The 144179-nt window shown below is 49.0% G+C and overlaps 1 protein-coding gene across 1 annotated transcript; it reads left to right on the forward strand.

The window, feature by feature from the left end:
* Positions 1-71315: 71315 nt before the first annotated feature.
* Positions 71316-74099, forward strand: LOC119952095 (homeobox protein six1-like). The gene is made up of 2 exons (XM_038775649.1): positions 71316-72080; positions 73223-74099. The coding sequence occupies exons 1-2, from the start codon at positions 71521-71523 to the stop codon at positions 73524-73526; spliced, it is 864 nt and encodes a 287-aa protein (XP_038631577.1). The 5' UTR covers positions 71316-71520; the 3' UTR covers positions 73527-74099.
* The last annotated feature ends 70080 nt before the right edge of the window (positions 74100-144179 follow it).

A 144179-nucleotide genomic window follows, 5' to 3' on the forward strand; every position in this document is an offset into this window, starting at 1 on the left:
TGTTATCATTAAGGAGGTAGTGATGGGCAAGCTAATGCGGCTGAAGGTAGACAAGTCTCCTGGCCCTGATGGAATGCATCCCAGAGTGCTAAAAGAGATGGCTAGGGAAGTTGCAGATGCACTAGTGATAATTTCCCAAAATTCACTAGGCTCTGGGGTGGTCCCGGCGGATTGGAAATTAGCAAACATGATACCACTGTTTAAAAAAGGAGATAAGCAGAGAGCGGGTAATTATAGGCCAGTGAGCTTAACTTCGGTAGTAGGGAGAATGCTGAAATCTATCATCAAGGAAGAAATAGCGAGGCATCTGGATAGCACTGTCTGTGTGGAGTCTGCACATCCTCCCCCTGTGTGCGTGGGTTTCCTCCGGGTGCTCCGGTTTCCTCCCACAGTCCAAAGATGTGCGGGTTAGGTGGATTGGCCATGCTAAATTGCCCGTAGTGTCCTAATAAAAAAGTCTGGTTAAGGGGGGGGGGGGGGTTGTTGGGTTACGGGTATCGGGTGGATATGTGGGTTTGAGTAGGGTGATCATGGCTCGGCACAACATTGAGGGCCGAAGGGCCTGTTCTGTGCTGTACTGTTCTATGTTCTATGTTCTAAATTGTCCCATTGGGCAGACGCAGCATGGGTTCATAAAGGGCAGGTCGTGCCTAACTAATTTAGTGGAATTTTTTGAGGACATTACCAGTGCAGTAGGTAACAGGGAGCCAATGGATGTGGTACATCTGGATTTCCAGAAAGCCTTTGACAAGGTGCCACACAAAAGGTTGCTGCATAAGATAATGGGTGTTTCTCTGGTTGGCAATCAGTAGCTAGTGGTATCCCTCAGGTATCAGTGTTGGGCCCACAATTGTTCACAATTTACATAGATGATTTGGAGTTGGGAACCAAGGGCAATGTGTCCAAGTTTGCAGACGACACTAAGATGAGCGGTAAAGCGAAAAGTGCAGAGGATACTGGAAGTCTGCAGAGGGATTTGGATAGGTTAAGTGAATGGGCTAGGGTCTGGCAGATGGAATACAATGTTGACAAATGTGAGGTTATCCATTTTGGTAGGAATAACAGCAAACGGGATTATTATTTAAATGATAAAATATTAAAACATGGTGCTGTGCAGAGAGACCTGGGTGTGCTCATGCATGAGTCGCAAAAAGTTGGTTTACAGGTGTAACAGGTGATTAAGAAGGCAAATGGAATTTTGGCCTTCATTGCTAGAGGGATGAAGGTTAAGACTGGAGAGATTATGCTGCAATTGTATAAGGTGTTAGTGAGGCCACACCTGGAGTATTGTGTTCAGTTTTGGTCTCCTTACCTGAGAAAGGATGTACTGGCGCTGGAGGGTGTGCAGAGGAGATTCATTAGGTTAATTCCAGAGCTGAAGGGGTTGGATTATGAGGAGAGGTTGAGTAGGCTGGGACTGTACTTGTTGGAATTTAGAAGGATGAGGGGGATCTTATAGAAACATATAAAATTATGAAGGGAATAGATAGGATAGATGCGGGCAGGTTGTTTCCACTGGCGGGTGAAAGCAGAACTAAGGGGCATAGCCTCAAAATAAGGGAAGTAGATTTAGGACTGAGTTTAGAACATAGAACATAGAACGATACGGCGCAGTACAGGCCCTTCGGCCCTCGATGTTGCACCGACATGGAAAAAAAAACTAAAGGCCATCTAACCTGCACTATGCCCTTATCATCCATATGCTTATCCAATAAATTTTTAAATGCCCTCAATGTTGGCGAGTTCACTATGTTGTAGGTAGGGCATTCCACGGCCTCACCACTCTTTGCGTAAAAAAACCCACCTCTGACCTCTGTCCTATATCTATTACCCCTCAATTTAAGGCTATGTCCCCTCGTGCTAGCCACCTCCATCCGCGGGAGAAGGCTCTTGCTGTCCACCCTATCTAACCCTATAGAACATAGAACGATACAGCGCAGTACATATCCATGTTTAGGAGGAACTTCTTCACCCAAAGAGTTGTGAATCTATGGAATTCCTTGCCCAGCGAAGCAGTAGAGGCTCCTTCATTAACTGTTTTTAAGATAGATAGTTTTTTTGAAGAATAAAGGGATTAAGGGTTATGGTGTTCGGGCCGGAAAGTGGAGCTGAGTCCACAAAAGATCAGCCATGATCTCATTGAATGGCGGAGCAGGCTCAAGGGGCCAGATGGCCTACTCCTGCTCCTCGTTCTTATGTTCTTATGTTCAACAACTAAATGCAAACCAATCTTCATAATCCCCTCGTGCAAATTTCTACCCATATTGTGTTTACTTGTTGGTCATCTCAAATTCAAATGTCTGCTTTACCCCTAGCCCTTTTGAGAGGTGTGTTGCTGCAGCGGATTCGAAATGTGGATCTTTATTTGGCTGCATGGCTGAAGTGGCATTGGATCAGGAGAAATGCACAAGTGCCTGCCAAGCTTTCCTGGCACATGAATCTTTGTGCCCCCATTCCTGGCAGCATGCTGTGACTCCCAATCAGCTTTCTCATCTTCCTCCTCATCTGCAGATACCTTGCAGTCCACTATGTCTTCAGCACCCAGTCTTTCCCACCTCTTCATCGGCAAGTTGTGTAAAGTGCAGCAAAACCACTGCTATCCAGGAGACCTTTGCTCAGGCATAGCGCAGTCTGCTCAATGGTATCTCTAATCACACTGTGGCTCGTGTCATAGCGTTTTTCTTCCTCAGTCCTTGGGCTTATCACGAGTGTTAGCAGCCATCTCTTCAGTGGGTAATTCTTGTTGGCAAGTATCTATCCCTTGCAGGTGCACAAGGGGGTCGAAAGTCAAGGGCACATGGGAGTGCTGGAGAATGTATGTGTTGTGACTGCTCCCAGAGTAATGAACATAGACCTGTAGGATCCATTAACGGTGGTTGAGAACAAGTTGGATATTGAGGGAATGAAATCCCTTTTGGTTAATGAAGGCTGCTTCCTGTGGGAGCTCTGATAGCCACATGTGTGCTGTCTACGTGACTTTGCACCTCGGGGATCCAACTATGGCACCAAAATCTCTGACCCTCTCAGTCTGGCTCTCTGCTTTGGTTTGGAAATCGATGTACTGGTTGGCCCTCCTGAAGAGGGCATCTCACTAACTTGAGTCAATGAAGTGTGGCTGATTGGGAGATTCTGTCTCTAGTGGGTCACCACATGGTGACCTTCAGAGCCACTGGCATCAGATGTTCACCAATGCAACTGGAGCCCATCCCCTCTGCCATCATTGCACACAGATTGGGACTGGAACAGTCTTCACCGACACTCTGACATCAGGATAGGTTCATCTCCGTGCTGCGGTCTGCTGGTGGTCCCCTCTGTAGCCTCCTGTTGCTTCCCCATTACAAGGCTGCCCCTGAAGATGGCATGGAGGTTGCTGCTGTCCTGACCTGTGTACCTTTCTCCTCCTCTCAGGTTTTCCTCCTCACTGGTTGAATCTCCTCCAGGACGAAAGATGCCAATGCCACTTAGACACTGCCGGTCTGACTAGGGCACCCTTCCAGTAGATGCTGCAATGCTTCACAACCCCTCCCCCTCTAAGCCCCCCCCCCCCCACCCCCCTGTGTGTCCTCTGCATGAAGCACAATCTCTACCTCAGTACCAAATCAATGGCAATTCTTTTTGAAAAGGAAGGTTAAAGATCTAACTGCACGGTTGCTGAGGGCGGCAATAACAACAATCGTCATTTGTTTCTACTCATTAAAATCCCAGCCATGGAAACAGATAGCACTGATAAAAAAGTGCAAAAAAGAAAAGTAGGTGCACTCTGAGACATTAACAATCTAAAAGCTCTTGCCCAAATTGAAATCTCTTAAATTTGCTTGCTGCCCTCAAGTGGAAGCAGCTACCTATTCTAATTAATTCAAAAAGCCTCGAGGAGAAACACTGAACGAGGCTGGATCAACGCAGTCTCACATTAGATCAATGAAATTGAATGACAACCTAATCAACCAATCATAGCTGGTTCACTAGTGATAACTTTTTAAAAATAGATTTAGAGTACCCAATTCATTTTTTCCAATTAAGGGGCAATTTAGAGTAGCCAATCCACCTACCTTGGCACATCTTTGGGTTGTGGGGGCGAAACCCAAGCAAACACGCGAAGAATGTGCAAACTCCACACGGACAGTGACCCAGAGCCAGGATCGAACCTGGGACCTCGGCGCCGTGAGGCTGCAGGGCTAACCCACTGCGCCACCGCGCTGCCCATGATAACTTGATAATATCACAATGAGGTGAAACTTACCTGGCTGCACTTCCTTTCTGTTCAAGGTTATAAAGGTGGGGACTTCCGGTGGCGCTTGCGAGCAGAGTGGCTGCGTCGAATAGGGGCTCCCGCCGGTCCGCGATTCTTCGGGCTTTTTCAGGGGTTTTCCCCGTGGTTCTTTCTTCCCAAGAAAGGGGAAGGATTTCTTCGGCCTTTGGGGCCTGAGGGATGGGCGTCGGGTCGGTCCGGTTTGGAGCAGGAGGAGGAGCCCCGTGGGAGTGACCAGCAGCCGGAGCGGGATTCATCGACCCAGAGGTCGGATGCGTGGGTGGAGCTTGACACGAGGCGAGGCAATCGAGGTGGCAAGCCTGAGTCCAGAACACGATGTAGAGGGGGACGAGAGCACACTGGGTGGCTCCCACTGAAAATGGAGCTTTGAGGAGTTTGAAGTCCGGTTCCCGGAGGAAGAGATTTCTTGACTTTGGAATTTTTAGGAAAAAAATTGTTATTTTCAGATTGAAGAAAGAAAGAAGAAATAATAAGTCGTTGGAGGATGCGAAAAGCAGCTAGGAAGAAGAAAGAAAACCCGGGTTCGCCGTTGAATGAGAAGGCCAGCAAAAGCGCTGACAAGATGGTGGATGCCGGACCGCATGGTGGGGCCGCACTACTTACGGTGGAGAAGATGACCGAGGTGATGGCGGTGGAGCTGGAAAAGCAGTTTGCGAGGCATATGGGGGCTTTGAGGAAGGAGACGGTGGTCGCATTGAAATCGTTGGTGGAGGAGGCAATTGCCCCAGTGAAGGTAGCTGTGGCAAAGACATCGGCCGAGGTAAGAGAGCAGGGCGAGAAGATGAAGGAAGTGGAGGAAGCTGCGTCGCAGCACAGCGACCAGCTCACCTTGATGGGGGACGAGCTGCGGAGGGAGCTGGAGGTCAACAGAGGACTCCGAGCAAAGCTCGAGGACTTGGAGAATCGCTCGAGATGGCACAATCTGAGAATTGTGGGCTTGCCCAAAGGACAGAGGGCCCAAGGCCAACAGAATACTTTGCTAATAAGTTGGCCGAGCTGATGTGGGAGGGTGAGAACTCCTCCCAGTACGAGCTGGACCGAGTTAATCGGTCATTAAGGCCGAAGCTCAAGGTGAATGAGCCGCCAAGAGCAGTAATTATCTGCTTCCATAAGTACTGTATGAAGGAGAAGGTGTTAAGCTGGGCGAAGCAGAAGCACGAGGTGAAGTGGGATGGTGCTGGAGTTCAGATCTATCAGGACTTGGCGTTTGAGTTGGCAAAGAGACGAGTGGCGTTCGGGCGGGTGAAGGCGGCACTCTACAAGATGGGAGTGCGATTTGGTATGGTGTACCCGGTGGAGCTGAGGGTAACGTATAACGCCAAAGATTTCTATTTTGAGACAGCGGAGGCGGCTGAGGCGTTCGTGAGGGCAGAAGGCTTGGGACAGACGTGAGGAGCGGAACTGGAAGAGAGACTGTGGATTGTGTTTGGGCTGCTGGAAAATGTATAAATGCTACAACTTTCTTTTTACTGATGTGTATTGTAATTTACTTCTCTTTGCATTGTTACAGAATTCAGTTAATGGTTGGGTGGATTAGCGTTCTGTGTTGCGACGGTTAAATCTCACGTTAGTGAATTGTATGGGTTGGATTGTTGTTTTGTTTTTTCTTTCTCTGGGACTGGGTGGAAGGGGACGATATATCTTGGCGGGGGGGAGCCACCCGCGCTAGCTAACTAAAGTCAGCTAGTGACTGGAGGTGAGGTGAGAGGAGGGCTGCGGACGTTGGAGCCTGGATACCAGGCTTCAATGGGCCTATGAGGAGAGCGAGAGGGGGGGAAGGGATTGATGCTGGGAGATGTTTTTTCGAGGGGAAATGTAAGGGGGGTTCTTGGGAGGGGGGGGAAGTGGTTCGATGTTAACAATGGACGGGGCGGGTCAGACTTGTGGGGCGGGGCGTGGTGGTATGATGATGGTGGATAAGAAAGGTGGGGGGCGGTGAGAGACCCCCAGTTAGGATAGTCACGCGGAACATGAGAGGGCTAGGAGGTCCGGTCAAGGGTGCTTGCGCATCTTAAAAGTTTGAAAGCCGATGTGCAATGCTGCAGGAGACTCACTTGAGGGTGAAGGACCAGGTGAGACTTAAAAAGGGTTGGGTTAGCCAAGTGTTTCACTCTGGACTTGACGGAAGGGCTCGAGGGGTAGCGGTGTTGGTCAGCAAAAGAGTACGCTTCCAGATGGAGAAGGTGGTGGCAGATCAGGGGGTAGGTATGTGATTGTGGCCGGGGTGCTGGACGGGAGATTAGTGGCGCTGGTGAGTGTATACGGTCCCAATTGGGACGATGTGGGATTCGCGAAGAAGGTGTTTGGGGCCATTCCTGACTTGGACACACACAGACTGATTGCGGGGGGGGGGGACTGGAACTTGGTGCAGGAGCCAAGGTTGGACAGATCACAACCGCGCTCACTAGGCCCATGGGGGGGGGGGGGGGGGGGGGGTGAAGGCACTGGCTGGGCTAATGGTGGAAATGGGAGGGGTGGACCCCTGGAGGTTCCTGCACCCAAGGGAATGGGAGTACTTGTTTTTCTCAGCAGTCCATAAGGTATACTTGCGGATCGACTTCTTTGTGGTGGGGAAGGCTTTGCTGGCTGGGGTTAGGGGGTCGGAATACTCGGCAATTGCAGTGTCAGATCATGCTCCGCGTTGGATAGATAGAGTGCTGGAGAAGGGGGTAGCGCAGAGGCCGGGGTGGAAACTGGATGTGGGGCTTTTGGGGAACCAAGTGTTCTGTGAGAAAATTGAAAAGGTAATTAAGGAATATGTAGGTTTCAACTGTACGGGTGAGGTGTCGAAGGCAGTTGTCTGGGAGGCTCTAAAGGTGGTGGTGAGGGGTGAGGTAATTTTGTTTAAGGCCAGGGTGGACAAAGAGGAGAGGTTGGAGTGGCAGAGGGTAATAGATGAGATGTTGGAGGTAGATAGGCATTATGCAGAAGATGGGGACCCAGTGAAGTTGGAAAAGAGGAAGGAACTACAGGCGAGCTTCGACCGACTGCTACCAGGACGGTGGTGCGCCAACTGAGACGAGCAAGGGGTGCAGTTTATGAACATGGAGATAGCAGGTCAGCTCCGGAGGGAAGCAGCGGCAAGGGAAATTCTTCAGGTGAGGGATAGGGCAGGGAAGTTGGTGGTGGCTCCGGAGCGGATTAACAAGGTTTTTGAGGGGTTTTGTGAAAGGCTGCACAGGTCAGAGCCACCCGGGGGAGACCATGAGATGCAGGAATTTCTAGATGGGTTGGAGTACCCGAGGCTAGGGGAGGGGGACAAGGCTACATTAGAAGAATCAATAGTGGAGCAGGAGATAAAGGATGCGATTGGGAGGATGCAGTCGGGGAAGGTGGCAGGGCCGGATGGGTTTCCGGAGGAATATTGTTTAAAAATTCAAGGATAAGCTGGCACCCCTGATGGTGGGGATGTTTGAAGAGGTGATAGGGAAGGGGGTGTTGCCACAAACCTTGGGGCAGGCATTGATTTCACTGTTGCTAAAAAAAGATAAGGATCCGACGGAGTGTGGGTCGTACAGGCCCATATCACTTCTGAATGTAGACGCAAAGGTATTGGCAACGGTACTGGCGGGTAGGCTGGAGGAGTGCCTCCCGAAGGTGATAGGTGAGGATCAGACGGGGTTCGTGAGAGGGAGGCAGCTTTTTTCGAACATTAGGAGGGTTTTGAACATCGTTATGGCACCGGCGGAAGGGAAGGAAACAGAGGTGGTTGTGGCATTGGACACCGAGAAGGCGTTTGACTGGGTAGAATGGGGGCACCTGATGGCAGTCCTGCAGCGGTTTGGGATTGGGCCAAGATTTGTGAACTGGATAAAGCTATTATATAAGGAGCCGAGGGCGAATGTCCACAGGAACAATATAAGCTCGAGATACTTTTCTCTCCACCGTGGGACTTGGCAGGGATGTCTTATGTCCCCCCTGCTGTTTGTACTTGCGATTGAGCCATTGGCCATCGCATTAAGAAGTTCGGGAGCATGGAACGGAATAGTGCAGGGGGTGGAGGATAGAGCATAGGGTGCCTTTATATGCTGACGACTTGCTGCTGTATGTGTCGGAACCGAGTGCGTCGATAGGGGGAGTATTGGAGCTACTGCGAGTATTTAGGTTTTTTCGGGGTACAAGCTGAACCTAGACATGAGTGAGTATTTTTGTGCTGTCTCGGCCGGGGGCGGGGGTGGGGGGGCTGCCATTCCGTCGGGCAGGGACTCACTTTAGATACCAGGGGGTGCAGGTGGCTCGGGAGTGGGGGAGACTTCGCAGGTACAACATCACTAGTTTGGTGGGGAGAGTGAAAGCCGACCTGGCGAGGTGGGATGGCCTCCCTCTGTCACTGGCGGGTCGGGTACAGGCAGTTAAAATGAATGTGTTGCCGCGATTTCTGTTTATTTTTCAATGCCTACCGATTTTCCTGCCAAAGGCTTTTTTCAGGGAGATTGAGGGAAGGATTACGTCATTCATATGGGGAGGGAAGGTGGCCAGAGTGAGAAAGGTGCTGCTACAGAGGGGAAGGCAGGCAGGGGGTTTGGGTCTTCCGAACCTGATGTATTACTACTGGGCGGCGAATGTGGAGGAGGTGCGGAGCTGGGTCAGAGGGGTTGATTCCCAGTGGGTCAGAACGGAAGAGAGTGTGTGCAGAGGGACGGGACTGAAAGCACTAGCAACAGCGCCGCTCCCAATGGCTCCGGAGAAATACTCAGGGAGTCCGGTAATAATAGCTTCATTGAAAATCTGGAGGCAGTTTCGCCAACACTTCGGGTTTGGGGCAGGGTCAAGGGAAATGCCAATTCGGGGGAACCACAGATTTCAGCCAGGGAAGTGGGATGGAAGTTTTCGGAAATGGGAAGAGAAGGGGATTAAGACGCTAAAAGATTTGTTTCTTAGGGGTCGGTTTGCAGGATTGAGGGAGCTGGAAGCGAAGTATGGGCTGGAGCAGGGAAAAATGTTTAGATACATGCAGGTTCAAGATTTTGCCAGAAATGAGAAACAGAGCTTCCCGGAGGACCCGGCCTCCACATTGCTGGAGGAGGTGCTGACCAATGGGACTGGAGAGGGGGGTAGTGTCAGCGGTGTACGGAGCTATTTTGAAAAAGATTACGGCACCACTGGAAGGGATCAAAGCAAAGTGGGAGGAAGAGTTGGGAGAGGTTATGGAGGAGGGGGTCTGGTGTGAGGTTCTCCGGAGAATAAATGCCTCCACCTCGTGCGCGAGGTTGGGGCTGATACAGCTGAAGGTGGTGTATAGAGCACACCTCACAAGGGCGAGGATGGGCCGGTTCTTTGAAGGAGTAGAAGATGTGTGTGAGCGTTGGTGGGGGGGGGTGCTAATCACATTCATATGTTTTGGTCCTGACCAAAGCTAGAGGATTACTGGAAGGAGGTTTTTAGGGTAATTTCCAAGGTGGTGCATGTGAAACTGGACCCGGGTCCCCGGGAGGCCATATTCGGGGTGTCGGATCAGCCAGGGTTGGAAACGGGTGCGGAGGCAGATATCATAGCCTCCGCCTCGTTGATCACCTGAAGGCGGATCCTGTTGGGATGGAGAGCAGCCTCTCCACCCTGTGCCCTGGCATGGCGGAGGGACCTATTGAAATTCTTGACCCTTGAGAAGGTTATGTTTGAACTCAGGGGAAGGATGGAGGGGTTCTACAAGTCATGGGCATTATTTACTATGCACTTTCAGGAACGGGATAACATTGAACATTAGTTTGGGGGGGATGGGTGGAAGGGTAGGGGGAGGGGGGCTGTGTGTATTATGGGTGGCTGTGGGTAATCCCCGATTCCTTTTTGTCATTTGTTTATGTTAACATGCAGGCTAATGTTTGGGGGTTGATGGGAGGAATGGATCGTTGTTATTGATACGGGGATTGACATATTTGTTGCTGATTATTGTTTATTGTTGGTGGGTGTAAAGAAAATGTGAAAATGGAGAATTAAAATATATTAGAAAAAGGCTATAAAGGTGAGATCGTTCACTCAATCTGACAGAAGTAACACGATAACAATGATTAACCTAATTACCTACATTAGGGGAAAAAATGTAAGATTAATACAGATAAATCAAATTTTAAATAAAGAAAACGGTACGTACAAATATACAAACAAATTAAATAGAAGTAGTCCATTCGGCCTCTCGAGCCTGCTCTGCCATTTGATAAGATCATGACTGATCTGTTTGTGTTTCGAATTCCACATCCCCATCTATTCCCCCACCCCCTCACAATAACCTGTGACTTGCTTTTCTAACAAGAATCTAACTACCTCCCCTTAAACATATTCAATGACGCTGTCTTCACCATCTTCTGAGGCAGAGAGTTCCAAAGTCAAAAAACTCCTGAGAGGAAATTCTGCTCATCTCTTTATTTAAAAAGTATTTTTATTAAAGAGAATTGCTTTCATCACAGAGTGTAGAATGTCAACATGAAAAGGGGACGTCACAGAGTACAATGTTAGAAAGAAAAAACAGTAGAGAGCGAAGATATACCAAAGGGAGACCCACAAACTCCTGTGGGGCAGATATCTAGTTGTGTTGCCTTGACATCGAGCCTATGTACAGGGGTGGGGAGCCCTTGTTTGTCAGCCCCCAGTGTTCGATCACTACCGTCGTTTGCCCTCCGTCTCCGTGGTCCCCTTGTACTAAACCGAACCGGGGGAAGGGGGGAGCTTGTTCAGCATCAGCCAAGCGCAATTTGGTCCTGCCGTTGCGGTCACTTCCACCTGCCCTCTCTCTCCCTTTGTCCCTTCCAGTTCCCCTTTCCTGCTTGGCCTGTGTTTCCCTTGGCATCTTCCGGCCCCCTCCTCCCCCCACCCCCCCTCCTACCCTCCCCGCCGATCACCTCCTCCCCTTCCTCTCTTTCTTCCATTGTCTGTTTTATTTCTCCCCCTCTTTGCTTATTGGTTGCTGCTCACAAACAGGTCTTCGAACAGGCCGCAGAACAGGCTCCACGCGTTGTGGAAGCCTTCCTCTAATCCCCGGATCTTTTCTCCAATTTGAGAAATTCTGCCAGATCGGAGAGCCAGTCTGCGGCCGCAGGGCGTGATCCAGATAATGATAGTTAAATGAGCCATTAGGTTCATTTAAATATGTGCGGAATCCATCTTGAGGCTGAATTAACTCGGCACCCAGGAGTCACCAGCCGCACCGGTGAGGCCTCAACCGTGCGCCGGCAAGCAGAGACAGTTCTGATGGCCCCCCGGGGATCCCAGAGGGCATTGGAGCCCCCAGGAGTTCAGGGACAGGACAGTACTTCTCCTGGCATGCGGGCACCTTGGAAGTGGCAACTGGGCACCTTGGCATTGCCCAGTTAGCACTGCTGGGGTGCCAGGCTGTCAGTGCTAGAGTGCCATGTTGTCACTGTCACAGGTCAGGGCCTGAGGGGGGTCATGCCCACGAAAGGGGGGGGGGGGGGTACAAAGTGTGCGGGGCAGTGAAGGGGCCTCATAAAGGTTGGGGAGGTGAAGGGGGGATCCTGAAGGGGTGTAAGGGGCAGGGTGGAAGGCCAGAAAAGGGGAGGACCCTCAGCAACCCCAGAGCGGGATTCCTTCACTTGGGTGAGAGGGGTAATGCCCATGTCTGCGGGAGGTGACATTGTCCATGGGTGGGCCATGTGAGGGACCCTCAACCTCACTTGGAGATTCGGGCACCCTTTTAAAATTCACCCCGATCTCTGGTGAGCTGATTTCACCGGCGAGTTCAGCCCCCCACTGCTGAAAACATTTCTAAGTGTGGGCTTGACCGGGGAGAAACTCTCCAAGGCCCAATACCAGTTTGGATCTCACCCAAGAAGCCGACAGGAAACACCCTGCCAAACCCACCCAAAATGACGCTTAGAAATGTTTTGGTTAAACCGCGCAAAAGGGAAGCCCATAATTTTAAAACATCTTAGCGGCAGGCGGCAGAACAAGGGTGATGGTTGAAGGTTGTTTTGTTGACTGGAAGCCCGTGTCCAGTGGTGTACCGCGGGGATTGGTGATGGGTCCCTTGCTGTTTGTAGTGTATATTAATGATCTAAATGGAAATGTGGGAGGTATGATCAGTATGTTCACAAATGACACTGTAGCCATCTAAGATGGCCACCTGCAAAGGACCATGGGAATTATGGCCAACCCAGGACTCAGACAGATACACAGCCTATGTGTATCTGAAACGCAGGTAACCAGGCCTGATTGAAATCCCCACCCCCGCTCGTTTGCATTTTAATGGCCACAGACTGATCGGCACCACTCCCTTTACTCAGAAAGCCCAACTGCCAAGGTCCGTGACCGCTAAGGACCCGCCCAGCTACCAAGGCACCTCCCCCTTTATTGTCCAAAATCGAAGACAGTGCTCAGAGCCCTGTCGAATTATTGGGTCTAAGGTTAAGGACCGCCCCAATGAACACGAAATCCCAGACGGATAAAAGAGCACAGCCATGTGTTCTGTCTCTTTTGGATCCGGCCTGTGCCAACCCAACTGTAGCAGGAACAGTCAAGTTCAAGACCAACGATCACTACCTGATGGATGAGCCCAGCAGAGACAGAGCATCTTTCTTTGAACCAGCCAAGTAAAATCCAGATAAAGGCCTTATCCATTTGCACAGTGCCGGTCGCCCTGAATTTAAGTATAGGTTATTGTAGCTGATAGTTTAACTCGTAGTAGATATTGTGTTTGCATGTCTAGATAACTCTTGTGTATGTAAATAAAACATCTTTTGAACTAACTAACTGGTTGTGTGGTCACTTGATCGATGTACGGGAAGGCTTGTGGTTCACCAACATCATTAATATTAGCAACAGTATTGGCGACGTTGTTGGAATTGAAAAACGAGCAACAACACGGACATTGGTGATGTGGTAAATAGTGAGGAGGAAAGCCTTACATTACAGGATGATATAGATGGGCTGGTGAGATGGTCAGAACAGCGGCAAATGGAATAGAACCCTGAAAAGTGTGAGGTGATGCATTTTGGGAAGAATAACAAGGCAAAGGAATATAAAATGAACAATAGGATCCTGGGAAGTCAGAGGATTAGCGGGACCTTAGTGTGCATGTCGAAAGATCCCTGAAGACAGCTGGGCAGTGGGTAAAAAGGCATATGGCATGCTTGCCTATATTAGCCGTGACGTAGAATGTAAGAGCAGGTAGGTTATGATGGAGTTGCATAAAACACTTGTTAGGCCACAGCTAGAGTATTGTGTTCAGTTCTGGTCACTAAACTATAGGAAGGATGTGATTCGCACTAGAAAAGGTGCAGAGGAGATTCACCAAGATGTTGCCTGGTCTGGAGCATTTCAGCTATGAAGAAAGGTTGTTTTCCTTGGAGCAGAGAAGGTCGGGAGATGACCTGATTGAGAGAAATAGATAGCGTGGATAGGAAGAAGCCTTTCCCCTTAGTGAGGAGTCAATAACCAGGGGATATAGATTTAACATAGAATAACATAGAATTTACAATGTAGAAGGAGGCCATTCAGCCCATCGAGTCTGCACCAGCTCTTGAAAAGAGCACCCTACCCAAGGTTCACACCTCCACCCTATCTCCATAACCCAGTAACCCCACCCAACACTAAGGGCAATTTATCACGGCCAATCCACCTAACCTGCACATCTTTGGACTGTGGGAGGAAACCGGAGCATCCGGAGGAAACCCACGACACACAGGGAGAACGTGCAGACTCCGCACAGACAGTGATCCAAGCCGGAATCGAACCTGGGACCCTGGAGCTGTGAAGCAATTGTGCTATTCACAATGCTACCGTGCTACCTGGTAAAGGTAAAGAGCAGGAGATTTAGAGGGGATTTGAGGAAAAACATTTTCACCCAGAGGGGGTGCGAATTTGGAATTCACTGTCTGAAAGGATGGTAGCGGTGGGAACCCTCACAACTTTTAAGAAGCATTTCGATGAGCACTTCAAATGCCATAGCGCACAAGGCAATAGGCCAAATGCTGGAAAATGGAATTATGATAGATGTTTGATGGCACAGATACATTTGGCTGAAGGACCACTTTCTGTGTTGTAAGACTCCCTTACTACAGTATGACTATGAGTGACCCACAAGAGTAAACATCCTTTCACTACTGTTCAGGGACTTATATACTTCAATCAAGTCACTCCTCACTCTTATAAAGGGATTAGTTTGGACGGGTAAAACCCCACGGGTGCAGAAGGTGCTGCTGGAGCGTGTGGGGCTGGCCCTTCTGAATTTTATAAATTATTATTGGGCAGCTAATATAGTGATGGTCAGGAAGTGGGTAGTGGGTGAGGGGTCGGTTTGGGAGTAGGTAGAGGCGGCTTCATGTCAAGACATGAGTTTGGGGGCGCTGTCAACGGCACCTCTGCCGTTCTCGCCGGCCAGGTACTCCACAAGTCCAGTAGTAATGGCAGCCCTGACGACTTGGGGCCAGTGGCGGCAGCCCATGGGGCTGGAAGGGGTGTCGGTATGGGCACCGATATGCGGTGACCACTTGTGAATCCACTTCCGTGCATGGAATTGGGACCAGCACCGGTTCCTCGATTCTCCTGCCCCCGAAAAGCGGTGTACCCGGGAAGTACGCCGCGCCAGGTATCACCCACCTGCGGGCATTGCCAGAGACCTGCCCCGCAGGGGTGGCAATTTAAATCAATAAATGGGTTTGTTTTTCAGCGGACACGGTGGTGGCGGAAACATGCGGCAGGTACGTGATGGTTACAGGGTCTTTGTGGGGTAATTTGATGGGATTAGTTAACGTATGTGCCCCGAATTGGGACGATACAGCCTTTATTAGGAAGCTGTTGACATCCATTCCGGACTTCGATACACACCAATTGATTTTTGACGGGGGGGTTTAAATCACGTGCCAGACCTGAAGATGGACCATTCTAGGCCAAAATCGTTGGCACTCTCGGGGTTGGCGAAGACGCTGTTGGCGTTTATGGTACAGGTGCAGGGAGGGTTGAGATCTGTGGAGGTTTATGCACCTGGGAGATAAGGAATTCTCTTTCTTGTGCCCAATGCATAAGGGGCAGGATTCTCCGACCCCGGGTCAGGTTGGAGAATCACCGGGGGGGGGGGGGGGGGGTGATTCACGCAACACCGCTCCGACGCCGGTCAATGCCATTGGCGCCGGCGCGGTCAGCAAGGCACTGGTTGGGGGCCACACTAAGCGCTCCCCCCGCGCCCCCCCACCCCGGTGATTCTCCACGCGCGTTGGACCAAGTGGCCGCTGAGATAGGCTGAATGCCGGCGCCGTTCATGTGTGGTCCTCTCCGGCGGGACCTCGCCGTTCATCCTGCGGGGGGCGGCCTGGTGGGGGGAGGGGGGGATCCGAACCCGGGGAGCATCTCCACCGTGGGGCCTACCGATTGGCGGGCCGGCTTCTCCTGGTGGGGGCCTATGTTCCTCCGTGCCAGGCCCCTGTAGCTCTCCGCCATGTTGTGTCGGGGCCAGCACGGAGAAAGCAACTAGCGCGTATGCGCCGATTCATGCTGGTCATAGCGCGCATGCGCAAATTTGTGCCAGCCGTAGCGCGCATGCGCAGACCCACGCCACCGCTTCTGACGCCGGTATCGGCAGCTGGAGCTACGCGAGTTGCTCCAGTGCCATGCTGGCCCTCTGTGAGGCGCAGGATCGCTGATCCTAGGGGCCAGCTGACGCCGTCGTAAAACGCTATGGCGTTTACGATGGCGTCAACGCCTAGCTTCAGGATCAGAGAATCCTGCCCAAGGTGTATTCGAGGATTACTTTTTTCTGCTAGATAAATCTCTTCTCATCTGGTAGAGTTGATTCTGGAGTCAGGCCCGGTTCAGCGCCCATTGTGGAGTTTAGATGTAGGATTATTGGTGGATTTGGGGTTTTGTGGTCACATGTCCAAGGCCATTGGTGAGGATGTGGAATTCAATAAGAATGATTTGGTCTTGCCCTCCATGCTTTGGGGAGGTCTTGAAGGTGGTGATTCAAGGAGAGATTATATTGTACAAGTTGCATATGGTGAAGGGGGAAAGGGCGGAACGGCAGAGATTGGTTGATGAGATCTTGATGGTTGACCACAGGTACTTGTGCAACCTACCCCAGAGACCCTGGTGAGCAGAAAAAAGCTGCAGACACAGTTTGATCTGTTGTCTGTGGGAAAGACAGTTGTCCTTGCCTTCTCCTCACTGATTGTCCAGTGATGCGTTCTACTGGGGTGGAGGTCCTCTTCTCCGCCCAGCGCCTTGATATGATCGAGGGACCTAATGGAATTCTTGTACCTGGAGGAAGTCAAGTACACCGTCAGGGGGTCGGTTGAAGGGTTCTACCAGATTTGGAAGCCATTCATTGCCTACTTTAAGGAATTGATCATCGTCTGTTGCTGGGAGGTGGTTTGGGGTCTGGGGTTGTTTTGTTGGTTGTTGTTTTTACTTTGGGGGACGGGGTGGGTATGATTGGTTGGGTTTTTGTTATGTGAATTTTGTGTATCATCTACTGTGGGGAATATGGGGCTTGTTGCAAAATGTAATGGAAAAATGGAAAACCTTTAATATATTTTTTTTAATGAATGTTACATGCATTCAGACACATACCCTTTAGTTTGTCTTTTTGATATCTTTGTAGCATCCAGTCTTGACTATTGGTGTATCTTTATGTTTTATCTCTCTGTCCTTTCCTGCTATTCCATGACCCTAATTTCCCATAATACTATGATGGTCTCCTGCCTTGAATCTAGACCCCCACCCCCCGCCACTCCCCCCTTGATTTGTTACATCTACCCAAGCATCTATCTTAAGGTCCTTAGTAAATACAAGTCAACACCGTTAGATTTTTGGTTAGTTTGACTAAATTAAAGGGACACAATTTATGAAAGCAACTTAGAAATTCTATTACTGTGAAGTTGGAGTTCATCCACCTTCCATATGACATGGAAGGAGATGGCTAAAGGCTTGCTTAAAGAGGTAAGTTCTGAGGATATGATACTGAGGTGGAAGTCTTCAGAAGGCACTCCTGTTTGCAGGACAAGGTAACTGAAAGTTGAAGGCTCTATGGCTGAGGAGATGTAAAGGGGCTGGATTGGGCACAGGATCCTGGAGCTGAATGAAATAGCAGAGATAGTGACGGATACGGCTATGGAAGGTCTTAAAGACATTCTGAAATTGAGGCCTGAAGGCATAGGCCATCATTTAAATATTGGAGACATGAGTGCTAATTAAAGAGAATAGGATATAGACAGCAAAACCCTAGACAGGATGCAATTTGTGAGAGAATAATTGACAAGCCAATAGACAGATGATTGGAATAATCAGAGTTGACAAAGAATTGTTAAACATTTCAGGGACAGTGAAGATGAGTTCAGAGTGGAGGCATGTGAGGTTGCAGAGGTAGGGATAGAGCTTGGTGGTAACTAAAATATGAACTTTAGAGTTCAGCTAATTATCACATACCAAAGTTTGGCACTGTCAGTATGAGCAAGCTGTTGTGACATAAATTGAAGTCAAAGGCTAAATTTTGGGCGGGAGTGAATGGAATGGCTTTGGTCTCACTGATGTGAGTTAAAAGAAGTTATTGTTCATCCAAGACAAGAGGAATTTAGGTGAAGGTTGAAATTGGAGTGACTCTGCTGCGAGCTGAGGAGGAAATAGATTTCAGCTAAAAGGTTCTCAGAAGACAATAGACTTTTGAAGGGGAAAGGGAAGAAAGGGCAAAGTATGAGGTGACAAAAAGAATAGAAGGCGCTGAACTGAAAGGAGGTAGGGTAAGATGGAACTTGTCAGTATGAGCCATGCCATGGATCAGCATATTGTGGAATATAGGGGAGGGGGAGTATGAGTAATGATCACCATCTAAAAGCCAGCATTATTCAGCCTTGTGAATGGACCCATTTAAGATGGCATGTTTAATAAGTAAGAAGTCTTACAACACCAGGTTAAAGTCCAACAGGTTTGTTTCAAACACGAGCTTTCGGAGCACGGCTCCTTCTTCATTCACCTGAAGAAGGAGCCGTGCTCCGAAAGCTCGTGTTTGAAACAAACCTGTTGGACTTTAACCTGGTGTTGTAAGACTTCTTACTGTGCTCACCCCAGTCCAACGCCGGCATCTCCACATCATGTTTAATAAGGACATGGGAAGTCCATACCGAGTAAAATTAATAAACAAAGTTTTATTTACATAAACGATATGCATACTACCTGGTAGATCCCTGCCGGGTTTCTGATCTGTACTGGCTGACCGTTTATTCAATGGTTAATGAAATACCCCACACTTAGCGGGGAGCTCGCACTCTGCAAGGAGCACGAGGACGACAAGGATTCCTGTAGTTCCCGTGCAGGATATTACAGTATTTGGGTGATGTTTCTCAGCAAGGTATCTCCAGTGCTTTCCTCCTTCAGCCTCCGCGAATTAACATTCTGGTGAATTCACTGCCCTCCGATCCTCCCTTAATCTCACCCTCCATGTAAATTCCCCAACCCATATTCAGGGTTGACCTTGCCATCTGATGTAACCTCGCCAATCCCACCATATTAATCACAGGTAAGAGCATCTCTAATCACTCGTATCACTCTCCACCCACATTCCCTTTACACAACCCTGTTTCCTTCTGTTTCTGTCATTCTGGATGTTGGGGGAGGAGAATAATCCCCCATTTTCTTAAAACTGGATTTGAAAATACTAACTGTTTAACATTTGGCTCTCTGTTCATCATAACTTTTCTGCAGCTAGCAATCTGCTCAATCGCACATTAATCTCCACCTTTTGTACCTGGGCGTGATTTAACGGGAATTAAACAGAGTCCTGTTTTGGGCGTATTTGGCAGGATGTTTATGACCCCACGATCAAAAGGGACTCTGTTTTATTTTTGTCCTCGACGAGGAACTTCGCTTCCTGCATTGACGAGCTGAGCTGAGCTCATCAGTACAGGAAGAGATCGGGGCACCATTTTTCAATGTCACCCTAATCTCTCAAACCCCCTCGGACTACCCACTGGAGTCTCCGGACCCCTCCTCCCAACACCCCAACTTACCTGTTAGGGGCTCCTTGAACCACCTCTCACCCCACCTCACAAAGGCAAGGCACTACCTGGCCTGATCACTGGCACAGGAAAGCGGGCACCCGTACACCATGGCACTGCCTGCCTGGCACCCTGGCAGTGCCACTGTCAGCCTTGCAGTGTCATCTAGGCACCCTGACAGTGCCAGGACAAGGTAGTTGGGTGGCAGTGGGAGTGCCAGGGTGCCACCCTGCCCAGAGCCCTACCACCCAAAGGCCTCCAATGGCCTGGGAGACTCCCCCCCCCCCCCCCCCCCCCCACACAGGTCCCATTACTCCTGGTCCATGTTTGTGTGGCCCAGTGCTAACGGGCGCCTTGGCAAGGTCTCCCAGGCACGCGCGTTCATTCTCGAGCCTCGGGAACATTGGGCGCCAACATATTGAAGTGAGCCTAACTGCTCACTTAAATATATAAATCTGAATCTTGTCCTACGAGGGTGAGATCCAGATTGCCACGCCTCGCAAGTTCTCATTAGATTACGAGCGTTGCAAATCTTGTCTCTCCGTGGTCATACACAGAATCACAGAATCCCTGCAAAAGGAGGCCATTTGGCCCAAGGAGTCTGCACTGACTCTCGGAAAGAACACTCCACCCAAACCCACTTCCCCACCCTATCCCAATAACCCCTTCAACTAACCTGCACATCCCTGGACAATAAGGCGAAATTTACCATTCACCTAACCTGCATATATTTGACCTGTAGGAGGAAACCGGAGCACCCGGAGGAAATCCACACAGATAGAACATAGAACATACAGCGATATGACGATACAGCGCAGTACAGGCCCTTCGGCCCACGATGTTGCACCGACATGGGAAGTCAAAAACTAAAGGCCATCTAACCTACACTATGCCATTATCATCCATATGCTTATCCAATAAACTTTTAAATGCCCTCAATGTTGGCGAGTTCACTATTGTTGCAGGTAGGGCATTCCACGGCCTCACCACTCTTTGCGTAAAAAACCTACCTCTGACCTCTGTCCTATATCTATTACCCCTCAATTTTAGGCTATGTCCCCTCGTGCTAGCCACCTCCATCCACGGGAGAAGGCTCTCACTGTCCACCCTATCTAACCCTCTGATCATTTTGTATGCCTCTATTAAGTCACCTCTTAACCTTCCTCTCTCTAACGAAAACAACCTCAAGTCCATCAGCCTTTCCTCATAAGATTTTCCCTCCATACCAGGCAACATCCTGGTAAATCTCCTCTGCACCCGTTCCAAAGCTTCCACGTCCTTCCTATAATGAGGCGACCAGAACTGTACGCAATACTCCAAATGCGGCCGTACCAGAGTTTTGTACAGCTGCAACATGACCTCATGGCTCCGGAACTCAATCCCTCTACCAATAAAGGCCAACACACCATAGGCCTTCTTCACAACCCTATCAACCTGGGTGACAACTTTCAGGGATCTATGTACATGGACACCGAGATCCCTCTGCTCATCCACACTACCAAGAATTTTACCATTAGCCAAATATTCCGCATTCCTGTAATTCTTTCCAAAGTGAATCACCTCACACTTCTCCATATTAAACTCCATTTGCCACCTCTCAGCCCAGCTCTGCAGCTTATCTATGACCCTCTGTAACCTGTAACATCCTTCCGCACTGTCTACAACTCCACCGACTTTAGTGGCGTCTGCAAATTTACTCACCCAACCTTCTGCGCCCTCCTCTAGGTCATTTATAAAAATGACAAACAGCAACGGCCCCAGAACAGATCCTTGTGGTACGCCACTCGTAACTGAACTCCATTCTGAACATTTCCCATCAACCACCACCTTCTGTCTTCTTTCAACTAGCCAATTTCTTTTTTTTTTATAAATTTAGATTACCCAATTATTTTTTCCAATTAAGGGGCAATTTAGCGTGGCCAATCAACCTACTCTGCACATTTTTGGGTTGTGGGGGCGAAACCCACGCAGACACGGGGAGAATGTGCAAACTCCACACGAACAGTGACCCAGAGCCAGGATCGAACCTGGGACCTCAGCGCCATGAGGCGGTTGTGCTAACCACTAGGCCACCGTGCTGCCCTACTAGCCAATTTCTGATCCACATCTCTAAATCACCCTCAATCCCCAGCCTCCATATTTTCTGCAATAGGCGACCGTGGGGAACCTTATCAAACGCTTTACTGAAATCCATATACACCACATCAACTGCTCTACCCTCGTCTACCTGTTCAGTCACCTTCTCAAAGAACTCAATAAGGTTTGTGAGGCATGACCTACCCTTCACAAAACCATGCTGACTATCCCTAATCATATTATTCCTATCTAGATGATTATAAATCATATCTCTTATAATCCTCTCCAAGACTTTACCCACAACAGACGTGAGGCTCACCGGCCTATAGTTACCGGGGTTATCTCTACTCCCCTTCTTGAACAAAGGGACCACATTTGCTATCCTCCAGTCCTCTGGCACTATTCCTGTAGCCAATGATTTTTTTTTTTTTTTTATAAATTTAGATTACCCAATTATTTTTTCCAATTAAGGGGCAATTTAGCGTGGCCAATCCACCTACTCTGCACATTTTTGGGTTGTGGGGGCGAAACCCACCTGTAGCCAATGATGACATAAAAATCAAAGCCAAAGGCTCAGCAATCTCTTCCCTGGCTTCCCAGTGAACCCTAGGATAAATCCCATCAGACCCCGGGGACTTATCTATTTTCACCTTGTCCAGAATTGCCAATACTTCTTCCCTACGCACCTCAATGCCATCTATTCTAATAGCCTGGATCTCAGCATTCTCCTCCACAATATTATCTTTTTCCTGAGTGAATACTGACAAAAAGTATTCATTTAGTATCTCGCTTATCTCCTCAGCCTCCACACACAACTTCCCACCATTGTCCTTGACTGGCCCTACTCTTACCCTAGTCATTCTTTTATTCCTGACATACCTATAGAAAGCTTTTGGGTTTTCCTTGATCCTACCTGCCAAAGACTTCTCATGTCCCCTCCTTGCTCGTCTTAGCTCTCTCTTTAGATCCTTCCTCGCTTCCTTGTAACTATCAAGCGCCCAAACTGAAACTTCACGCCTCATCTTCACATAGGCCTCCTTCTTCCTCTTAACAAGAGATTCCACTTCTTTGGTAAACCACGGTTCCCTCGCTCGACCCCTTCCTCCCTGCCTGACTGGTACATACTTATCAAGAACACGCAATAGCTGTTCCTGGAACAAGCTCCACATATCCAGTGTGCCCAACCCTTGCAGCCTACTTCTCCAACCTACACATCCTAAGTCATGTCTAATGGCATCATAATTGCCCTTTCCCCAGCTATAACTCTTGCCCTGCGGGGTATACTTATCCCTTTCCATCACTAACGTAAAGGTCACCGAATTGTGGTCACTGTCTCCAAAGTGCTCACCTACCTCCAGATCTATCACCTGGCCTGGTTCATTACCCAAAACCAAATCCAATGTGGCCTTGCCTCTTGTTGGCCTGTCAACATATTGTGTCAGGAAACCCTCCTGCACACATTGTACAAAGAACGACCCATCTAATGTACTCGAACTATATCTTTTCCAGTCAATATTTGGAAAGTTAAAGTCTCCCATAACAACTACCCTGTTACTTTCGCTCTTTTCCAGAATCATCTTCGCCATCCTTTCCTCTACATCCCTAGAACTATTAGGTGGCCTATAGAAAGCTCCCAACAGTGTGACCTCTCCTTTCCTGTTTCTAACCTCAGCCCATACTACCTCGGAAGAAGAGTCCCCATCTAGCATCCTTTCCGCCACCATAATACTGTCCTTGACTAGCAGCGCCACACCTCCCCCTCTTTTGCCCCCTTCTCTGAGCTTACTAAAACACCTAAACCCCGGAACCTGCAACAACCATTCCTGTCCCTGCTCTATCCATGTCTCTGAAATGGCCACAACATTGAAGTCCCAGGTACCAACCCATGCTGCCAGTTCCCTTACCTTATTTCGTATACTCCTGGCATTGAAGTAGACACACTTCAAACCACCTACCTAAACACTGGCACCCTCCTGCGAAGTCAAATCTGTGCTCCTGGCCTCTATACTCTCAATCTCCCGTACCCCAAAACTACAATCCAGGTTCCCATGCCCCTGCTGAATTAGTTACGGGGAGAAAGTGCAAACTCCACACAGAAAGCCACCTAAGGCCGAAATTTACCCCAGATCCATGGAACTGTGAGTCAGTAGTGCTAGCCACTGTGCCACCGTGCCACCATTATCCCAGTATGCTCACATCTCAGCTCCCTCAAGGTTAAGAGATGAAGACTTCAAAGGTATATGACAGACAGGTTTTAGCCCTTTACTGCCAGACCCGGTTGGACCACATAAAGTCCAATTGAGTACTGCTTGCATTTGTTAAAACTGTTCACTATTCAATGGTCATCTTAGAATGCAAAAATAACCACCAATTTCTTTACTCTGCTGTAAACCATCTTCTTAAACCCCCTTTGCTGTCTCCTCCACCCTCACCTTCAACAATAAGTGCGAGGAGCTCATGGACCTCTTTTTTTCATAAGATTGAGACCATTCAATCAGTTATCACTGCTGTTTCCCTCTCTTCCACAAGTCCAGTTGGCTAAACTTCCTCTACTTCCCCCTACCCTGGTCTTGAATTTGCATCTTTCTCTAGTATCTCTCCTATTTCCCTTCATGCCCTCTTCAAGCTCACCTTGTCCTTGAGACCCACCTTGCTACTCCCTCAACGTTATTTCCACTAAACTGCTGAGCACTCAACTTTACCACCTGATCTCTATATTAAGCTAATATTGTGAAATATTCTCCCTCTTTAGATATTTCCCCATTTCCTTCAAAGCAGCATCACCAAGCCTCTCCTCAAAAAAAAACAACCCTTGACCCCCTAACATCCTTCCAAACTTCGCTCCCTTCTCCAACCTCCCTTTCCTTGTCAAAGTCTCAATCCCATGCTTCCCAGGACCCTGTGTTTGAATTACTCCAATCAGGTTACATCCTATGTGACTATGACCAAGGAAAACCTTTCTCGTCCCTCTCGATCTGTTTACAGCCTTTGACCCAGTTGACCATACCATCCTCCTCAATCCCACAGGGAGGGACTTCTACTTGTTCCATTCTTATCTATCTAATTGTAGTATTATTTGCAATTGCTTCTCTTCCCAATACTGCACCATTACCTCCGGGGTCCCCCCAAGGATCTATCCTTGATCCTTCCTACTTCTCACCTACATGCTGCTCTTGGTGACATCATTCAGCATAGTGTCAGTTATGACACGTGCGCTCACGATATCCAACTCCACCTTGTTAACTACTTCTCTTGACTCCTCCACTGTTGCAAAATTGTCACACTGCTGGTTCAACATTCAGTATTGGATAAGCAGAAAGTTCCTCCAATTAAATGCCAGGAAGCCAAAAACCATTGCCCTTGGTTGTTGCTCGAAACTCCATTTCCAATCAACCTACTATCTCAGACTAAACCAGAACTTTCACAATCTTGGTGTCATAGATTGTTAATGCAATAGAGATTATTATTATTTGATTATTATAGAGCTGAGCTTTTAACCACATATTCACGCCACTACGAACTCTTATTCCCACTTCCACAATGCCACCCAATTCCACCCCTGCCTCAACTCATTTTCTGCTGAAACCTTCATCCTTTTGTTATTTGTAAACTTAACTACTCCAACTTAAAAACTCTGTTACCCATGTCCTTACATGCACCAAGTCCTTTTTCCCCATCACTTCCTGGCTTGCTGACCTACACTGGCTTTGGGAGCAATACAATAATTTTAGTTCATGACCTTTTTCTTACATTGCAGGTATTGAATAAATACAAGATGCATTTGTACAAGAGAGCACCTTTTTTGCGGAGGCGATGAATGCTAAGAGATTCGTGCAGGCTGCTGGATGGAAAGGTTGTGCCGAAGGAGGGAAGGACAGGAAAGAAACTGGTTTGTTCCCAGAAGGGTGACAAAAAGCTTGATCGAAGAGGTGGGTATCAGAAGCAGAGGGAAAAGGGAAGGAATTCAATAGCATGGGGCTTAGGTGACTAAAGGCATGGCTGGCTTTCAATGATGGGCTTAAGGGATGCAGAAGGTGCCACATATAAAAGTGTTGTAATTGCCTCTTTGGGAGTGCCAGCAGTGGTGGGCTCACAGAAAATGTCGGGAATACAGTAGATGGAAGCTGTTTGAAAGAACTGCCTTCTTTGTCTTTGGATACTTGACTAAATTAATTCATTTGATTTTCACTATTTTACAGTCCTGTGCATGGTGGTGTTATCATAGCCACAATAGCATTGTGAGATTGCCTCCAACCACATTTCGGGAGCAATCTCCAAATAAAAGCATTGATAAAATTCGGAGGTTTCTGTTATATTCGTATCTCCTAGATTAACATTACCGAGTCTTCTTCAGAGCTCCAAAACAATTAATTTAAAAGTTGTAATTTCAGTCAACTCTCGAGTCAAATCCCAGCGGAACCTCTTTCAAACAGCGCTTCATTTGACTGCTAGAGAGGGCTGACACCGAACTGGACTCGACAAGGAGGAAATGGGAGGAAGACTAGAGGTTCCAAATAGGGTGGGGATTCTGGAGCAAGCACTGCACAGAGTAAATTCTACCTCCACATGCATGGGGCTCAACCTAACGCAGCTAAAGATGGTACATTGGGCCCACTTGACCAGAACCCAAATGAGCAGGTTCTTCCTGGAGATGGAGGACCGATATGAACGGTGCCAAGGAGGCCTGGCCAACCACGCCCACACAGAACATAGAACAGTACAGCACAGAACAGGCCCTTTGGCCCTCGATGTTGTGCCGAGCCATGATCACCCCACTCAAACCCACGTATCCACCCTATACCCGTAACCCAACAACCCCCCCCCCCCCCACCTTAACCTTACTTTTTAGGACACTACGGGCAATTTAGCATGGCCAATCCACCTAACCCGCACATCTTTGGACTGTGGGAGGAAACCGGAGCACCCGGAGGAAACCCACGCACACACGGGGAGGACGTGCAGACTCCGCACAGACAGTGACCAAGCCGGGAATCGAACCTGGGACCCTGGAGCTGTGAAGCATTTATGCTAACCACCATGCTACCGTGCTGCCCCAAATGTTCTGGTCTAGCCCCAGACTTGCTGGGTACTGGACAGCCTTCTTCAAGGCTATGTCCAAAGTGGTGGGGATGAGAGTGGAGCCATGCCCGAAAGTGGCGGTCTTCGGGGTATCAGACCAGCCAGATCTCTTCATGGGGAGGAGGGCGAACACCCTTGCCTTTACCGCCCTGATCGCCCACCGTAGAATCCTGCTTGATTGCCGATCAGCAGCACCACCAAAAGCTGCAGACTGGCTGTCCGATCTATCAGAATTTCTCCAAATGGAGAAAATCTAATTCACCATCCGTGGGTCGGAAGAGGGTTTCCACAAAATATGGGAGCCATTCACCCAACTATTCCGAGACCCGTTTGTGACCGACACATAAATAAATAAATAGCCAGTAGCCAGGGAGAAATCGCCAGGACAAGATAGAAAGAGGAAAGCGAGGGAGGACCAGGATGGGGGGGCAAGGTGAGGTAGCAGTGAAAAAGGGGGGGGGGGGGGGGAAGATGGGAAATAGGAAGGATGGTATGCTGAGCCAGAAGGCGACAGACTGTAAATAAAGAAACCTAAGAAGAAACTTTGTGACTGCACAATAAATGAAAACAAACGGCAATGTATATAATTTTGAAAATGCCAATAAAAAGATATTTTTTTTAAAAACAGTGCTTCGTTTTAGCTGAGGGAGCCTAATTTGCCACATGAATGCAACTTGATTTAACCCAATATGCTTACAAATATTTTTAATACTTACTGTATTACTTTCTGGTTTTCATATTCAAATGCCAAACAGAAAACACACAGTAAACGCAGTCAGAGTGAAAAAAAAATCTTTATTCCATTTGTGGTTGACCCAGAGAAAGGCAAGAACTTTGCACTAGAAAATGGTCTATTCTTTTTCTGCTAGGTGTACTATTTTTGGACTTATACAGTCCGCCATGTTGTCTATGCAGTCAAACATGTTTTGGTTGCTTTCGTCATGCAGTGCTAAATTCCAGAGCATCTCTTCACAGAGACATTTGAACATGTTCCGGTTCAATCAGTCTGCTCTGATTGATCAGTGTGGTCACCTGACCCCTGATTGGTTAGCATCATTTCTCTTGCCTACGCCAAACAAATGTTCAGCTAACCCAGATCATACCCTGCCGAATTTAGGCTAACCCTGGGCATTGGTCTATAGCTTGTGCTATTCTGCCAGTGGGAATGATTGATAACTCGGCACAAATGGAATTTTGTGTCACCCGAGTTCGACTTGTTGAAATTACACTATACAACTTTAAATTTCTAGCCTTGGTGCTTGCCCTGATGGAAAAGTCTGTTTCGGCCCGGAACGCACAAATCACAATGCTGGTCTGCTTGGGTAGACTCAGTGCTCAGCCTACCCATGCACTTTCTCTTGCAAGGACCATAAGGGGCTGATTGAACCAACTACTGTATGCATGGCCCACGCTGCATCATTTGCAGTCTGATTTCACAAAGGAGTGAGAAACAAGAATTAGGCCCCCAACCTGCACATGCAATCAATTTCAGGCACATGCCCTGGGCATCTATTTAAGGTACTCAACTAATATGGTGATGTTCTGTCTTCAAATCAGCAAGTCATCTGCCACATTACACCTTTGCTGCCCATTACATAATTGTGCTTCTCAGTTGCTCCTCCAGCTCTCTGCCTTCCCTGGATATGTGATCAGCACCCACAAAATTGGACCAAAATCGACAGCACTAGACAGCAAATAAATCATATCTACTATCATCTTCTTGGGGAGTCCCTCAGTGTTGAGGATGACTTGCTTCCATTCCAGGGAGGTGGGCTCTGCTGTGGCTGAAAAGTTCGATCCTGGATCCAGTGACTCTGCCACAAGTTTGGCAGGTGGTGTTTGATGAGGTTGCTGGGTAAGGCGCTCTGGATTCTGCGTCCTCATTCCGCTGTTTACGCTTGGCCTCCGCATGCTCCACCCTACGACACTCGAGGTGATTGGCATCTTCTCGGATGCTTTATCTCCAGCTTGTGCGTTCTAAGGCAAGCGATTCCCACGTGTCGGTGGGGATATTGCATTTATTTAGGGAGGCTTTCAGAGTGTCTTTGTAGTGTTTCCTCTGTCCTCCTAGTGATCACCTGTCATTATGGAGCTTGGAATAGAGCATATGTTTTGGGAGTCTTGTGTCAGGCATGCAGACAATGAAGCCCACCCACCGCAGCTGGTCGCACGTGACCAGTGCCTCGATACTGGCGATATTGGCCTGGGAGAGGACACTCACCTTGGTACGCCTATCCTGCCAGTTTTTCAGGATTTTGCAGAGGTGATATCTCTCCAAAGATTTGCAGTGTCTGCTGTACATTGTCCATGTTTCTGATGCATACAGGAGGGCGGAGACCATGGCTGGTCTGTAGACCATGAGCTTGGTGCTGCGTTTGAGGTCTCTGTCTTTGAATGCTCTGTTCCTCGGGCGTCCGAAGATTGCACTGACACATTGGAGTCAATGTTGGATTTTGTCATCAATGCCTGTTCGCACCGAGAGGAGGCTCCCAAGGTATGGGAAATTATCCACATTGTCCAAGGGCTCACCATGCACCTTGATGGTTGGGGGGCAGTTTTGTGTGGCAGGAGGGGACTGGTAGAGAACTTTTGTTTTCCGGATGTTCTCTCATCTGCCTCGCTGAATGCGTCAAAGATGGTTTGTAGCTCGGCCACTGAGTGTGCGCACACGCGGGTGCCCTCTGCGTACTGCAGCTCGATGACAGGTGTTGGGATGGTCTTGGTTCTGGTCTGGACACGTCGGAGGTGGAACAGTTTATAGCTTGTCCAATAGGTCACCTCTAATCCAGTGGGGTGCTTCAGGGTGATGGAATGGAGTGTTGCTACAAGGAAGATGGAGAAGGCCGTTGGTACAATGACACAGCCCTGTTTTATCCCAGTTTGCACATTATTGGGTCTGTGATGGTTCCGTTGGTGAGGATCATGGCTAGCATGTCATCGTGGAGCAAGAGGAGAATGGTGACAAATTTCTGCAGGCAGCCGAATTTGAGGAGGATGCTCCACGGTCCCTCATGGTTGACAGAGTCGAAGGCCTTTGTGAGATCGAAGAATTCCATGTACAGAGGTTGATGCTGCCCTCTGTATTTTTCCTGGATCTGTCGCGCACTGAAGATTATATCCATTGAGACGCTTGATGGGTCTTTTGATCATGTCCATTGAGCCTCTGAACGAAGCCCCTTGCGGGGTGAGTCAACAACTCATGACCCTGCGGCTCACCCTGGCCCAGAAACAGCACATCACAGCTGTCAGTGCCTATGCCCCAGCCTCAGATGCATAAGATAAGACAGAAGAGGCATTCTACTCCAGCCTCAAGCAATCGCTGTCCCACACCCCAAAGTCAAACAATCTGATTCTACTCGGCAACTTCAATGCTATATTCGGGAAGGGCGCTAACCTTTGGAAAGGCATGTTAGGCAGGAAAGGCATGGGGAAAACAAACACCAACAGAGTCCTCCTCCTGACAAAATGTTTAGAACATGACCTGGTCATCAGAAACACCTTATTCCTCCAGAGGGACAAACAGAAGACCTCATGGCAACACCCCTGCTCCAAGCACTGGCACCTAATAGACTATATGATTGTCCGGGCAAGGGACCACAAGATGTCCGCATCACCCGTGCCACGACCGGAATCGACGACTGCTGGACTGACTGATAAATTGCCCTTAGTGACCAAAAAGGTTCGGAGGGGCTATTGGGTTGCGGGGATAGGGTGGAGGTGAGGGCTTAAGTGGGTCAGTGCAGACTCGGTGGGCCGAATGGCCTCCTTCTGCACTCTATGTTCTGCATTCTATAGTCAGCACCTGCGAGGAGATGCTAGGGCTCTCGGCCAGGAAACACCAAGACTGGTTTAACAATAACGATCAGGAGATCCAGGATCTCCTTGACCGCCAGCACAGGGCATTCCTGACCTGGCAGCTCCACTGAAACTTGAGTGAGAGGGCCTGTAGGTTGAGGTGCAACAAAGAACCCACGGCCTAAAGAACAGATGGTGGGTGTCATAATATACATCCAGGTATATGATGGTGTGCAGACAGGCAGTGATTGACACACAGGATGACCAATGAACACACAGAACACAGCAGCCAATCACCAGACAGGACACGACCACTATAAAGCCAGAGGGCACCAGTTTTCCCGCTCTCTCGGGATCCAGCTTCTGAGACAGTCAGAGCTCGTGAGCAGCAACTAGAACAAACACCATGTGGTAGTGAGATAGTCTGGTCAGGTTAGCCTCAGGTCTCCTGTCAAGTCAGCACAGTGTCAACCCACAGTTAAACATCTATTATAGTTAGTTGTTCAATAAAATCGTGTTGCATTTCGTCAAGTGTTGGAAGCCTGTCTCTCTCTCTACTGCATCAAACTCAGTCCACATAGACCCAGCTTACCCAACACATCAGTGGGTGGAAAGAGTGCAGGAGACTCAGCAACTCACCGACAACCACGATGTGCACAGCTTCTACAGCACAATTAAAACCATCTATGGTCTGATTACCCAGGGGCCCACCCCACTGAGAACTAAAAGCGGAGATGGGCTCATCAAAGACAGAGTGGCAGTCAATGCCTGCTGGGGAGTGCACTCTTCAACTAAGACACAGTCTTCAATGCAAGTGTCCTCAATACTTTCCTGCAACATGCTACCGCCACCATCTCTGCACAGCCTCAGCTCGCTGTGAGGTCGAAAAAGCCACCCGACTTCTGAAGACTAATGAGGCCTCTGGTGTAGATGAAATCACCACAGAAATACTAAAATGTTGCGGAGATGCCCCCTTGACAAGAATCCACAACCTCACCACCCTTGTCAGGAAGGAAGAGAGCATGTTGGGTGATCTCAGAGATGCCTCAATAGTGACCATCTCGACTTCCGGGAGCGGCCATGGAGTGAGTGGTCACGCACTTGGTGGCTCCAGCTCCAGGTGGATTTTTTCCGTCCTTCCCCACCTGAATTGTGTGGTGTTGGATGGCAGAAGGCGCATGAGCACTGAGGGAATGTAAACTCCTCTGGTGGGACTGGATTATGGCTGATCGGATGAAAAGTGCAACGAGAAAGAGACAGCAACTTGAGCAAGAGAGTATTTGTGGTGCGGCACAGGAGAAGATGGCGGAGTGTAGGGGGGCAGTGATGCCCATCCAGTGGTCTACAGAGCAGCTGGTGGAATTCCTCAACAGCAAGTTCCAGCAGCAGAGAATGGAGGCCTTAGAGGACCTGGCTAAGATGGTGCAGCCACTTAGGATGGCGATCGAGTGTATGGAGCAGAGGCTAGAGACACAGGGCCTGGTGATCAAAAAGGTGGAGGAGTCAGTGGGGGAGAATTGGATTGGTTGACCTCGCTGGAGGCGGAGATGGGGATAGTGACGGACAGCCAGAAATGGCTGAGTGAGAAGGTGGAGGAACTCGGGAACCACTCCAGGAGGCTGTAGATCATGGGGATGCCTGAAGACACTGAAGGTGCCATAGTTGCCAAGTACGCAGCTAGCATCCTAGAGAAGCTGATAGGGGAGGGGGTCTTTGACGGTCCTCTCGAGGTGGATCTAGCGCACAGGTGCTGAGGAGGAGGCCACAGGTGGGGGAGCCACTGAGGGAGATGGTGGTGAGCCTGCATTGATTCCTTGGTAAGGCGAAGACCCTGAGGTGGGCGAGGCAGACCAAAAAATGCACTTGGGAGGAAACGAGCTGTGGTTATATCAGGACCTGGGAGCAGAGTTGGCCAAGCGGAGGGCTGGGTACAACCGGATCAAGGCTGCCCTCTACAAGAAGGGGGTGAAGTTTGGCATTTTGTGCCTCGCTCGCTTGTGGGTTACGCAAGAGTTTTATTTTGATTCACCAGAGGAGGCGAAGGACTTTATGATTTCCCATGGGTGGAGGATGAAAAGGTGCAGGGGTTGGGGGCTCCAATTGGGCTGAAAGAGGTGATGCACAGCGTAGGATCGATGCAGGTAGGGAAGGCCCCGGGGCTGGATGGGTTCCCAGCAGAGTTTTACAAGTGGTTTGGTGCAGAGCTGGGCCCCTGCTCGTGGGGATATATAATGAGGAGAGGGGAAGAGGGGAGCTCCCCCTCACATTGTCACAGGCATCTATTCGCTGATTTTAAAGAAAGATAAGGACCCGGAGCAGTGTGGGTTGTACTGCCCGATTTTGCTGCTAAATGTGGATGCAAAGTTGTTTGCGAAGGTGTTAGCATTGCGGATAGAGGACTGTGTGATGGGGTGATGGGGGAAGGCCAGATGGTGTTTGTGAAGGGGCGGCAGCTGTCGGCAAATTTGTGCAGGTTGCTCAAGGTAATTGAGATGACCCGGTTCTTTGGAGGGCTGGAGGATAGTGTGGGCGGTGGGGCAGCGCGAATCATGTCCACATGTTCTGGGCATGTCCAGAGCTGAGGGGGTTCTGGCAGGGGTTCTCGGATTTTATGTCCGAGATTCTGGGTGTAGGAGTGACCCCAAGTCCGGAGGTGGTGATATTTGAAGTGTCGGATGATCTGGGTGTCCGGGGGGGTTGGGGGGGAGAGAGACTGATGTCTTTGCCTTTGCCTCCCTAATATCCTGGAGATGGATTTTGTTGAACTGGTGGGACTCAGAGCCACCGAAGGCAGGGGTGTGGGTGAGCGACCTGGCAGAATTCCTGCACTGGAGAAGGTCAAGTTTGCCTGACATGGGGCGCAGGAGGGGTTCAGCCAGAGGTGGAAGTCATTGATTGACTTTTCAATGTGAATTAAGGTGTCAGCTGGGGGGTGGTGAGGGTTACTCTGGACTATTGGGTTATTTGATATTTCTACGTACACATACAAAATGCCCTCAATAAAAATATTTCCAAAAAACAATTGTGACCATCTTCAAGAAAGGAAACACCCAAAAGAGCTTCAAGAAAGGACACAGATTCTACTGGAGATATTACAGAGGGATTTCCCTCCTCTGCGCCATGGGAAAGGGCTTTGTGAGAATACCGCCTCCTCCCTGTGGCTGAAGAGCTCCTCCCTGAGTGCGGTTTCTGCCCATCAAGAGGCTCAATGGACATGAATATCTGCTATAAGTTTTGGCTGTATGCTGTTGGTTAGACCTCTCAAAATAATGTCATCACAAGTGTCTTTAAATGCTTACTAGCTCACAGAAATCATAATTATTTACAGGCAAATAACAACCTAATGTTGTGTTGGTATAACAGGGCAATCCTTTTATGTGGAATGTATCAGGAGATGGACATAAAAAGTAACTTGTAACCTAACCCACATGTAACAAGCATGGCTAGACCAGCATTTACCATGGTATATTCAGACTTGGTTCAGAATTACATGCCCCAAGACTTTCCCTGTAATCCACTTGTCACTTCAAATACTGGTGTATTTGGCCATGCCAATCCAGTTGGAAGTTTCATGTTCATCGCACATAGCTGAGAAGATCTCATAGATATGTAGTAAAAATTCTAACAGATATTTGGTTATGTTCCACAGTACACTGTTAGATTCTGAATAACCCTCTCTGTTGCAAACTAGAATGTACTGGACCATCAGCATAAAGCAAAGCATATGTAATTTCATCAGTCCTTTCACACTAAAGTCCATGGTGTGGAAAACCATGCTGGGTAGATTTATAAATCTTAGCTCTGAATAACTATTGTTTCAATATGTCAAAAAGACTGCTGAATATTTCTGCGAATAATTAACCCGTTGAAATAATGTGCAACAATCCAATTTTGGACATTAAGTATGCCATCATAATTCTTTAACACTAAATTCTGCGTGTCAAACGGTCCTAGGTTTACACGGTCACATGCCTTAATATTGAAAGGCCTTGTTCTGCTGTGGCCATGATGACAAAAACATATGACTGAATGCGCGCAATTTCCAGAAGTAACGAGTAATTGAAATATTAAAATCACATTTAATATTACCCGACCAATGCACACCATTGCTGGTTTTCAAACAGGCCTACCGCCTCGCAACTGAGCCAGAATTAGCAGCTGCAGCTGTGTGTTACGACTTTCATGCTACCCGGTTTCCATAGTAGCATGTCAGCAAGGACAGGTGCAATAGGGCCAGTGGTGCACAACTTACAACTTGTGCTCAAACACAGCCAACCAGGTCCTTTCTGTCTGTCCACAAAGGAGTCCCATGATGTGGGAAGCACTGGCCTAACCGGTTCCTTTGTAAACTCCAGTGGCCTGGTTGAACTGGTTTTCCCATGGCATTGTCTTTATTCTTTCATAAGTCCATTATTTCTGGAATGGTTAAACGAATTATGAAAATGCTTCCCTGTAACCTGTAGCACTGCTGAAAAGCGAGGGCAAAAAGGGTGATTTCAGCCATTAGAGCAACCTGGCTTGACCACCCTATTTTTCTGACAGCTCCTCATACCTTCCAGCCAAGGGAGATTCCACTCTGTAAAAAGAGCTGTTAGTTTAATGTCAATTAGAAAATCTAAAACTGTAATTTATTTTTACAGAACTGGTCTCTTACTAATCTACAACAAGAACAATTGAGTTTACAACAACAACAATAAATATTTATATCAATTACATTTATGTACTTATATCTATTGCAAAATTATGAATAAACATCTCACACTTGACCTTTATATTCTGTCCGTTCACATTGGCATTAAAGCATTTTACCCAAATTGTATTAAGGGGCTGTACAGAAACTTTATTGGGAAACTGGTGACATCCCCATTTTGGTTCCACTGGGGAAATAATCTAAATAATCTGAACAAATTGTATGAATTTGTACGACAGTGGTGACAAAAGTAGAAATTATCTGCACAAGAAGAAATTTGTACGATTTGGCAAGGCAACTGCATCAATCCATTGAAAGATGCAGTCACAAAGGCCACTGTACAGAGCTAGAGTACGATTTATGTAATTTTTCCTATATTAAAGGTGCTACATAAATGCAGATTGTTGTAGCAAAGGACTAAACTATCTGAAAACAGCTGACGAAATGAAACTCCCAAGTGAATGAAATGAAATGAAAATCGCTTATTGTCACGAGTAGGCTTCAATGAAGTTACTGTGAAAAGCCCCTAGTCGCCACATTCCGGCGCCTGTCCAGGGAGGCTGGTACGGGAATTGAACCGTGCTGCTGGCCTGCTTTAAAAGACAGCGATTTAGCCCTGTGAGCTAAACCAGCCCCTGGAGTAACAGAAAAAGAAACAATACCATGCAGGAAAATCAAAGGTCAGGGCAGCACGGTGGCGCAGTGGATAGCACTGGGACTACGGCGCTGAGGACCCTGGTTCGAATCCTGGCCCTGGGACACTTGGTTTGGAGTTTGCACATTCTCCCCGTGTCTGCGTGGGTCTCATCCTCACAACCCCAATTACGTGCAGGGTAGGTGGATTGGCCATGCTAAATTGCCCCTTAATTGGAAACAAAATAATTGGGTAATTTTTAAAAAACCTGCTCATGAATCTGATTTATGATATTGTACTGTTTGCTGTACTTTGTATGTATACATAAATAATATAATATTCACAAATATTTCTTCAAAAGGCACTCCAACTACAGATGACTTGGAAATTCTCGGTTAGTTGTCCCCCATTCCTTAACTCTCTATTATCCTCCAGGTAAATAAAATTAATGAGCGTCACACTGTTTCCTGAAACAGTTATTGTAAATGCATTTGAAAGCGATGCACCATTCAAAATTTAATCAAGCAAATTACCTTGTGAATCTCCAGAGGCGAGTCCACCATGTTGAGTTCTGAGTCACTGCATGAGACTAGACCATGTCTGAGGGAAAGGATTAAATTCATCCAGATCTAAAAGACCACAGTACATCTTACCGGGGAAGGACATAACCGAAAGCTCTAGACCCAATATGGCTGACCATGCTAATAATGGTGGGGAGATACTTCACTGGTGATAGTTTCCTTCACAGGCCTTTTCTCTGAAATAAAAGTCAGAGCATCTACCTTAGTTCATGGTTAATAGCCTAATTTCACTTGAAGAGTACATTACAATTTCTGGGTGGCGCTAGCACAGTGATTAGCTCTATTGCTTCACATCACCGGGACCTGTGTAAAATTCCTAGCTTGGGTCACTGTGTGGAGTCTGCACATTCTCCCCATGTCTGCGTTGGTGTTCTCCGGGTGCTCCGGTTTCTTCCCACAACGTCCTGAAAGACGTGTTTGTAGGTGAATTGGACATTCTGAATTCTCCCTCAGTGTACCTGAACAGGTGCAGGCGACTCAGGGCTTTTCACAGTAACTTTATTGCAGTGTTAATGTAAGCCTACTTGAGACATTAATAATGATTATTATTATTATTGAGTTGGATGATGAGCCATGATCATAGTGAATGGCAGAGCAGGCTCGGAGGGCTGAATGGCCTCCTCCTGCTCTTATTTTCTGTGTTTCTGTTCCACTGTGCAGTCTGAAATACCTAAGTACATGGTGTGATAGTAATGCTGCATTATGTTCTGTGGCTCGATTGTCAATCATGCCCCTACATTTCTTCCATGCTGCCTCTTGATTCCACAGTTGAGCGTATAAACTGGCTGCCTGGTCTAGCTTATTTTGTCACACTAAAAACAGAAAATTCTGAAAATATAGCCAACACCTGAAAAGGGAAGTATAGATTAAGGATTCAGGTAAATTTGTGAAATGGAACCATGAAATCAGCAACCCTCCAGATTGCAACACTCTTCCGATATCCCTTAAGAAAAGGTCTGTTGATGAGGGGGACAATTGTGGGGGCCACCCTTCTGTAAGTAACTAGATTTATCTTTTGTGCTTCCTAGATGTTTAATACCCCACACTCTCTTTATATATTTTTCCTCTTTATACCAAATGCCAGAGGATAGGATAATGCACAGAGCCCTTGTTGAATCCTGTGATATGGATGATCCTCCACTGTTGCCTGTAGTGATCCTGCCAAATAACAGTGTTATCAACTCATTTCAATTCTACTTTAAAAGAGAACATTCTGTTACCCTCAGAGTTTTGTTGTTAATTATTTACCATTCATATTTGGACAATTATTCTTGGACCTTAATTGATTAACTAAAGTAACTTTAACATTACTACTTGTTATAGTCTTTGTCTTGATTTGACCTTGTTTCAGAAATAACAACTTGAATTTACTAGTTTCTTCCATTAAGCAAACCTATCAAGATTTTGGTTGGGTAGCAAGCAGGAAGTAGGAAAGAAATTGTGGCATGCGAGTGAAAGTTTAATTGAAGGGATAAGTCTTATGGAATGAATATAGGCATGGAGATGGCAGGGAGGATGTGTATGAGCATGATGGCTGAAGCTGCCATTAATGGAGTTGGGGAAGAGCAGACATCATTCAGAGTCATATTGATCAATCAGAGTATATTGAAGTGAAAGGCTGGAGCTAATTGTAGAAGTCAGTTAGAGTAAGGACATAAAAATGGTGTTATGGGCCAGGGTTTAGAAAACACCAAAGTATATATGGAGTTCACCTGACCTATAACTGTTTATTGATTTTGGTTAAGATGAGCACAAGAGCCTGTCTTTCAGGTGTTATTCAACAGAGTTTTTAGGCGCATTTAATCAAAAAATCAAGCTTTATTCTTAGAATTTAGTTAACACTTGTATAAACACACACAGTAAGAATTATTATCAACTACAAACATAAATACATAAACACAACTACAATCACCTATGTACAACACGTAATGAAATCCCCTTAACTGTTCCAATTCAATAACAAGATCCCATAAACTAAAAACCCCTTTTCACCAAAACAGCAGGTAACTATAATCATTGGGTTTCTTCCTTGGAATAACTCTTTAGAATTAAAAATAGAGAGACAGACCAAAATACTTCGCTGTCTGAGTCGACAGCAGCCAAAAGTGAAAACGAAAGTAAAAACTCACAGAGCCACAAGCCAGCTCCAAAACGCAAAGTGAAAGTAGAAACTCACAGAGCCACAGCCCAGCTCCACCGACGGAATGACATCACGGAAGCCCTGTAATAAGGCAAGAACATTTCCTAAAGGGACAGTCCTATGACAATGGTAATTAGCTGTCGTCCACAAAGAACCTGAGAGGCACCATTCTCCGTTTCAGAGACGTTGCGACAGAATCAGTGGACTCCTAGGACAGCACAATTGGCGACGGTCCTGGAGCAACTCATCAAAGGGGCTAAAACCGGCGACACGTGGATCATGATTAATTCCAATGAGAAATGCTGTTGGATATGCCAGAGTTAGGATTGACACTTGAGAGGCTGACAGGCTGCAGCTGCATGGAATTACACCACTCCCCACACGCACCATCCCAGCCAAAAAGATGGCAGCACGGAGAGCAGCTCCCTGATACATGGCCACTGAACTTGAGACTCTGCTAGATGCCATGGAGGAGAGGTAGGCCACCCTATACCCTTGGGTGGGAAGGAGGTGACCACCCACTGCTGTACACCGGGCCTGGGTGCAGGTGGCAGACTGCGTGGGCCCCATCACCGGGACTGGACATCAGTGCTGGAAAAAAAACACACAACCTCCTCAGGGCAGCCAGAGTGAGTAGGCAGCACTGTCTTCTGGTACTAAACCCCATCCCAAACACTCATAATCCCATCCCCCGCAACTGGAGGGCAAGCGCACTTCACCCTGCACCACATGCCAGCATCCATACCAGCTGCCATAGCTGGGTGCCTTGGCCACGAAGGCCACCAGCTACCCACCCCCTGGCTGCATGCATCTGACTGTCTTACACTGTGCATTTTCTGTCTCCTTCCCCCCCCCCCCCCCCCCCCCCCCCCCCCCGCATCCCAGGAGAAGGCGGCCCACAAATGCCGGGAGAGGGAAAAGACTGGAAGGGGGACCAGTGGCCCCTCACGCAGCTGAGCAGTGGAGCGGCAGACACTGGACCTGGTTGGTGGGCCCAGATGGAGTGTAGTCACCGAGACGGAGGTCGAAATCGGGCGAGCAACTAAGATCCCGCCGTATTACGGTGCCCTATGGCACGTGTGTCACCACCTCCACCCGCCCCCTCCAATACCACCATCCTCACCATCTCCTCCATGATACCACCCCACACCTTGCCACACCCGCTGCCTATACCCCCTCCACCATCCCCACACCCGCCCTCCTCCACCATCCACCACGCTAACCTGTGATCCACTCTTGCGTCATGTCTTGTGTCTTGCAGGATTACCTGGCATGGGGTGAGCCCTTCTGGTGTCCCCCACCCTCAATCCCAACCACAACCCCAACCCCAAGCGGATATCAGTGAGAAAGAGGACACAGACTGCGACAGCAGCTTTCCAACCGCAGCCCGAGACACCCTGGAGCACCAGTCCGGGGACCTCACTGACTTTCCAACACAGCTGTCACCAACACCTTCCACCATCCCAGAGACACTCACTTCAGTTGGGCACTTTAGTGAAGAGGCTCCTGGGGCACTATCCCATGCTGTGGTACATCAGGTGGAGGTAGGAATCCCTGAGGAGGCAGGCAGTCGGAGGGCACCCGACCCCAGGGACGAACTGCCGTCCGGATGGTTCCGGGCTTTTAGAAAGGGCAGCCCCATTGATAATGGAGATGCAGTCACAAAGCCACGGTCTGGATGGCGGGGTGTCAGCAACCATCGTTCACCTGCAGGTGCAATTGGGGGAGTCCAACTGCCTGCAAGGGCAGGAGGTGGCACAGTCCCTGGCTGATGATGTACAGAAGCAGAGGGAGGTGGCACAGTCACTGGCTGATGATGTACAGAAGCAGAGGGAGGTGGCACAGTCACTGGCTGATCAGGTACAGAAGCAGCGAGAGGTGGCACAGTCCCTGGCTGATCAGGTACAAAAGCAGAGGGAGGTGGCACAGTCACTGGCTGATCAGGTACAGAAGCAGAGGGAGGTGGCACAGTCACTGGCTGATCAGGTACAGAAGCAGAGGGAGGTGGCACAGTCACTGGCTGATCAGGTACAGAAGCAGAGGGAGGTGGCACAGTGGCACAGTCACTGGCTGATCAGGTACAGAAGCAGCGAGAGGTGGCACAGTCACTGGCTGATCAGGTACAGAAGCAGAGGGAGGTGGCACAGTCACTGGCTGATCAGGTACAGAAGCAGAGGGAGGTGGCACAGTCACTGGCTGATCAGGTGCAGAAGGAGAGGGAGGTGGCACAGTCACTGGCTGATCAGGTACAGAAGCAGAGGGAGGTGGCACAGTCACTGGCTGATCAGGTACAGAAGCAGAGGGAGGTGGCACAGTCGCTGGCTGATCAGGTACAGAAGCAGAGGGAGGTGGCACAGTCCCGGGCTGATCAGGTACAGAAGCAGAGGGAGGTGGCACAGTCACTGGCTGATCAGGTACAGAAGCAGAGGGAGGTGGCACAGTCGCTGGCTGATCAGGTACAGAAGCAGAGGGAGGTGGCACAGTCCCTGGCTGATCAGGTACAGAAGCAGAGGGAGGTGGCACAGTCGCTGGCTGATCAGGTACAGAAGCAGAGGGAGGTGGCACAGTCACTGGCTGAAGAGGTACAGAAGCAGAGGGAGGTGGCACAGTCACTGGCTGATCAGGTACAGAAGCAGAGGGAGGTGGCACAGTCATTGGCTGATGTGGCACAGTCCTAACGGGTGGTGGCCCACTTCCTGTGCTCCATGGCCACGGGCACTGAGACCCTGGTCGAGGTGGAAGTGGGCCTCCCGGACTGGCAGTGCCAGGTGGCGGGGGAGACTCAGGGGTTAGCTCCACTTGCACCGCTATCCCAAGGAGTGGCCAGGAGGCCATTGGGCACCCTGAGCAAGGAGGAGGTGATGTGGCCCATGCCGGTGACTCCAGCAGGAGTGGTGCTGGAACAACACAGCACCTCAGACTCTCCACCTCCTGTCCCTGGTGCAACCGATAGACAGTGGACAGAACAGGGCAGCACAACCCCACCTGGGACACCCGAGCAGCAGCCAGGCCCATCCAAACCTAGTCACCCCAGAAGACGGCCGTAAAAGGGAACCTAGGACGGGAATCGTAGCAAGCCGTCTCCACTCTTGACGTATCGCCTGGGGATCCACCTAGATGTAACATTAGAGACCGTAAGGCCAGAAAGGCAGACACCAGTTAATTTGGCATGGGTGCCATACACAGTATAGTGTTCGGGTCAGGCATAAACCTGTACATATTTGTTCACCGTTTCACAATAAACACCTGTTCACAGCGTTTCAACCTGCCTTGGTGCTCTGTCAGAATGGTGTGAGGGATTGGCTGTGCTGGGTGGCTGCAGAGGGGGTGCTGGGGGCAGAGGGGACCCTCACAAATCCCCTATCAGATCCCCAACAGAAACCCCCCCAACAGAGATCCCCCCCTTCAGACCCCCAACAGAGACCTTCATCAAAAACCTCTGCCTGAAAGCTGAAGTGCAGTCCAGACATTAATGTGAAAAATCATTGCATTTTCACTTCTCCTTTCCTAACATCTGCTGACTCAGACACAGGTGTTTAAAGCAGCAGCTGTTATAAGTGTCAGAGGCTTCCACAAAAGTCAAGTGCATTTCAAAGGGCTTGAAATACCATGACAGCCTTTGAAATGCAAATCTTCCATTCAATTTCACACAGCAATAAATTGCATTAGCCAGTCATTGATAGTTTTATTACTCCAGAGACAGCTGCTTGGTGGATTGTAGTTTTCCTCCTTTTCACTGCAGGAAGCACGTTGCTGCTTTTGATGCGGTGAGCAGCTGTCAATCATACCAAGAATGTTTATGACCATTGATTGTGGTTAGCATCAAAGCAGGGTAATAGAGTTGCATTTTTTTTATATAAATATTTTTATTCTCCTCCTTTTTCACATTTTCTCCCGAATTTACACCCACCAACAATAAACAATAATCAGCAACAGATATGTCAATCCCCATAACAATAAAAACGATCCTACCCTCCCACCAACCCCCCAAACATCAGCCCGCATGTTTACATAAACAAATGACAAAAAGGAATCAGGGATTACCCATAGTCATCCTTAATAGACACAGCCCCCCTCCCCCCCAACCCTCCCCCCCACCCCCCCCCCCAACTAATGTTCAATGTTATCCAGTTCTTGAAAGTGCATAATAAATAATGCCCATGACTTGTAGAACCCCTCCGAGATTCCCCTCAGTTCAAACATAACCTTCTCAAGGGTCAAGTATTCCAACAGGTCCCCCCACCATGCCAGGGCACAGGGTGGAGAGGCTGCTCTCCATCCCAGCAGGATCCGCCTTCGGGCGATCAACGAGGCGAAGGCTATGATATCTGCCTCCGCACCCGTTTCCAACCCTGGCTGATCCGACACCCCGAATATGGCCTCCCAGTGACCCGGGTCCAGTTTCACATGCACCACCTTGGAAATTACCCTAAAAACCTCCTTCCAGTAATCCTCTAGCTTTGGACAGGACCAAAACATATGAACGTGATTAGTGCCCCCCCCCCCCTCCCCCCACCCTCCCGCAACGCTCACACACATCTTCTCATCCTCGCCCTCGGGAGGTGAGCTCTATGTACCACCTTCAGCTGTGTCAGCCCCAACCTCGCACATGAGGTGGAGGCATTCACTCTCCGGAGAACCTCACACCAGTACCCCTCCTCCATATCCTCTCCCAACTCTTCCTCCCACTTTGCTTTGATCCCTTCCAGTGGTGCCGTATCCTCTCCAAAATAGCTCCGTACACCGCTGACACTTCACCAGTCCCCTCGTCGTCAGCACCTCCTCCAGCAATGTGGAGGGCGGTCCCTCCGGGAAGCTCTGTATCTCCTTCCTGGCAAAGTCCCGAACCTGCATGTATCTAAACATTTCTCCCTGCTCCAGCCCATACTTCGCTTCCAGCTCCCTTAATCCTGCAAACCGACCCCTAAGAAACAAATCTTTTAGTGTCTTAATCCCCTTCTCTTCCCATTTCTGAAAACTTCCATCCCACTTCCCTGGCTCAAACCTGTGATTCCCCTGAATCGGCATTTCCCTTGACCTTGCCCCCAACCCGAAGTGTTGGCGAAACTTCCTCCAGATTTTCAATGAAGCTATTATTACCGGACTCCCCGAGTATTTCCCCGGAGATATCGGGAGCCGCGCTGTTGCTAGTGCTTTCAGTCCCGACCCCCTGCACAAACTCTCCTCCATTCTGACCCATTGGGAATCAACTCCTCTGACCCAGCTCCGCACCTTCTCCACATTCGCTGCCCAGTAGTACTAGATCAGGTTCGGGAGACCCAAACCCCCTGCCTGCCTTCCCCTCTGTAGCAGCACCTTCCTCACTCTGGCCACCTTCCCTCACCATATGAACGAGGTAATACTTCCCTCAATCTCCCTGAAAAAAGCCTTTGGCAGGAAAATCGGTAGGCATTGAAAAATAAACAGAGATCGCGGCAACACATTCATTTTAACCGCCTGTACCCGACCCGCCAGTGACAGAGGGAGACCATCCCACCTTGCCAGGTCGGCTTTCACTCTCCCCACCAAACTAGTGATGTTGTACCTGCGAAGTCTCCCCCACCCCGGGCCACCTGCGCCCCCAGATACCTAAAGTGAGTCCCGGCCCTACGGAATGGCAGCCCCCTCACCACTGCTCCCACCTCCGGCTAAGACACCACAAAATCCTCACTCTTGTCCAGGTTCAGCTTGTACCCCGAGAAAGACCCAAATACTCGCAGTAGCTCCAATATTCCTCCTATTGATGAACTCGGTACCAACACATACAGCAGCAAGTCGTCGGCATATAAGGACACCCTATGCTCTATCCCCCCCGCACTGTTCCTTTCCATGCTCCCGAACTTCTTATTGTGATGGCCAACGGCTCAATCGCAAGTGCAAACAGCAGGGGGGACATAGGACATCCCTGCCTCGTCCCACGGTGCAGGGAAAAGTATCTCGAGCTGATATTGTTTGTGCGAACACTCGCCTTCGGCTCCTTATATAATAGCTTTACCCAGTTCACAAATCTTGGTCCAATCCCAAACCGCTCCAGCACTGCCATCAAGTACCCCCATTCTACCCGGTTAAACGCCTTCTTGGTGTCCAATGCCACAACCACCTCTGTTTCCTTCCCTTCCGCCGGTGCCATAACGACGTTCAAAACCCTCCTAATGTTCGAAAACAGCTGCCTCCCTTTCACAAACCCTGTCTGATCCTCACCTATCACCTTCGGGAGGCACTCCTCCAGCCTACCCGCCAGTACCTTTGCCAATACCTTTTGCGTCCACATTCAGAAGTGATATGGGCCTATACGACCCACACTCCGTCGGATCCTTATCTTTTTTTAGCAGCAGTGAAATCGATGCCTGCCCCAAGGTTTGTGGCAACACCCCCTTCCCTATCACCTCTTCAAACATCCCCACCATCAGGGGTGCCAGCTTATCCTTGAATTTTTAATGATATTCCACCGGAAACCCATCCGGCCCTGCCACCTTCCCCGACTGCATCCTCCCAATCGCATCCTTTATCTCCTGCTCCACTGTTGCTCCTTCTAATGTAGCCTTGTCTCCCTCCCCTTGCCTCGGGTACTCCAACCCATCTAGAAGTTCCTGCATCTCATGGTCTCCCCCGGGTGGCTCTGATCTGTACAACCGCTCATAAAACCCCTCAAAAACCTTGTTAATCCGCTCTGGAGCCACCACCAACTTCCCTGCCCTATCTCTCACCTGAAGAATTTCCCTTGCCGCTGCCTCCCTCCGGAGCTGACCTGCTAACATATGCCCCGCCTTATCTCCATGTTCATAAACTGCACCCCTTTTCTCGCCTCAGTTGGCGCACGGCATTCCTGCTGGACAGTCGGTCGCAGCTCGCCTGTAGTTCCTTCCTCTTTTCCAGCTTCGCTGGGTCCCCATCTTCTGCATAATGCCTATCTACCTCCAACATCTCATCTATTACCCTCTGCCACTCCAACCTCTCCTCTTTGTCCACCCTGGCCTTAAACAAAATTACCTCACCCCTCACCACCGCCTTTAGAGCCTCCCAGACAACTGCCTTCGATACCTCACCCGTACAGTTGAAACCTACATATTCCTTAATTACCTTTTCAATTTTCTCACAGAACACTTGGTTCCCCAAAAGCCCCACATCCAGTTTCCACCCCGGCCTCTGTGCTACCCCCTTCTCCAGCACCATATCCATCCAATGTGGCGCATGATCTGACACTGCAATTGCCAAGTATTTTGACCCCTTAACTCCAGCCAGCAAAGCCTTTCCCACCACAAAAAAGACGATCCACGAGTATACCTTATGGACTGCTGAGAAAACGAGTACTCCCGTTCCCTTGGGTGCAGGAACCTCCAAGGTCCACCCATCCCATTTCCACCATTAGCCCAGCCAGTGCCTTTGCCCCCCCTCTCTGGTGGGACCAGCGAACGCGACCGTGATCTGTCCAACCTTGGCTCCTGCACCAAGTTCCAATCCCCGCCGACAATCAACTCGTGTGTATCCAAGTCGGGAATGGCCCCAAACACCTTCTTCGTGAATCCCACATCGTCCCAATTGGGACCGTATAGACCTAAGAGCGCCACTAATCTCCCCTCTCGCGCCCCTGTCACAATCACATATCTAACCCCTGATCTGCCACCACCTTCTCCATCTGGATGCGTACCCTTTTGTTGACCAATACCGCTACCCCTCGAGCCCTTCCATCAAATCAACACTTGGCTAACCCAACCCTGTTTAAGCCTCACCTGGTCCTTCACCCTCAAGTGAGTCTCCTGCAGCATTGCCACATTGGCTTTCAAACTTTTAAGATGCGCAAGCACCCTTGACCTCTTGACCTAGCCCTCTCACGTTCCACGTGACTATCCTAACTGGGGGTCTCTCACCCCCTCCACCTTTCTTATCCACCATCATCATACCACCGGGCCCTGCCCTATAAGCCTGACCCGCCCCTATCCATTATTAACATCGAATCCCTTCCCCCCCTCCCAAGAAACCCCCCCTACATTTCCCCCTGAAACAACATCTCCCAGCATCAATCCCTTCCCCCCCTCTCGCTCGCCTCATAGGCCCATTGAAACCTGCTATCCAGGCTCCAACGTCCGCAGCCCTCCTCTCACCTCACCTCCGTTCACTAGCTGACTTTAGTTAGCTAGCGCGGGTGGCTCCCCCCCGCCAAGATATATCGTCCCCTTCCACCCAGTCCCAGAGAAAGAAAAAAAAAACAAAACCAACAATCCAACCCACACAATTCACTAACATAACATTTAACCGTCGCAACACAGAACGCCAATCAACCCACCATTAACTTGAACTCTGTAACAATGCAAAGAGAAGTAGATTACAATACACATCAGTAAAAAGAAAGTTGTAGCATTTATACATTTTCCAGAAGCTCAAACACAGTCCACAGTCTCTTTTCCAGTTCCGCTCGTCACGTCTGTCCCAAGCCTTCTGCCCTCACAAATGCCTCAGCCGCCTCCGCTGTCTCCAAATAAAAGTCTTTGGCGTTAAACATTACCCTCAGCTTCGCCTGGTACACCATACCAAATCGCACCCCCTTCTTGTACAGTGCCGCCTTCACTCGCCCAAACGCCGCTCTTTTTGCCAACTCCACCGTCAAGTCCTGGTAGATCCGAACCACAGTACCATCCCCACAGCACATCATGCTTCTGCTTCACCCAGCTTAATACCTTCTCCTTCATACAGTACTTATGGAAGCAGATAATTACTGCTCTTGGCGGCTCGTTCACTTTGGGCTTCGGCCTTAATGACCGATGAGCTCGGTCTAGTTCGTACCGGGAGGGGTTCCCACGCTCCCCCATCAGCTCCGCCAACTTCTTAGCGAAGTATTGTGTTGGCCTTGGGCCCTCTGTCCCTTCGGACAAGCCCACAATTCTCAAACTGTGCCGCCTTGAGCGGTTCTTCAAGTCTTCAAGCTTTACTCGGAGTCCTCTGTTGACCTCCACCACTCTCCGCAGCTCGTCCCCCATCGAGGTGACCTGGTCGCTGTGTCGTGACATGGCCTCCTCCACTTCTCGCCCTGCTCTCTCACCTCGGCCAATGCCTTTGCCACTGCCACCCTCACCAGGGCGTTTGCCTCCTCCACCAATGACTTCAATGTGACCGCCATCTCCTTCCTCAAGGCCTCCATGTGCCTCGTGAACTGCTTTTCCAGCTCCACCGCCATCACCTCGGTTATCTTCTCCACCGTAAGTAGTGCGGCCCCGCCTTGCGGTTCAGCCATCCTCTCAGTACTTTTGCTCGTCCTCCCATTCAGCAGCAAACCCCCGTTTCCTCCTTTTTTCGATGCTGCTCTTCGCATCCTTTAGCGGCTTATTGTTTTTTCTTTCTTTTCTCTTCTCTCCCCTTCCACCTTCCTGTCCTTCATTAGTCTGAATTATTCTTTTTTTTTAAAAAAGAGGAGAAAAAAAACTTTCACCCAACTTCTTTGAACCTTCTTTCTTTCTCCTCTACATTCCCCCAGAGCTCCCCTGGGACCAGCTTCAGCCTTCTTTCTTCATCCTAGGTGGGAGCCATCCGATGTGGGACACCCCACCTACATCGTGCCCTGGCCTCGGGACTGCCGCCTCAGCCTCCATGCAGCTCCGCCCCCACTGCTCCGACCTCCGCGCCGCGCTAGACCCAGCACCTCAGCCCCTGCCGCCTGACACCCGCGCGAGGTTCTTCGCCGGTTTTTAAACTGGCCCTGCTAGCTGCCTGTGACGGCCCCAAAGGCCGACGATAGTCGGAGGGTGAATGATGACTCGGGGAAATCCCCGAAGACGCCGCAAATCGTGGCCACCGGTGGGGGCTTTTCTTGCTGCAGCCGCCCTGCCCGCCCACGCCACCGGAAATCTCTTAATAGAGTTGCATTTAAGCGCGAAGGGCAAGATAGATTTATGTTGTGGGGAAACCTTCAGATGGACTTTGGGGGGGGGGAGACGACACATCCAGAATTGGTTTGGGCACTGTGACAACATAATTTCTGCCATCAAAATCAACAATGGAGATGCAATGTTAAATATCACTAACTCCTTATTTATTGTTAATACCTCTGACGGAAAGCCTGTGAACAATCCAGTTATTTTGCTCATTCGTCCCATTGATTCTCTGATTTTCATAAGTGTCAGGCAGAATTTAATTATAATCTGAGGGGGTCAGTTAGCTCAGTTGGCTGGACGGCTGCTTTGTGATGCAGAACGATGCTGAGAGCCAAGAGTGTAGGTCCGATTCCCGTACCGGCTGAGGTTATCCTGAAGGCCTTCTCAACTTTGCCCCTGACCTGAAGTGTGGTGACCCTCAGGTAAAACTCACCACCAGTCAGCTCTCTCTCAAAATAAGGCGAGAGCAGCCTATAGTCCCCAGGGACAATGGTGACTTCCATTCATTTCAATTATAATCTGACATGATTCTTTTCATAGTTTGTGAGGTGAGTTAGATTGTCTCTCTTCCTCAAGCTGCTGTACATTATCTCTCCAAGGTATATGTGGGAAGCACCTTTGCACTGCAGAGAACATGAAAGTATTACTAATATATGGCCTCAAGATTAGAGGGTTTTTCACAGTAACTTCATCGCAGTGTTAATGATAGCATGCTGGTGACAATAAAAAGATTATTTATTTATTTAGATTAATTATTACCACAACAAAGGGATTAAACAATTTACCTACTCAATCAAATGATTCACAGAATTTCTAAGGCATTGAGAACAGATGGGCAATGGGAAACACCTTCTGGAGCCTGAGTTAGGATATAGCCTAGCCTGCTCGGATAAAATAAAACTCCTTTTCATTGTCAGCTATTTCAAATAATTTGGGTAATCCCAAACCAGTCATTTCTGGGTATAGACAACAACTATGCACTTTACTTCTTTAATAAAACCATTTCTTTACTTTAATAAAACATCCCAAGGGAGCAAGATAGACCGAGCAATAAAATGTTGATGAGAGTGCACTGACGGCACAGCCAAAAAGAAAGTTGTGATGAGGTTTTGAAGGACATGGTGCTGTGGTGGGGGAGAGAGGGGGGAGGGGGGGGGGGGGGGTGTTGCTGGGGGCATAACCTCCAGACATTGCCGCTAAATTAATGATCACAATCAGAGAAATCACATGGATGTGAAAAGTGGAACCTTTGAAACAGCTGATCAAAGACACAGCCCTGGGAGAAAAAGGGACACATTTCTCAATATTTGTTGATTTTGTAATTCGTTGAGTCACGCAGATTCTTTCTTTGTGGGAGCAAAGGCGAATCAGGCAGTCTGAGGCTACATGCCCTTGCCGGCATCGGTGGGATCTAAGGTTCTGATGAAATAAAAAGTGTGACTGGAGAAGTGAAGACAGGAAGAAGAGCCATTTCCAATTAAACTGGAAAAGGAATGTGAGCAAAATAATAACTACCTGAAGGATGAAATGTTAATGTTGACTTTAAAAAGAGAGACAAGACATGAAGTGGAACGAAGTAAGTAAATAAAACAAGGGAGAAAGTTTATTTTTCATAGGAACTTCATCTCTGGAAAAGAGAATTAAAGACTGATATCCCTTGATTTAATTTCTGATATTTCTAGTATATCTTTTACCCATATCTTTCATTCAGTTAAGATTCAATTGCTACTGACAACTTACAACAAAAATAATTGAAGAGCTTGTTGCATTGTTGAGTTCTCCGTAAACTTGAAAAATATGTTTCTTGTCATGATGTCAATTTCTAACCAAATGAAAAAGACACTTAAATGCTACTTTATAAAGGTTTTTTTTTCTGCTTTTGGCAATCACCTGGCTCTTGTTACTAAAAAGACATGGATAAAGCCCAAGAATCTAGTTGTATTCAAAGAGACAGACCATTAAACCATTGCCTGTTCCACTTCAGTAACATTTGTTTCATAGTGAAATCCTGACTAATTTTAAATTACCACCAGGCCATTCAGTTAGTCTTGAATATTATGGGAATGAATGAAAATTAAGAACAGTCCATTTAGTTATGCCCATTGTAGGTGGTTATCTGCTTGTCCAGTCATTTATACTTTACGGAATGTTAGGATTATACATTGCTACTTAGCCCCTGGATAAGACTTTGAGAATTTTTTCTTAAAGTTCAAGTTGTCAGATTTATTCTTCACAGAAATTGCCAAATCTCAAGTGACATGAGATACTGCATTGTTCTACAATAAGTCCATTCCAATCAGAACAGTTTACTTGACTTCGGTTGTATTTTTCACAGAATTGTTACGGTGCAGATAGAGGCCATTTGGCCCATTGTCTGCACAGTTTCTATTGCATTATATTTATTAATTTGATATGTTATGCAATAAATGAATGGAAGCAAAGTAGCAATTTACCTCGCATATTATATTTTCACCACTTTTCTCTCAGCCTGAGGTTAAGGTGCTTGGACTTGCTCAGATAAGGATCTTTAGATACTGACAGCCTTCATTCTTCTTTTGTGTTGCCAGGCTACACCACTGTGGATGGTAGCACAACTCAAGCCAAGTCTGTCCTCACTCAAAGTCTGCACATGTGCACTTTCCAGCAAGGGTCACTGGACAGTGCTCAGAATCAGGAAGCCTGATTTCTTTCCTTTATAGCCCAAGGACACTCAGGCCAATTGTAATGGCCTAATGTTTACGAATTAGGAGCATTGCACCAGATGAAACCAACTAACACAGCACAGAATTAGGAGCATTTCCTCATTGGGTACAATTACCTGCAAAATCAATATGTTACATTCTTCATGTTAATAGTATTCATATTATACATTCTGTTTTTGCCCGTTTGTTCATCTGCTTGTTTGTCTGTATACAACATTTCTCAGGAACTAATGGATACATTTTAATGAAACTTGGCACACAGATAGGGTATGGGCCATAGAAGAACTGTTTCGTTTTTGGCTAAGATGTGGATTCATATCTGGATTCTAAATGTTTTAAAGATGCAGATTCAGATCTGGTGCCCAGAAATTTGTGAAAGATCCATGGTTTTTTTTTTTTACAATGCTATGGGTTATTTTGCGTAGAATACTGTTGTTTTATAATATTGTGGATTGTCTCAGCTGTCAAAATGTGAGTAGAGTTTTCAGAGCAGGTTGTTGGATGTGTATTGACCTGGTGCTTCTTCAATGAGATGGAAGCTCTTTTAAAAAATCACCTTTGTGGTGATTTGATTTAGATTTATTGTCACGTGTACCGACATACAATGAAAAGTATTGTTCTGCCTACAGTCCAGGCACGTCGCTCCATACACATAAACTTAGAACATACAATAAATACATGAGGATACATAATGAAAATACATAAACATAGACAGCGGGTGAAGTATACGGCATATAGTGCTACAGCTGTAGAGAAGATGCGTAGAAAGATCAGTTCAGTTCATAAGATCAGTTCAGACCTGAAGAAAGTCATTCAGGAGTCTGGTAACAGTGGGGAAGAAGCTGTTTTTGAATCTGTTGGTGCATGTTTTCAAACTTCTGTATCTTCTGCCTGATGGAAGAGTTTGGAAGAGAGAACAGTCCGAGTGGGAGGGGTCTTTGATTATGCTGCCCGCTTTCCCGAGGCATCGGGAGGTGTAGACAGAGTCAATGGATGGGAGGCGGGCTTGAGTGTTGGACGGGGCTGTGTTCATGCTCCCTAGTGCAGGCCGGGAAAAGCCTCAAGAAAGAATTGCAAAATGGTAATAGCATTGAGTCAACACAGCAGAGCAGAGTGGAGGTACGTGCTTGACTGAATTCCCTCTTCACTTATTTCCTATTTCTTTAGACACGAACAAATGAAAAGGGCAAGAAAAGACAGGTTAATCTGTCAAAGTTGCCTCATCCCACCTTGGTGCAATGCATATGGACCATAAAATTCACACTACCCCATATCCATTCACACAATATGCTAGGGTAAGCATAGAAATGGAAGACAAAACCCCAAGGCCAACTGAGGAAACAAAAACTCCAGGAACTCCTTCTCGAAACCCTGAAAACATTTAAGCAAGCATCAGGAGATCAAGGTAACTGAAGTTAACACACCTACCAACTCTAATTCAAGATGCTTTGCACTTGCAGGAAATCATCCAGTTCACTTCTGAAGTCTTGTGCGAAAATGATTGGCTTTGATCCAAAAGCACAATGTTAGTTTTTGCACATATGCAGACGGTACCCAATTCTACCTCACCAACTATCACTCTCACCTCTTCCACTGTTGCTGAATAATCAGGCCACTCATTTAATATCCAGTACTGGCTGATGTAAGGGTTAGGTACAAGAGTCACAGATTTTCCAAAAATGGGAGTCAGCTCACAAGTGATTTTGGAGCCTGTTAATTACCTATTAATAGGTAAGAATTTACATATGTTGCATCAGTTAAATAGACAAGATAAAACATACAATCTGCGACAGGTGAAGACTGTTTACCTATCCCAGAGGGGAAATGAACAGATGAAGCCAATGCTTGTAGCTAGGGGACGCGGTATCTTCTCTATTTTGTTCTCATCCTTCACTTATTTTGTTCTCGTTCTTCTCGAGCTAATCGAGGTGCTGGCAAGTTTTTCTCCCAGTCTTGCTCCATCTGAACAAGGCTGGCCAACATGGATCATTTTGAAAAACTCTTGAGAACCTGATTTTATCCTTTTTCTTAGGCCGTTGATTTATGTGTGGGTCATGAGATCCAGATTTATCAGAAATGTCTGCTGGAAACATATCCTTGGCAGCGCCAACAGGCCTGCCCTATGTTTTTCTGATAGAAAGCTTCTATGGAGGTTTTCTTCTCAAAGATTCATAAAGGTGCGGCACGTTGGCACATTGGTTAGCACTGCTGTCTCACAGCACCAGGGACCTGGGTTCAATTCCGGCCTCGGGTGACTCTGTGTGGAGTTTGTACATTCTCCTCGTGTCTGTGTGAGTTTCCTGCAGGTGCTCGGTTTCCTCCCACACTCCAAAGATGTGCAGGTTAGGTGGATTCGCCATGATAAATTGGCCCATAGAGTCCAAAGGTTAGATGGGATTCAAGGGTAATGGGGATAGGGCGGGTTGAGTGGGACTAAGTGGGATGCTCTTTCACAGGGTCACTGCAGACTTGATGGGCCGAATGGCCTTCTTCTGCACTGTAGGGATTCCGGGATTTATTTAATATTCAATACATTTATTAAATTTTGATAAGGTGATTTATAACAATCAGCAGAGTTTCTTGCACGGTGGCACAATGGTTAGCACTGCTGCCTCACAGCTCCAGGGCCCCAGGTTCAATTCCGGCATCGGGTGACTGTCTGTGTGGAGTCTGCACATTCTCCCCGTGTCTGTCTGGGTTTCCTCCGGGTGCTCTGGTTTTCTCCCACAGTCCAAAGATGTGCAGGTTAGGTGGATTGGCCATGATAAATTGCCTCTTAATGTCCAAAATGTTAGGTTAGATTACTGGCTTACGGGGATAGGATGTAGGCATGGATTTAAGTAGGGTGCTCTTTGCAAGGGCCGGTGCAAACTCGATGGGCCGAATGGCCTCCTTCTGCACTGTAAATTCAATGAATTTATGAACATTGGGAAGACTGAAATGATTGTTATCAATCTCTGCTTGTTGCTACTGTCTCCATCTCACTCCCTGACAAAGACCTGATATTAGCCAGTCTGTTTGCAACCTTGGTGTCACATTTGACCTTGGGATGAGTTTCCAACATCATATTCTGCCGTCACTAACATCGTCCATTTCCACCTCCTAATATTGTTCGATTTCATCCTGTTTCAGCTCATCTGCTGTTGAAACCATTCTTCAGTCCTTTGTTACCTCTAGACTTGATTATTCTACTGCACGTTTGGCTGGTCTCCAACATTCTACCCTACATAAACTTCAAGTCATCCAAAACTCCGCTGTCCATATCTTAACTTGCACCAAGTCATGTTCCTCAATGTTTTTTACCAGCATATTCGATTACCTACATTGGTTGCCAGTCGAGCAATGTTCTGATGTCATCATTCTCTTCCTCATTTTGAAATCTCTCCATAGCCCCACCCCTCCTTATCTCCGTATCTCATACAGGCCCACAACCTTGTGAGAAGTCTGCACTCTCTAACTCTGGCCTCTTGAGCACCCCCATTTTTTATCACTTCACCTTTGGTGCCTGTGCCTTCAATTGTTGACACCTTAAACTCTGGAATGCTCTTCCTATACCTCTTAACTTCTACACCTCACTCAGCTATCCAATTTATCCCCAAAATCTATAATAGGTAGCACTTATGGAAATTTGGGAGCAGAGACGGATAGGATCTATTAGAGGCCACGGAGTTGGAAGATCAAAACCCGAATCGCTACAGCATGGCCACTAGTGGAAAAGTTTAGGTGCAGTGTCACATGCTTCCATCAGCAATTGTGAATGATAAATTCGGACATCAAAAAGTATTAAAAGTAACCTAACGCCCTGAATTAAGATTCTGCAATCATTAAATATTTTTAGCAAGAAAACATAAAGCCGGGAAATTGGTTCGTACCAGCTGCCAGCATCAGCTACATTCGATACAGCTGAACCTTGCCTCACGCAAACATTGTATCCTTTATTTAGAAAGGGAAAGGGCTTAATGACTGTTTTAGGCAAGACCGTGGGTGTCTCTTTTTCAGTCTTTACCAATATGCCAGATGGCATACTTCTCGCCAGATTGGTTGCTTCGGTGTCTATTTTGCTTTTGATAAACAGACCATCAAATTTCTAGGCCAGATTTATCAATAATATGTATATATACATTTGTATCAAAATACCTTAATTACCTAAGAATTCCTCAATAACCAATATTACACTTTACACTTTCTTATCAGGATACATTTCTGAGCAGAGTCTCTCTAACTGTTGCGGTATCCATATGACATGAAAATAAATCCTAAGGTTTATTCTTTTGCCATGTTTAAAAAATAGACTACCTGCTGGACCAAAAAAGATGTCTGCTGCATGTCACATGATTACATGACTGGCCCTTTGATCTGGGAGCTACCACCAGGAGTTACAAGAACAAAATATTTGCTCTCTCAGCCACTGGAATCTCACATCTCATTACACAGACCCTTTGCAATCAACAAAAGCAGAGAAAGTGCAGATGAACTATCTTCCCCAAACTGAATTACCACCAAAGAGAGAGATTGAAACTCATTTTCCGGAAGAGCTGCTAATAGCTACCTCATCTCAGCACGGCAGCATGGTAGCATGGTGGTTAGCATAAATGCTTCACAGCTCCAGGGTCCCAGGTTCGATTCCCGGCTGGGTCACTGTCTGTGTGGAGTCTGCACGTCCTCCCCGTGTGTGCGTGGGTTTCCTCCGGGTGCTCCGGTTTCCTCCCACAGTCCAAAGATGTGCGGGTTAGGTGGATTGGCCATGCTAAATTGCCTGTAGTGTAAGGTTAATGGGGGGATTGTTGGGTTACGGGTATAGGGTGGATACGTGGGTTTGAGTAGGGTGATCATTGCACGGCACAACATCGAGGGCCGAAGGGCCTGTTCTGTGCTGTACTGTTCCATGTTCTATGTTCTATGTTCTATGTTCTATCTCGCTCCTGAGGAGGAACAATGGAATCCTGGCCAGAAGCAGAGAAACTGATTTTTAACTTTATAAAACATTAATGGGCTATGTCACATGACTGAAGCCTCTGGCCTTTTGGATAGTTTTAACATTACAGACAGAATAGTTCCCTCAGTGCACAGAGTGCTGTCGGAGGTGAGGAAATCAGAGTGCAGCTCTCCAGTTGAACAGCTGCATTTTCTCTCCAGAGTTTAGTGCATTCTGTGCAAAAAGAATCTGAGGGCATGGTTTTTGCCGTCACTCTGGCAGGGCGGGTCCTGATAGAACCGGCAACACTGACTCCACAGAGATCAGGGCGTCATCTTTAAAGGGCACCTCGACCTGCGATAAAAATAAAGTCACCCCTCCATGGACATGGGGTACTCCCCCAAGCACCTTGGTGACCTCCCACCACACAAGCACCAGGATGACCCCCACCACGCTAGCAGCGGGCACCCACCCTACAGGCATAGGGGCACTCCCCCTCACAAGCTACTGGGAGCTCCCCTCCACAAGCATCAGAGCACCCCACCCACAAATATCGGGAGGTGAACCCCCAACACACATAAGGGGGACCTCCAGTGGGGGTCTGCCAGGTTTGCATTGCCATGGGGTGCAGTGTCAGGGTGCTGGGGGCAGTTCCAGGGCACTCCCCAGGCTTGGCCCTCCCCCCTCCACCCCCCCAGGGGCTATGCACACCTTGGCACCCCAGTGGGTTCCTTCGACTACTTCAAGGTTTTTAAACCTGTTGTTGATGTGACATCATAGCAGCACAATAGCACAGTGGTTAGCACTGCTACTTCACAGTGCCAGGGTCCCAGGTTCGATTCCCAGCTTGGGTCATTGTCTGTGCGGAGACTGCACGTTCTCCCCATGACTGTGTGGGTTTCCTCCGGGTGCTCCGGTTTCCTCCCCCATGTCCTGAAAGTCATGCTGTTAGGCAATTTGGACATTCAGAATTCTCCCTCTGTGTACTTAAACAGGAGCCGGAATGTGGCAACTAGGGAATTTTCACAGTAACTTCATTGCAGTGTTAATGTAAGCTTACTTGGGACAATAAAGATTATTATTAGTATATCATGTTAGCTAGGTGTGAACATTCAGTGAGGGGAAATATATTATGGGGAAGCCCTATAATAACATTTACATTTATTGAAATGACTTGTTACACCACAGACCAGAGGAGTGGACAATTGGGAAACAAGATCATGGTGCCAAGAATCTTATTTCCTCTCTCTGACGGGATATTGGGCTTGTGTTGCCATTTACGATGACGGCTAACGCAGGCTGAAAATCGCCCCCAGTATCTTTGGCCACATTGGCAATATGCTGTTTAACATCCAACTGGTGAACCATCTAACTGCGTATGTGTGTGTGTGGAGTGGGAATCTGCAAGCACTCCTCTCCCAGGTTTTGAATGTAAATTAAACTAACCTTCTGAGTTAATCATAAAGTGAGTTTGCTGCGGGTCATTAGTGAATTGGATCACACCAACCAAGAGTTTGGGTAAACATGCCACCACATACTTTAAAACTAGTTCAAAACCCCTTCTGCTTGCGGACAGTTGGTTTGGGGGAAATAAGTACAATTTGCCTCTCTCTCCTACCCGTAACACTGCTTACAATCTTCGATATTCAAGCAAAGTCACAATATCTACATGAAATGACAACCTAATTGCTGGAGGCTTTCCATGATCAACGGCTGCTGCAGGTCATGTCATTATTAAATACACTGACTTGATGGTTGCACCTAGCTTCGCTTTTATAATTTGTGTGGCCATTGTTTCCGTTAATCTTTATCTGTCAGTTTTGATACTTCCCCCACCCTGAGGCGGTATTTGAATTCTGTCCCATTTCCACAAACATTGGCTCCAAAATAGATCCCTCTCGTTATAGAACCCGGAAAACTATGTGATATTTGTTGAAACGATGCTCACGTACATTACAGGCTGATGACTTTTATGCCGAGAAAACAAAAAGAGAAAGAAGTATAAATTCTTCAAATCCTCTGCAGCTTGGCCGTGCAAGAACTATTTTCAAGTTTGAAAATCAAAAAGAACATAATGTGATGTCATCGCTTTTCAATCAAGATAAAGTGATCGTACCCACTGTCTAGTCAAGAATGTTGCATCATGCAGGTACTGAATATTCAGAATGTTATCATCCTGAGAGACTGCGTTGTGGGACAGCAGAGTTGTGGCTCCTCTCAGTCTGAGGAAAGGAAGGAGCAAGTTGCATAAATAAGACAAACTCGGAAGGTTTAATAAAGGAAAAAAGAAAATGGCAGGACGCAAGATGCAATTGGAGCGGCTGACTCATATCGTTGTCAAAACAGGCTTTACATTGTTGGCACTGTGGTTATGGCTGCCAGATTTAAGATGAGAAGTTGGACCAGGAAGCACAGGCATCAATCAGATCACCAGCTCCCGAGGTGAGATTCCCTCTGCTAACAGGTGAGATGAAATGTGTGATCTGCTGCTGGTGTGTTAACAGGAAGCACTTGATGGCTTTATAGCAAAATGGTTCCTGCTGATTTCTAAAAGCTCAGCTTTATCTTTTGCTTTCCAGTGGCACAGAAAATACCTTTTAATTAATTCAAATCAAAGAGGTCACTGCTGTTACCTCCTCTCAATCAAACTAAAATCACAACCAGAGCATATTGACCAATATCTCCCTCATCCAGCACCATGTACCTTTGTAATGACAAGTAGATTTGTTTATGTTCCAGCATGGAATCAAGCTGACTGAGTTACTGAGGAACGTTTCTGCTTCACCTCCTGTTTTTAAAACCAGTTTGGATTCAACATGTTCTCACAGGTTGTTGATCATTTTCAGTTTCCTCGCTGTAAATGTATCAACATTCCACTGTACGTTGAATTTGTGGTATATAAGACACATACCATTTAGTTCTTTCCTATAGTTCAAATCTCATTGTCATGCAACGGGGTTTCTGTCTGGCCATGTGTGAAATTCAGCTTCAAAACTGTGACGTAGAAAGCGTAGAAGGCTCTAGCCCATACAGATTTGTCACTGAGGAATACACAATGGCACAGTGGTTAGCACTGATGCCTCACTGCGCTAGGGACCCGGGTTCGATTACGACCTTGGGTGACTGTGTGGAGTTTGCACGTTCTCCCCATGTCCAATGGTTAGTTGGGGTTACAGAGGATGGGGATACGGAGGAGGATTGGGCCTAGATAGGTTGCTCGTTCGGAGGGTCGGTGCTGACTCGATGGGCTGAATGGCCTCCTTCTGCACTGTAGGGAATTCTATGACCTTATAGGGGAAGTCAGCCTCACATGAAGAACTGAATTAATGCTTTTGGAAGTTTAAAACATTATGGTAGCTAACATGACATCATGTTACTGGCTAATTGATTCCATCATACTGCAGCTGAGTGTCTTATTTCATCATAATGAAGAAACTTAGATACTTGGGGTGACAGTTGCTGGAAAACATTGTCTGTATTTTCAGCATTTACACCTAGCATGACTAAGTTGCAGAAAAGCAAGCAGCTGTTGATGAGGTTTTCCTCCTCTAACATGTGGAAACACTTGCTATCTTATATACTTCTGTAGTATCGCCTCTCAATCATCTCCTTTTGTTTGCATTTCAATAATCTTTCTTCAGAACTCAATCCTCTCTGACACTAGAAATCAGTCCTGCAGCTTGTCTCTATATCACCTCCAGGGCTTGCATGTCCTACTTGGGTTTCAGTGATCCGAACTCACTAAGTATCAAGGTGCAGTCCGAATACAGCACTCTCTTGTTGCACTATGATTTGCCCTGATTTATAATCAACTGTTTTGGTTATATGGTCTAACATTCTATTTACTTCAGTAAGTTCTGCTCCACACATGATCTGAATAATAAAAAAAGACAAAAAAAAAAACTTGCTTTCCTATGGCGTCTTTCACAACTGTAGGGCATTGCAAAATGCTTTACAGCCAATTAAATACTTTTTTAGTCACTATTGCAATGCAGAAATGCAATCTGAGCACATCAAGATCCCAGATGGTGGGGTAGTGGTAACGTCACTGGGCTAGCTAATTCAGAGGCCAAGGCTAATTCTTTGGTGTCATAGCTTCAAATCCCACCATGGTGGCTGATGGAATTTAAATCTGGAGTTGAATTGTTAGAACGATCTTACTCCAATTTGGCAAACTTCCCTGCTCCTAATTTCAGAATGATCTAACTCTCTGGGCAGTAGGGTGGCACAGTGGTTAGTACTGCTGCCTCACGGTGCCAGGGACCTGGATTTGATTCCAGCCTTGGGTAACAGTCTGTGAGGAATTTACAAGATCTCCCCAGAACTGTGTGGGTTTCCTGCGGGTGCTCCGGTGTCCTCCCACTGTCCAAAGATGTGCAGGTTAGGTGGGGGTTATGGGGATAGGGTGGGGGAGTGGAGCTAGGTGGTTTGCTCTTTCAGAGGGTTGATGCAGACTCGAGTGTCCTCCTTTTCAACTGTTGGGATTCTATGGATTCATAGGTAGCAGTAAGGTAATGACCAAGTAAACTGTTTTAATATTTTTGACGCTTTTCTGTGAATTGTGCCATGGGATCTTTTATATCTTGGTTTAATGTCTCATTCAAAAGACATCACCCCCTCAGTACTGAACTGAAGTATAAGCCTAAATTATGTGCCCAAGTCTCTGGAGTGAGACTGGAATCCAAAAGCTTCTGTCTCAGAATTAAGAGTCCTGCCACTGAGACGAGATTGACAGTCTACCAAACATGACTGGCAGTCTCGAACAAGGCCAATCGGCCTACTAGAAATTGCTAGATTTCTATCAACTTTATTATTAACTATTTTGACAAGGAAATGGAGTACTTCTTCTACCCAATTTGTTTTCCTCATTCCATATTACAATTGCCCCTATTAAATTTCACCTGCCATTGTTTCATCGCTTGTGTATGACTCATTCCAGAGTCATGGAGCTGAATCCTCAGGCTGAACCACTACCACCATCACGTTAAGTTTAAATAATAGCCTTTTGTTCAGATCCTTGTCAAATGATTTTTAGAAGTTAAAATATAGTATGCCATACATCTTTCCATCGTCCACTTCTGATTTTACCACCAATTCAAAGAAGTAGATTTCTTAATCTGCATGTCAATTTCATGCTGTGTCTGGGGCCCAAACATATTTTTTAATTTGTAAGAGATTAAAGAAGGGGGTAGTGGTGGTGGAAGGGGGAAACCAGCTGATATGTCATTAGGTAGGAGAAGCAAATTGCTGAGTGCATGATTGTTGCCTGCGCTGAACTTGTCAGAAATTTGAACCAAGGATTACAATAGTTCCTGAGTGAACACTCTGGAAAGTACCTCCAGTAGTACAAGCCTTTGGAATAATTGAATTGTTCAGTGACATTATTGCCATTAAGATGGTCTATGAACAGAACTAGCGAAGTAGCAACTTGAAGAGAATTAAAATAACTATTTATGCCCAATTCATTTCCTAAAAGCGGGAATTTGAACTGATTGTGGTTTCTAGATTTGTTTTAACTGTTCTTCAGCCTCTCAAGAAATAACTTTTCTTAGAGACGCTGCTGTGAGCTTACTTAATTACCAACCCTAAATCAAAAAGAATTTAGCTCTGAGGATTTTGCTATCCTCAATCAGAACCTATTTAAAAATAGCCTGTTGGCATCAATGAATGTTTCATTTGGAGCCAAGATTGATTCCATGGCTCCTGTTTTCCCACCTGCGATAACATCCTGTTTGGTGGCTACAATGTAACTGCCAGAACTCATGAAAAGCAACATGTGTTCGAAGGTGTTCAGGATCTTTTAATACCCTATGGGCACGATTTAAAGGAAGAATAGGCCCATTGCGGGTGCGTTTAGCAGGGTGTTTTGCAGTGCTTACAGCGCGAGAACGACCCCGCTATTAAATGGGACTCTGTTCTTTTTCCGGGCCTACCGAGGCCATATTTCCTTCATTTCCTGTACGGAGGAGCTCTGTGCACCAATGCAGGAAGAGATCGGGGCACCATTTGTAAAAGGTGCCCCGATCTCTCGGCCCCCACAACACGATCCTCAGACCCTCCAACATAATGATTAGGGGGATCCTCGAGCCCCCCTCACCCCACCTCAAAATGGCAGGGCACCTCCAGACCTGATCCCTGGCACGGGGAAGATGGTACCTGGGCACATTGGCACTGCCAGTCTCACAATGCCCTGACAGGCTGGCAGTGCCATGTTGGCACCACCAGAGTGGTGCCAGGGTACCATCCTGCCTAGGGGATGACCACCAGGGGGCCTCCGATCTCGCGGAAGACTCCCCAAGTGCCATTCTGCGTGGTCCACATTTGTGGAGAACAATGCTAAATGGCGCACTGCTAAGATCTCTGGGCATTCAATCCTGGACGCTAGGTAGATCCGGCATAAACACATTCAAATGTGCCTAACTGCTTACTTGAATATGCAAATTTAGGTGCTGCCCATTGTGGGCGGGATCCAGATTGCGACATCTTGCAAGATCTCGTTAGATCCTGCAAGGCGTGAGGATCCGGGTAAATCTAGTGAGAGGCCACTCGTGAGATTTACCGGCCATGTCGCATCCCAGGTTGGGCACAGCCATTAGATCGCACCCCATATTTTGTGAATGACGTTCTATCATTTTCTATTATAAGTATTAATCACAGTCAATAGTTAACAACATTGTTAAACCCAGAGTGCAAAAATCTTCATAAAATTACATATTTTTCTTCCAGTTGGCACCAGTAAATAAAAAATTGTAAAAGCAAACCAAGCACATGGATTCATTTATGGAGGGATAGAATTGAAAAGCAGAGGTGTTAAGCCAGTTTTGAACTTTGGTTAAACCACACATGGAGTACTGTGTGCAGCCCTGGGCTTGGATTTTAGCGGGCACAGTGTTCCTCGCTCCTGTCTGAAATATCAGGGGGAGCTCACTCATGATCCTGATGGTTACCCTGCAGCAATTGAACATTGGGAGAAACGTTAATTTGTTGCAGTGAGAGTTTGGCCCGTCTCACTAGGAAGTCCTACTTTAGATAGCTGCTGGCCAATTGCATGGTCCTACTGTCCTAGCAGCTCCACCATGAGGGAAGGCTGTAGGTAGTTCCACCACACAGAGGAGCCCAGGTACGTTCAGTGGGATATCTGCCAACCTGACCTGAACAAGAATGGCAATGGGCAAGGGTGGGGATGGGACAGGTGAGAGTTAAAGCGGCCTGGGTGGACGATTACAGGGGGGGGAATAACCTTGGGTCGGGATGTGTGTGGGGGGGGGGGGGGGGGGGGGGTGCCTCCGATGGGCTCAGGCATCCCACAGAGGCCCCCAGCCCCTTTTCCCAACACAACTTGTGCTGTTAAAGCTGATGTATGCCCCCCCCCCCCACACTCCCTATCCCTGCCACAGGTAAAATACCAGTGCCACCACGAATTGGCTGCTGAAGAGCCTCAATAGGATCAAAGGCAGGCAGGGCACCCGACAACTCGCTGCTGGAGGTGGCAGGTAGGCAGCAGGAAGGCCTCCTGCTGAATTTTATGTGCGTGTCACCTCCCACATCGCCTACCTTAAATATCACATGGGAGAGATAAAATCCAGCCTCTGATCACCGTTCTAGAAGTACTGCAGAAGATGCCGAAATGATTCATACAGACGATACCAGAACTGAGAAGATATACTTTTCAGAAAAGGGGGGACATAGTGGCGTGGTGGTAATGCAACTTCATGAGTAATTCAGAGGCCTTGGCTAATGTTCTGGAGACAAGAGGTTCAAACCCCCACTCTGGCAGCTGGTTGAATTCAAATTAAATTCACTGAAGAAATCTGGAATTGAAAGTTAGGCTGAGTAATGTTGACCATCCTCAATTGTTGTAAAGCCTCATCTGGATCCCTAATATCCTTCAGGGAAGGAAATCTGCCATCCTTACCTGGCCCATGTGACTCTAGACCCACAATAATGTGGTTGACTCTTAATTGCCCTCTGAATATGGCCTAACAAGCTGTTCAGTTCAAGGGCAATGAGGGATGGGTAACAAGTGCTGTCCTAGCCAGAGACACTCACATCCCGCAAAAGAATATATTTTTTTTAAATGGTGCATGGGTTGAAATTCTTCTCTCTACAGAAGAGAATGTTGGGCAGTGCCCCAATAGAGGTCTTTAAGATTATGATAACTTTGACAACCTTTTAAGGATAGACATGGAGAAGCTGTTTCTAATTGTGGGGTTGACCAAAACTAGGCACAATAAATATACCATAATCACGAATAAATCCAATGAATAGAGAATTCAAGAATTTATTTTTACCCAAAGTGTGGTGCCACTACCACAAAGAGTAGTTGAGGCAAATAGCAACATACGCATTTAAGAAAAGCTATCCAAACTTATGCTGATGGAAATGGAAGGAGGCTTGTATGGAGCATAAACTTTACTAGTTGGGTTAAAAGGCCTGCTTCTGGGCTGCAAATTCTATGTAACTCTCTATGTAATGACACCATTCTCATTAAAATGTCCTTTGTACTCACTGAGAAATTGCTCATCACTGCCCAGTTAAAAATTATGACGACTAATCATAAGATCTCTCTCACAAATATGGTTTTCAGTTAGCCTGGACTGTAACCCCCCCCCCCCCCCCCCCCTCCTCCATTGTCACCACTCCCATTAGAAGTCACAGTGTTTTCAGAAAAGAAGCACAATTATTTTAGGAATGCACTGGATTTAGGAATCCAACAGAAACGTTTTATATATTTTTATTTAAAAAGCTGACCTGTAACCTCACAGTCAAATGAGCTATTTAACATATTACAGTTGCAAACATTAAAACAAATGTAGAACATAATCTAATAGAAGTATATTATATGATTTCCATATAATCATATTTTAGATGATCTTGACCATGTGGGGAAACTGCTGATTCATTGGTAGATATATAATTCAGTAGATAAATGGACGGTTGATTGCTTAATAAATGGATAACAGAGATATAGATTATTATAGAATCATTCTTAAAGAGATTAAACTCTAACTCTAAAATGTGTCAGCCGTGGCTCAGTTGGTACCATTCTTGCCTCTGAAGGGTTTTAAAAAAAAATTCCATTGTGGGATTTGAGCATCGCTGGCAAGGTCAGCGTTTTTTGCCCATCCTTAATTGCCCTGGAGAAGGTAGTGGTGGCCACCTTCTGGAACTGCTGCTGTCTATGTGATGTAGATACACCCACAGTGCAGTTAGGCTGTGGGTTAAAGTTACATTCCTGAAAACATAAGGCTGACACTCTAGTGAGAGTGCTGCACTGTTGGAGAAGCTGTCCTCTTGATAAACCACAACCCTATCTGCCATCTCAGATGGATGTAAAATAACTCTGATCACTATTTTGAAGAATTGGAAGGGTATCTCCAATGCTCTGACCATCCCTCCCCTCATTTAACTTGAGACAAGCAGATTATCTGGTCATTATCACTTTGCAGTTTGCTGTGTGCAAATTGGTTGCTGTATTTTCTATATTACAACACTGCAAAAGAACATCATTGTCTGTAAAATGTTTTGGGGAGCCTAATGTTTGTGGAAGGTGCTACATAAATGCAAGTCTTTCTTGGTTACATGAATTCCCAACTCTTACTTCAACCTTCTCACCCAACTGGGCGATAGCAGTGCTCCACAAATTGTAATCCGAGTTTTAATTGAAATCTTCATTTTATAGAAATGAAGATGTTTAATCTTCCTTATGCGGAGGAAACTTTAAACCACACACATAAAGACAAAGACATTCCAGCAACCCTCACAGAGCTTTCATCAAAGCAATGTTAATATGGTGAATAAACAGTCCGTTTTCGAAACTAGAAGGCATAGTATTACTATGAGGCATATTAGATTAGCAGAGAAAGGTATCAATCACATTAAAAAATTATAGTGACTCCAAGCGAGCAAGTTGATTTACAGCTTCTCAAATTGCACACAAACTCCCCGACAAAGGATTGTTCTTCCAGGCGAGTGAAGAAATAGCGTCAGGGCAAATGTTTTAGTGTAAAGGAAAATTGTGTCCAGAAATTCCATTTAATAGAGAAAAACGATGCCAGCGAGAGATATGTGAGTTGATGATGGAGTGTTTTACTGCTTATTGCCAGCTGATCATTCCATTTAGCAGCGGTAGCAAATGCACGGGCAATATTAGCCCACAGACTTTTCTAACATCTTGAAACAAGCAGCAGTTTTAAATGAGGTCGTCCCTCCAGCTTCTCGGGTTAAAAGAGGCGGGACTGTAAAATGTGGTAGAGCCATTACAAGAAACCTGAGATCCATTCATCATGCACTCAAATCGCCCCATTGCATTTGGATTGATTAGAGACAAACGATACCGTACAGTCCAGAGCACAGGGGCCATGTCTCCTGACTCCAAAACCTTTATCTCGGTTCCAGGGCTTCACATTTATGACTGTAACGAACGACTTTAAACGCACTCATTTCTGTTGCAACTATTTTCTTTTGGCATTTAGGAATTCAAATATATTATTGAAAAAACAATTTGCTTGGTAACGCTCTCGTGAAACACCTCGACACATTAAAGGCGCTACATTAAATGCAAGTTTTATATGTGACAAAAATTATATTTTATTTTTAATCAACTTCATTTCAGGAAATAAAAATAAATTTAAGTGACCTTATGGATGAGCGAAAATAAAGTTCGGTACATAAATTGCCGATAGCAATACGGTTGTCAATGACCAACCAAACCTATATATATTTCACTGAAATTAGGAGGCGAGATTTTCCTGGATTAAATTCACATCCTCATAAATATATTAGTTGATAAACGCACGTAACAATTGGAAGTCACTTCCTTATCCTTGTAGCTCCACAGAAGTAAAATGAATTCGCAATTCTAATTGAGCTATATGTGGTCGCAAATGGCAACCGAGTTCTCATCGTCCATCTAATATTTCTCTTATATTCCCAATCAGTTACAGATCGAAAGGAATGTGAAACTTTGCGCTGAAGTCCTGTACTCACGTTACTAAAAGGAAACCAATGGCGTGTGCTCAGCGAGACCTCCCTCTACATCCCATTAAACTGCGCCACACCAAATCAGCCTTCCTGAGCCCTCATTTAAACAGAAAAGCAGCAGCTAATTAACTCCATCTTTCCAGACGAGCCCCACTGTTTATTTAATGTCACACAACATTAGTATCATTCACACTTCCCTCTTGCTAAGCAGAATTCTCTCGTCCGTTACAAAGAATGTTTTCTAAAACTCACCACTGCGGCTTAAGGCTCAAACATGTGACCAGCGAGTTCACGTTGAAAGCTACAAATACCTGAATTGTTTGTTTAATTTCATTGGGAAATCGTTTTCATTCAGGAGGACTACAGCTGAAGTAATTGGACAGTAGTTTCCCCTCCCCTCTAAAAGACTTTGGAATGTTGGTGGGCTCAAATGCTACAGGAGTCAAAGTTTATTTTAATTGCATTTCCAGGAGGAATTTTTAAGTTAAATATATATGTTAATTAATTGGGATGACAACGCCGATTAAATGTGGCATTTCTAGAGTAGATTGTGTTAAGGTCTGGTTGGTTAAGGTCAAGTTAGTTACTTAGACGTATGATTACATCGCCCGTTATCTGTTGGCCGAAGTGTCTTCTTGCGGTGACAGTTTCAGTTACTCTAGCTCGTGTCTTTCAAATACTGACTTTTTAATGTTTCGGAGAGGATTATTTTTTTGCATTTTTGCTGAAAAGACCAATAGAAAACCCAGTCTATTGGATTTCATGTACTGCATTTGGGGGGGGATCGGAACCCTCAATTCTTACATAAATATATAAGTTGAGAGAGTGTTAAACGGTCATTGTAGACAGTTTGCTCGCTCCAGACTAAATCGTGGACGCTTTAAGTAGTTTGCGCCCAGTAACTACCTGCGATTTGTTTTCGTTGCTGATTGCACCATAAGTAAGTCAAAGACACAAAAATAAGTAGGTTCTATTTTCCTTCAAGACAGACAAACTAGCACTGGCTCAGAGGGATGATCCTTCTGTCCCAGATCTCCCAGGGCGCTCGCAAACATTGTTTTTACAGGTGTTCGGAGGAATCACTAAAAGTGATTAAAGGTTTATTCTATTCCATGCTAATGGATTTGGTGAGGATTTAGATAACTTCAACAAACGGAATGAGCTGAATTTGTTCAATGTTTAGACTAGGATCTCGGATTTTTAAAGAAATGTTTTTTTTAAAGCTGAGACCTCTAAAAAATCCGACCCATTGGAGAGAAAGAATGTAACATTACAGTTAACTGAAATTAAGGAAACCTGACACAATTGTTCAAGCTACATAGGGGCTGGAACGATTGGAAAGCAAAGAGGTTTCATCAGCGATTTTTCTTTGTGCACAAATCTACGCAGGTAGGTTCTACAGAAAAAAACTACAAGGGAAAGGAATTAAGGACCATTCCAAGAACTCGGGGTAAATGCCAAATATTTAAACCGCCCATTTCCTTTTTTTTAAAAAATATATCTGTAATTAACTTTATCTTGGTAATTTGCGAAAAACATTTTTTTGCAACTTGGCATTTTTATTGGGACATATACAGCATTATATTCTAAAAAATATATAACTGGGTGTCACGTTTTCATTTCTGATCAGAAAACCTGGCGTCTGGAGTTGGAGAGAGATTGGAAGACACAAGAGTGTGGTCACTAAATAAAAACTAGGTTATATAAAAGCTATCAACTTGGAGGCACCAATTTAGACAGGCGGTTGAGCTGTGCCTTTATCAAGGACATGTTGGACTAGGCTTTAATATTCCGTTTGCTATCGGCCACAACAAAGTGGAAACTTAACGCAAACTAAAATTGCTTAGCAATTATTTAGCATTCTTCACACGACTGAGGAAGTCTTGGATTCAGAACAAATTTAATCGAAACAAAGCATCTGCAAGACATATTTTCGAGTTTTAACACACCCGTAAGGTAAAGCACAAGAGTTCTTCTGAACACGAAAAGGAAGACACCGAATTGTCAGTCCAGTGTTTGCTGTATTATTTAATACCCAGTCTGTAGAAAGAGGTAAAATTGCACTCTGTAACTGGGATACCTTCCAATGTCAAAATTCAACAATAAAAATCAACATCCGGATCAGGTCCTCTGGATCTGAAAGAATAACCATTACCCCAGACTGATACCCATTGTACTCCATTGATAAATATATCTCTATCTGTTAATTAACTTTTATTTTAGCTTCTAGGAAAATAATGCATGGCTTCATAATTTGGGGAGTGGGAGAGGGTCTTCGTGCGGGTTGCTTTCGAAAACCGCAACGGTAGTAAGCAATTTAGGAACATAAATAATTTGCATTGATATAGTGCCTTTCACCACCTCAGCTCGTCTCACGGTACTTCATAGTCACGTGTAGCCACTGTTACATTGTAGGGAAACAGGGTGGGCAGACACGCCTATCATCTTCCACACCGGTCACCTTGTACAATAAAAGTTGTGCCTTGGAACCAACCGCACTGCAGTTGGACGCGCGGGCGGTTTCGGTGATTTACGGTAAACGCTGAGCTGAAGAGAGGGGTTAAGGATCGGTTCCGGTCCCCAAACAGCTGCCTTGTCAATAAGGATCTGCCACAAGTGGAGATATCCCTGCTGTCAGGGCCCAGCCCTGCTCCCTAACCCTTATCTCCCACCTCTCAGACTCTAAAATAAGGAAAGAAAAGCAGCCACTCAGTCACATAGCAGCGCAATGCAATTTCCCTTCTAATTTTGTATCTGATGGAATCAACAATTCTAAATAAAGATGGATATCTGGCAGATCACCGCTTAATCCCTTTATCAGTCAAACTCGCCGTCACCATCCCCAAACCACCGAGAGATCCTGATTATCACTGCAGATAACGACGTGGAATTGCTTCAGCTTCTTCCAAATAAATTAGGGAAGTTTAAAAACAGCTTCAGATAATTAACACTGCCCACTGTTTTGATTGTCATTTCGGGAATATCAACCAGTTACTCTGAAAACAAAGGCACTATAATAAAATCTGGAGAAATAGTGAGTGATTTTACCTCTGGACTGCCAGACCCCCCCCCCCCCCCCCCCCCCCTCAGCTCCCTTTTAGTTAGGCCTGAAATACATTTCTATCATTTCCCATCTTTGTTTATGAGAACCCCTCCCCCGCTGTAAATGATAAATGCCCGGATAGGGTATTATAAAAATAAAGCTGGTATAATATTGAATTGACATTTTCCCGCGACAGTGGGAGTGAAGCATTAATAATCGAAGGAATATTTATTTTTTAAATGGTGGCATTTTGACGTTCATGGCCATGGGTAGGCCAACATTTCATTACATCATTAGCTTTGGGACTGAAACATGACATAATCGCCGGAGTAACAGCTCATTCTCACCCCCTGAGGCATTCAGCAAAGTGCCTACCTTTAGGGTCAGGGTCTGGGTGTGTGCCTTTCCTATCTGCCACAGTGTCGGGTATTGCAGAACCCAATCGGCAGCATTCGGACGGGCCATTCATTATCTTAGATGCAGCGCGAGTACATCTCCACAAAAACTAAAGGAGTCATCCTTCCGCATAGGTCAAACTGGATTTGCATTGGGCCCTGCGATATTTACCAGTCACCCAACTTCAAACTGCGACAATGCTTTTCCCGCTTGAAAGTATCCGAACAACCATTGGTCTGTGATGCCTCTGCGCTGTGCAGAAACCGGAGCGTGGATGGACTGTTGTGATGATTTAATCAATAACCCTCTGCCACCGGGGTTCTGGAGAGACGCAATGTCAAGGTTCGGGAAAATGTTCCTGTTCTTTTCCCAACGCTTGAAGTCGATTGGAGGTCGCGTCAATATCCTCCCGTTTGGAGAATCCACCTGCGCTGAGAAATGACAATGTGGGTTATTTACAGAAAAAAAAACACACGTTCCTGTGCAGCACATGTCCAGTGGATTAAAAATAGCCTGTTAATTCTGTCAGGTAGAGCAATTTAAAATGAGCAGCTCTAATGCCCCTTGTCCAGAAAATCGGCGGCGAACATTGGGGAACGGGGTAAATACACAGAAACTTCACTGCTTTCATTTCAGAGGTTGTATTCCTTGTGTTGGTGAATGTTAGAGCTTCAGGCAAGGGTTATGTTTATACAGTATTCAAGCCTGACTTACCACTATTCACTATCTAAAGCAAAACACTTCAAACAGAAAGTAAACCATCAGCTGCCGTTATTCAGATTTTTTTTTTCCTTTGCAGGCGATTTGATTTTTTTAAAAAAAGGAAATCACTTTTTTTGGAGGATGGTAACGCGCGAGTTTCGATATTTGTCACCCTGTCACCAGCGACCATTTAGAAATCACCCCGGGAAGGTTTGTGAAATGTGGGCTAGGTGAGGGCGATAATATCGAAGCGTTTACATCTTAAGCAACACCCCCCCCCCCCCGCCCCGAAAAAAATCATGCAAATGAAAGGTGGAGTTGAGAGGGGGTGTATGGAGTTGTTGAGAATGCCGAGAGGTAATTGATTTGTCTGAAAAGGGGGCCAATCCCACAGGTGACATTTGAGAAGCTCTCGAATTTCAGATGCTGACGTGTTGTCCAGAGTCCCCTGCACCGAGGAAAACTTTGCTCTTGTCTCTGGCAATGGTAGGAGGGATGTGCAGCCAATCAGCGGCCACTCATCACTATTAATGCGTACTTGGGATGGGAACACTGTGCTGCCGCCAGCTCCTATCACTTAGCGCCTGAGAATATCAGCCGCTGCATATCCCCGACTCCTTTGGATGTGTTAACCCTTCCTGGGCTCAGCGCGCTGTGTGTGTGTGTGTTTTTGGTGATCAGATTGTGGAGACTGCGCCCTCACTGTCAGTGAGCCATGTCAGTGCTGCCTTCTTTCGGTTTTACTCAGGAGCAAGTGGCGTGTGTCTGCGAAGTCCTCCAGCAGGGAGGCAACTTGGAGAGGCTGGGCAGGTTCCTGTGGTCGCTGCCAGCCTGTGACCACCTGCATAAGAACGAGAGCGTCCTCAAAGCCAAGGCGGTGGTGGCTTTCCACCGGGGCAACTTCCGAGAGCTCTACAAGATCCTGGAGAGCCACCAGTTCTCGCCCCACAATCACTCCAAACTGCAGCAGCTCTGGCTGAAGGCCCACTACATCGAAGCCGAGAAGCTGCGGGGGAGGCCGCTGGGCGCCGTGGGCAAGTACCGGGTCCGCCGGAAATTCCCTCTGCCCCGGACCATCTGGGACGGGGAAGAGACAAGTTACTGCTTCAAGGAGAAGTCGCGGGGTGTGCTGAGGGAGTGGTACGCCCATAACCCTTACCCTTCCCCGAGAGAGAAGCGGGAGCTGGCGGAAGCCACCGGCCTCACCACCACCCAGGTCAGCAACTGGTTTAAAAACAGGAGACAGAGAGACCGAGCAGCGGAGGCCAAGGAGAGGTAAGAGCCGCCAACCCGGTACTGTGTGCGGGCGGGGGTGGGGACTGCACCGGGAGCCGGTACACACCCGCAGCTATCCCTCCCTCTGAAACTCGCGAATGTGTGCTTCGAGCAACTCCCGCTCACAGCGGCCGGGTACACTTCTGCCCCTTTAACTCCTCTAACCATAGGAACTGAGCAAAACACCAACATGAGAGCATTAAATCTGCCTCCACCACAAAGCCATAGCGGGTGGGGATATAGATACTAATGAGAATGGAGATGGCATTCAGACAATTAACAGGAACCGCTGTCTTTATTCAGGTCCACAACTTAAATTAAATACGTGGCGGTGCAAACTTTGAGCAGGAATGATCAACGTTATTATTTAATCCGTAGACAGTAGCCCCGGGCAGAAAATGCTAGGCTGGAAATAAAAAATGTTGGAATTAACCCAAAGGTTTTAATTTTTTTGAATAATGTGAAATAAATAAGACACTTTTCGCTGCTGCGAATATTGCCTGAGTGTGGGTGTCAGCCTTCCCTGGCGAGGGAATTAATTCTTGGAAGCCGAGCAAATGTCCACCTCCTGACAGATTGATTAAACCCCCCCCCCCCCCTCCCCCCAATAAAACCACGTCAAGTGTATCATCCTCATGTTGTTGGGTTTGAGAATGAAGCAGAGTGATGCATTTCAGTCGATTCATTCCATGGTCACACGTGTTTTTAAAAAAATCAGTTTTCGGTCCGTTTTTATTATTTTAAATAATTGCCTGTATCAATAGGATTTATAATCACTTTTCTCGATTTAATTTTCCATGGGGTAATGAAGCAACCGCACCAATCTCTGCCAACAGTAAGTTAGAGAGGTGACTGCAGAGACTTGGTCAATAACACACAATGTCCTGGAAGCTGGTCACAGCACTGAGCTTTCATACAGGCACGGGCTGGGTAGATTTAACATTGTATAGATTTAACCCGCAGTTAACGAAGTAATGATTTGGAATAAGTTAAATAAGCATTAATGTCACATTCTAACCGGACGATGATGGTTTGTGTGAGTGGAGGGGAGGGAGGCGCTTATTGTTTTGAGTATTAAATATAGGCGAGGTCTTCAAATGGTCATTTATTTTGAGCTCTTGCTATGTTTGCTGTTCCAATAGGGAAAACAACGAAAACACAAACACTCCTGGCAATAAACAGAACCAGTTGTCCCCTATCAACCGCGGTAAAAACCTGATGTCGAGTTCGGACGAGGAGTTATCACCGCCTCAGAGCCCGGATCACTGCTCCGGGAGTCCTGTGCTGCTGCTGCCGGGGAGCCTCAACCAATCGGTCGATTCCACCTTCTCTCTCCACGGCCTCAGCCCTTCGCCAGTGGGCCACGTTGGGCCAGTGCACCCACATGGACTGCAGGACTCCCTGCTCGGCACTCTCACGTCCAGCCTGGTCGATCTGGGATCATAAAAACAAAGAGGCAACCGCCGCTGGACAGCCCAATTGTGAACTAATCAGACACTGCGGTGCTGTGTAAATAATTGAAAGGTCTTGTCCAAGTTCTGGAATTTCAACTGATGGTACTTAATCTGTGAAGAAAAAAAAAACAACAGGCGAGGTGCTCTCCTTTATTAGAAAGAAAACCCCGTCTTCATGAACTGCTGAGAGGCTCGATAACTCACTTAATGCTCTTCTAAATCTTTATACTCTCCCCACTGCATCAAGGACGTTGCGAATGAGGCAAACAAAACCCAGTGGCCGGCCTATACTGCTGCATCTGTCAGAATCAACCTGGATTAGCTGTCGTTTTCCAATCCGTTTGCCTTCCCTGAGATTTAATGGCGGTGAATCTGAAATGAGAGATGGGCTAGGATGAACGGTGTGGAACCTTGAGGTAAACGCCTCCACTCAAATGTCAGGCAAAGGTTCAGGTTCCTATTGAGAGGCGATTCGAAGTTTACATTGTCACTAGTGGTGGATGGAGAGTAACATGAAAGTAGTTTGTAATAAAATCCAAACATGTGAAAAGCACGTGCTTGCTTATGTCGCCTCCTTTTGCACATTTTTGTTCTGAAAAGCAAAATTCACGTCGCAGCTGCTTCTGAGAAAATGCTGTCCGGATTGGTTGTGACTGGATGAGGAGCTCCCTCCCGCTACTCACAGCTCAGGTGAACCATCGGCCGATATGAATCTGTCTGGGTTTAATGAAGCAGCGTCCAGGCGCTCACTCACCATTGTCACCTCTCACTCACAAATCCGCCCACACCCTCAATGCCCCAATATCCCTTGAACGTGGCAACAGGCGATTGTCTAATTTTGAATTTCGCTCTTCAACTCCACGCCACAAGCCCTTAGCCCCGACCAGGCCGAGACTCCATGTCGATGGAGTTAGAACCAGTCATCCAGCGGTTTCGCGCTGGCGCGCTTCCTGAGCAAGACCATTTCTTTTTTTTGTTGCTTCGAGCTTATTCCCTAGAACACTGGTATCGCCCCAGAAAAATAGATTGCTTCCCGTGGTCCTGGAGATTTGCAATCCTTCGGTATGGGTTTACAAAATATGGAAATTAAAGAAAGTGAATACATAACCCAGCTGTTGAAAACTTGTCATTTTGTTCTAGTCCTTCCGGCACCTTTCCCGAAACAAAAACATAAATCTCCCCCCCCCCCCCCCCCCACCGCCCTCCGGGCTAACAGCTCGGTCCTGGTGAATTTACTTTACACAATGGAGCTGGCATTACAACATTAATATCCCGGCATCAGTGTTGAAGATGTTAGTAATGCTGCATCAGTCATGTCCTAAATGGGGGGTGGGCTGGGGTTCATTCACAACCATGCAATCATTTTTTAAGTTAAAATAACCTCCAGTTCGCGCTTTCAATTCTACACCACAGATCAACAGCTGGAGATGAGATACTTTTTAACTATTACGGCCCCCCAGCTTCCCTGCCTTCTCTTTATTGTGCAGTAAAATGGCACAGCAACAAATCAGGTTACCAACTTCCGGTAAAGTACAAAAAAAACTATAATCCAAATTGAAATGCAATTTATATTTAGAACAATGACAAGCGTTTGTTAGTAGGCTCCCCCAGTGATTTATTCGTGTGTCGTGTTGCTAATGCCTTTTGATAGTATATGGTTATGGTTTACTGGAGATTGCAGAATGTTTATTCTATATGTTTCGGGCCATGGAGATCTCGCCCCCTCTGGAGGACAGACTCTCTCACTCGGGACTGACTCCGTTTAGACAAGGCTCTTGTGTAAAATATACATTTACCTTGGAAGGGGGCTCATGTGAAGCGTGAATCACTCTAATTGCTACTAGGGATCTAAGGAGAATTTTAACTTTTATTGGGTTACGCTTAAAATCCAAACACGTTTAAAACGCGCCACTTCTTTTTTTTTCACCTTCTAACATTGTTAGTGTAATGAGAGGAAACGGCGGGATAAAGGGCTACTGTAGTCAATAGCCATCACTTCAGTAAAGACATTGTAGGAATGGTTTACGGTAACCCTTGATGACAACTCCAGTAAGCGGTGCTGGGATAATCGGAACAAGGGCAGAACAGACACTTTCAAAAGTCTCAAACAGTTTACCAATATTTATTACATATTACTCGGCAAAAAAAAACACACGCAACCCCCCCCCCCCCCCCCCACCCGCTACTAAAACATAACGAGAACCCGCAGTGACTTAAATATTTGTATTGATTCTCAGCTTGGAAACTGCGGTTTCCTCCTTCAATTAATTTATGAATTTTTTAAAGAGAGATTCAGTTTAATTATTTTTTTCTCTCTGAGCTGATTTAAAGGATTTGCGAAGTGTTTTAATAGGGACATTATAGTCTGGTCAAACTAGTTAAAGTAACCCTGGAGGGTTGAGGTTTAGTTGGGAATACAATTCAGGACAAAACTTTTATATGAAATTAATCTTTCCCCATTGACTGGTGGATCTTTTCACCATCACTTTTCACACTTTTTTAAGTGTGAAGAAAGTGTAGCAACACGATGGTCTGCTCCGAGGTGACTTTGATCTTGTTAGACTCGGGGCGTTTTATTTGCAGTAATCTTGAAATAGCAGCTCAAACGGTAAGCGCCCCATGCCCCAATGGTTACGAAAGGCATTCGGTTTTGGTCGAGTTTTGCTGTAAATGTAAAATAAACACAAGGACTGGCCTCCAGACACTTCTTGTTGGAAACTAAAAAGGCCTTCTATGAGATGAGGGTAATTGTTTTGAACAGCTCGAGTTTGGAGAGGACTGAGGATTTCCTGGAGTTAATGTGAACCAGCCGCTGGCTGGACTGTGCCGGCTGAATGTGGAGCAGATTGTGGCAAATATTACAGAGATTCGATTCAGTCTTTTGTGTTTTTAGAAGCACCTCGGCACTGATTTCAAATTTGTTTTCTTTACATTTTAAGCGTGCTCACAAAGTGAGGTCCTCTATTGAAATCCGCAAACAGAGGTTGTGTTTAATACCAAAGCCCCCAAATCGTCTCCGTTCTCAGCAATAATAAGCTTACAGCAGCTAAATGAATTTTTTTTAAAGGTCTAATTTTCACTGTATGGTCCATCCCAGGACTGAAGGGGGAGACGGTTAATCCCTTGGTTGAATCGATCACAATTGACAAAGTTGCTCATTATTGTATTCCGCCAGGCCATTGGCTTGCATCATACCATGTACCATGCTTTAAATGATCAGAAATCCCAAAAAATGAGGTCTGTTTGAAACAATGACTGATAAAATGCTTCTGTGGAAAGTATGTTTGAGGGAAACGTGTTTGATTAATGCAAATTCGTTTTGCACGGCCTATGTCAAATATGGCTGTCATCGAACAGCAATCTTCAAAATCCGGCTAAAAATGGGCGGGCGGGGTGAGGCGGGGGTAGGCTGGGAAATAGACAACACTTTCTGATGGAGAGCAAACCAACCTTCAGCCCCCAATGTTGAATGGAGCTTTAGAATTCCAATTGTACAAAAGTACACTGCTAACAAGCACATCGAGGGAAAATGTCCAACAGTAAAGTCGAAGTGACATTATTGGAGGAAAATTGTATTATCTTAGGGTACTCTACTCCTTGGGAAAGTCAACGATTTTCAGCGATTGGTGCTTCTTGAAAGTGATCTGTTTTGAAATATTTGTATAAATGCTTTTTAAAAAATAAATTTAGAGTACCCAATTATTATTTTTTCAATTAAGGGGCAATTTACCATGGCCAATCCACCTAACCTGCACATCTTTGGGTTGCGGGGTGAAACCCACGCAGACATGGGGAGAATGTGCAAACTCCACACGGAGAGTGGCCCAGGGCCAGGATTCGAACCCGGGTCCTCAGCGTCGCAGTCCCAGTGCTAGCCACTACGCCACATGCCACCTTCTATTTGTATAAATGCTTGACAAAACTTCAGGGCCCATGAACGAATAGGAGTTATTCCGTCAGATAATCTCATTTATATCGATAGGTGTAAGTCTTACTGTTGAAAATAGATTGTAGTCTTTCCTACACGAATCTGCGACTCACTATGGTGAGACACACAGGGCACATCTTTGGTTAGCCTGTCACTGAAATACAGTTGGACCTTCCATCAGTTTAAAATCAATTTCAATTGTCACCTTGTTTTTCTTCCCTATTACTTTTCGTGACTTTATTCGTTACTTTATCTCCTGTGGCAATGCTCATTGATGGTTTGGGGCATGGATATCCCCTGTACCCTGCACTGAATTTATACTTGATTCGAGGGCTTCTCTCACTCTCTCCCCCCCCTTCCCCTCCCCCCTCCCCCCCCTTCCCCCCCCCCCCCCCCTCCCCCCCCCCCCCCTTCCCCTCCCCTCCCCCCCCCCCCCTTCCCCCCAGAGTTGCCCAGAGTGTTTTGGTCCGTTGTTCCTCGTGTGTCACTTGTCTGCGATTTTGTTTTCTGACCCCCCCCCCCTTCCCCCCCTCCCCTTCTCTATTACTCTTGACCTTCCTCTTTTGCTTCAAGCTCCGTTTTGAATCTTGCGCGCTTTTTAAACGTGCTAATTGTGCGTGGAGAGTTTCCTGTCGAGGCAGATAATGGTGGGCCAGCGAGCTGCCATGGCTCTCTCTGAGACATCACTCTGTCACGTTGTTAGGCAGCATTCGACTGCAATGTGACTTGACCAACACGATATTGCGCACAACGTGATTTGGGAATTAGAATGCAGAAGATGACCCATTTAGGTAGTCCAGACAATTAATCAGAGGGGAATAGAAACTGGCAAACACTCAAAGAGAATTGGTAAATGATTGGGGCAGACATTAATGCAAAGGCGTTTTATTAAACAATAAATAATGTTCCTTTCACTTTGCTTTCACAAATACGAAATATACATAAATATATTATAACCGGACATTTTCTAAGTTTTAATGAATGTTCTAATGTAATTAATGAACCTTCAGGCCGATAAGAGGGGTACCAAACGTTCTAAAATCTACAGGAAAGGATCATCGATAATCTCACAGAACACTGAAATAGGGTATTTCTAAAAGAAAAAAGAGTCCGACTTTCTACGGTTGCTTTACATTATTAAATAATGAATGGTCCTCTAATGATGCATTGCCAATCCGGGGCGGTCATGTTCCACCACATTTCACAGGCACACAAAATGTTAGTCACATTGACTTGAAGTGGGAGCCCCATCCTGCGGGTGGGGATCCCCCAGAACCAGACATCGGCGGCGGCGGTTTGGGGATAGCTTCAATCACCTTCTAGAAAAAGGTATAACCTTCCGGTTATACACGGACAGTCTCGGCTGCTTTTAGTACTGTGCGCTTGAAAGAAATGCTCGATTAAAAGGATAGCTCAGGGCTGCTGATGGGAAATTAATGCTCTAAATTCCTTTGCCGCGGTTTACTAAAACCAATAATAATACAAGGGCACCCAGCTGCTCTCAAAGTAGTGATGTTCCTTCCTGTATCAGTAACGGATGAGTGCACTGTCCAGAAGTTATTTCTATCTCCCCCTTGGCAGAGATCCTCCACAAGATACTCCATCACCACATGTTTCCCAATCCGATTGACCGATTAAAGTAGGAGTGAATACAGGCCTCTGACAAGCCCCAACGATCGTTTGAAGGTTAGGGCAACATTGCTTCCCCCGCCCTGAAGTCATGCTGCATGGCAGGATGTTTGTTCCTGTGTGTGTGTGAGGGGGGGGGGGGGGGGGGGGGAGAGAGAGACAGGGTCAGTGTTGGGGGGTGTCGAACCTGGAACATGAAATTCGAGCACAAATGCGCGCTTTTTCTGCAGGAGCATCGGCAAAATGGGCGTTGTAATGAGATTGTGCCCCTGAACAAGGGAGTGGGGTTGCTCGGGTCTTCTTGCGATGCTTTCTCAAAGGGAAAACATTATGCGGCACTATGAAAGTCACAGGAGTCAACGCGGTGCTGCACACAATCACATTTCCAAGGGTAAGATCAGAAATGTTGCAAATTCGCCCAATGCGAAGGTTTAAAAAAAAAGAGAAATGCAACATGAGTAGGGTGAATGGGTGCCGCGACTGTGCCATTGAACACCCACCTGCAGTCAAACCTACTTTCACCTCCCACCAAGGTGGTCCACTCTGCTGAAATTACCGGCTGAAGTTAATGCATGGATTAGCTCCACACACATCAGTGCCCCGAACAGACCTGTCTTCGATCATAAGTTAAAAGATCAGATATCAATTATTTGCTACTGCAATCCAGTGTTAATATTTTAGTCGGGCTGTGCAAAAACGCTGCAGATATATATATATATATATTTTAAATGTATTTAATTAAAGATGGAGGGTTGGGGGTGGGGTGTAGGACTGCCTTCGACCTTCTTTCTTACTTGCTTTTCCGAGAAATCTAAAGACCGTGCTGTTTCCCGATACTTCCCTTACTCGAAATATTGATTTTTTTTGGGAGGTGGGGGGGGGGGGGGGGGGGGGGGATGCATGAGCCGCGAGAAGGATGAAACTTGAGGCGAGCTGGTGCGGCAGACAGACACAGGAGAGCGGTGCAGCTTCCAATGTCATGTAGCAACAAAGACAATGAACAACTGAGGAACAGAGTGGTTGGAATGTGCGCATAGATTCCCGTTAATCCTCACTTGTAGCTGGATTAAAAGGGCGTTCCCTCAAATTTGTCCGCCCCACACCCAAATGTCAAGTAGAAATCCCCTAACCGGCGGAGAGCTCAATTCACCAAAAAAAAACAGGCAGTAAATAACTAACACTCAGCTAATGGGACACTCAGCTCTTCCCTCGCTAAATTCTCCACTGAGAGATCTGCATATTCCCGTCGCTCTGTCTAAACGGCGCACTGCTCCAGGGAACTGTGTAAGGATGATATGTACTGTCTGCACACCCTCAACCTGTTCAAAAAACAGATACATCGGGAAAAAGGAATGCGGGTGGTTTTATTTACGAAGAGATTTTTAAAAACAATTAAATTCTAATTCACCGTAGCAAATAGAAAGATGTTTATGCTGCGACAACCTTGGATGAAACATATTGATTACTGATTTAAAGGGCGTTGAGGGGATATATCAGAGGGAAATGAGCATGGTTTTGAAGGTGCTATTCGTTACATTCATTGGGGACCTGAACATTTCTGCAATTAATAAGAATCTATTTCTAGTGTCACAACTGAGGAATACACTCAAAAGCCAGAAATATGTTGCAAGGTGCATATTGTTGTAAACACCCATCTGCTTTCTTTAAGGAAGGAAATCTGCCGTCCTTACCTAGTCTGGCCTACATGTGACGCCAGACCAATGTGGTTCACTCTCTGTGAAATGAGAGGGCAGATGGGAGATGGGCAGTAAATGCTGGACCCAGCCAACAAAACCCACATCCTGTAAATGGATATGAAAAATAAATGCTGCAATGCCCCTGTCTTCTTCACTTGTGAAAGTATTTGCGGTGTTGGTTCTGTATGTATCCTGGTTCAGTTTTAAGGTAATGGTGTTTCAGAGTTTTCAATTCCACACCGGTTAATGCAGAGCTGCTCCTCAAAGTCGGTCTGCAAACCTGAAATTATTCATGTCTACTTCGGCTCAGCTTGAAATGCTGACAAATAAATTTAGTTTCCAGCGATAGACCTGAGTTTGCTGACAATTTTTTCTTTTGGAGGCGACCGATTAATTTTCCTGCAGGCAGGCGGGACTAACCAACGCGTCAAATGCGGGCACCGACCCGCTTTATGTAGAGGATGCTGAGAAAATTGCGGACAATTTTGTCTTTCCTACCCCATTCCCCGGTTGGATTTAGTTGAGGAGTTTAATTTGTGACGTCCATTTGGCAGGAATTAAACACCAAACATATGTTCTAGCTAAACAGTAATTTTGTGCCGGATAAAATCCAGAATTAGAGAGAATGGACTCTGATAGCTATCTATGATTCCATAGGAAGTGCCTCAATAAGGATAACATTGCAGAAAAAATTGATGAAGGAAGTTGAGAACTGAAAAGGCAAGCTGATTCTGTGCGGAGATGATATGCTAAATCTCCACAGGACTAATGCCCTTGTTTCACCAACATATCTGATCAACTAAATGGGACGAAAAGTTTATTGTTTCAAGTCAAATGTTTCTTATGGGACTTTTTTTAAACAAAGGATTTATTGAAAAATCGGTGCCATTTGAAATCACCGGGTGTTTTATGAATGGTCGGAGTTTTCTAAACAAAAGAGATATTGACTTACATTTGATGTATGCATCTGTCTGAAAGAGCTCAAAAACAGGGGGAGGGAAGGGATAGTGTTCACTTACCAGCATTTTTTAAAAGAGGAAACAAGGGACAAGCTAAATCATTATTACTACCTGTTCTTACGGTGAGCGATCACCTGTTAAAAGGTCATGAATAACAGGTAGATCTCCATCTCCCACTCTTAAAAAAAGGGCCATTTGTTCGCTGACAGCTGATTGACAGGCTGTGAAACACGAGCTCGTGGGTCTGCCTGATTTGAGGATAAAACACTGGATGTCCCCTCAAACATTTCAGGAAATGAAAGTTGTAACTCGATCCGTTCAGCCAACATCTCCCGGAGCAAACACAAAGGTTCACAGGAACCTACCCGGATTATTTTGCAGCGAGATGGTGGAGACAAAACAGCCGTCACATTGAGCAGAGAGCTGGCAGCCTGCTCCCACATTTATTAGAAATGTATGTCTAAGCTGCCCTTTAAATGGGTCAACATTTTCGTAAGTGTACAATAAGCACTTTTCTTCCCAAAAATAACATCCCTTTTCAAATATGCGCGTTGCTCTCAAAACTCTGCCATTGCTGTTGTTTCATGTCAAACCAGGACCTGCCACGTGATCCTCGAGGCGTTCAAATGAACTCCATCTCACCAGACACGTTTTTTCTGCAGCACAGGCTGCTGTTTGGCTGCTCCTTTACAGAATGACCCTTACTTTAACTTGGACATTTATTTTATTCAGGATAGTTTTCTATCGATACACAAGCAGACCTGTACAATTGCGACGAATTAGCATTCACTTCACAAGCTTGAGCTCTGCCATGGCTTCCTGATAGAGAGCAATGGCGGAATAACTTTACCGCCCATGCATTGCTCCATCTATTTGCCGACACGGTCTACAGGACCGACGTCATCTGTTACACCAGGGACGTTTAGACCATGTGTGTGGATTTCTGTGTGTGTGTGGGGGGGGGGGGGGGGGGGGGGGGGGGTCCACGGCAAGTAACCATCCTGCAATTAAGTGAACATGAATAATGTAATAGTGAATGGCACATGTCAGCTTTCTGCCTCTGCTTTAAGTTGAACTAGGTAAGCAGTCCACAGCATGTTGACGGTAGGGCAGGAGGCAGGAGCTCTTGCTCATTTACACTCCCAGCACCCTGGGCATCCTTAAACAATATTGCTCGGGCTGAATATTAATCGGCAATGTGAGTTCGAAGTTGGGTCTGTCTCACTGAGGGCCGCCCGCGTTGCAATTAACCTGTTCCAGCCCATAAATATTAGGAGGCAAAATGGTTCAATGCAACACTAAATAACTTGTGGAATATTTTTAAAGATTAACGTTAGGAAGGATATGAATTCAATTGTAGCTCATGGGGAGAGTGAATTCGTCGGGAAACAACATGTGAACAGCTAAATGGGCCAGATACATCTCTTTTTCAGAATCGCAACTACAGTGAAATGTGATCTGACAAGTACCTAATTGTAACATTTTGGTATTCAGTGAAGGGAACACTAATAAGCCCATCGGATGTTCTGTTTCAGGGAAGTAGCAGAGAATGACTGAGGTGCAATTTTTAAAAAAGCATGACTTTGTGTTGGAAATATTAATTAGACCTGGTTCCAGGCAGAGTTCAGAGGTTTCTGCTGTAAAGCGAGGCAGCGGGGACAAATCTGTTGCAAATTACACGCGTCAATGATTTCTAAAGCAAATTGAGTTCTAACCAAGGTGAGTTTTATGGCGACACTCGCAGTAGTTTCAAATTTGTTTGCAAAGCCGACATTGCCGTTAGTAGACGTTTACAACCGATACGGGAATCATTAAACAAGGACCCAATCATTGGGATGCTGCAGTCAATACTTTTGCAGAGATGTCAGCAGCAATACTGAGTGTATCTGTGAATAGAATCCATCATTCGTGTGCAAAGGAAATATCATTGTGTGTGCATGCGGGTTGCAATATCGTTGTTAAATCTGATTTGTATATACCTGAAGGTCCACGTCTGTCTGTTATTTGCTGTCTCAGCTCATACCTAAATTCAGATTGGTTTTGACACACTAGCTGGTGCATTTGTGCAGAAACCTCAAGGACAGTTTTTGAAAAACTGCAAAATGGGGAGTATTGTTCCTTTGAACAGCGCAAATGTATTAATTCCAGCCTGGTTAGGTGCCCCCCCCCCCCCCCCCATTATTTGTTTCGAAATGCCCTGCAGGCGAAGGGAAACGAATGTTTCACTCCCGGTTCCACATTATTATATTTAAATATTAGTGATATTCCACCAAGACTGTCCCGATTGGTCGGTGATTAGTTGGACTCCGGCTGATTTCTGATGCACACTACAGTTGGGCAGGATGATGGTAACCAGCTCTCCCCAAGTCCACCACAACATTCACCAAGATGTCATCCGAATGTTGATCAGGGAGGGGTGAGACAAAGGGATCTGAGACCCACCGGGAAGACACTTCATGGGAAATATAACCCCGCCCTCCCCAAATGCACACACTCAAACAGGGAGAACAGTGCAGCGATCATCAAAACATTATCCTGAGGTTGAAAGCAATACATTGTGACCATCTTCACGCGTGACGAGATCCAATCCACAGTTTCCCACTCGGCTTGCCCTGAAGCCCAAAGGGGAGTTTCCAGGGATATTTTTGTCTCTGAGCAATTGAATTATTTCAATTTCACACATTTAAAAAAAATACATCAACAGAAACTGCAACATAGAATCAGTGTTGGCAACTTCTCCTGGTGCGTTCCAGCCTTCACTTTGCACAGGGATGAGTAATTATTTCACCAATGGGCGTCTCTCGCCGCATTTGCAGCTGGGCAGCGACTTGTGGCAATGCCTGGGTGGGGGGGGGGGGGGGCACACTAGAAGCCTACCGGGACCCTCAGCAGAACCGAATCTTTGAACATGTTTAGGATTTAGCCCCCTCCCCCCTCTCGAATGTTTGATACCCATTCTGAAGGTCACTGCTCGGAGGCCCTGTCACTCATTCTGATTGGGGTGGGTGGGGGGATTGTGTTCCATATGGGCCATGAGGAAGTCTGTTGTACAGAGAATACAGCCACAAGGAGGGAAGGGAGGCCGGACAGTGCCTATCCTGTCTCTACAATACTTCCTTGCTCGTCTACAATGGACGGAGAAATCCACCCGCCTAACCGTGTGTGTGTGCGAGAGAGAGAGAGGCATTTGCACAATTATGCATGCCTCACTATTAAACGATCTCTCCCCCCCCCCTCCCCAATTAAATGTGTTTTCCCTCAGTCACAACTGGGATACCTGAAGCAGGAGTACAGCCCGGCTCTTTGTGCTCCATGTGTCTATTATACAATGGGTTTCTGTGCTCGAATTTTGTGCCGGGTACAGGGGTGGGGGGCGGGTTTCTGTCAGGCACACGGCAGACAGAGCACAAACAGGGTAAATAAACAGCCCCCCCCCAGCATAGGGCATCCCTCAACCAGCCTCAGAATTGCCCGGGCAGTGGCCAAGCAGCCAAGAGCTGCAGCTTTGCAACCCCACAGCTCGCAAGCAAGAGGTCACCGATTGACTTACTGGGGATCCCTCAGTGAAATTCACCCTGAAATGTACAGATCCTACACGCGCAAGGAAAGGAGGAAAGACATCGAGCCAGTACAAGCATGACGGGCCGGATGCCCCCCCCCCCCCCCCCCGTGGCAAGATCCTTAAGCTTATTTTTATTGCAGCTCTACTGATCGAATCGCTCAGATTTAAAAAAAAAATCTAATTTTGGGTAAGGTCTCACTGAAGTTCTGTCAGGATTTCATTATTCTCTGCTCAGGGTTTTATTTTATCTCTTTCCCATTTACAACGGATTCGAACACTCTAGAAACATTCACCGTCCTCAGAAGAAACATATACCCTGCACAAGCCTCCGACGTCACCTTTAAAACATCCCTTGCAGCTACAGGCAGCCAGCAGCGAGTCACAGGGATTTCTGTTGTCGGTCAGCTTGGCGCTGACCGCCTTTCATCGGACAGCTGCCGCCACCTGGCGGTCACCTCGGCGCCATACAGCAGTTGCATGGAGCCTGTGAATGTCACTGGAATCGCGTTTGACCCATGCCCTCTGTTAAATCGCAACAAATGCTTGTTTCTTTCGTACCTTCAAGAGTCTCCATTGTACTCCAAGAAGCATGAATTGAAACATTTAGAACTGCGTCAGCGTTCAACACTGGGAATATGCGAACAGAAAATATTTCCAGTCAATTTATAGACGAACCCCTGACGTTGGACATTAATATATACTTGCTCTGATTTTAGTGCTGGGTTTTTAACAGCAATCACCCTGAAGGCGGTGATTGAATAATTAGGATTATTTATGTTACAACCTTATCTCAGTCAACGGACCTAACTCACTTTATAGTTCTGACCCATGTGTAAGTATAACATATTTTACGCTTAGGCTAAATACATAAGGTGGATTGAGTGATTTGAGTTGATAATATCAAAGGCTGAGGTTAACTAGACAAAGACCATTCAGCCCCTCAAACCTGCTATGCCACTCAAGGATAGCATGGCAGGCCTGTATCCCTACCCTGCCACACCTTCACCGAACAAAAATCCGATCTTTTCATAGAATCCTAACAGTGCAGAAGGAGGTCATTCAGCCCATCGAATCTGCCCAGACCCTTTGAAAGAACACCCTACCTAGGGCCATTCCCCCACCCTGTCCTCACAACCCCATCTAACCATGCATCTTTGGATACTAAGGGGCAATTTAGCAACCCTAATAGTTTATTTCATAAGATTGTAAAAAGAATGATTCGCTCCAGGAGAGATTGCATGAAGAAATAGATATTTGGTATTTTAAAAACAAAACATTATTATGAATACAATATTAAACTCTGTACCTTCACACCCAAAAAGAACAGCTTACAATTACCCCTTATACACCACCACTCAATACCCCATTAAACAACAAGAAATGAAGCACACAGCTCTCAATCCATCTTAAAATCAGCATGGCATATTTTTTGTACTTGTGCTTGAGTTTTCATTACTCCCAAATAACCCCCACCGGAACCTCATGCGCTACCAACAAAACCTCCTTTCTTTAACCCACCGGTAATGCTAATTGATGAACCTCTGCCCATTTCACATTGTTGAATATGTAAAAGTCTTCATCTTCTCATCAATACATTATTTCTAATGTAATAACATTCTGGTGCACACTCAGATTCCATTTCCGTATATGCTTTTGATACAACTGCTTTACCTCTGAATCTTTCTGCTGTAAATCAACCAACTTGTTGAACTAAAGGTATCCACTTCATCCACCACCTGCTCTTGTTCTTTATCAACCATCTGATCAAACATGGTTTCTATCAACTGAACCTCAGCCTCTCTATTGGTACTCCTCAAGTCCTCTTCCTCCTGTCTCAACCTGTGGCTGTGTGATCTTGTTATCACACAATCTGGTAACATACCAGGATATACTTCTTGCAACATCTCAGTTGTTTGACTTTCCAATGGCTTTTCAACCATAGTAAACTGCACTCCCACCTGTGATCCAGCTATATCATTACTTAGGATAAATTGTGAAAAGGGTAATTTTTGTATTACTCCTACTATCACTTCACAACTTTTCACCTGACTCTCTAACCTTACCTTACATAGTGGCACACCACTGCTCTCACAGCTAATTCCACATGTTACCACCATTTCTAGCAATACTCCTTCCAAGCTACATATCTCCTTATCTCTTCCCTTGAAGATTGACTTTCTCCTGTATCCCTAAAGAGGTCAATATCTTTTTCTACTCCGCCATATACACGAGTAAACCTTACCCTCAGAAATAAAATCCTTAAAAAGTTCTGTTACCTGCTTATCCACCAACCTCTGAACAGTTTGTACACTCTGTTGCATCTCTTCCACTGGGCTTTTGGCTTTTCTTTACTCTTTAATAAACCCCACTGGCTTATCCTGTTTTACTGAGTTTGTTTTCCCAGTATTTTTCTTAAGCCACCAACACTGAAACACATGTCCAACTTTATTACACTGAAAACACTTATGTTTTCTTACCTCTCTACTACTATAATAAGTTTCCTTTTTACTCTGATTTACACTCTCCTTAACATCACCAACTGAACTTCCTTTGCATTCACCTTCTGTGAATTTCTAATTTCTCTAGTTTCTATTCTTCACAGATTGAAATTGATGTTGAAAATAAAACTTTGCTTTATGAACCAATTCAAAATTATCTGCCATTTCTGTTGCCTGCCTAGCAGTTTTAACTCTTTGATCTTCCACATGAGTTTCACTACTGTGGGAAGTGAATCTTTAAATTTATCCAAGATAATTATTTCCCTAACAGAGTCATATGTTTGGCCTATTTTTAATGCTCTTATCCACCTAGCAAATGTATTTTGTTTCATTCTTTTGAATTCTATATATGTTTGACCTGGTTCTTTCCTTAGTTTTCTAAACTTTTGTCTGTATGCTTCTGACACTAGTTCATATGCACTTAATATGTTTTGTCGCATCTCATCATAATCCCTAGATACCTCCTCTGATAGTAATGCAAACACTTCACTAGCTCTATCTACCAACTGTATTTGAACCAATAATATCCACATGATCTTTGGCCAATTCAATTGTTTAGCCACTTTCTCCAATAAGATGAAAAAGGCTTCCACATTTTATCTTTAATTCCAACATTTTAGATTGATGTTCTCCATGCAGTACCAGTTTCCAAAGTTCAAATTCTCTCTCTCTCTGTCCTTTCTTCCTTTGCAAATCTTTCCATTTCTACCTCAGTCTTCATCTTTTCCATTTCCTTTTGAAAAGCCCTTTCTTTTTAATTTTCTTCTACCATTGTCAATCTCTCCTTTTCTTCTGCCATTGTAAATCTCTCATTTTCTTTTGCTTCTATTTCCAATTTCTTCACTTCTATTTGTAATTGAATTCTAACTAATTCTAATGTTTCAAGTTGTGTTTCTGGCTAATTTAAATATCGAATTACTGTTTAGATTATTGCTCCCTTCCTCACCCCTTTAGATAAAATTAACTGCAGCTTCTCCACCAAACCCAAAAGTTTTGCTTTAGTTTCCCTTTGTAAACCATCCAGAGTAATCTATTCCACACCCAGCAAATTGTTTGCAACTGAAAGAGCCAATTCCATTCACTCCCTATTTAAATTTCAAAACCTGAAAGAATGCAATCATTCGACACACACACACACTTTATCTAAGTTCAATACCCCAAGCCAAACAAGAAACTATACTTAAGATCCTGGACGAGCCCCCAAATTTATTGTGATCCCAGACCAGACCCCAACAGTAGCTATGATATGAGACAAAAACTTCAATAGTGTAGTTAATAATACTATGTGGAAAGAATGATTCACTCCAGGAATGAATGCATGAAGAAATAGAGATTAGTTGTTTTTCAAACAAAGCTTTATTATGAATACAATATTAAACTCTTTAATCTCACACCTGAAAAAAACAGCTGACAATAAATACACCTTAAACACGACTACCCAATTCCCCATTAAACAACAGGAAAATAAATATACAGCTTTCAATCCAGCATAAAATCAGTATGACACAGAGTAATATTTACTTTAGAGAATAGATTTGCACTCTTGTTGGAACCCCTTCAGACTCTGGCTGAATATCTTCAAAAAGCGGGATCACCTCCCATATTTCAGCTTCCTCCTTGTCCTTAGGCTCTGCTTTAAATAGTATTACTCCTTTTTTAACTATCTTGCAGTGAGAGAAAACTGCCTTTACTTATGGTCAAAACAAGAGTTGCCAAGTCAGACTTTTAACTCCTTGCTAAAGATTTCTCAAAGTGTCTCCAAATCTTTTAGCTCCACCCAGCAATAACATCATCTCCCCAAGCTGCAAAACAAATTAACTTTCCAGGCAAAAAGCACATTTACTCCCCAGGGTCTTTCTCCAGTCAAACCACAGTGCAATAGCCCAGACTGAAAAACATATCCCGCTGGTCAATTTCTAAATTGTCCTAAAAGGTCCCAGGTCCTGCAACCAAAAGTCTTTTAAAAAACATGACCACTGCAGTCAAGCAAACTATAACCCCAGGCCTTTAACCCTTAAATCACCCCCCTCACAATGGTCAATCCACCTAAAGTGCACATCGTTGTGACTGTGGGAGTAAATCGGAGCACCCAGAGGAAACCCATGCAGACACGGGATGAATGTGCAAAGGCTGGAATTGAACCAAGGACCCTGGTGCTGTGAGGCAGCAGTGCTAACCACTGTGCCACATGACACAGCATGCACAGCCTTTCTGGAAGGAGAATTTATATTTTCACTGTACGTTGTGTGAAAAAAAGTTTCCTGATTTTGCTTCTTAGTTGTCCAGCTCTAATTTTAAGATTGTGTCCCCTTGCACCGCAGGAAGACTGGGACAAGGCAAGTAAAGTCCCACTCATGTGGACAATGGAGGAGAGCCATTGGAGGAGGATGTTCTGGCCAACCACGTCAAAGGCTGTGGAGAGGTGGAATAGTGCTCCTTGTTTACAGTCAGAGATAGGGTTGTCACGCCTCCCCCCCACACCTCCACCAACACACGCACACACACGACACACACACACAACACACACACACAACACACCAGGATTGGCTTGGTGTCTCCAGGAATTGACGATCAATCTCTACGACACTGCTGTGTCCAACCATGGAAAAAAAAATCATCAGGATATTTAAAAAATGTTGCCATTTTCTTTGAACATTTCCCTTTATCAGATAGAAAAATATTGGGGGGATAAAAGGCCATGTGGAAGACAGCCCAGCATCATCTAATTGGGTAATGAGTTTTTCTGCTTCCTAATTGGTGTAGGAGGGCAGTGAATTAAAAGGATGGATGTGTTGACTGACCAATGACTGGAGAGTGGGGGCAAGCTATGTAATGTACCCTCCAGGTCACAGTTGGTAACCCTAGTCCCGGAGGATGTCAATTGCGCGTTTAATTAAGGCAGTTTCTTTGCAGTGCCAGAGTCAAACTTGATTGGAGAGATACAAATGGAATTGCAGGAAAAATGTGTTTGGATTTGGGAAGCTAATATGTTCAAAGACTTGGAGAGGACAGGGGAAGTTGGAGATTAGGCAATAGTTTGGGAGGAAAGAGAGGTCAAGGGTTTGTTTTTGAAGAGGGGAGTGCTGGTGGCAGATTTGAATGTGAGGGGTTCGTATGTAAGGTAAAGGAGCTATTTACAATGCCAGCTAGCATGAAAGGCAGGAAGAGTTGTTGCATGGCGCAGAATGTGGTGGGAATTGGGCAAAAGGAGTAAGAGAGCAACCTGACAGAGAAAGCATGATGAGAGATAGGAGAGAAACAAGAGGAAGAAGTAGGTTTAGGGTTAAAGAGGAGGGAAATGGGAAGTGGGGTACGCTCCAGAAACAGATAAATGGACAGCATCAATCTCAAAGAGAAATAGTCCCAGAGGATTGGGAACCCGCCAATGTAACACCTTTATTCAAAAAGAGGGGGGGGGGGGGGGGGGGGGGGGGGGGGGGAGACAAAAAAACAGGTAATTATAGGTCAGTTAGCTTAACATCTATCATTGGGAAAATGTTAGAGTTCATTATGAAGGATTATCGAATTGAGAAAGGCTGCGGAAGGTTGCAGCACAGAGGGATTTATTGGTCCCCATGTAAAAATCGAAAAGCTAGTATGCAAGTTCAGAAGGTAAAAGGGAAGGCAAGTGGAATGTTGGCATTTTGTAAAAAGGAAATGCAGTATAAAATTAGGGAATTCTTGCTAAAATGATACAAGGCACTAGTTAGACTACACCTGGAATACTCTAAACAGTTTGGTCCCCTTATCTAAGGGACGATACACTGACATTGGAGGCAGTCCAGAAAAGCTTCAATAGGTGGATCCTATTGGGGATGGAGAGATTTTCTTACGGGAGGTTGAGTAGGTTGGGCCTGTACTAATGGGATTTAGAAGAATGAGAGGTGACCTTATTGAGAGATATAGGATTCTCAGGGGGCTTGACAGAATAGATACTGAGAGGTTGTTTCCCCTTGTGGGGGTGGGGGTGGGTGTGGAGGGTGGTGAGGGATGGAGGGGGAAGTCTAGGACCAGAGGGCATCGTCTCAGAGTAAGGGCTTGCCCTTTAAGATAGGGATGAGGAGGAATTTCTTCTCTCAGAGGGTGATGACATTTTGGAATTCTTTACCACAGAGAGTTGTAGAGGTTGGGTTCTTAAGTGTGTTCCATGCTGAGATAGACAGATATTTAATCAGTAAAACAATCAAGGGTTATGGGGCTAAGGCGGGAAAGTGGAGTTGAGGATTAAATCAATCATGATCTCCTTGAATGGCAAAGCAAACCTGATGGGTTGAATGACTTAGTTCTGCTCCTACATCTTAGGGGGTTGGTTGCTTAGTTGGCTGGGATGGCTGGTTCATGATATGGAGCAGTGCCAACAGTGTGGGTTCAATTCCCATACCGGCCGACATCATTGATGAAGGCACCGCCTTCTCAACCTTTCCCCTTGCCTGAGGTGCGGTGACCCTCAGGTTAAATCACCACCAGTCAACTCTCGCCTTCAAAGGGGAGATTGGACTGTGGTGACATTTACGACTCACCATCATTGGAGCTAAGAATGGAGGTAACAGTGGTGAGAGGTATAAAAGGATGGTTGGTGATCGAGAAATAAATTGGGGGTTACTTTCCTTTCCTTTACGTTTCTGGAGTAGTGGATAGTTTTAGCAGAGGGAAACAAGGCCTAATAGCACTTGATGTGGTCTACTGATGTCTGGTGATGGATGATTAAACCAGTTGTGCACAAAGTTGTGTGCCAGACATACTCAAGTTTGAGCCTCTTGGAGCTGAGGGAGTGCAGGTGGAGGCAAACTAAAAGGAACAACTTTGATGGGAAAAAGCAAAGGTTTTACTGGAGACAAGGGTATAACAACTCAAGGTAAGGGTAATTTTTGGGAAAATCAACAACTGCAGAAGATTTGTGGTGAAAGAAATCCCAATGGTAGACAATTGGCAATGTGAAGGGCCAATTTTAAGTGATTGATGGAGAGTTTATTCCAGGGCCAGATGCAAGGGGAAGGTAGGATTTGGAAGTAGGAAGAGCAGGGAGGCTGAGCATTAAGACAAGTGGCTGGCGATGGCCTTCTCTCTGATCCATATTATCAGAGTAGAGAATCCACATGAAATGGTAAGGTAAAGAACGCAAATACGAATAAGGACAGGAGAATTTAAATGCAGGGGGAGATTTATTGATGGCAGGAGGTCACTGAATCAGAGAAGAGAAAGAAAGGTGAAGATTGAAACTAGTGGGGATTATGAGGTGCTCGGAGCAGCTGTTGGGAGAGGGAAGGATGGAGGGAGCTGGGCTGAAATTTGAAGGGACAACAGTCAATGAGGATTTTAAATGCAAGGTGAGAATGGTGGAAGAAAGTGAGGTGTTCAAAGGAGGAGAAGGTGTCAGAGGAGTAGACGGGGAGACCAAAGTGCAATTAGAGTCACACTGCTATTATGTGGCTTATGTGGGGTAAGCAGTGGAAAGTAGAAGCATGCAGGGAAGCTTCAGTAAGAGGTGAGGTGTTGACACATTGAGACAAGTTTCTGACAAAGCCATGATATCAAAACAATCAGCCATAGCAAGGCTCTTGCTCATGAATATCAACACTTTCTAGTTCTCTTACAAGAATTCAACAACCTGAACATCCACCTCTGGGGTTTGTCTCAAATTGCTGCTATTTCTCTGCTAAATGCAGAGCAAGTCCTGACTTCCCAAACAGTTGCCAACACTGCTGCCAGCTCAGCAACTGTAAGATGCATGTGCCCAGTAGATCATCCTTCAGCAAATATGGAACAGGATATGTGGAATCGTCTCCACACTGCAGTGTCCCTGTACAAAGAAAATGGGAGGGGTTCTCTGTCGGCCGAATCCGGAATTGGAAAAGACGATTGGGTGGAGAATGGTGCGTCAGTCAAATATCGAGGCTGACGCCCGATGGAATGCCATGCTCCGGTGTCTTGACTTTGGCGTGAAAGCACTCTACGCTGCACGAACAGTAAATGTTATTGGCATATCATTAATGGGCCTGTCCCGGTATTCCCTAGGGCTCCCACGATGCTCTGCCTTCACCATGATGAATTACCGATGGTATGCAGGTGGAGACCACCATTCCGGCTTTCCACACCTTGCTATACACCCCACTGACCCCACACCATGGCCTAGGATTGCACAGAGGGTCACCAGCCATATGGATGACTCCACCCCACCACACCCGCACTCTTCCCTCCCCTCCACCACCATCAACCCCCCCCCCCCCCCGCACAACTGGGCACTACCCACTGGCGGGGCATCGCACGGCCCACCCAAGGACAACGGCCACAATAGCCCCTACAGGAGGGCACTGGAGGGGCGGCCACAGAGTGAACACCTGGCATGGGTAGGGCCAGCCACTGGTAAACCTGCTGGCAGCTATGGGTGCTGGGGCCAGAAGCTCCCGCGGTGCCGGGCACCGATGGGGCCATGGGTGCAGGGCGGAGGGCAGAGTGCCGGGGGAACGGCCGCAGGTGGAAATGTGGGTGGAGGGAGGAGCAGGTGGACATGCAGGGGCAGGGATCGCTGTCCAGCCCGGGGCCACCATGTAGCCCATTGGGCCTGGTCGGGCATGGGGCTATGCACCATGCTTACACGTCTGCCTTTCACCCCCTGCAGATGATGGATTTCAGAACATCCGAGTCGCCACAGTCGTGAGGGACGCACTGAGCAGGAGCAGCTCCGGGAGAACTGGCAGCAGCGGAGCCTGCCTCAGAGGAACAGGAGACAGCCGGTGAGGATGGAGAGCCGGTCGCCCAACAGCTGAGGAGGAGGTGGGAAGGAGGCGCTGCATCAGACCTCGTGAGTACCGGCAGCGCCTGTCATTTGAAGACCTGCCGTACCGGGCGTGCTGTCGAAGATTCCGGCTGAGTAGGGGGGGCGCTACTGTCTATCTGCCGGATCGTGGCGTACCTGGTACTGCGGGAGTATGGGGGAGGAAACCTGCTCCCGGTGGCCGTCAAGATGATGGTTGCCCTGAACATTTATGCTGCAGGGTCCTTCCAGGCACCGAGTGAGGACCTGTCTGGGATCTCACAGACCTCGGTGCACCGCTGCATCCACACCATCATGGAGGCCCTGTATGTCGGCACAATATGTCAAATTCAATGTGGACTGAGCCCACCAGGATGCCCAGGCAGCGGGGTTCGCTGCCTTTGCCGAGATGCCTCAGGTCCAGGGGGCAATCAATGGGACGGATGTCCCCCAAGAGCACCAGTCCACGACGGGCCGATCTTCACAAACCGAAAGGGGCTCCACTCGATGAACGTGTAGCTGGTGTGTGACCATGAGCTGAACATCATGCACGTCTGTGCCTGATACCAGGGAAGTGTGCACAAAGCATTAATCCTGGCACACTAGACGGTTCCTGACATCTTTGAGGCACACACTCGGGTGAGGGGTTGGCTCATGAGTGATTGGAGTTATCCGTTGTGGGCGTGGCTGATGACGCCTATTCAGAGGCCCCAGACCAATGTGGAAACCCGCTACAACAACACACATGCCACCACCCGGGGCTTGATCGAGCGTTGCGCCAGCATCCTGATGATGCGGTTCCGGTGCCTGGGACCGCTCTGGGGGGGCCCTTAGCACTAGGGGATTCTCCCACATTGTGGTGGCCTGCTGTAGCCCCCACAATGTCATGCAGCAATGGGACAAAGTGCTGGCGGAGAGAGATGAACACCATCCCCCCCTCCCCCCCTCCCCCCAGCTGACCATCCCCTTCCATGATCACCCTCCCTACACCCCTCCATGACCCCCACCGAGATTCCTACCTGCATTACTATGGGACAAGGGTGCTGGGTTGGCAGCAACAGCGGGTCTGGTCAATGGGATGAAGGATGATGATGACCCACTCTGCAATAAGCTTTGATGCTCCACGTCTTGCGCATGGTAGCATTTTCCACCACCCACCTGGGTAATCCCTGCATGCGAGCTGGCCATTCTATCCCACCGAAACCATAAGGTGGCAGAGTGGGGATACGATGTAGGGGTGGGGTTGGGGTTGAGAGTGAGGGTGAGGGGTGGGGTACCGAGGTGATTAGCGGTGTATGACCTCAGGGCCCCGGCACGTGCCCACCTCTAATGTCTGTCCATCTCCACCTCCCCCCCCCACCCGCCGCCAGCACCCCCTGCTGCAGCCAGCCCAGCGGAGCCCATCCCCCAAACCCTTCTGGAAGAGCGCCAAGGCAGTTTGGAACTTTTGTGCACAGGTGTTTCTTTTGAACGTAACAGGTGAACATCTCTGTAATGGTTTGTGCCCTCGCCCCTAATGCTACCCTGTGTCCTGCACCCGTGTCAACCTAACTGGTGTCTATTTTTCTAGTCTTGTGGGCCCTAATGCTACATTTAGGTGGATCCCCAAGCCGTACATCAGGAGTGGAGCTGGACTGCTGCGATTCCCGCCCTGTGATCTGGGTCCTCTTTGGCGGCCATCCTCTGGAGTGGCCTGGCCTGGATGGGCCCGGCAGTCACTTGGGTATCTCAGGTAGCGTGGTGCCACCCTGCTCTGCCCACTGCCACTGGATATGCCAGGGACAGGAGGGGGAGAGAACAAAATGCTGTGGTGTTCCAGCACCTCCACTGTGGGAGTCACTGGCACAGGCTGCATCACCTCCTCCCCCCTCAGTGTAACCGGCGGCCCCTGGGCTACTCCTTGGGATGGGGGTGCGACTGGAGCGAATGCCTGGGGCTCCCCACCACCTGGCGCTACCACTCTCGTCTCAACCAGGGTCTCCATGCTCACGGCCATGGAGCACAGGGATTGTCCCAATTTCCTCTGGGACTGGCCCAGGTCAGCCAGCATGGCACGTATGTGGTGCACACCAGAGAGTGCCCCAGGAGCATCCTGGCTAACATTCCCAACCCAAGTGAGTGTCTCCGGGATGGTGGAGGGTATTATTGACAGCTGTGATCAAAAGTCAGTGTTGTCCCTGGACTGGTGTCTTGGGCTGGAATGTGGGGTCTATGTCGCTGTCCATCGCTGACTCCTTGCTGGAATTCACTTGGGGTTGGGGGTGGGGGACACCAGAAGGGCCCGGCTCGTCGCCAGGTGATCCTACACAACACCAGACATGACACAGGATTGGATTGGTGGTTGGAGTGGCATGTGGTGTCGGGGAGGTGGGGTGGTCTGGGGCGGTGGGGTTGTGTAGGGATGGTGCAGGGGTGGTGAGAGAGTGGTAAGGGGGGAGCTGAGGTGGTGAGAAAGTGGTGAGGAGTTGGTGTGGGGATTGTGCCAAATGCGCCATAGGGACTCCACAACTCAGCAGAGGCTCACTTGTTTGCCAGATGCCAACCTTCGCCTCGGCGACTGCCCTCCCTCTGGGCCCACTGACCGGGTCCAGTGCCCATTGCTCCACGATGGGGAGGAGCCGCAGGTTCAGCAGTCCCCCTCCGGTCTTCTCTCTCTCTCTCTGTGGTTATGTGGCACCTTCTGCGGGGCGCGAGGGGGAACAGAAAGTGCAGAGTGTTAGGCAGTCAGGCGCGTGCAGCACAGAGGATTGGTGCCTTTGTGGCCAGGGCACCCGGCCATGGTGGGCAGTGTGGGTGCTGGCATGTAGCGCAGGGTGGGGAACTCACATAATGCAGGTGGGTGGGGGTTCAGTCACCCTCTGGGTGGGTGAGGGGGTTATGAATGTGTAGGACAGGGATTGGTGCCAGGGGCACGGTGTTGATTACCCTGGCCGCCCTGATGAGGTTGTGCAGCTTCTTCCTTCCCTGCTGTCCAGTCCTGGCAGTGGGGCCCATGACACGCATGGCCTCTGCCACCTGCGCCTGGACCAAGTGCCTGGCGGCGGGTGGCAACCTCTTTCCCACCCTCGGGAACAGGGTGGCCCGCCTCCCTTCCACAGCGTGCAGCAGGGTCTCAAGCTCTGCATCCGCTAAGCGGGGTGCCGCTCTTTGTTCTGCCATCTTGTTGGCCGGGAGAAGTGTGTGGAGGGGAGGCTGTAGATTGTCAGCCTCTCGAGTGGCAATCCAGTCTCTAACGAATTGGACACCGTTTTTCATTGGAATCTATCGGGTTTCACCTGGCGTGGTGCTTACCCAATAACAGATCATGAATTGCCCCGGGACCCGCGTCAATTTAGTTGTCGTGGAAGTCCATCGATTCAGTCCCGGCTTCAACACTTTCTGAAAGGGAGAAACCAGTCCAATATTTTTGATTAAATGATGCTTCCTAGTCTGAGGCTATCACCAGCATCATTTTGTAGAAACCAGGAGATTCACTGACAATTCATTGACGTTTTGGAGATGCTAACATTACAGAGGAATTTTCACTTGCCTGCAAGTTAAACTATTCAAATTGGAAGAACGCTACCTTTCATTAAAACCTTTAAAAAACTGTGCAATAAAACTAGGCTAATGAAGGTATCAGAATTCCAAATGCTGGAATTGTTCAATGATTTCAATAGAACTTTCTTTAATTCCACTGAATGCAAGGCCTGAACAATAGCACTTATTTTAGACTGCCCACCAGGCTATCTTATTGATGTAATCTTTTGAAGTAATGCCAATACTGGCACTCCAGTCCCTGGTGTCAGCCTCAGTTGATGAATAAGTGAGAAGAATTTTGCTAGGAATGATAAAGCTCCTGACAGCTATGTTTCGTTGTGTAAACATGTTTTTCTGCAAGGGCATAAGGAACACAACTTTCTAAACCTTCGCAAGCCAGAGAACAAAGGCAGGCATTACATTGGAAAACATCAAATCCAATAACACCTGGTGAACACTTATAAAACCCTCGTGCTACCAAGTGAACGTGTTGACTGGTATATTCTTTGGACTAAACACAGCGCCTGGATCCGCAACATATGCAGAGTTAATGCGTGAGATGATTGTGAAATTCAAAGGTATTTTTTAAGTTGACCTCATGGGTCAGCTGCTGAGGATGTAACTAAAAATAAAGCTTAAAAACAAACATGATAATGAAGCAGCACCTCTGTGAGTGAACAAAAAATGATGCTGTATCCAGGACAGTTTACTGACCTCTTTCATTTTGATATTCAGCAGTTGGTTGAAGGAGCCCGAACTCTCATTAATTAAAATGATTGCCGACATTTTGTTGAAAATATAAATAACTTTCCTTCATTTAAATGCAATAAGGAAAAAATACCCCACAGGTGCAAACGATTTAATCCGTCAGTACAAAGGGTGAAATTAAAGAACCACGTGCTTAATGATGTTTTGGAGGATTGAAAGGAAGGTTTTTTATTCACGAACACAGGCACAGAAAAATGTTCATGTGCAAACAAGTGCCAACTTGTGTTTCCAGTTATTGTCAAGCCCATAATACATAGGACGCTGTAATATGATATTTGGGTGTTCCAAAACATACAAGGGCTGAAACGAAAGACGAGACAGTTCAGAATCCACAAGAAACTATTTATTAATTTCAACAGTAGTGAATCTGTTTAAAAATAACAAAGAGAGAAAACAGAGAAGTGAAGGAGGAATGAAGCAACCAAGAAGCAATAAGCAATGGCTGGTATCTGCGTTTAATGATTTTTACAATGAATATAATTATTTATAACCCCAGCCCTGGCATCCTTTTTAGTTGACAGTTTGTTACTTATAAAACACACAACAAAGTCCTTAAACCCACTGCTTCCGATTGGCTGTTCTGCTGAAAGAAAAATGATGCAGAGCATCTTGCCACTATGGATTGATTATATTAAGACTTATCAGAGCTAACCTTTGACTTTAAAATGATGTTGGGGAGGCCCAAACTATTTTCACTAGGTTTCTTAGTAAAACATTTAATGGCGTGTGCTTGTTTTTCAGGTGCCAAATGGATGCTTAAACATCCAATATGGCTGACAAAGCATGAGGGCTCATTAGAAGCACCACGTTGGCACCTCATAGCGTCAGGGACCGGGGTTCAATTCCGGCCTTGAGTGACTGTGTGGAGTTTGCATGTTTTCCTCGTGTCCGAGTGTGGGTTTCCTCCGGGTGCTCCGGTTTCCTCCCACAGTCCAAAGATGTGCCGGTTAGGTGGATTGGCCATGCTAAATTGTCCCTTGGTGTCCAATAGATGTGCAAGTTATGTAGGGGTATGGAGATAGTTTGGGGTAGTGGGCCTAGGTAGGCTGTTTCAGAGGATCAGGGCAGACTCGATGGGCTGAATGACCCCCTCCTGCACTGTGGGGATTCTATGGTTGGACCATATTACCATATTTGTAAAGACAGAGAAAGAGGCACCCAGGGCCCATTTTAAACAGTTTGGCTACATTCAGGAAAACAGTCTTTATGCAGTCTAAACAACCATCGCCATAGTGTGCTGACAGTTGTGCTGCTGGCTGGGGGCTTCTGGCAGAGCTCAGGAAGTAGCGGGGCGCAGCCATGAGGTGGGCTGTGAGATCAGGGTGGGTGGGCATGGAACGCCATTGCCACAGCCTGCAAGGCAGCCATGTAGCTGTGCATGCAGCTGACTGCCCACTGTGAACCTAGTGCCACAGGTCATATGGGTCCCCCCCCCAGGCCACCCCCGAAGGTACCCGCTGGCCCAGCCGACCCATCAATGGGATGGGTGCGCTCCAGCCTGTTGGCTGGGATGAGTGTGTGTGGGGAGTGGAGTGCTAATATGCTTGTCAGCCTTTCGAGAGCTAATCCTGACCCTGGCGAATCCAACACCATTTTGCGTTGAATCGCTCTTGTTCCACGTGACGCTGGTGCTAGCCCATTGACGGTTCCGGAATTACTCTGGGACTGCCGCCAATTTTGTTGTCGTAGAAATCCAACCATTCTGTCCCGGTGCCAACAGTCTCTGAAATGGAGAATCCTGCACATTAATTTTCCACGCGGGTCAAGAAGGATAGCTAACTCTCTAACACTCAGACTAACATTTCTGTTAGCCATGGCATGTATATCTCAAACAGAGACGGACATGAGGGCATCAATTTAGGGTCACTCTATAAACCTGAAGAAATTGGTCGACAAAAATAAGATTCTGTAGGACTGGAAACGAGCTAAATTGGTACTTTTATTCAACAAGGCTGACAAACCTGATTTAAGTCCCCACAGAATAAATGCAGTTAAGATAATGGGACTTATTCCAGAGAATACGCAAACAACAGTAAGTCTTTAAGAAATGATCAGAGTGATTACCTGGGAGTCGATCTTGGATTTATACGAAAGAGTAAAATGGACGACAGTGAGACATCAGCCCATTTTATATTTTCCCTGAATTTTATTTCCATAGGCTCCAATATAAATTAAAATAGGAAAAGATATAAAATGTTCTACCCACTAGCTATTTTGCATAATTACACAATCCTCATTGATTGCTTCATCGATAGATGACCTATATGGTGGTACCTGTAATGATACACAGTATTTCTATATGAATACGTATCAATAGATAATATATAAACTTTCAGAAATCTTTGGCAATCCTAATTGAAGTAAAAGCTGCAGAATTTCTAGATTAAAATAATGGGAAACAGAAAGTATGTGTGAAAGTGTATGTCAAATTGAGGAGAAACGGATTAATAGTTTTAATGAGCTCTCTACTGAAACCAGAAACAGATTTTTTTAATGTTTCAGGGTAACTATGGATTTGGACTGACAAATGATAAATTAAACGTAATATTGAGCGATGCTTAACATTCACGAATGAAACATATGTGACATAATTAATGGAAACAAATTCTCAAAAGCATACTTAGAGAGAGGCCTAAAGGAGTGACAATAATAGTATTTTGCAGCTAAGAATGAGGCCATTTGGCCCATCATGCCAGTGGAAGATGTCTGAAAGAACATTCCAATGCTTTCCCCGGCTCCTGTTCTTTCCCCATAGCCCTGAAAATGTGTTTGCAGATCTGGACTTGTTAAACCCTTGCATTGTCATGTCAAGAGAAATCCCCGATTCATCACATTTCTTCTTTTAAAGAAAAAAATGTTTCTCTGTCAGCATTGATTAATGATTGTATCAGCTGTAAAGAGAATAATACTTTTGAAACTCAGGCAAATTGGGCCAAAAGGTGGTTACTGGTCTTCACCTCGGCTTCATTTTTAGATGATAATATTCTGCATCTTCAGGCAGGACCGGAACCTCGCTTGGAGCTCGCTAGATCTTTATTTTCATCACAAATACAAACTGTGAATGTGGGGCCTCACAATCCTTCTGACCTTTTGGGTTACAGAAAAGTTACTACTGGGATGACTGGCTTGTGGCAGCCAAGCAGTCGTAGCAACATTGCTTTTTGATCTTACAAAGTCGATTCCTCTTATCATTGCAAAATGCATGAAATACCGAGGCGATCTACCGGCTACATCGTGGCCGAATGGGGCGGAGCCTCTTCCCTGATTTACCTGACTCGCACCGCCTCGCGAGGTGCCAGTGTGCCAGGCTAGCTTTGTGCCCATGCTGGAGATCGGGCCCGGGTGTGCCCTGTCCGTGTGAGGTGGGGGGCCTGAGGACCCCCTTATTGGTGAGTTTGGGCTTTGGGGGATCGGGGGGTCGCATCGGCGGGGCTGGGAAGCCCGTAGATGGATTTTATTAATGTGGAGGGACTCGAAGCCCCCGAGTGTAGAGACTTGGGTTAACGACATGGCTGGGTTTCTCAGCTCCGAGAAAATAAAGTTTGCCTTAAGAGGGCCTACACTAGGGTTCTTTTGGAGGTGGCAGCCGTTTGTCAACTTTCTCGGGGAAAATTAAAATGTCAGCAGCAGCAGCAGCAATCCGTGGGGAGCGGGGGGGGTGAGTGCTTCATTGGGATGGTGTGGGAAGACTGGGTCGCGTTGGGTAATGTCTATTTAATTGTTATTGTATATTCTCTTTTTGCACTATGTTAATGTTCACTCTAGTTTGTTTTGTTTTATGGTTACTACTGTTTTATTATGAAAAATTCTGCAAAACCTTAATAAAAATACTTTAAAAAAACAGATGTTGCGATCTCCTCTTGCTCTGAGGCGCTCTGGCGAGCGGAGCTTCACATTGGGAAATGGGAATAAGTATGGCCTCGGCAGGGCATTCCCCACCAGGAAACACCCGGCTAAACACGCTTGACACAGGATTCAGATGCAATTCGTTTAGGTTGTGTATACCATGTCTTAAGGGCCTGCTAAACTAATAGCATTTTCCTCAGTTCACTCAACATTAAAAAAGATCTGGATTTAATTGATGCCCCAAGCTACTTCAGTCCCAGGTTTTATTTTTCCTCAAATCCTGAACTGCGAAGTTGAAGAAGCTCTGGAAAATTCCTGCTGTTATCAATCCTTGCTTTTCCATCCAGGTGAAATACCTTGCATCAAATTGATTTGTTGAAACGCAGGGAAAGAAAATAGCTGAGGCGCTTCTGACTTTCTGCCTTCTTCGCTGCAGTGGTTTTCTTTTGGAATGCAGGAAAATAAGGAGTAATTTATTAACAGCATGCTTATGGTGCTGGATGAAACTCGTGGTGTGAGTGATCTTGCTATTGCAGAAAAATCTGGATGAGTGCCAACTGCACCACCATACACGGCCTTTGCATTCCATTTGATCAAATGCTCCCTGCTAGACGATTGCATAAAACAGGGGCCTTGTGCAATTGCTTTTTGATAAAGTGCTCAACTCCTCATCATCTACTGAATAATCCCCCTTTCATCAGATTTTCCACTACAGTGTAACACATCAAAATCAACCAGGATAGTCAACCTCAGCTAAAGCAGAACTGGCCTGACTGAAACATACTTCCTGTTCTTACTTGTGGAATTTGAAGTTTGGAATCAACACCAGCTGCTGCCTCCAATCACTGCAATAGATCTGAATATAGTACACTGACTAAGAAATAATGTGTATATATTTTATTGCGGATGCCATTTAGATCATATGATTTTATTTCAACTGACAATATAACAGATTAAAGCACACTCTGATTGCAGAATCTTTAAAGGTTGGTATTAAATGTGCTTCAGAATCTGACAATACTTCCGTTTCAAAATAGATTGCTTTAATACCTAATCACAAATATATGAATAGACAATATGACTCACAGTTAAGATGTAAAATGTAACCGTTAAAATGTGCTTTCAATTTACGTGGGAGCCAACACATGCCCATGAAATTTAAAATTGCCCAGAAATACTTTCAGGAAAGAAAGAAAGATTTGTTGTGTTGAGAAAGTGTCACTCATGACTTCAGGATACCCCAAAGAGTTTAACAACCAATCAAACTTTGAAGTTCAGTCATTGTATGAAAGACAGATGTCAATTTACATATGGCAAGGTCTCACAAACAGCAATGAGATCGCCACTGGATAATTTTATTGATTTTTGTTGAATTATAAATACTGTCCAGGACACTGGAAGAATTCCCTTCCTCTCCTTTTTAAAAAATAAATTTTGAGTACGCCATTATTTTCTTTCCAATTAAGGGGCAATTTAGCGTGGCCAATCCACCTAGCCTGCACATCTTTGGGTTGTGGGCCCTTCCTCTTCTTATGGAATATTTTGCATCCACCTGTGAAAGGATAGACAGGGGACTTGGTTCAACATCTCATCCCAAAGGTAGAATCTCATCATTGGAGCATTCCCTCAGTACTGCACTGTAATGCCATCATGGATTTATGTGCTCAGTCTCTGGAGGTATTGTACTTACGCCTCGAGTTATTTTAGCTGAGTTTTTGTATGACTAAGCTACCATCAATCAGATTCTGAACAGGAAAAACGCACAGGTCCAATTCCACTTCATTGAACAAACGAGCTTTCTACGAGGTGTTTTTATGCAGGTGTCACTTTTGCTCCCAAATACTGGTGCCTGTGACAAAGATCACAGCGGCAACATAACCATAAAGAGAACCAATACATGTGTCTTCCTTTACTTCAGTCTGAATGCAGCAGGGTGAATCACGCACCTTTCAGTGCTTTAGGAAATTGAAATTTCCACAGTCAGAAAATAAATTGCTTTTCAGCCAATAACATGTGTGGAAATATTGTTTTTCTTGAACGTACACTAGCCAGCAAGCAGTATGTTTGGATATAATAATATGGTCCTAATCAGTTATCAGACACAAGGTCCAGCATCATCTCAGTATGCTGGCTAATCCATGCTTCCTTGATGCCACTCCATCAAGATCTTTATTCAAGTCCTTGGCACCAGAACACATCCTCTGAGGAGCTGGCCCATGAATCATCCTTTTCCTCTGTTTTGGTTGCAGCCCACTCTTGCTCAGTGACTTCCCATCTGAACATTTCATCTCTATACAGCCACCTGTGGTTTGTTGGCTTCAAGTGCCAGTTCAAGCGACAGGGCTTTTTGCTTTCCCCAAATCGCAGCCCCCCCCCCCCCCCCCCCCCCCCCCCTCTTTCTCCCCCCTACCCCCTGCAACCCCGGATTGCTGTGACTGGACAGGTGGCAGATTTTGGTTGCCTGAAAGTAAACAAACCAGAAAGAGACGATTTGAGTGAGGGAGGTTGGGTGGAGTGGGAATCAAGAGATCCATGGCTACACTGGCTTCAGCTTCGTCAACATCATGCCAGATGGCAGAAAGAGGGTGAGCTGGATTATGGGAAGGGGCCCGAAGCAGGAATATACGGTCATTCTCATTATCAGTGATGCTTGACGCTATGGGTTTTATTGCAGCCAGTCCCAAGATGTAGAGAGCCATTTCTTTCATATGGCTCAGAAGATGCAGGTAAACTTGTGCCCTGTTGGTTCTGCTCTGCTCCATTATGGGCCACTTTAACCTGTGCTAGAGGGAAGAAAGACAGTGGGTGTGTAGTACTGTGTTTCAGTGACTTACCTGCAACAGCTTTAATAACTGGAAATATGTGGAAGCAAAAAGAGATGGGTTTGAGGCTCATAGCACTGGTAGATGTGTGAGACTGTGATGGAATAGCTGGATGTTATGCTTGTGTCCTGTATTTCAGGGGCTGCTGCTGAGTGAATAATGGGTATATAGCACATTGAGCAGCATGAAAGGTTGGTCGAGAGGTGGATGGGAGATGCCAAGTGAAGCTGAATTCACTGACCTTCACCACCTGAGTGGGTTATTAGATGTCTTGTGGCACGGTTTCTGGATCCTTGGGGAGAAATGCTGTGAACAAACCAGCCTCACTACCTCTTCTACATTATCTCCTGGTCTTCTAACCACCTCCAACCACTAAGGCTGCCAGCACCACATCCTTGATCCTGGAGCCCTTTGACTGCTTTGCGGGTTCCATTTTCTCAGTTTAGAGTTGCAGCAATAATTTTAAGCAGCGGGCTCCTGTAATACACCACAGCTACCCTTTAAGAGGGATAGACTGCCTTTAAGAACTCCCTGCTCTAACAACCTCCTAAAATATGTTTCTCCTAAACTTTCTTCTCAATCTTTTACTGACAATTTTAATTTGATGAACGCTTGATACTGAGCACAGTGTTAGCATCCCTGAGTCAGAATGTGATTGGTTCAAGCCACGGGAAGTGGATACTGTAAGATGGTGCTATTGTCCTAGCACCTACCAGCCAGTCCAGACACTACTGGGGATCTGGTGCAGGTCTATTGCAGTCGGCTGAACCTGATTACGTGGCAGTGAACTCATGAATGTGTGTGTTGCAAGCTTGCCGCTGGATTATGTGGCAGGCGGTGGGGGGGTGGAGGCTCTGGCCTTGGGAAGTCTTCAGCACCTGATGTCTGCGCAGGAGCTATCGCCACACTTAAAGGGCAGCCAATCCTGTGATAGAGTTGGAAAACGTCTAGCAGGCTTTTTAAAAAAAAGCTCTCAGAAATTTGAATTTCTGTTGCTCCAGCACAAAAAGACTTTCCAAAAGTCAATAAGTTTCCTCCTCCGTCACACAAGACCAGTCGATGGCACCAGCGGGTTCACCTGACGTCTGAGGTGTCACAGTCCAGCCAGCCCATCCACCCCAGAGCTCCACAATGAAGAAAGATTAGGTGGATGATTCCCATGCTGCCACGACCTCCACCTTTCCTTGCAGGCAGGCAGCTTCCTAAATGTCCTCCCCTTAGGGACACAGAGTGTGATGCCACTTTAAGAGATGGCTGCACCTTAGTTGTGCGCTGCCCCTTTACATTACGCTTCGACGACAGTGGAAATCAACGGCCACGCGACCTCCTGCCTACTGGACTCCGGGAGCACCGAAAGCTTCATCCACCCGGACACGGTAAGGCGCTGCTCCCTCGCGGTCCACCCCGCCAACCAATGGATCTCCCTGGCCTCCGGATCCCACTCTGTCTCGATCAGAGGTTTCTGTGTGGTCAATCTCACTGTCCAGGGCGTAGAATTCAGCAGTTTCCACCTCTACGTCCTCCCCAATCTCTGTGCTGCACTATTGCTGGGTCTGGATTTTCAGTGTAATCTCCAGAGCCTCACCCTCAAATTCGGCGGGCCCCTACCCTCACTCACCATTTGCGGCCTCGCGGCCCTCAAGGTTGACCCCCCCTCCCTCTTTGCCAATCTAACTGCGGATTGCAAGCCCGTCACCACCAGGAGCATACGGTACAGCACCCAGGACAATGCCTTCATCAGGTCCGAAGTCCAGCGGCTGCTTCGGGAGGGTATCATCGAGGCCAGCAACCGTCCCTGGAGAACCCAAGTGCTAGTGGTTAAAACTGGGGAGAAACACAGAATGGTCGTGGACTACAGCCAGACCATCAATCGGTACTCGCAGCTCGATGCGTACCCCCTCCCTCGCATATCTGATATGGCCAATCAGATTGCACAGTACCGGGTCTTCTCAGCGATTGACCTTAAATCCGCCTACCACCAGCTCCCCATCCGTAAATCGGACCGTCCATACACTGCCTTCGAGGCGGACGGTCGCCTCTATCAATTTCTTAGGGTTCCCTTCGGCGTCACTAACGGGGTCTCGGTGTTCCAAAGAGAAATGGACCGAATGGTTGACCGGTACGGACTGCGGGCCACGTTTCTGTACCTGGATAACGTCACCATCTGCGGCCACGATCAGCAGGACCACGACGCCAACCTAACCAAATTTCTCCACACCGCCACTCTCCTCAACCTCACCTACAACAAGGAGAAATGCGTGTTCAGCACCAACCGCTTAGCCATCCTCGGCTACGTAGTCCAAAACGGACTCCTGGGGCCCGATTCCGACCGCATGTGCCCCCTCATGGAGCTCCCCCTTCCCCACTGCCCCAAGGCCCTCAAACACTGCCTTGGGTTCTTCTCCTACTATGCCCAATGGGTCCCAAACTACGTGGACAAGACCCGCCCACTTATACGAATTCGACACTCGTCTGTTGAAAAGGAGGCCCAGGCAATCGTTGAAGCGGTGCGGCACTGGAGGCATTACCTGGCCGGCAGGAGATTCACTCTCCTCACTGACCAATGGTCGGTAGCCTTCATGTTCAACAACACGCAGCGGGGCAAGATCAAAAATGATAAAATCTTGCGGTGGACAATCGAGCTCTCCACCTACAATTACGAGATTTTGTATCGCCCCGGCAAGCTCAACGAGCCCCCAGACGCCCTCACTCGAGGTGCATGTGCCAGCGCACAAGTAAACCAACTCCGTGTCCTGCACGACAGCCTTTGTCACCCGGGGGTCACTTGATTGCACAACCTCGTCAAAGCCCGCAATCTGCCCTACTCCGTCGAGGAAGTATGGACAGTCACCAGAGACTGCCAGGTCTGTACTGAGTGCAAGCCGCACTTCTACCGGCCGGACCGTGCGCGCCTGGTGAAAGCGTCCCGCCCCTTTGAACGCCTCAGCATGGATTTCAAAGGGCCCCTCCCCTCCTCCGACCGCAACACATATATCCTCAGTGTGGTCGATGAATTATTCAGGTTCCCCTTCGCCATCCCATGCCCTGATATGACATCTGCCACCGTCATAAAGGCCCTCAACTCCATCTTCGCTCTATTTGGTTTCCTCGACTACATCCACAGCGACAGGGGATCCTCATTCATGAGCGATGAGCTGCGTCAGTTCCTGATCAGCAGGGGTATCACCTCCAGCAGGACGACCAGCTGCAACCCCCCGGGGAAACGGGCAGGTAGAGAGGGAGAACGGGACGGTTTGGAGGGCCGTCCAGCGGTCCAGAAACCTCCCAGCTGCTCGCTGGCAGCAGGTCCTCCCGGATGCACTACACTCCATCCGGTCTCTACTGTGCACTGCCACAAATAACACACCCCATGAACGTGTTTTTACCTTCCCTAGGAAGTCCACATCCGGGGTGTCGCTCCCGACTTGGCTGGCAGCTCCAGGACCGTTTCTTCTACATCGGCATGTCCGACTCCACAAGGCGGACCCCTTGGTGGACAGGGTACACCTGCTCCACGCCAACCCCCAGTATGCCTACGTGGAGTTCCCCGACGGCCGCCCGGATACGGTCTCACTCAGGGACCTGGCTCCCTCATGTTCCTCTCCCACACACTTCCCCCCCCCCCCCCCCCCCCCCCGGCGCTCCCAGCATCAGCCCCATTAGGTCCATCCCTCCTTCCCCTGCCCACGCTAGACGACGAGGAAGATTTCGGCACGCTCCCGGAGTCATCCAACTACTGGCCAGCACCAACACCGCCAGCACCGACATCATCGACGGCGACACCGCCAGCACCGACATCGCCACCACCGCTACGTCGCTCCCAGCGAACCGTCAAACCACCGGACAGACGTAACCTTTGACGGGCACCAGACTACAAGATGGACATATATTTTTTCCCCCTCCCCTCTGTAAATTATTTGTAAATCTGTATATAGTTCCACGCCACCCCCCGCCGGACTCATTTTTAACAGGGGGTGAATGCGGTGATCCACTGTGTGCCCCTGTATTAGGAGATGTAAGGTAGGACCTGCACTACAGGTTCGCCGGTAGCCCCTGCTGGCTAGCTCCGCCCAGAAGGAGCCGTATAAATATGCATGACCTCCTCCTGATCAGCCATTTCGCCAGCTGCAGCAGGAGGCCACGCCTCTGACTGTAATAAAGCCACAGTTGTACCAATCTGAGTCTTTTGTGCAATTGATCGTGCATCAGGGATAAGGGGTACCCGCTGAGGACCTGGCACTGACGCCAGTACAGAAGTGAAGACCCGATACAATGAGGCCCATGTGGCCAGGGCTGTCATTGAGCTGTGCATCGGAGCTCAAAATGTGGTTCCGATGCCTCGGCTGCTCCGGTGGTGCCCTGCCGCACACCGCCTGGAGGGTCGCCTGCTTTGTGGTGGTCTTCTCCTTCCTCCACAATCTGGTACAACAGCAGGGTGACATGCTGGAGGCTGGGGTAAGGAACATGTGCCCACCTCCAAGGAGGAAAATGAGGAAGATGAGTAGGCGCTGCATTTTCAGGGGGCTGGAGGACAATCCTTGGGAGGAACTAGAGGGCCCCGGTGCACGTGGCCTCATCAGATGGCGGAACTCTGGAGTGCTGGTGGCCACCATCCCCACTCCACAAGACGGGTGCGGGTTAGCACCCACCCGCTTGGTACCCAGAGGACCCCGGGCTGCCCCTGCACCCTCTGGCTCCACCAGTCCTGGCGATTCCCCATGGTCTGCACCACGGTGTCGATGCTCCTCAGTGATTGGGCCATGCTCTACAGCATCTTGGCAATGCCCACCTGCGACTGGGACAAGCTCCGCAGCGCCTCGGCCATTCCATCTGAGAGCGGGACATGTCCCACAGAACCTCATCAAGGTCAGCCTGGTACTGGGTAACACCCCCAGCGACTCTTCCGAAGCCCTCAGCCATGACCATCATCAACAGTGCCATGCCTTGGACATGCCCACTCATGCTGCCAATGTTGTGTACCAGACTCTCCATTGCAGTCACCACTCTAGCAGTGTTTGCCTCTCTGTCACACATTGTCGGTGCTTCGTCCTGCGCCTGTAGCCTTTGGGACGCCTCCAAACGGCTATGGACCTGCTGGAGTGTCACTGACACCTCCTTCTGAATGTCCCGGCCACTCCCTAACATCTCCGGGTAGACCTGTACCAGAGGCTCAGCATCTGGCTGGGACCCAGCTGGGACCTGGGATCCAGCAGACCTCCGACTGCTGTCTCGCCTGCGCGTTTCTGCCTCCACCTGATGTACATCAGCAGCTGTGTGGTGCTCACCAGATTGTGCCCCAGAAACCTGTTCACTAACATTTGCCACAGAGGTGTTTGAATCTGTGCTGGTGGAGGGTGGGGATGACAGCTGTGACACGTCGATCGTGGCATCCTTGGCGCTCTCCTCTGAGATGTTCTCGTGGGTGGCAGGTCAGTCAGCCGTCAGCTGGAGGTCCTGCGGGAGAATGGACATGTGGTCAGTGGGAGGGATGGGTCAGTCAGTAAGGCAATCAGAACTCCTGTTTGACACGTTCTCTGGGTGGGGCCCAGTGGATCCTCACCTCTGCGGCGTGCGGCGACCTCCACATTGGTGACCGCTCTTTCCTCGGCGACCCCAGTCGCCTCCAGGGCCCGTCCCTCGATTGTGTTGATGATTTGTGTGTCCGGCATGCCTCCGCCAGCCTGGGCCCTGTCCCAGCGATTGTGAAAGAGCTTCTCCTGCAGAGACACAGAGAGGACATTGTTAGCTACACCCGCGATTCACAGTGGTGGGAGAGGGGCGTGAAGGAAATGTTTTGGGGGGTGTTCTAGGGAGAGGGCTGTGGTGAATGTGATTCACACTATATATAGTTGCCAATATCACTCCATGTATATATGTTCGTTATCTACCCGTTTTAAGATCAATGCTGTATATAGTTGCCAATATAACTCCGTGTATATATGTTCACTATCCACCATTGTAAGTGCAGTTGCACTATCCGACCACCAGGGGGAGTCGCTCTGGGAGTACGCGAGAGTTTGTACTGGGCTCCTCCCTTGGCTCCGCCCAGGACTCCTCCCTGTGGGACCGATGTATAAAGATCAGTGCCTCAGAGCCAGCCTGCTAGTCATCTGGAGTTCAACGACGAATAGGCTGGCTCTGTTGTAAGTGTATTAAAGCCTCTGTTCAGATCCAACTACACGTGTTCGCTGAATTGATGGTTCCATCAAGGGCATTGAAGGGAGGGTTGGAGGCTGCATGGAGAGTTGGGGGATGGATGCTCGCATGGGGTCGGAAAGGTCTCATTGGGGGGTGGCACTGGTGTCCACTCACACATGCTTCCCGATGTAGATCGTTGACCTTGCGACACTGAAGGTCAGTCCTACTAGTCACACTCTCCGAACTCATGACCATCGCTACCTCCTCCCAGGCAGCACTGGCTGCCCTGTGGCTCACCCTCCAGGACTCTCGGGGGCACAGGACATCCCTACTGACCTACACCATCCGAGGAGCCTCCCCAGGTCTGCATCTGAATCTTGGGGCTGGTCTTCTTGACGCCATGGCTGCGAGCTGACTGCGAGCTGTGCCAGTATCAGGTGGGGGGATTCCCCGGCAGGAGGCACTGGTGTGGGCCCCATCACTTCCTCCTCACATGATTGCTTCCCAGCTACTCCATGGGATGGAGGTAAGGTCGGAGTGAGCTGCAGAGGCTCCACCATCACCTGACTCTGACGATCTTGGAGGCCCGCTCTCATCTGAGCCATGGTCACTCTACCCTCATCTACGGAGCACTGAGACTGGGACCTGTCCCTCAGCGAGTAAGATTGTCCCTCTGTCTCACTGCCTCTGTCATGTCCCTCACTCCCTCAGTCATGTCCCTCTGTGCCTGGCTAAGGTCAGTCAGCACCCAGCCAATGCTGTTGATGCCGTCAGCCATGACCCTTTGTGACTGTGCCAAGCTCTGGAATGCCACAGCAATGTCCATGTGGGCCTGGTACATGTCTGCCTATGATTGGGCTGTCTTAACCTGAGCCTCAGCCATCGAGTGCTGTGTGCCCCAAGCCTTGGACGCCTTGACCCATGGCCCTGACTTCTTGCCCCAGGCCTCCCACTGCGGACACCACCCGTTCAGTGTTGACCTGGGTACCACACATTGTCGGCACCATCTCCTGTGCCTGAAGGTGGTTGGACTCCTCCAGCTTCACCTGTAGGTGCTGGAAAGTCGCTGACACCCCCTCCTGGTTCTGTGCTTGCATCTCTACCAGTGATGGCACCATACTTTTCAGAAGCGCAACACCTGTCCGGACTACAGCTGTTTCCTAGGATCGGAACGCCCTGTGATTGCACACTTCTTCGGTAATCTCCGCTTTCACCTGATGTGCTGCAGCATTTGTGACGAGCGCACCAGAAGGTGACCCAGGAACCTCCCCATTAAAATATCCTACCGAGGGGATAGTCTCTGTGATGGTGGAGGGTGCAGATGGCAGCAGTGACAACAAATCAGTATCTTTCCCGTACTGGTGCTCCAGGGTGTGCTGGGGATGTGGCTGTGGGTGGGGGGGGGGGGGGGGGGGGGGGGGGGACGACAACGATCCTGGATGGCCTGGCCTCGTCAGTTAGTGATCCTGCAAGATGAAAGACGTGGTGAAATCCTGGGATGGACTGGACTGTTGGAGAGGGGTGACTCACTCGCTATGGGGTCATCAGCTTTTCTTTGGGCTCTCACTTGGTTGGCGAATGTCAGGCACTGTCCTTCCCTCAGCCTTGCCCGCTAGCTCCATTGCCCTCTGCTCTGTGGGGGTTTGGACTCGCAAGTCTGGGATGCCCCCTCCAATTGCCTGGTGCTCTGACCTATTACGGGTCGCCTTGTCTAGGGGACACAGAAAGGACATGATGAGACGTGTGAAGGCAAGTTATACAGAGGGGGGTGCTACTCTCGTCTCGTCATAATTGATAGTGCATCAATTTATTGCACAGACGACTTTCAGAGATGGACCTCCGCATCAAGCCGGATCGCCTGCAGTCCGAGGAGGGGAAGATGGTGGCGCCCACTGGCCGCACGTGGGGGGTGCCGGGACAATAGCGGCGATTGAGCAGGCCTGGCACACTGCAGTGAAATGTCCCTTCTTGCTACAGGCCTTGCAGAAGGCGCTCCGCGCCGGACAGCGCTGTCGGGGGTGTTTTGACAGTCCACAGAAGTAGCATTTGGGTCCCCCGGGGTTGGTTGGCTGCCGCGCAGTGCAGGCATGGGGTTGGCTGGGGGCTGTCGCTGATGGGGTCCATGATGGGGTGGCCGTCGGCGGGGTCCACGATGCACGGGGGGAGAGGCCTCTCAGCGGCGGGTCTTCGACCCATTGCGGGCCGTAGAATCGCTGCAGGGGCCTTGCCGATCAGAGTGGCGAGATTCCCGCCACCGCCACTTCCCGGGTGGCGGAGAATCTCTGCCACGGTGGGGGCGGGATTTTCGGCGGCCCCAGGCGATTCTCTGACCCTGCTGGGGGTCGGAGAATTTCGCCCCTTGTCTCCCAAACAGTTATAGGCCGTAAACTTATTGAAACGTCCCGAGGAGACTTAATCAGGTGGATATAGGGAGAATGTTTCCTCTTGTGAGAGAGACTAGAACTAAGGGAGGCAGTTTAAAACTGCATCAGCCTATCAAGATGGTACCTCACCAACACCTTCTCAAGGACAATAAATGCTGGCCGAGCCGCAGATACCCACATTCCATGAATAAATTAAAAAATGAGGCCTCCCTTTTATTGATCTTATTGAATGGCAGAACTGGCCTGAAGGAGCAAAGGGCCCATACCCATTCCTAAGTCCTATGATTCTATGCTGTATTTGTGTGGTAGATATGAGCTAAAAGCGCCAGGACGGACTTCCGGTGGCGGCCATGGAGTGACTGGTCGCACACTGGGCAGCTTCGGCTCAAAGGTGTTGGTTTGAGCACTTTATACCTGTTAGTGGGGTAGCTCCGGCAGGAAAGAGGTATGGAAGGTGAAGAGGGAGAGGCACGCCCCAAGATTGACATGATTACTGGCTACCAGACCTGGCAAAAAATAGTCAAAGACCTGGCTAAGAAACTGAAGGGGACCTGTGGCGCAGCACCAATTGCGAACATGGCGGAGAGGCAAGGGTCGATGCCATGTGGGAAAGCCTCAGATGGAGCAGTTGATGGCTTTCATCAAAGATAAATTTCAGCAGCGAAGGAAGGAGATGCATGGGGACTGGTCGAAGGCCATCCAGGGAGTCAATGGACCGAACACAGAAGTCCCCGGAGGCACAAGGGGCAAAGGTACAAGAGGTGGAGCAGGTGTCTGATCAGAGCGACCGGATCATGTCCTTGGAGGTGGAGGTCCTGGGGGACCGATGCAAGACATTGAGGGTGAAGGTGGAGGACCAAGAAAACAGGTCCAGGCGGCAGAATCTTCTGATTGTGGGGCTGCCAGCAGGTGTGGAAGGAACAAGTGCCACAAAATATGTATCAAGGATGTTGGCTGGGCTGGTGGAGCAGGGAGTGCTGGACAAGGCCTCAGAGATGGACAGGGCCCTTTAAGGCAGAGGCTGAGAGCGGGGAGCCACTGTGGGTGGTGGAGAAGGAGGGAACCCTTGTACGAATGTATCAGGATATTGATGGGGAGCTGGCGAAGAGGCGTGCGGGATTCAACAGGGCCAAGGAGGTGTTGTACCGAAGGCAGATCCGGCTTGGGGTGCTGTATCCGGCGAAACTTTGGGTCACTTTTGAAGGCCGGGAGTACTATTTTGAAATACCCGAAGCGGCCAATGACTTTATAAGGGACCCAAAACTGGGAGAGACCTGCGAATGAGGAGCTGCATTTGTAAAGGTTGGTAGTTCTGGTTGTTGTATGTTGCTGGAGTGTGCAGGATTGTTTCTTTTGATGATGTTATTGTATTTTGGGGAGTTATAGGTTTGAAAGTTTGTACAGGGGGTGGCCGCTCCCCACCTCCTCCCACTGTTTGTGGTGTTTTTCTTTTGGAAGGGGTGGATTGTGACTTTGGTTGTTTTTTTACCTGCTGGTCGGTGGGGGGTGGGGGGGGGGAGGGTGGAGAGGTGTTCAGGGGGAGCTTTTAAGTGGGAGCTGCCATGCTGGCAGTTAATGCTGGTGAACGGAGGTGAAGTGGGGGAGGAGGCAAAGAGAGATGGCCAGGTGGGGCAAGGGGGAATGGGGGAGGGGCAGGGAAGGGGGAGGGGGGATTGCGACGTGGCAGAGTTGGAGACTGAGCGAGGTCATTTTATTGGAGAGGGAGGCCTTCTTGGATGGGCTCGATTTAGAATCATAGAATCCCTAAAGTGCATAAGGAGGCCATTCGACATATCCAGTCTGCACTGACCCTTCAAATGAGGTACCCATTTGCACTCCCCTGACCACCTCACCTATCCCTGTAACCCCATAACCTAACCTGCACATCCCTGCGCGGTAGTATGACGAGGGGTATTACGGTACCTGGGAGTGTGAGCTGCCATTGATGCAGGAGACTTGCTGCCCATTGGCCCAGGTATTGTGTGCCTCTTATCCCTATTGGCTAAGAGGAAGGTAGCTCCGCCTATGAGGCGGGGTATAAGAACCCGTGTTGCCCTGCAGCCAGGCCATTTCCTGTACATCTGCTGCCGGGCTCACTTCTTGCTAATTAAAGCCTTTTGTTTCGGACTTCACCTATGTTTCGTGTCCATTGATTGTGCATCAATTTAATTTTTTTAATTTGAGATTTTAAAAGATGGAGCTCCGCATCCAGCCGGAGTGTCTTCGACTCAGCCCTCACGCAGCAAATGCAACATTTAAGCACTGGCTGGCTTGCTTCAATAGTTACCTGAGCACAGCGGGAAAAGTCCCAACAAGGGAGCAGAAACTGCACATCCTCCACTCGTGCGTCGCCGCCGCTGTATACACGCTCATAGAGGACACGACAGACTACGACGCGGCTATGGACTTGCTCAAAGGACATTTCATACGGCCGGTGAACCAGGTCTACGCTCGGCACTTACTAGCCACAAGGCAGCAGATACCTGGTGAGTCACTGGACGATTTTTACCGGGCCCTCCTCGTGCTGGGGAGGAACTGCGGCTGCCCACAGGTGTCTGCTGCTGAGCATGCCGAACTCCTGATTCGAGGCGCCTTTGTCGCAGGTATGCAGTTCTCGCAGATCCACCAAAGACTGTTGGAGAGAGAAACTTTAAGCCTCACGGAGGCACGGGCCCTCGCCTCCTCCCGAGACGCGCGAACTGTAACGCTCGTTCGTACGCCCCCGACCGCGCGGCAGCCCCCTGGGCAGCATGGAACTCGGCCTCTCTCTCCCCCATGGACTCGGACCCCCCCCCAGGCCGGCGCCGCAGGGGCACCCTGAAAAACCCGTGAGGCCCCGCTGCCATTTCTGCGGCCAGGCGAAGCACCCCAGTCAGCGCTGCCTGGCCCGTTCTGGAACCTGCAAGGGCTGCGGGAGGAAGGGCCACTTCGTGGCCGTTTGCCAAGCTAAGGCGGTCGCTGCGGTCCCAGGCAGCGACCGCGGGACCCCCCCTCGCTCTCTTCAGGACGACACACGGACCTCGCTGCCCCACCCCCCAACGCCACGTGCGATCCCAGGGCGCCGCCATTTTACGCCCCCCAGGCGCTCCCATTTTGGACTCCCTACTCCACGTTCGATGAACGGGCGCCGCCATTTTGTCCACCCCCCACCATGTGCGGCCGATGGACGCCGCCATCTTGGATCAGCACAGAGGACCCCGTGGGTGACTACTCCCTGCCTGATGACGACTCTGAATACCTGCCACGACTCGCCTCAGTCACACTGGACCAGTCTCGGCCTCGTGCCCTGTGGTGAATTCACACTGTATTGTAATTCACATTGTATTCCATTACATAGTTTTATGTCCTTGTGGGCTCTGTATGTGAGACGTTGCGTGGCTCTGCCCATAGGGGGAGATGAGGAGCTTGTACAGGGCTCCACCCTCAGCTCCGCCCATGGCCCCTCCCACTACCGGAAGTATAAAGTGCTGCAGCCGTGAGCCTGCTCTCAGTTCTTCTGGTCGCAGGCAGGCTCAGTTGTAAGACTATTAAAAACACAGTTTACTTCCAATCGTGTCTCTAGTGAATTGATGGTCACATCATACCCTCTCCACAGCGACAACGAAGATTCTGCTCAAGGGCCACGAGACAAACTGCCTGCTGGACTCCGGGGGCATTGAGAGTTTCGTCCACCCCGCCACGGTAAGATGCTGCGCTCTCCCCGTCTACCCAGTTAAGCAAAAAATCGCCCCGGCCTCCGGCTCTCACTCAGTACAGATCACGGGGTGCTGTACAGCGGACCTCACGGTCCAGGGAGGGAGTTTAAAAACTACAAGCTATTCGTCCTCCCTCACCTCTGCGCGGCGGCACTTCTGGGGTTAGAATTCCAGTGTAACCTCCAGAGCCTAACATTCAAATTCGGCGGCCCTATGCCCCCCCTCACTGTCTGCAGCTCGCGTCCCTCAAGGTCGATCCCCCGTCCTTGTTTGCAAACCTCACCCCGGATTGCAAACCCGTAGCCACTAGGAGCAGACGGTACAGTGCCCAGGACCGGACCTTCATCAGGTCAGATGTCCAGCAGCTCCTGAAGTGAGGGGTCATCAAGGCTAGCAACAGCCCCTGGCGAGCACAAGTGCTGGTGGTAAAGACTGGGGAGAAGAATCGGATGGTCATAGACTACAGTCAGACCATCAATAGGTTTACGCAGCTGGACGCGTACCCTCTCCCCCGTATATCCGACTTGGTCAACAGGATCTCGCAGTACAAGGTCTTCTCCACGGTAGACCTCAAGTCCGCCTACCACCAGCTCCCCATCCGCACGAGTGACCGCAAGTACACTGCATTCGAAACAGACGGGCGGCTCTACCACTTTTTAAGGGTTCCCTTCGGTGTCACAAACAGCGTCTCGGTCTTCCAAAGGGAGATGGACCGAATGGTCGACTAATACGGTTTACGGGCCATCTTCCCGTATCTCGATAATGTCACCATCTGCGGCCACGATCAGCAGGACCACGACACCAACCTCCGAAAATTACTCCGAACCGCAAAACTCCTGAAACTGACCTACAACAAGGACAAATGCGTGTTTAGCACCGACCGTCTAACCATCCTCGGCTACGTAGTGCGAAATGGAGTGATAGGCCCCGACCCGGAAAGCATGCGCCCCCTGATGGAGCTCCCCCTCCTCCACTCCCCCAAAGCCCTCAAGCGCTGCCTGGGTTTCTTCTCATATTACGCCCAGTGGGTCCCCAATTTTGCCGACAAAGTCCGTCCCCTCATCCAATCATCCACGTTCCCCTTGTCGATGAAGGCCCGCCAGACCTTTAGCCGCATCAAAGCAGATATTGCAAAGGCCACGGTGCGAGTTATCGACGAGTCCCTCCCATTCAGCTCGAGAGTGACGCGTCCGATGTAGCTCTGGCGGCAACCCTCAACCAAGCGGGCAGACCCATGGCCTTCTTCTCCCGGACCCTCCACGCTTCCGAACTCTGCCATTCCTCAGTCGAGAAGGAAGCACAGGCCATAGTAGAAGCTGTGCGACATTGGAGGCATTATCTGGCCGGCAGGAAGTTTACCCTCCTCACAGACCAACGGTCAGTGGCTTTCATGTTCAACGACGCACAGAGGGGCAAGATAAAGAACGACAAGATCTTGCGGTGGAGGATCGAACTGTCCACCTACAACTACGACATCTTGTATCGTCCCGGGAAGCTAAACGAGCCTCCCGATGCCCTGTCCCGCGGCACCTGTGCCAACGCACAAGTGGACCGCCTTCGAACCCTCCACGCAGACCTCTGCCACCCGGGGGTCACCCGCTTCTTTCACTTTGTAAAGACCCGCAGCCTGCCCTACTCCATCAAGGAGGTCAGGACTGTGACCAGGGAATGCCACATCTGCACAGAGTGCAAGCCTCACTTCTACCGCCCTGAACAACGCTTCCGCCCCTTTGAATGCCTCAGCATGGATTTCAAAGGTCCCCTCCCCTCTAACAGCTGCAACACGTACTTCCTCAACGTGATTGACGAGTACTCCCATTTCCCTTTCACCATCCCCTGCCCCAACATGACCACACCCACCATCATTAAAGCCCTACACACTATTTTCTCCCTGTTCGGATTCCCCGCTTACATCCACAGCGACCGGGGGTCCTCCTTTATGAGTGACGAACTGCATCAATTCCTGCTCAGCAGCGGCATCGCCTCCAGCAGGACGATCAGTTACAACCCCAGGGGTAACGGACAGGTCGAGAGGGAGAACGGTACGGTCTGGAAGACCGTCCTGCTGGCCCTACGGTCCAGAAATCTCCCAGTCTCCCACTGGCAAGTGGTCCTCCCAGACGCCCTCCATTCAACCCCGTCACTTCTTTGTACATCCACTAATCAAACGCTCACGAAGGCCTTCTTGTTTTTCCCAGGAAGCCTTCCTCAGGGACCCCGCTCCCGACCTGGCTGGCTACCCCCGGGCCCATTCTGCTCCGGAAATACGTGCGGGTGCACAAGTCAGACCCGTTGGTCGAGAGGGTCCAGCTGCTCCACGCGAACCCGCAGTACGCGTATGTGGAGTATCCCGATGGCTGACAGGACATGGTCTCCCTACGGGACCTGGCACCTGCAGGATCCCGGCCACCCCCCCCCCCCCCCCGGGCGCCAGCCCCCCAAACCACCCCCCAACCCCAACTGCCCCCGGCAGGAGCCCCCCCCCTCTGCCCCGCCGACACCCTTACACGCACTGCCTAGTGGACAGGGCGACCCTTCCCCGTCCTGGCCCTCGCCAGCTCCGACTAGGGTACGGACGCAGTTGCAAGGACTGGATCATCGCTCCCGGAGTCACGGACGCCCACAACTCCAACGTCTCCAGCGAAGCTCCGTAGGTCGCACAGGACGTCCAAGGCACCCTATCGGCTGATCGAGTCTATGTGAACTGTTGATGGACCCTTGTTCTTGCTTGCTCTCTCGTTTTTTTGTTCTCAAACCTGTATATAGTTACTGTGTCTTGACTCGACTCTGTAAATAGTTGCGGGCCAGTGGGCAGCCAACGTTGAAGGGGTACGATCCGACATCACTAGTCATACTACCAGTCTCTTATCTACTCGCACGGGACATGCTCCTCCCCCCCCTCACTCCATGTCCGCATTCCCCGTACAACCCCCCCCACCCCCGGTTCCTTTCTCAACAAGGGGTGAATGTGGTAGTATGACTAGGGGTATTACGGTCCCTGGGAGTGTGAGCTGCCATTGGTGCAGGAGGCTCGCTGCCCATTGGCCCAGGTATCATGTGCCTCTTATCCCTGTTGGCTAAGAGGAAGGTTGCTCCACCTATGAGGCGGGGTATAAGAACCCGTGTTCCCCGGCAGCCAGGCCATTTCCTGTACGTGTGCTGCCGGGCTCACTTCTTGCTAATTAAAGCCTTTTGTTTCGCACTTCACCTACGTTTCGTGTCCATTGATTGTGCATCACCCTGGACACTAAGGGCCAATTTATCATGGTCAATCCACCTAACCTGCACATCTTTGCACTGTGGGAGGAAACCGGAGCACCCGGAGGAACCCAAGCAGACATGGGGGAATGTACAAACTCCACACAGACAGTGAGCCAAGGCCGGAATTGAACCTGGGTTGCTGGCACTGTGAGGCATCAGTGCTAACCACTGTGTCATCGTGCCCCCATCTGTGCCACCGTGCCCCGCATTAGGGTGGTATTCGAGGATGCAGTGCCAGAAGGGGACGATGCTGGATGGTAGAGGGGAGTGGAGGCGTAAGCCTCTGGTAAGAATTATAAAGTGGAACGTCCGGAGGTCAAATGGGCTGATTAAGAGGTCCCGGGTTGTTGCGCACCTGAGGCGTTTGAAGGCGGAGGCGAGCTTCTTACTGGAGATGCACCTCTGAGTGAAGGACCAGGTTAGGTTGAGGAAGGGATGGGTGGGACAGGTATTGCACTCAGGGTTTGACTCAAAGTCGCGGCGGTGGCCATCTTGTTAAACAAGAGAAGAGGGTTTGTGGGGACCAAGGAAGTGCGGGACCTGGGGGGGGGGAAGATATTTTAAAAAAAAAAATAATTTTTATTAAGATGTTCACAGAATATAAACAACAAAACAATATTAACAAAACAACCATAATAAAAACCAAAGAACAACAACCAACCCCCCCCCCTCCCCTCCCCCCCCCCCCCCCCCCCCGCAACTACAAAAACAAAAAAAGCAAACAACAAAAAGGAAAGAGATAACACCTGCCACATCCAATAAACTCATGTACACAGTTCTCCCTCCCACTGAACCCAACCCCCCCCCCCCCCCCCCCAACCCCCCGGGTCGCTGCTGCTGCCGGCCTATTTCCTTACCTTTCCACCAGGAAGTCTAGGAAAGGCTGCCACCGCCTAAAGAACCCTTGCACCGACCCTCTCAGGGCAAATTTCACCCTCTCCAATTTGATGAAGCCCGCCATGTCATTGATCCAGGCCTCCACGCTTGGGGGCCTCGCATCCTTCTACTGAAGCAAAATCCTATGCCGAGCTACTAGGGATGCAAAGGCCAGAACACCGGCCTCTTACGCCTTCTGCACTCCCGGCTCCGCTGCTACCCCAAATATCGCGAGTCCCCAGCCTGGCTCAACCCTGGATCCTACCACCCTCGACACCGTGCTTGCTACCCCCTTCCAAAAGCCATCCAACGCTGGGCATGCCCAGAACATATGGGCATGGTTCGCTGGGCTCCCCGAGCACCTAGCACACCTGTCTTCGCCCCCGAAGAACCTACTCATCCTCGTCCCGGTCATATGAGCCCTTTGTAGCACCTTGAACTGTATGAGGCTAAGCCTCGCACAAGAAGAGGAGGAATTCACCCTTTCCAGGGAATCCGCCCACATCTCCTCCTCAATCTCCTCACCCAGCTCCTCTTCCCATTTACCCTTCAGCTCCTCCACCGAGGCCTCATCTACCTCCTGCATTACGTGGTATACGTCCGAAATCCTCCCTCTTCCAACCCACACCCCCGAGAGCACCCTGTCCCGTACCCCACGTGGGGGCAACAGAGGGAACCCCTCCACCTGCCGCCTGGCAAACGCCCTAACCTGCATGTACCTAAACATGTTCCCCGGGGGAAGCCCAAACTTCCCCTCTAACTCACCCAGGCTCGCGAACCTCCCATCTACAAACAGGTCCCTCAACCTCCTAATACCTACCCTGTGCCAGCCCAGAAACCTGCCATCGATGCTCCCTGGAACAAACCGGTGGTTCCCCCATATCGGGGACTCCATCGAGCCCCCCACCTCCCCCCTATGCCGTCTCCACTGCCCCCAGATTTTGAGGGTAGCCGCCACCACCAGGCTCGTGGTATACCTCGTTGGAGGGAGCGGCAACGGCGCCGTTACCAGCGCCTCCAGGCTCGTGCCCACACAGGATGCCATCTCCATCCTCTTCCATGCTGCCCCTTCCCCGTCCATTACCCACTTACACACCATCGCTGCGTTGGCAGCCCAATAGTACCCACAGAGGTTGGGCAGCGCCAGCCCCCCCATCCCTGCCCCGCTCCAAAAACACCCTTCTCACCCTCGGAGACCCATGCGTCCATACACATCCCGTGATACTCCTGTTAACCTTCCTAAAAAAGGCCTTCGGGATAAGGATGGGAAGGCACTGGAACAGGAATAAAAACCTCGGGAGCACCGTCACCTTGACGGACTGCACCCTACCCGCCAGCGACAGCGGTAACACATCCCACCTTTTAACCTCCTCCTCCATTTGCTCCACCAACCTTGTGAGGTTAAGCTTGTGCAGGGCCCCCCAGCTTCTAGCCACCTGGACTCCCAGGTACCGAAAGCTCCTCCCTGCCTGCTTCAGTGGGAGCCTACCAATCCCCTCCTCCTGATCCCCCAGGTGCACAACGACCAGCTCGCTCTTATCCAGGTTGAGCTTATACCCAGAAAAGCTCCCAAATTCGCTGAGAATTCCCATCACCTCCGGCATTCCCCCCACCGGGTCTGCCACATACAGCAACAGGTCGTCCGCATAAAGCGACACTCGATGCTCCTCCCCACCCCACACCAGGCCCCTCCAGCTCCCCGACTCCCTCAACGCCATGGCCAGGGGCTCAATTGCCAACGCAAAGAGCAAGGGGGACAGGGGACACCCCTGTCTCGTCCCCCGGTACAGCCGAAAGTACTCCGACCTCCTCCTATTCATAGCTACACTTGCCATCGGGGCCTCATAAAACAGCCTCACCCACCGGATAAACCCCTCCCCAAACCCAAACCTTTCCAACACCTCCCACAGATACCCCCACTCAACCCTATCAAAGGCCTTCTCCGCGTCTAATGCCACCACTATCTCCATCTCCCCTTCCAGAGCCGGCATCATAATGATATTCAGAAGCCTTCGTATGTTGGTGTTCAACTGCCTTCCCTTTACAAACCCCGTCTGGTCCTCATGAATGACCCCCGGCACACAATCCTCTATCCTTGTAGCTAAGACCTTCGGCAACAGCTTGGCGTCTACATTTAGCAGCGAGATCGGCCTATATGACCCACACTGCAGTGGGTCCTTGTCCCGCTTAAGGATCAAGGAAATCAGCGTCCGTGACATAGTTGGAGGCATAGCCCCCCCCTCCCTTGCCTCGTTAAAGGTCTGAACCAACAGGGGGCCCAACAGATCCGCATACATTTTATAGAATTCGGCCGGAAACCCATCCAGCCCCGGCGCCTTCCCCGACTGCATGCTGCCAATCCCAGTGACCAGCTCCTCCAGCTCAATCGGCGCCCCCAGTCCCTCCACCTGCTCCTCCTCCACCCTCGGGAATCGCAGCTTGTCCAAGAAGCGCCCCATTCCCCCCCCCCCCCCCCCCCCCCCCCTCCACCGAGGGTTCAGACCGGTACAGTTTCCCATAAAAGTCCCTAAAGACCCCATTAACGTCTACCCCCCTCCGCACCACCTTCCCATCTCTATCCTTCACTCCCCCAATCTCCCTGGCCGCGTCTTGCTTTCGGAGTTGGTGTGACAGCATCCTACTCGCCTTCTCATCCGTATTCATACACCGTTCCCTGTGCTTTCCTCCACTGAGCTTCCGCCTTTCTGGTGGTCAGTAGGTGGAACCTGGCCTGAAGGCTACGCCGCTCCCCCAGCAATCCCTCCTCCGGAGCCTCCGCATATCTCCTGTCCACCCTCACCATCTCCCCCACCAATCTCTCCCTCTCTCTCTGCTCTCCCCTCTCCCTATGGGTTCGGATGGAAATCAACTCCCCTCTAATCACCGCCTTCAATGCCTCCCAGACCGTCCCCACTCGGACCTCCCCGTTATCGTTGGCCTCAAGATACCTCTCAATGCACCCCCGAACCCTCCCGGCCACCTCCTCGTCTGCCAGCAGCCCCACCTCCAAGCACCAGAGCGGGCGCTGGTCCCTCTCCTCCCCCAGCCCGAGGTCCACCCAGTGCGGGGCATGATCTGAAATGGCTATGGCAGAGTATTCGGCATCCTCCACCCTCGAAACCAGCCCCCTGCTCAGGACAAAAAAATCGATCCTGGAATAGGCCTTATGCACGTGGGAGAAAAACGAGTACTCCCTGGCCCTTGGCCTCGCAAACCTCCAGGGATCCACCCCTCCCATCTGATCCACTGGGCTCACTGGGCTAAATCACTGGCTTTTAAAGCAGACCAAGCAGGCCAGCAGCACGGTTCAATTCCCGTACCAGCCTCCCCGGACAGGCGCCGGAATGTGGCGACTAGGGGCTTTTCACAGTAACTTCATTGAAGCCTACTCGTGACAATAAGCGATTTTCATTTTCATTTCACCTTAGCCACCGCCGGCCTCCTACCCGTCCGGGACCTGGATCGATCCAATGGGGGATCCAGCACCGTGTTGAAGTACCCCCCCCCCCCCATGATCAGGCCCCCCGCCTCCAGATCCGGAATGCGGCCCAACATGCGCCGCATAAACCCCGCATCGTCCCAGTTTGGGGCGTAAACATTCACCAGCACCACCCGCTCCCCCTGCAGCTTACCACTCACCATCACATACCTCCTGCCACTGTCAGCCACCACATTTGACGCCTCAAACGACACCCTCTTTCCCACCAGGATCGCCACCCCCCGATTCTTCTCATCCAGCCCTGAATGAAATACTTGGCCCACCCATCCCTTCCTCAGTCGAACCTGGTCCGCCACCTTCAGGTGCGTCTCTTGGAGCATGGCCACATCCTCCTTCAGCCCCTTCAAGTGCGTAAACACCCGGGCCCGCTTGACCGGCCCGTTTAGCCCCCTCACATTCCAAGTTATCAGCCGGATCAGAGGGCTCCCTGCCCGCCTCCCCTGCCGACTAGCCATAACCCATCCCCTGCCCGCTTCTGGCCAGCGCCTCCCGCTCGGCCTGTTCCCCACGCCGGCAATTCCCCCCTCCCCCAGCACCCTCTGCATTCTCCAGCTCCTTCCTGTCCATTCCAGCAGCAACCCGGTACCCCCCCCCCCCCCCCCCAACCCCAAGGCTAGGACCCCTCCTAGCCCCCCCCCCCATAGCACTCCTGTGAGCCAGCTAACCTCTGCTGACCCCGGCGACTCCCGCCACATCTCTGACCCCTCCCCACGTGGGGCTACTCCTCCTCCTCCGTGCTCATCAGCAGGTCCCCCCTCCCCGCTCTTGCGTGGGAAAATAAAAACCAGCAAAGGCCCACGCTTCTCAGCCCCGACCCCGCCCCCATAACCCCGCAGCGCGGGAAACCAGAGGAATGCCCGCGCTTTCGCCCTGCCCAACCCCACCTCCTCTAGGGCAACTCCCATTGCCGGTCCCCACCACCAGCTCCCCGCACTCCCAGTTTACCTCCCTGCCCGAACCCGTCCACCAGACCCATACAAAAAGACATAAAGACATCGCCCCACCCACCCTAAAACCAACACACATCCTGCATGAAACAGAGAACCCCCCCCTCCAAAACAAAATAGACACAGTTACATTTACATACAAAACCCCCATCTCTGACCCTCAGTTTGAGTCCAATTTCTCGGCCTGCACAAAGGCCCACGCCTCTTCCGTAATGGTAATGGTGACGGTCCTTGTAGGTGACCCACAGACGTGCCGGCTCCAACATGCCAAACCTCACGCTCCGTCTGTGGTGCACCGCCTTCGTCCATTTGAACCCGGCCCTCCACTTGGCCACCTCAGCACTCCAGTCCTGGAAGATCCGCACCTCCGTGTTCTCCCACTTGCTGCTCCGCTCCTTCTTGGCCCACCGAAGCACGCACTCCCGGTCAACGAACCGGTGGAACCGCACCAGCACCGCCCGCGGCGGCTCATTCGGCTTGGGCCTCCTGGCCAGTATTCTGTGGGCCCCCTCCAGCTCCAGGGGCCCCTGGAAGGACCCAGCTCCCATCAGCAAGTTCAACAAAACGACCACATAGGCCGCCAGGTCCGACCCCTCCAGCCCCTCCGTGAGGCCCAGGATCCGTAGATGTTTTCGCCTCGACCGGTTCGCCATCTCCTCGAACCGCTCCTGCCACTTTTTATGGAGCGCCTCGTGCAACTCCACTTTCCCCGCGAGGGCCGCGGCCTCATCCTCCCTTTCGGAGGCCTGCTGCTGCAGCTCCCGGATCGTGGCCCCCTGGGCTGTCTGAGTCTCCAGCAGCTTACCAGTGGTAGACTCCAGCAGCTCCATGTTAAGCTCCTGAAAGCAGCTTTCTGCTGCTCCTGCGCCCACTTCCTCCACTCCTCGAGGGCTCCGCCGGCCGCCATTTTGTTTTCCTTCCCCCGTTTTTCCAGAGGCGCTGCCACTTCTTTTCTGCTCGCCCCACTCCTGGTCCGGACCATAGAACCCTGGGAATCTACTGCAGACCCCTTCCCACGTCGGGAATTGTCGATAAAGCGCCGCTGGGGGCCCTGAAAAGAGCCCCAAAGCCCGTTTCTAGCGGGAGCTGCCGAACGTGCGGCTTAGCTCCGCATAGCCGCAACCGAAGTCCCCTGGGGGGAAGGTACATGATAGTGAGTGGCGGTGTTGGAGGGGATGCTGGTGTTGTTAGTATATGTGCCAAATTGAGATGATGTGGGATTTGTGAGGGGCTTTCTGGGAGCGATTGCAGATCTGGATACGCACCAATTGATTATGGGTGGATATTTTATCTGTGATGGAACTGAGAGTGGACGTGTCAAGCCCCAAGTCAATGGGAATGTTGAGGGTGGTGAAGAGGTTGGGAGGGTTTATGGAACGGATGGGAATTATTGACCCCTGGAGATTTAAGAACCCGGGGGAGAGGGAGTACTCCTTCTCACACGTATATACGATGTACTCGAGAATTGATTTTTTTATGATGAGCCAGTTGGTGTTGTTGGGAGTGGCGGGGGTGGAGTATGTGGGGATTACGGTGTCCGATCCTGTGTCTCAATGGCTGGAGGTGAGGCTCAGTGAGGGGCAGGTGCAGAGGCCAGGATGGATGTTAGATGCGGGTCTGTTTGCGGATAAGGGGTTCTCTGAAAAGGTGAGGTCAGCGATCGGGGAGTATGTGGAAATTAATCAGAATGGGGAGGTGTTGAAGGCGGTGGTTTGTGGGGAAATTATCTCATTCAGGGTGCACAGGGATAGGAGGAGGAGGGAAGAGCATTGGCAGCTGTTGGGTGAAATAGTCGAGGTGAACAGGAGATACGTGGGACCCCCACCAAAGAGCTGCTGGCAGAGAGTAGAGGTTGCAAGGGCAGTTCAATAGGTTGATGACAAGGAGGGCAGTGGGACAGCTAAGGAGGGTGAGGGGGGCTCAATATAACTATGGGGAGAAGGCGAGCCGCATGCTGGCACACCAGCTGAGGAGGCAGGCTGGGTCCAGGGAAATTTTAAAGGTGCAAATGGAGGAGGGGCAGGTACTGTCAGAGCCAGGGAAGATATATGAGGTGTTCTGGTCGTGCTATGAGAAGCTGTACAGGGTGGGGCCGGGTGGAAAGGTAGGGGACATGGGATGGTTTCTGGATGGATTTGAGTTTCCAAGATTGGAAGAAGGAAGGAGGCAGGCATTGGAGGAGCCGCTGTGGCTGAGGGAGGTGATTGATAGCTTCGTGGGGATGAAGTCGGGGAAGGCTCCAGGGCCAGATGGCTTTCCGGCGGAGTTTTATAAGACATTTGCAATGAAGTTGGTACTGCATTTGTTGGGGATGTTTAATGAGGCTTTGGAGAAGGGGGAGCTGCCAGAGACTGACACAGGCACCAATTATGCTAATTCCGAAGAAGGGGAAGGATCCGTTGGAGTGTGGGTCATAAAGGCCCATTTTGTTGATGAACACAGATGTGAAGGTGCTGGCTAAGTTGGTGGTGGGAAGGATGGAAGAATGTGTGCCAGGGTGGTCGCTGAGGATCAAATGGGTTTTGTAAGGAGCAGTAACTCTGCAGCACATCAGGAGGTTGTTAAATGTGGTTATGCTGCCGTTGATGGGGCAGGTGTTGGAGGTCATTGTCTCTATAGATGCAGAGGAGGCTTTTGATCGGGTGGTGAGGATTAAGAGCAAGTGGGAGGAGGGATTGGGGGAGGGATTAGACTGGGGTCTGTATGTGAGGCGATGCGTCGGGTGAATTCATCCTTTTCTTGCAAGAGGATGAGCTTGATTCAGTTCAAGGTAGTGCACAGAGTACATATGACTCGGGCAAGGATGAGTGGGTTCCTTCAAGGGGTGGCCGATGAGAGCGAGAAGTGTGGTTGAGGGCCGGCGAATCATGTGCATACGTTTTGGGGTTGCGAGAAGCTGGAAAGTTACTGGGAAACGGTGTTTGGGACGTTGTGTAGAATTGTGGGTGTGGAGGTCAGAACGGACCCAATGGTGGCGACCTTTGGGGTATCGGAAAAGCTGGAGCTGATGGAGTGAAAGGGGGCCGATGTTGTGGCTTTTGTTTCTCTAATTGCCAGGCGCAGCATCTTGTTGAATTGGAGGTCGGATATCACGCCGGAGGTGGCGGTCTGGCCGGGGGAACCTGTACGACTTTCTCTGGTTGGAAAAGATCCAGTTTGAGTTGAGGAGGAGGGCTTCGAGAAACGGTGGGGGTTGTTCATGACAATGTTTGAGGAACTGTTCATCGTAGGGGATGGGGAGGGTTGGGGGTAACAAGGGGAAAAATTGTACAAACTGCGGAATGTGAGGTTGTGAAGGGGCCTGTTGTATATGTTACTCTTTTTGCACATGTTTGTAATAAAATACATTTCTTTAAAAAAGTGCCAGGAAAAGTTAGTGTTGGCCTGCAATGATTCAAAGTGTCATTTATTTATTTCGGGATGTTGATATCACTGGCACTGTAAACATTTATTGTCTATCCCTATACAAGTCCCTGAGTGCTTTGCTGCATCATTTTACAGTCAGCCACATTACTGTGTGTCTAGAATTACATAGAGGCCAGACAAGTTTTTATGCCAATCTCATAATTTCCTGGTCACATTTACCAATTCAACATCTTTTTATTCTAGACGTAAATTTCTTAATTGCAATTCCATTCCCTGTGGCAGTGGTGAGATTTGAACCCATGTGCTCAGAATATTAGTCCAGGTCTATGGGTAACGAGACCAGTCACCAAACCACTATGCTACTGTGCCTCAGGTCACACAACATTAATTAAATCTATATACACACACGAAGGGAGATTTTTAATGGCTAATAATTCATAGCATTTACTCGCCGAAGCTGGCAATTTGGCCCAGCAGTCAGACCGGTGTCTATGCTTCACATGTGCCTCATTCCATTCCTCTTCATCTCATCAATATATCCTCCTAGTCATTGCACTGTCACATGTTTATCTTGCCTCACATTAAATGCATTGGTGACATTTGCCTTAACGTTGTGATAGCGAGTTCCACATTGTAATCATTCACAGATTACAGGAATTTCCCCCGAATTCCCTATTGAATTTGTGGGCAAATATCTGGGCTGGATTCTCCGATTGTGAGGCTATGTCCCCCACGGTGGCGTGGGAATGGTGGTGTTTTACCCCAGAAAAACTGGTGTAAAATGGCCACCGATTCCCCGCTTTGCTGGTGGCTAGCAGGACGGCAGCGTAGGGCATGCGGCTCTAGCTGCCGATATGCCCCGGAGAATTCACGGATCTTTGGCCACGCATGCACACGGCGGCGGCCTGCAGCAGCTGCGACGTGCTACATGGCAAACGCAGTTCGCGGACCCGGCCTACAAAATAATGCCCCCCCCCCCCCCCTTTGGCTGGGTGCGCACCCCGGGCCACCCCCCAAAAATGCCCCAGTCCCCAGCTGGACTGAGTCCGCAGCCGACACGCTGAGTTCCCGACGGATGAGACCATGAGAGGCCCACGCCGTCGGGAACTCGGCCGGTCGGGGGTGGAGTATCGGGGGACGGGCCTCAGGTAATGGCCTGAGGCCGTAGATACGTGACGTGGAGGGGACTTTGGAGGGGACGGAGCATAGTGAAAGCGGCGCCGTCCCCTATTTGGTCGGAAACTTGGATTCTCCGGCCGTTTGCCGAACGTGATTTCGGCGTCGGCGACCGGAGAATCCAGCCCCCTATTTATAGCCATAGTTCTGTGACAGGATGCTCCATCCCACCGCGCCACATATCTGCTCATCCTGCTGGCGGGCTGCTCCGTTATGCCGGCCGGTCACTGGGGTTTCCCATTGTGGGGCAGCCCCACGCCGTTGGGCAACCCTCGGGCTGTCGGCAAAACGCAGCATTCCACCGGCAAAGAATCCCACCCCTGGTCTCCCATACCAGTGGAATCATCTTCTCTGTGCCTATCCTAATCAAACACTGAGATACCCTCAATTACGACACAGGAGAGAAGATTGGTAATTCAAAGGCCTTAATTACCAGAGAACCAGACAGCTGCCAAGAAGTGTGGTCACAGCATGCTGCCCACTAAGCGTAACCTTATATACAGTTTCCTGGGGGCGGAGCCAGAGGCGGAGTCCCCCAGGGTTCCAAGCCCGGTCTTAAAGGGGCCATCGTATTAAAGGTAAAGGTACAGATATTATTCATCACATTCACCCCCTGTTTGAAAAAAACGCATAGTCCGTCGGGGGTGAAGTGAAATTACAAGTTCAGTCTTTTGCGTGGTCTGATTGTCCGTGTTGACCTTCTCCGCTCCGGTGGTGGTGCCGTGGATACGGTCATTCTCGGTGGTGGTATGTCCGGGAGCACGGTTGACTGAGCCTTTGCCCGCGTTGGAGCGGGGTGGGGGGTATCCAAATGACTAGGGTGATTTGTGCCAGCGCCGGCTGGGGGGAAGGGGGTGCTATGGGGGGGGGGGGCGCTGTCGGGGTCGGCAGCCGGTGCAGGGAGGGGATCGTCGGTAGAAGGGGGGGGGGGGTCGGTGGAAGAGCCAGCGGGTGCCAGGTCTCGCGGGGAGACGGTGTCCTGCCTGCCGTCGGGGTGCTCGACGTAGGCGTATTGAGGGTTTGCGTGTAGCAGTTGGACCCACTCGACTAGCGGATTTGTCTTATGGCTCCTCACGTGTCTCCGGAGTAGAACTGGTCCCGGAGTCGTCAGCCAACGTGGAAGCGAGACCCCAGAGGTGGACTTCCTGGGGAAGGCAAACAAATGGTTGTGAGAGGTCTCGTTCATGGCCGTACAGAGGAGCAACCTAATGGAATGTAGGGCATCGGGTAGGACCTCCTGCCAGCGGGCGATTGGGAGACTCCTTGACGTAGGGCTAGAAGGACAGCCTTCCAAACTGTCGCATTCTCCCTCTCCACCTGCCCGTTTCCCCGCGGGTTATAGATCGTCATTCTGCTCGAGGCGATGCCCTTGTCGAGCAGATATTGACGCAGCTCATCGCTCATGAACAATGTACCCCGGTCGCTGTGGATATAAGCGGGGAAACCAAACAGTGTGAAGATGCTGTGCAGTGCCTTGATCACGGAGGCCGAGGTAGTATCGGGACAGGGGACAGCAAAAGGGAAGCGGGAGAACTCATCGATCACGGTGAGGAAATAGATGTTGCGGTTGGTGGACGGGAGGGGCCTTTGAAGTCCACACTTAGTCGCTCAAAGGGCCCAGAGGCCTTTATCAGGCGGGCCCTGTCTGGTCGATAGAAGTGCGGTTTGCATTCCGCGCAGATCTGGCATGCCTTGGTCATGGCCTTGACCTCCTCGGTGGAGTAGGGTAGATTGCGGGACTTAATGAAATGGGCAAGCCGGGTGACCCCCGGGTGGCAGAGGTCATCGTTGATGGCTCTCAGGCGGTCTTTTTGCGCGTTGGTGCACGTGCCACGGGACAGGGCATCTGGGGACTCGTTGAGCTTTCCCGGACAATATGTAATATCGTACGTATAGGTGGAGAGCTCTATTCTCCACCTCAGAATTTTGTCATTCTTTATTTTGCCCCGTTGTGCGTTATCGAACATAAAGGCGACCGACCGTTGATCGGTGACGAGGGTGAACCTCCTACCGGCTAGGTAGTGCCTCCTGTGCCGCACGGCCTCCACTATGGCTTGTGCCTCCTTCTCAACTACAGAGTGCCAAATTTCCGAGGCGGTGAGGGTTCGGGAGAACGCTACTGGTCTGCCTGCCTGGTTGAGGGTAGCAGCCAGGGCAACGTCTGATGCGCCAGTTTCTACCTGGAGAGGAATGGTTTCGTCCACCGCGTGCATGGCGGCCTTGATGATGTCGGCCTTGATACTGCTAAAAGCCGACTGGGCCTCAGCCATCAGGTCTTAATGAGTGGTCGGGCTTTGTCCGCATATCTGGGGACCCACTGGGCGTAATAGGAAAAGAGCCCCAAGCACCGTTTGAGTGCCTTGAGGCTACGGGGGAGGGGGAGTTAATTAAGGGGGCGCATGCGGTCAGGGTCTAGGTCTAGGACCCCGTTTTCCACGACGTAGCCGAGGATGGCTAGCCGGGTTGTGTGGAACACGCATTTCTCTTTGTTGTACATGAGAATGAGGGCCCGGGCAGTCTGGAGGAACTTCCTCAGGTTTGCGTCGTGGTCCTGCTGGTCATGGCCGCAGATAGTGACGTTGTCCAAGTACGGGTATGTAGCCCGTAAGCCGTACTGGTCCACCATTTAATCCATCGCCCTTTGGAAAACAGAGACTCCGTTTGTGACACCAAAAGGGACCCTGAGGAAGTGAAACAGCGACCGGTTGCTTCAAAAGCCGTGTAGGGGCGGTCCTCTGGGCGGATAGGGAGTTGATGATAGGCAGATTTTAGATCGGCCGTGGAGAATACCCGATACTGTCCGATTTGGTTCACCATTTCTGCTATGCGGGGAAGTGGGTACGCATCGAGTTGCATAAAGCGGTTTATGGTCTGGCTATAATCCACTACCATTCGTTGCTTTTCCCCGGAGCGGACTACCAATACTTGAGCCCTCCAAGGGCTGTTGCTGGCCTCTATGACCCCCTCTTTTAGTAGTCGCTGAACCTCTGATTTGATAAAAGTCATGTCTTGGGTACTGTACCGGCGACTCCTGATGGCGACGGTCTTACAGTCGGGAGTGAGGTTCGCGAAGAGAGGGGGTGGTGCAACTTTGAGTGTTGCCAGGCTACATACCGTGAGTGGGGGCAGGGGTCCGCCGAACTTCAGTGTCAGGCTCCGGTGGCTGCACTGAAAGTCCAGACCGAGCAGCAAGGGGGCGCAGAGGTGAGGGAGGATGTAGAGTTTAAAACGGGTGTATTCAGCGCCTTGAATTGCGAGGTCAGCGACACAATACCCCGTGATTTGGACCGAATGGGACCCCGAAGCGAGGGCGATAGTTTGGGAGGCAGGGTGGGTGCGCAGGGAGCAGCGTCTTACCGTGTCTGGATGGATAAAGCTCTCCGTGCTACCGGAGTCAAATAGGCAGGGGGTGTCATGGCCATTGATTTGGACCCGCATCATTGAGTTCCGCAGGTGCTTCGGCCGAGATTGATCGAGCGTGATCGCTCCTAGTTGCGGGTAGTCAGAGTCCTCGGATGAGTCGGACTCACTAAATGGCCTCTGAGAGTCACAAAATAGCCACCATCGTTGGTTGCATGTGTCGAGATTCGAAGATGGCCGCCGCCAAGCTGGCCGCCCCCATGACTTGCATGAGGCCAATGACGCGTCAGATGTAGGCATGTCCGGTCGGCGCGCGACCACGTTGCGGGGCCTGTGAGGCCGGGAGTTCGATTTCTGGGCCGATGAGACTTTTATTTCTGGCCTTTGGGCCCAGCCAGGCAGACCTTTGCGAAGTGCCCCTTCTTCCCGCAGTCGTTGCAGATAACCGGAGCGGGCTGGGCAACGCTGACATGGGTGCTGGCCTTGCCCACAGAAATACTGGGTCGCCGCGTGGCGCAGGCCTGTAGCGTGGCCGAGTCTGGAGGGGATCGAGCGGGGTTCGCAAGGTCCACGTAGTACGTGCGGAGGTTTTGGTGGGCCGTTTCCAGAGAATAGGCAAGCGTTACCATACCTTGGAGGTCCTTTGCCCCGTCTTCTAGGAGCCGCTGCCAGATGTACGTGGATCTGATATCGGACCCGAAAGCATCACGAATATTTAAGTTCATGTGGACTTCTGCCGTCACTTCTTTATGATTGCAGTTCCTAGCGAGCACAGTGAGTCTGTCCACATATTCGTCTAGCGTTTCCCCGGAGCGTTGGCGGCAGGTCGAGAGCAAATGTCTGGTGTGTACCTCGTTTATCGGCTTTACGAAGCGCTTCATTAGTATTTCGACCGCAGTTTCGTACGTTGTAGCATTCTCGATAACGGAGGAGAGTCGGTGGCCCACCCGGGCATGTAGTAAGCTCAGCTTGCGAGGGCCGTCGACTTCAGTCTCTGAAGAATTCAGATAGGCCTCAAAACACCGGAGCCAGTATTAAAAAATTTCTGGGGCCTCCGGCGACCGAGCGTCTAGGTTGAGCTTCTCCGGCTTTAGAGCGCTGTCCATCTTGATATAATCTGGTAATTAAGTTGAGATACCCTCAATCACGACACAGGAGAGAAGATTGGTAATTCAAAGGCTTTAATTACCAAAGAACCAAACAGTTGCCGAGAAGTGTGCTCACAGCATGCTGCCCAGTAAGGATCACCTTATATACAGTTCCCCCAGGGTTCCAAGCCCGGTCTTAAAGGGGCCATCGTATTAAAGGTAAAGGTTCAGATATTATTCATCACAAACACTTTCATAATCTTAAAGACCTTAATCAGGCCACTGCTCCATCTTCTCATTTCTGAAGAAAAGAGCTCCAATCTGTTCAACCTTCCCTGACAGGTACTCTTTCAGTTACGGCCGTCCTGCTAGTGTCCAGCAAAATGGGTAATCGGTGGCCATTTTGCACCAGTTTTTCTGGTGTAAAATACCACCATCACCCTCGTCAACGATCTTTGCACCGTCTGCAGTGGACTTTGTACTTTTTGTTTAAATTATGGGAGACCAGAAAAAGTGTGGTCTAATCGAGATTCAAACCCTTTTCATGGTTTCTGGTGAAAGGTCACGGGCGGGATTCTCCGAGCCCGCGCCGGGTCGGAGCATCGGCGCAAATCATACGCGCGCAGTCGCAGCGATGCCAGCCGGGGGCCGTTGAAAGTGGCCCCCCGCGGCGATTCTCTGCGGTCGACCGACGGAGTTCCCGCCGAGTTCCACTGGCGTGGTTCACATATGTACCACCCGGGAGTTCTAACCCGCTGCTGCAATGGCCGTACTGGTGGGGGGGGGGGGGGGGGTGAGGGGGGGGATCAGACTCCAGCGGGGAGGGGGGGATCTCCACAAGGGCCAGGCTCGCGTTTGGGGCTACCGATCAGCGGGATCTGGGAGGAGCCTACATTCTTCTGTGCAGGCCCGCTGTGTTGCTATGCCATGTTGTGCTGCGCCGGGGCGGAAATGGCAACCGTGCACATGCGCCGGCATGGAAACGGCCGCCATGTGCACGCTGTGGTGAACCACTGTTTGCACCTGTATTAGGGGATGTAAGGTAGGACCTGCACTACAGGTTCGGCAGTAGCCCCTGCCAGCTAGCTCCGCCCACAGGGAGCCGTATAAATATGCGTGTCCTCCTTCTGATCAGCCATTTTACCAGCTGCAGCAGGAGGCCACGCATATGACTGTAATAAAGCCACAGTTGTACCAATCAGAGTCTTTCGTGCAATTGATCGTGCATCAATTTATTACAGTCAGATTTACTAAGAGATGGATATCAGAATCATACCAAATCGCCTGCAGCTGGATCCGCACCCCCCCAACGCCAGAAAGGATTTTTATCACTGGCTAGCTTGTTTTGAGGCCTACATCAACGCTGCGAACCCCACACCGATGGAAGCTCAGAAGATTCAGGTTTTATACTCCAGGTTGAGCTGTTCCCGTTGATTCAAGACACCCCGCGTTACGCGGAAGCGATGGCACTCCTAAAAGAGAACTATGCACAGAAAGCAAACAAGCTCTTCACCAGGCACGTACTCGCCACTCTCGCTCAACTCCATGGTGGTCTATTGAAGACTTCTGGTGGGCTCTAATCGCACTCGTACGGGACTGTGACTGTCAGGCCGTTACGGCCACTGAACGTTCCAATCTCCTGATGCGCGACGCATTCGTAACGGGGATTGCGTCGGACCCCATCCGACAACGACTGCTGGAAGGGGTCACACTCGACCTAACGGAGATGAAAGCTTTAGCGCTCTCCATGATGGTCGCATATCGAAACGTCCAGGCCTACCCCGCTCGCCGCACGGCCCACACGTCCTACCCCTCCTGGACCCCGCAAACGACCCCCCCGGCTGGGGCCCTGCCGACTCAATATGCCTGCGCGCCCGCCAATCCGCGCACCCTGGGGGTCCCCGCTGCTACTTCTGCGGTCAGCAGAAGCACCACCGCCAACGCTGCCCGGCCCGCGCCGCCACTTGCAAGTCCTGCAGTAAAAAGGGCCACTTTGCAGCTGTGTGCCAGGCCCGCGCAGTCGCCGCTATCGCGCCCGCAATCGCCCCCTCCCCCCTGCCGAACGCACAATGGGCGCCACCATCTTCTCCTCCCGGGGCCACGTGCGGCCAGTGGGCACGCCATCTTCTCCTCCCAGGGCCAGGTGCGGTCAGTGGGCGCCGCCATCCCCCCTCACTCCATGTGCAGTCCATGGGCGCCGCCATCTTGCCTCACCCTGGCAACGTGCGCTCCATATGCGCCGTCATTTTGTTTCCTACAGGACCTCCGGACGCAGCCATTTTGTCTCCCCCACGGGGCTGGAACGCCAGATCTGGGTCGCCGACCCTCTACATCTGAAACCTCGGACGACCACCCGCAGCTCCCCTCGATGACACTGGACCAGTCTCGTCCTCACAACCTGGCCACCGCTTCAACGATGGTGAAAATCAACGGCCACGCGACCTCTTGCCTGCTGGACTCCGGGAGGACCGAAAGCTTCATACACCCAGACACGGTAAGGCGCTGCTCCCTCGCTGGTACACCCAACCAACCAACGGATCTCCCTGGCCTCCGGATCCCACTCTGTCCCGATCCGAGGGTTCTGCATGGTCAATCTCACTGTCCAGGGCGTAGAATTCAGTGGTTTCCGCCTCTTCATCCTCCCCAATCTCTGCGCTGCACTATTTCTGGGCCTGGATTTTCAGTGCAACCTCCAGAGCCTCAACCTCAAATTCGGCGGCCCCTACCTCCACGCACCGTTTGCGGCCTCGCGACCCTCAAGGTTGACCCTCCCACCCTCTTTGCCAATCTAACTGCGGCTTGCAAGCCCGTCGCCACCAGGAGCAGACGGTACAGCACCCAGGACAAGACCTTCATCAGGTCCGAAGTCCAGCGGCTGCTTCAGGAGGGTATCATTGAAGCCAGCAACAGCCCCTGGAGAGCTCAAGTGGTAGTAGTAAAAACGGGGAAGAAACACAGGATGATCGCGGACTACAGCCAGACCATCAATCGGTACATGCAGCTTGACGCGTACCCCCTCCCACGCATATCTGAGATGGTCAACCAGATTGCGCAGTACCGGGTCTTCTCAACAATTGACCTGAAATCCACCTACCACCAGCTCCCGATCCGTAAATCGGACCATCCATACACTGCCTTCGAGGCGGACGGTACCCCCTCCCACACACGGTCGGCTCTATCAACTCCTTAGGGTTCCCTTCGGCGTCACTAACGGGATCTCGGTCTTCCAAAGGGAGATGGACCGAATGGTCGATCAGTACGGTTTGCGGGCCACGTTTCCGTACCTAGACAATGTCACCATCTGCAGCCATGACCAGCAGGACCACGATGCCAACCTCGCTGAATTCCTCCGCACCAACCACTCACCTCAACCTTACGTACAACAAGGAGAAGTGTGTGTTCCGCACGACCCGCCTAGCCATCCTCGGCTATGTGGTCCATAACGGACTCCTGTGGCCCGATCCCGAACGCATGCGTCCCCTCATGGAGCTCCCCTCCCCCACTGTCCCAAGGCCCTCAAACGCTGCCTGGGGTTCTTCTCCTACTACGCCCAGTGGGTCCCAAACTATGCGGACAAGGCACGCCCACTCATACAGTCCACTCAATTCCCCCTTGCGGCTGAGACACAACAGGCCTTCGCCCGTATCAGAGCAGACATAGCCAAGGCCGGGATGCATGCAGTAGATGAGACACTCCCCTTTCAAGTTGAAAGCGACGCTTCAGACGTCGCCCTCACCGCCACTCTAAACCAGGCAGGCAGGCATTCTTTTCCCGCACCCTTCATGCCTCTGAAATTCGACATTCACCCGTCAAAAAGGAGGCCCAAGCTATCGTTGAAGCTGTGCGGCATTGGAGGCATTACCTGGCCGGCAGGAAATTCACTCTCCTCACTGACCAACGGTCGGTAGCCTTCATGTTCAACAGCACGCAGCGGGGCAAGATCAAAAATGATAAAATCTTGCGGTGGAGAATCGAGCTCTCCACCTATAATTACGAGATTTTGTATTGCCCCGGCAGACTCAACGAGCCCCCAGACGCCCTATCCCGAGGTACATGTGCCAGCGCACAAGTAGACCGACTCCGGGCCCTGCATGACAGCCTTTGTCACCCGGGGGTCACAAGACTGTGCCACCTCGTCAAAGCTCCCAATCTGCCCTACTCCGTCGAGGAAGTACGGGCAGTCACCAGAGACTGCCAGGTCTGTGCGGAGTGCAAGCCGCATTTCTACCGGCCGGACCGTGCCCGCCTGGTGAAAGCGTCCCGCCCCTTTGAACGCCTCAGCGTGGATTTCAAAGGGCCTCTCCCCTTCACCGATCGCAACACATATATCCTCAGTGTGGTCGATGAATACTCCAGGTTCCCCTTCGCCATCCCATGCCCCGATATGACATCTGCCACCGTCATCAAGGCTCTCAACACAATCTTCGCTCTGTTCGATTTCCCCGACTACATCCACAGCGACAGGGGATCCTCATTCATGAGCGATGAGCTGCGTCAGTTCCTGTTCAGCAGGGGTATCGCCTCCAGCAGGACAACCAGCTATAATCCCCGGGAAAACGGGCAGGTAGAGAGGGAGAGCGGGACGGTTTGGAGGGTCATCCAGCTGGCCCTACGGTCCAGAAACTTCCCAGCCTCTCGCTGGCAGGAGCTCCTCCCTGATGCACTACACTCCATACGGTCACTACTGTGCACCGCCACAAATAACACACCCCATGAACGTGTTTTTACCTTCCCTCGGAAGTCCACATCCGGGGTGTCGCTCCCAACTTGGCTCGCAGCTCCAGGACCAGTCCTTTTACGTAGGCACGTCCGACTCCACAAGGCGGACCCCTTGGTGGACAGGGTACACTTGCTCCACGCCAACCCCCAGTATGCCTACGTGGAGTTCCCCGACAGCCGCCAAGATACTGTCTCCCTCAGGGACCTGGCTCCCTCAGGTTCCACTCCAACTCACTACCCCACCCACGCGCCACCCTCCCCTCCCCCGGCGCTCCCAACATTAGCCCCACCAGGTCCATCCCTCCTTCCCCTGCCCACGCAAGAGGACAAGGAATATTTCGGCACGCTCCCGGAGTCATCCGACTACTGGCCAGCACCAACACCGCCAGCACCGACATCGCTGCAACCGTTACGTTGCTCCCAGCGAACCATCAAAGCACCGGATCGACTTAACCTCTGACGGGCACCGGACTATCAAAATGGATATTTTTTTCCCTCCCCACTGTAAATTATTTGCAAATCTGTATATAGTTCCAAGCCACTCCTGCCGGACTCATTTTTAACAGGGGTGAATGTGGTGAACCACTGTGTGCACCTGTATTAGGGGATGTAAGGTAGGACCTGCACTACAGGTTCGCCGGTAGCTCCTGCTGGCTAGCTCCGCCCACAAGGAGCCGTATAAATATGCGTGTCCTCCTTCTGATCAGCCATTTCACCAGCTGCAGTAGGAGGCCACGCATCTGACTGCAATAAAGCCACAGTTGTACCCAATCTGAGTCTTTCATGCAATTGATCGTGCATCACACGCAAGGACCAGCGCCAGCAGTGCAGAGCTGCGTAGCGCCGTCGGAGCTGCGTAGAGCACTCCGGCGCCGTGCTGGCCGTCTGTGGGCACCGAATCGCAGGGCCAAGAGGCACGTTGACGCCGGTGTCAACACTTAGCTGGGATTTTGGAGAATCCCGGCCCACGTATCTGAAACATTAATTATGTTTCTCTCTTTACGGATACTTCATGAACTGCTGAGTATTCTCACCATTCACTTTTTTTAAATTTCAGAATTACAGTATCCACAGTATTTAATTTTAATTTTATATAATTCCTCTGCTTTTCACTGCTCCACCTCTGGAAATGTTTTGTAGACGGTCTGTGGGACGCAGGGTGTCAGGCCTTTTTTTATATTTTCATGACATCAAATGCTCAGCAAGTGGATGTGAGAGAGAAAAACGAGGGCAAAATAACCTTTTCCACTAAGCGTTCCTCTATATAAGTATTTACTGCACAGCATTGAAGGTCCAAACAGTGAATAACAAGGAATTGTGTCAAATTAAAAAGACCCCTAGTTTGTCACCCACTGGGCCGCATTAGTGGCCATTAAGGTAACTACAGTCCTCAAATTTTATACATGCAGGTTATTTCAGGCAGGCACTGGTGACATGTGTGCATGTGTCACAGGTGACAAATCCAATATTCTACAGGGCTTCGGCCTTCATCACCTGTGACAAGTCCCCAGTGTGGCAAAGGGAGAGGTCAAGCATGTTACACAGGAATACAGGCTTCCCCAATGGGTCCTGTCAACAGAACCCATGTGTCATCGAAAACAACTAATTATGCACTTGTCACATAAATCAATCAGACGCCATTTGTTAAATATGATGATGCTCTGCAATGCCCGATGCATCATTGGGAAAGGAATCATAGTGTTTTTTGTGCTGCGGCACTTAAACTTGATTCTTTCAATAGAATTCAGCAAAGATCTGGATGGATCTTAGGTGGCAAGGTCTACTTGTTAAAGTTATGTCTGATGGTACCACATGGCAGGACCAGTAGCTCAGTGCAGAAAGGTAGAGTTGCACGCACATGTGCACGCACCAAGCAGTGAAGAGGAAAATGGGGAAATCGCGCTTGTGGTGCCTAAATAGATTAAGGGGTATAGTGCAACACTTGTCAATCAAAGGGGTGAGGATCGTGGTGGGAAGCCGCACCACACACAACTTTGCCTGCAGGAAGGACTGATATTTCAGTTCTTCATGGAAATGGATGACATGGGGAATCCCAACCAGGATGTGACTGGACATTGTTTGTGAAACCCCTGAGGAAACCATGACGACAATGGGCAGGGAGATGAGAGAGCACCTGGTGGTTCAATCATTTGGACAATGATGAAAGTGGTAACATACTTTTCCACCACCCCAACCCAGAGTAACGCACAAACTAAGAGGCAAGATTAAAAGTCTATTGTGAATATTTATTGCACTATAAATAACAGTTGAGTTAGTGCAAAACTCTAAATAGACATTGAGGCAGTTAGTCATGTTTTAGCTTGGAGACAGCGGTTCTGTGTGTAGACAGTTGTAATGGTTGGTAGCAAAATCTTTCAAAAGTTCCAAGTGACTTATGGCTAAATGATTTAAGGGCAGCAACAGCAGCACCATCGATTATTATACCAGCAATCATAAAAAAAGTATGTATCCTAACATATAACACAAAACCAACAAAATGTCTTAAAAGCTGCTCATTATTTGATATGGAGTTTTCATAAAGAATCTTTTTCTTACAATTATATTGGGCGGCATTCTCCAATCCCACAACAGAGTGTCCACGCTGTCGTAAACGCCGTCGCATTTTACCACGGCCTGCACGGGCCGCTCCCACATCTAATTCTGGCCCCTACAGGGGGCCAGCATGGCGCTGGAGCGGTTCGCGCCGCTCCATCTGTAGATCCCGGCGCAAACTGTGCGGCGCGGGATCTGTGCATGCGCAGTTGCGCCGGTGCCAACCAGGACATGCTCAGTGGCGCCAGCGCAACATGGCGCAGGGCTACAGGGGTTGGCGAGTAGGAAAGGAGGCCCCCAGCCACAGAGGCTGGCCCGCCGATCAGTGGGCCCCGATCGCGGGCCAGGCCACATCGGAGGCCCCCCCAGAGTCGGACCCCCCTCCCCCCCCACAGGCCGCCACCCGACCCTTACATGCTGAGGTCCTGCGGCTCAGAGCAGGTTAGAACAGCGTGGGCGGGACTCGGCTCTTTTCCTACGGCCACTGAACCCATCCGGGCCAGAGAATTGGCGGGCTGGCCGCGTAGAGCGGCCTGCGACCGGCGCCGGGCCAACCACCCCGGCACCAATGGCGCTGCGGAGAGTCGCATGCCGGCGTCGGGGCGGCGTAGCCCATTCGCGGGGATTCTCCGGCCCGGCCCAGGGCTGGGGGAATCCCGCCCATTAACTTTGTACAGTAAACAGACCTTTAACGTAAGGGCATCTCTTTATTATTTCTCACGCCAGATGGTCAGACTCTGCCAGATGTCAACTTCAGATGCCATTCAGATATCTTGTAGAGGGCACCGTATCTTTTCCACCTCACAGCTCCAGCAAATAGTGATGCAAAATATCATCACAATTAAACAGTTAAGGGAAAGTATTACCAACGGCAGACATCGCTGCATGAATACCTGGTCTACTTTATGCCTGCTCTGTCGGGCCAAAAACCACACCAACAAGAAGCCACACCTACAAAGAGGAGGATGAAGGGTTATCGGGGTGATGCACAATCAATAACCACAGAAACGAAGGAGGAGTCCGAATTGAAGGCTTTAATCTACAAGATGTTTCCCCTGCAGCTTGAGTACAGAAAGAACGATGGCTGCTGGGAAACACGGGTTCTTATACCCCGCCTCATTGGGCGGAGCTGCCTTCGTCTTGATCAATGAGAAAGCGACACTTGGGCCAATGAGCAGCGAGCCTTCTCCACCAATAGCAGCTCACACTCCCAGGTGCCGTAGTACCTCCAGTCATACTACCACATTCATCCCTTGTTGAGAAAGGAACCGGGGGGGGGGGGGGGGGTGCTCGTTGAGAAGCAAGGGGGGGGCGTCCAGCCAGGACTGGTGGTCCGGTGCGGGTGGGATAATTTACTGGTAGTGTGACTAGTGATATGGGATTATACCTCTCCAACGACGGCTGCCCACTGGCCCGTAAGTATATACAGAGTTGTGTTATCACGCGGCAAATTATCTACAGAGTCAGAGAAAAAAAAAGGGTCCATTAAGAGTTCATATCGACTCGATTAGACGATCGGGGGCCTTGGACGTCCTCTGCGACCGGCGGAGCTTTATCGGAGATGTTGGAGATGCGGGCGCCCATGACTCCGGGAGCGATGA

The sequence above is a fragment of the Scyliorhinus canicula genome, chromosome 2 (genome assembly GCF_902713615.1).
Source record: "Scyliorhinus canicula chromosome 2, sScyCan1.1, whole genome shotgun sequence".
NCBI lineage: Eukaryota > Metazoa > Chordata > Chondrichthyes > Carcharhiniformes > Scyliorhinidae > Scyliorhinus > Scyliorhinus canicula.

Bases quoted from the DNA above. Each gene is read 5' to 3' on its own strand.
- LOC119952095 (XM_038775649.1), top strand. From the start codon at position 71,521: ATGTCAGTGCTGCCTTCTTTCGGTTTTACTCAGGAGCAAGTGGCGTGT. The intron at 72,081-73,222 runs GTAAGAGCCGCC...CTGTTCCAATAG, and splicing joins GCAGCGGAGGCCAAGGAGAG to GGAAAACAACGAAAACACAA.